Below are 144,179 nucleotides of genomic sequence, written 5' to 3'. Positions count from 1 at the left end.
CCCACGAGTTCTGTTATTTTCACTTCTTTCATTTCAGCCCCTATTCCACTCTGGGAAGACTGAGCCAATGGCTACATGGTGCTTTGCTGCCCGCTGGCTTAAAGTAGTCTTCCAGGTGTCGAACGTGGGGCACAAAGACTTGGCATAAATCTGACCAGAGCCTGATAGAGAGAGGATATTTGTTTATGATTTGTTAGGAGCATTATATTCATTTCATAGTTGCCAGTCACAGTGTTGATTTACTTGCTCTCCAAGTTGTGTTATGTAGCCCTTACTTGCCATTTATACTCCCTGTTTTACTGTGTATTACCTCTGGGGTCTGGCTTAAGGTTGCTTTTAGTTTTATCTCTTTGATGTTCTGTGCAACACTCACTGAGGATATGATAAAAGCACTGGTCATGAACCTTCTCCAGTGTTTGCACAGAGCACTGCTATCATCCTTGTACTTGAGGAACCATCTCTTTTGCTGATTCACAATCAGACTTTTCTCCTCGGAGAGCCAACCTTTGCAGGAGACAAGGAACAGCACCTTCCCCTTCTCCTTCCCCTTTTTCTTTTGTCCCTGCCCAGCTACAAAGTTCTTGAGAATTTTAAATATCCTTGGAATACTCAAACCAACGTATTGCTATGGTGGCTCCAATGAGCTGGAAGGATGGAGAGGAACCAGCAGTGGATGTAGTGGCCCAACAACCCTACCAACGTAAAGAAAATCTCTCTTCCTCCCTGTGGGCCTGCATCTTGGCTGTGGAGGAACTGTCCCAACACGTTATCATAGAAGCATAGAATATCCCGAGTTGGAAGAGACCCATAAGGATCATTGAGTCCAGCTCCTGGCACCACACAGGTCTAGCCAAAAATTCAGACCATATGACTAAGAACACAGTCCAAATGCTTCTTAAACTCCAACAGGCTTGGTGCTGTGACTACGTCCCTGGAGAGCCTGTTCCAGTGCGTAACAACCTTCTCAGTGAAGAACCTCTTCCTGATATCCAGCCTGAACCTCCCCTGTCGCAGCTTGACACCATTCCCTTGGGTCCAGGGTGCATTTTTTTTCTTTTTTTCTTTTTCCTTTTTCTTTTTTTTTCATTTTTAAGCTGCTATTTTTATTAAAACTCTACATAAAGCACCTTTGCCTGCCTTAAGCTTTCAGTACTTCTCCGAACACTGTTTTTGTGTAACATAGCACAAGATGCTTCAAACTACTCCACATTTCTTGATTTGGACACTGCCACCTTAACAGCTTGCACAATGGCATCTTTGTCAATGCCAAACATCCTCAGGAGCCCAGTTGACTTCCCACTTCGTGGTACGTGAGATACAGCCAGGCAGTTGACTGTGATACCAGGCTCACCCACTACTGCAGTGCATACCGCTTCTCCAATGCCACCTTCATGGTAATGGTCCTCAACAGTGACAATTCTGCCTTTGGTTGCTCTTGCATTTTTGAGTATTGTCTTCTTATCCATGGGCTTTCTAGTGAAGGGATCAATCACACAGATGAAGAATTTTTTTCTGTAGAAATACTATTAAGTTATTTGCAAATTGGCCTTGGACAATGGAAGACAACAAGAGCAGCACAGGCAGCCCCTGCAATCTTCTAGAGCTCAGTGAATCTAGAGGTTCAGTGGCTTGAAGAGAATGATGCCTTCCTCCTCACCCATAGGGACCTGTGTCTCAGCTAGTAGGAGCAGCAGTTCCTCTACTCAAGAGAGAGGCACGGTGCATGCACACCACATGCCACCCTGTGGTTTTACTTCAGTGGCTAGGAGAAGGACAGGAGGAAGTGGGATAGAAAATACACCTTGACCCTAGCAGTCAATCTTGAGTATGCTATTCACTGGAGAAGGATGTTTAGGAGGGGAATGATTCGGCAGGCAGCTATGCAAGAATGGGAAAGAACCGACCCCCCCAGACCGGGAGTAATTCTGATAGAGCAGAAATAGCTGCTTATCCAACTGGGATAATAACAACCCACAACACAGAAACCATACGAGAGACTTAGGGTCATAATGAGAAAGTACTCGCAGATGAATCCTGAGGACCCTGTAGCCCAAGGGCTCTTGAAAGTTCATTTTGTGATTAAAGCCTGGCCAGATACAGAGAAAAAGCTCCAGAAGGTGGGAGGATGGAGTGAACAGTCACTGGAGACACTCCTGTGGGAGGACCAGAAGGTGTATGTCAGGAGGGAAGATGAGAGGGAAAAGCAGAGAGCAAAACTAATAGTGTTCACAGTGCACCAGGTAGTGAAGCCAAGGTTTGGAGATAAAGGAAGAAAACTTTAAGGGGAAGTTGGGCCCAGGATGGAAGGGAGAGGAAGAAAAGACAAAGGGATGGCAGGCAAAGAAAGCTACCTATGTTGCAACCTAAATCCTAGCAGGGACAAGCTTCGAAAATATTGAAAATCATTGAAAATATTGACTCTGATCAAGAAAGTCACTTTACATCACAAATATTGCAAGGACTAATGCAGACTCTAGGAATTAGATGGGAATTTCACACTCCTTGGCATCCTTCCTCTTCTGGAAGGGTGGAGCAGATCAGACAGTAAAGAAGGAATTGACTAAGTTAGTTCCGCAAACTTGGTTCCTGTGAACAAAGTGCTTACTTTGGCACTTCTCTGAGTGCAAACAGCACCAAGAAAAGAAGTTTTTCTTCTGATGAAAAGGAGTTTCATCATATTTCATATTATTTGGATTGCTGTACCTGGGCAAAGGGAGTGAATTACCTTAATTCAGGACAACAGATTCTTTCCTTAAAAACTATATACTTGGGCTGTCGTCCTCTTTGTCATCTCTCAGGACAAGTGGATTGTTAGCCCATACCCCACCCTTGGAAGTCCTGATCCATCCATTCCGAGCAGCAGATTGGGTTCTGATATGAATATGGAGGGAATCAAAGCTATAGCCTGAGTGAGACTGACCATTCCAAGTACTCCTGACTCCTGAGGTGACCATAAGAACAGCTGAGAAAAGGTGGAGTCATTACACTCATTACATTTGGGAGAAAAGGTGGACTCATTACACTCATTACACCTGCGTGAAGGCATCAGTTGACCCTGAGACCCGAGAGACTGTCCCTATAGGAGAACCTTGAGAGTTAAAAATTAGGAGAATTTGTGAATCAAAGCTGTAAATTAACTCTTAACTTCTCCTTAGGGAAGAATAACGAATACCATGTGTAATTGGGGAAAAGAGTTGGATTATGTAGTATTTCCAGGGAATTCTGTTTTTTATGTTAGTATGTATATCATTATTCATACTAATGGAAATTCAGGGGGCAATAATACTGACCCTGGGTGTGGGACTGTTACCTGGGAGGTAAGGAATTATCCATACTGTACTGAATATGGTAATTATAGGAATGCTGTTGTATATAATGCACACCAGACACAACATGGGAATCATCCTGTAATCTGATGGCTGGTCCTGAATGGCAAGGGGTGGTATTGGCTATGTGGTAATAAAGCCAGGAAAGTGTTGCCCCTAACATGTAAGAGAGCTTGTACCCTGGGGGCAATAATTCCAAATGTATCTATTAATGCAGACATACAAAGCCAAAGGCCCCTTGGGATCCATATACGCAGAATTAAGTGGACTTCAGCTAATCCTCTAGTGAAAAGGAAAGGGGCATTTCACAGTTTGGCGAGGTGGTTTATCCATTGGTTAGGGATGGGTGAATTAGAAAAGGCTATTGTGAATAACTCAGTCATAGTTGAAGAATTAAAAAATAACGCTCTAGATATGATCTGGGGACTGCAAGAGATGACAAGTCTGTTAAAGATAGTATTCCAGAATCTAATGGTATTGGATTTATTACTGTGAGCCTGCATGGTCTGAGCCTGGGTTACTGGCTGCATATTGTTTCTCACACCATTGGGCCCCATAGACTGATATGCATCCAGCTGGAGCAGCAAATCCCACAAAAGGTCAGAGCACACAGCCACTCATTCACTCTCCCAGGTTGGATGAGGGAGAGAATCAGAAAGGTGGAAGAACTCACGGCTTGAGATACAGACAGTTTACTAGGTAAAGCAAAAGCCACCTGCACAAGCAAAGCAAAACAAGGAATTCATTTGCTACTTCCCATTGACAGGCAGGTGTTAGGCCACTTCCAGCAAAGCAGGGCTCATCACGCATAACGGTTTTCTTGGAAGACAAACACTGCCACTTCCAATGTCCCTCCCTTCCTCCTTCTTTACCACAGCTTTTACTACTAAGCATGGCACCATGCGGTATGGGATATCCCTTTTTACAGTTTGGGTCAGCTGTCCTGGTTGTGTCACCTCCCAGCTCCTTGTGCACCCCCAGCCTCCTTGCTGTCAGGGCAGCATGAGAAGCTGAAAAGTCCTTGGCTCTGTGTAAGCACTGCTCTGCAACAACTAAAAACGTCAGTGTGTTAGTAGCACTATTTTAATCCACAACATCCACAATCCATAACACAGCACCATCTGAGCCTCTACAAAGAAAATTAACTCTATCCCAGCCAAAACCATGGCATCATCAATGTCCTACAGGATTTTCCTAAACCTGTTTGTATCGGCTGTGTGCATATCCAGTGAACGACTGGGACATTTAAGTCACCCTTAAGGACAAGGACTGCTTTTTCTCTCACTTTTACTCTACTTTACTTACCACCCCACTGTGAGGCAATGAGCAAACAGCTGTGAGGTGCTTAGCTGTCTTCCACACTAAAACTTTGCACAAGGCCTCTAAGCCCTGCTCTGAGCAGCATGGGTCCTTTCCTTCCACTCTTGCAGAGCCACCTTCCACTGCAGGCTCAGTGACCATTGGACCTATCACGCTGATCTTGCAAGGCATCTTTGTCCTCAGCAGAGCGCTGTGGGGCTTCTCTGCCTGCTCTTGCACAGCCTCTTTGCCCTCATTTGCGCCTCCTGAGCTCTCTGGTTGCATTTTGCTCCACAGGAGAAGGAGCCAGGTCCTCTGCTCTTTCAAAGGAACTTTTCCCCTTCTCGAGCACCGTGAAGCCCGGTGGTATTAAGAGCTTACTGGCACTGAGTTAAGCAATTCTGAGTTGGGTCATTTGCTCTTGCTGGACTTCTTTCTACTTCCTCATGTCTCACCACTCCTGGCACTATGGCATTGTATGGTGCCTTTGCCATGGCACTTCACCCTCTGCTCTTGCAGGGCTCCTGAGCCCCGATTCAAGCCACATGGGACTGTCCCTGGTCTTTGAGGACTTCTTTCCCCTCACTGGAGCAACATGGGGCCTTCGGACTTCTGTCCCCTGCTTTGACAGCTATGGGCCCTGTGCCCTGCTCTGAACTCTGCAGAGACGTGCGCTCTCCTAGCGGCTCTGGGCCCTGAGGAGAGAGAGCCCAACGGGGCTGGGCCTTCTGCATCTGTAGGGCCTCTGCGTCTTGCTTTGGCTGCAATGAGCTCATTTGGAAACCCTGTCTCCATTTCACACTGGCGACGCTTTCCCTCCCTGGACTTCCGCATGTGTCCCTTTGCAGGCTTGTGACCCTTGTGCTCTGGGCTGGCTCCACTCGGGTCAGGAAAACCTCCATGCTCAGGGGTGACACCACCTTGCTAGAAAACCCACTCCTAAGCCTGACAGGACTTCTTGAGTGTCCTTTGGAACCCTGAGAGGACTTCTCTGTTTTTCCCTATCACCAGCCTGGACTTCTCCAGGCCCAGATCTGCCTCCGCTCCTCCTGCCAGCTACTGCTGGGAAGATCTCGTCCCCGTTGCAGTCATCCCATTCCCACAGGCTCCACGTTGTGCCCCTAAGCGTACTCTGCTCCATGCTGAACCAGTCCCGGTCCCACACCCTCCTCACGGGGCGAGTGCTCCAGCCCCACCGCATCAGTGCTCTCCCCTGAATTCCTCCAGCTTGTCGATGTCTCTCCCGCCCAGGACCCCAAAGAGGACACGATGCCCAGATGAGGCCTGATGGGTGCTAAGCAGAGGGGAACGCCCTGCTCCCTCCAGAGAGGGTCAAAATCAAGGAGATTCCTGAGGGCAAGGCAAGGGCTGCCATTAGCCTGCTGTGGGGAGAACCAGGGCAACGCGAGGGCTGGCCAGCTGTGCTGGAGTGTAGCAAGAGCAGTGTGAGGACTGTGTCGTGCAGCTTCAAAGGCAGGCACGAGGTTTTATGGAATGGACGCTCTTGCTTTATGGGCCCGGAGGTGTCTGCCATGGCCAGGGTGATCTGATGGTGCACTGGGAAGACACGGCCAAGGCTGCAGTGACTGGTGGATAACACCGACGCCAAGATGAAGGCAAACATTTTGTTGGGCAGAGTGGTAAGTGACATTGTGCTAGACACAGACGCATGTGCTGGGGCCAGAGCGCTGCCAGAGCGAGCGCTGCGGGGCAGGACGGCCCATTGTGATGGCTCCGAGCGACGCACTGTGAGAGCCTGGAGCGACGGATTGTGACTGCGTGGCCCTCGCTGCTCATATGCGGGCGCAGAGTCCCACCCCGCCGGCTAGTGCCCGCACTCCAGCTGAGCGTTTACGCGAGGTCTGGAGTGAGGAGCAAGGTTGGCCTTGGTGCTGGTGTCGTGCTCTGGGAGTTGCTGCAGCAGCTCTCAGTGCCCTTCCCAGAGCCATCGGAGCTTCTTCCGCGGCCCTGCCTCGTTCGGGCCGTCGGGAGACCCAGGAGGAGTGCTCGCGGCAGCAGAGGTGAGCGCGGTGGGGACACCTTCCCCTGGGCCCTGGGCAGCTGGAAGGGTTTCCTCCTTGGGGGACCTGCACAACTCTTCCAGCCGCCCCCGGCTCAGCCGATGACCATGGCCTCTTCTCTGCCTTTTGCAGCGTGACACCTGCTGCTGCAGCGCCGGTGAGAGGGAGCGGCTCGTCATCGCCAGTTCTCCCCAGCTCACCTCAGCAGGTGGAGAGCATGGCCACGGCGCTGGACACCCGCTGTCCCATCTGTCTGGACAGCTGGGTGAACCCCAGCTTTGTGGTGCCATGCCTCCACCGCTTCTGCTTTGAATGCATCCAGCGGTGGGCTGAGAGCAAGCCCGAGTGCCCCCTCTGCAAGAGGAGGGTGAGCTCCATCGTGCACTCGGTGCGGGCGGACAACAGGTTCAAGGAGCTCGTCATCCCACCACCTGCGGAGGCACCGGTCACCGCCCAGCAGGCAGACGGAGCTCCTGCCCACCCAGCCTCCCGACCAGAGGCTGCAGGACCACTGCCCACAGCCGCTGTGGGCGGCCTCCACCCCTTCGCCTGGGCGTCCCTGTTCCGGCTGTACCCTGCTGTGCTCCAGCCCCTGCTGCCCTGGCTGCGCCACGAGCTGGGGCAGCTCCTCGGGGATGACGGCAGGGCAGCCTCAGAAGCGCAGCGCAACGTCATCTCAGGCCTGCGCTTCTTTGGCCTGGACGAGGGGGCCCTCACCCTGCTCCTGAGGACCTCCCTGGGAAGGCAGACGGCCGGCTTCGTGCAGCGGCTCATTGCCACCGCCGTGCAGCGGTGCAGCGGGGAGGCCCAAAACATCCTGGGCCTGGGGGCCTCCCGCGCTGCCGGAGGACAGGGGGGCAGCCCTGCAGCAGTCCCCAGCCACACTGCCACATCGGTGGGGACACCATCAGCTGGCCCAGAGAGCTCGGAGGGAACCAACGCAGAGGAGCTCCCTGGGACCTCAAATGCTGCCTTCCCCGGGAGACCGAGCCGCCTTCCATCCGTCCCGGTTCCTGAGCCTAGAAATCAACAAGTGCCAGCGGAGGAACCAGAGGAGGCTGTGGCCGGTCCCTCCACTGCCGGCCAGGGCAGGGACCAAAGACGCAGGGGGCCCCGGCGAGCTGCAAAGAGGAGGGCCCCCACTTGCCAGGACTCTGCCCCACCCGCAAAGAGGCCACCCCGCCGGCGACACTAGGACAGTGCCCCAGGAGCTGGCCAAGCTGGGGCTGGGCCAGCAGATGGGGCACACGCCGGCAACCGGGGGGGGGTGGGAACAGGGAGGCTCACAGCAGTCTAAGGCTTTTAGACAAAGCAAATAAAGCCATGAAAACTGCAGAAAATGTCTGAGTATTTGTAACAACACACTTGGTGTCCATGTCCCTACCCTTGTGGCAGACAGTACTCCAGGTGTGTCCGCACTAATGCAGAAAAGAGCGGTACATACTCTTCCCTCAACCAGCTGGTAATGCTGTGTTTGTCATAAAAGGAAACTGAGTTCATCAAACACAACTTTCCTGTGGCCCACCCATGTTAGTGGTGACCAGTGGCTGCATTTTCTCTCAGGCTTTTTCAGGAACTCCCAGAAAAACCTACTCTATAATTTTAAGAGGCACTGATGACAGACTGACAGACTTGCAATTACCAGGGTCTTCTTTCTTCCCCTTTTTGAAAACTGGGACAACATTTGTCAGCCTTCTTACGCCTGGGAGCTCCCCAGATTCCCAAGACCTTGGAAAAATAATTCAGAGGTCTCTTGATGGTATAAGCCAGCTCTTTGAGTACCCTGGGATGAATCCCATTTGGCCCCATAGACATATATGTATCCAGCTGGAGTGGCAAATCACGCTCTTTATCATTCTTGCTGTTATGGTCTTTTCACTCAGTGCTCTTGTGGTCCCAGGGCTCATCATGGATTTTAAAGTCAGAGGCGAAGAAGGCATTAAATGCCTCTGCTTTATCTGTGCCACGGATTGACAAGCTGCATCTGCATGTTTCTTTCAATGTCAGTCCCTGTTACTGAAGGATAGAGGAAAACAGTATTTATTCTCCTGATCCTTTATGTAATTATCCCAAGGCCCCAGAGTCTCTTCTGATTGCCTTTGGACTTGTCTTTGCAACTTCATCACTGCCTACATTAAAAATCAAGAATAGCTAATAATGTGAGGGCTGTATCAGGCTAGGAAGCCTTCTAGTAAAATCTTTCACCAAGCCCACAGGGAGGTTGTGTCTCTCAGAAGGGAGTCACCAATGACAACATCTTGTTTTTTCTTAATGGAGGTGGTCATGATGTGGGGGTGGCTTGGCCATGGTGACCGTTCCAACCTGGATGGGTCATCGTCCACATTATTGTCTCTGCGTCCTTCAAGTTCCAGAGCCACACACCTCTTGTGTAAGAGTAGCTGGGAAGGCAAGGTAGGCGAGAGGGGATTCACCTGCCACCCCCAAGCAGAAACCAGCTTCCATTCCCCCTTATCTCTTAAGCCACCACTGTCTACCTGGTGGAGAGAGAATAAGGGGTCCTTTGTATCATGTGTGACAATGGTTGACATGTCTGCCCCTGGAATGGCAGAGTATTACTCCATCAGCTGATCTCCTCACAGGCTCCCTGATGCTCCTCAGCCTGCCCACCTCCTCCAGTAGCTCTGCCGTCATGCTGAGCAGTTCTACCTGGGTGCACCTCCTACAGGTGTGCTCACTGCTGTTGTTAGCTACTGAGAGACTGAATTGGGCAGACCCGTAATAATACATCTGTTACAACTTCAAAATAACATGTTGTAGAATGAAACTGTAGGATTTTAAGGATCCCGAGAACAATTATTTTTGGATTAACATAGAAGCATTTAGAAGAATTTGACTTCTACACTTAGCTGATTGTTGATGTAGTTTCTGAAAAAAAAAAGTTTCTGACCTCAAGGCACTGTTATTTTGCTGTTTTATGTATTTGTGCAAGTGAATGATCAGTATTTTTCCATCATATCCATTTTGACTGACTCTCTTGATTGTTTCAAGAGCTAGTTTCACAAGACACATTTTCAAATGTTCCTACTTTCATAAAGATTTTTTTTTTAACCTAATCTACTTTTCAAGATACCTGCTTTTAGCATGTCAGTTACTGTGGTTTAACATCAAGAACATCTCAGTAGTTGTGCCTTCCTGAACCAAAAGCATACCAATTTTTGAATAGCTTACTACCTTGAAAATTAAAGAGTCACAATTTAGACACTTCAGAGGCTAATTCCATCACTGTGAGGATTGTATCTTCACTCTTTGCATTTGAATTGATTTGATTCTGCTGTTTTCTTGCATCTTCGCCCTGACTCAATTCTATAGGACTAAGGAAGTGTTTTGCATGCTCATTTAGCCATGACTTCTATAGGAAGGACATAAAGGACATATCAAATAAAAGACAACCTATTATTTGATTTCCCATGAACGAACTTCACACCATTGTGTCAATCTCCCTTGTGACATTTTTGCAACTCCAGCAAGGGTATTTGATATTTCAATATATCTCGTTGCCTTAAACTGTTCTATATAATTTCATGTTATGATCTTAAAAAAACCACTTTTTAATAATTTATTTTTTCTTTTAATTGACTCATCAAAATAAAAACACAAAAGCCAAGGAAACTGAAGATTCCTACAATAAAGCAGTGGAAAGATACCATAAATGAAATATCTGTTTTATTTTGTCTGAGTTCTGTAACAGCTTAAACAGATTTAGATCCAAACTGAGGTGGCTCTGCCTTCCGTCTTCCTGCCTCTGCCAGCTCTAGCATTCATGTAACTCAGCAGTAAACTGGTTCAGGGATTTCATTTTCATATAGCTGAAAAGCAACTCTTTTTCTGTAAAATTCTCAACTGCATCTAGCACATGATGCAGTCACACAGCTGCTAGCTCACGTAAACAGGCTTATTGACTGCAGACAGATTTAGGTCACACTGCTGTGTTCTCAGTTATTGGCTGTTTTTTGCTTGTTGCATATTCTACGCACACACTACAGAAATAAATGGTATACAGGGACTGAAAAACGCAGTTTTCTTTTTCATTAGCATAAACATATAGAGAAATAGTTAGCATGATCGCTTTTAAAGTGACATCTCTGTCATTTGAATTTACACCCATGGAAGTGAGAGGAGCAGCAAACACTTCACAGACAGTACTTCAGGTGCTCTGCAAATTTAGGAAGAGATCATTCTGCATTTGCTTTACATTTCAGAAGTATTTTTGCAAGTCAAATGACCAGAGGCTAACCCTGCATAAAACCTCAGTTTTATTCCAGATTAAACTTTTATATATATATATATATATATATAAAATGAAATACATTTATGATTATGTAATAGAAGCACATGGACTTGCCAAAATGCAAAACAAATTACCATTAACATAAACGGTCTAAGAACAATATATTATGTGTCCTAAATGAAGTTCTCAATCTGACCAACCTTTCCTGGTTAATCCTTCATGGCTGAACCTCCTCCCCAAGAACGTTAACTGAACCTTGGGGAACCATGCACTAATTCAGAGGGACAATTTTCAAAGTTTCTGCTAGAAATGAAAATACAGGCTGAGGCTGCTAATGAAACATTGTAGTAACATGTTCCCCTGACCAGCATCTGAAGAACCATTCATGTAAACCGTGGCAGAAAAAGAAGGAAAAAAACGGGAGTTCCCTCTACCCAGCAGGAAGGTAAACAAACTTATTATAAAAGAAAGGCCATGTTTATCAAGCTTTCACTGAGCTTAAAAATAAGCTAAGTAATGGATTTTAAAATATCCTCTGAATACTTAACTGATTATGTTTCAAGCTTCCCATAAGCTGAGGAGCAAGGAGAACCAAACAACATGACCCTGAGGAGTATGGTTATCCCAATTAAAACGGGAGGCACTCAACTGCTGCAGTGAAGGAATTAACATCAATCCCCTTACGGCTCTAGTCCTCAATTACAGTCTATCACATAAAAGACAGATGACACAATCACCAGATAAGTACTCTTCAAGATCGCTTCCTCTGCTTGCTTCCGAAATGCAGGAGAGTAACTCCGCCTGCGCCATCTATTCTGGCTCTACATTGCAAGACATGTCACAGCCTGTGTCCCTGTGATTGCCCTGCTCACAGCCCCTCTGCTCACCGGGAGGCGAGGGAAGCTCTGACACTGAGGTCTGGCAGGCCACACTGTACAGGGGATGCCGCTGGCTAGACCATCCCTTTACCTGTACACCTCGAGTCATGGTCAACACCAAGAGGTGTTGTTTCTTGAAGCACTTTACATACAGCTGCAGCTATTGATTTTTTTATTTCCACAAGATATCTGCATAACTACAAAACTCCACTGTCATCAGAACACTGAAGACTATGCTTACACAGGAGCAAATTAAAGAAAAAAATGTTATTAAAAAGAGGAGAAAAAAAAAGTTTCCCAAACTTTTTTCTATTTTATTCATTTATTTGATAGTTACCCCAGGGCTGGTTTTTTTTTTTTGTTTGTTTTTTTGTTACGTACTTTATAGAGGTAATCATAACCATTTGTGTTCACTGTATCATTTAATAATGGGAATGACAAGACTTATGAAGATACATTTTAAGTTTGCAAAGCAGTTTTGAAAAAAAATGGATTAAGGAAAATCAAGAGTTATGTCTGTATTACAGAACTTGTTTCAAGAACATGCTATTAATTAAGCTGGTTGCCACAGAGTTGGTAGAGGCCAGACTGAGATCAATATAACAAAACAATTCTGAATGGTTTCTTAAGAATGGGGAATGCAAAATCTTCATTTACACAAATCAATGCACTTGGTGATCTCAGCAATGTCACGATGAATGCTGAGCAGTTTTTGATGGGTTTATACTTAACTTTCAAATAATCACATACCATGCTGAAAAATGATCGGCATGTCTTCCATTTAGCTAAATGAGGGAGTGACTAAATGGCCTTTTATTTAGCAACAGCTAAAATACTGGAATGTTCCAGCCAAAGACAAGGGCGAATTCAACTCAAGTGGATATGGAGTATTTGGCTTTCTGAGGCACGGAAGACAGAACACAAAACGCATCTTGCACCCACGATACAGTAATAAAACCACCAAAAAAAAAAAAGTGAGAAGGCAAGTTCTCAGAGCCTAGTGCAAAGTGAAAAAGCATCCTCTGAACCAATAGGAAGGGAACTGACTCTTCAATCTTATGAGGATTTTGCATATAGTACTTGTAAGAAAAACTACGTTTTTCCATCCACTTTTCCACTTGACAATCTGCTTCAGACAAAAGGGGGAATGATACAGCCAAGGAATAGATAAAATTAGTCCCCGACACACGTGGCTGGTTATCTTTCCATTACTGAAATAACATGGAGCAAATAATGATGGTTCTTGAAAAGTTAGTAAGTTTCTCCTAAGCTTCATTTGGTTCAATTGCTCCGAATTCCTCAGTCAATTCTCTATTGCACTGGCACTTTATAGTTTTCCTTTATCATTAAAGCCACTTCTTTTTTACAAACCCTTACTATACTAGGTTGTTTTACACAAAAGATTACGTTTTCGTATTAGTCTGTTGTTTAGCAGTCTGTCAGTTGATTATTCATTCTGGCATTTCTGAACTGAGCCGGGTCAGATCGACGTTAGTTTATGTCAGTTCTGTGGCTGAACACGGAAGTCCATGCTGCGGTATTGATAAAAGCGAGCAACGAAGCATTTCAAATATGTATCTTAACATCACATCGTCCACGTACTTGAATCATACAGCTGTTCACGGTTGTGTACGGCCATCTCCCAGCAAAAAGAGAGAAGCCTGTTAATCTGAACTCCAGGGTGCCCAACGGCGTGCTCAGACCGTAAGTAAGTCCACCACGCCGGTTTTTACCTGGTAGTGAGAAGGCAGGGAGGGTTATTTGCACGCATAAAGCCGGCAAAAAGCGTCATTACGAGCGTTAAGGCGAAGCAGTAAAACCAACGTCTCCCATCTGCCGCTCGGAGCCGCCATTGAACGTGGCACAAGGGGCGGTCCCTCCCGCCGTCCCTTTAAACCCCCCCTTTAACCTCCCCCCGGCCGCCATCTTGTAGGGCATGCAGGGGCGGGCCTCCGTCCGGGCGGCGGCCGCGGGAGACGTGGCAGCTCGTGGCGCTGGGCGGGGCCAGGGCGAGCGGGCGGGTGGCAGCGCGCGTGCGCCGCGCCGCGGGGGCCGCCGGGAGTTGTAGGCGGCGGCGTCTGCGGCCCGGGTCCGTGCCTCGTTCGTACCGTCGGGGCGCGGGGCGCGGGCTCCCCCCGAGGCCGCGCGGCGGCGGCTGGGGCTGGGCGGCGGGGGCCGGGACCGCGGGGGGTGCCCGCAGCGCGGGGCTGGGGGGGCCGCGTTGGCAGCCGGCAGCCGGGAGGGAGTGGCCGGAGGGCTGGGCAGGGCTGGGCCGGGCTGGGCCGGGCCGGGCGGCGGGGTCGCGCCGCTGCCGTCGCTGCCCCGCGCTCACCGGTGCCGGTTGCGGCGGTAGGGCTGGGGGCGGGCGGGACGGGGCTGGGGGCTGGGAGCTGCTGAGGGCACCCCCGGGGTGGGTTCGTGCCTGGCCGGGGGCTGGGATCGCTGGTGCAGGTAGGGCTGCGTGGTTTCGGCCTGTGGTGGTGGGACCGGGCGCGGGGATCTCCCCGCTGTCTGTGCGGGGCTGGCCGCAGGAGGTGCCGCGGGGTCGCTGTAGGCAGCGGGAGCACTGATAAATGGATTTACCCGCGATTTATACGATGTATGTTTACTGTCTCATGAAAAAGGTATTTCTTTTTGGGGAAAAAAAAACAAAAAAAACCACTCTGTAAGTGCAGGAGCTGTTACATCACATCATGCGGTGTAGCTGTTGCTGCAAGTTGGTGGGACATACACGCTTACCGCTTTTTGTCTCTTTTAGATGGTGTAATGTAGTCAGGTGAAACATCCTGTCCTAAACTAGTAGGATTGGTCAGCAATGATCAGAGGTCCTCGGTGTTGTACAGGCATTGTGATATTTAAAAATAAAGCCTCAGTGGTCAGAGTGCATGTGGTCTGGAACAAATCCAGAGGGGTGGCAGTGGTAGTGAGAATCTGGGAGACGGAATAATTTACAGAAGATTAGAAAGCTTTTGGAAGAGTAAAAACGAACTCAGAGTTGCTCAGAGTGGAACTTCCTTTTTTTTTTTTTTTAAGTGTTATGTATGAACTATGATATCCCTGTCTGTAAGTAGTCTCAAATTAGAGACAACCACTGCTGGCATGCCTGGCGTTTTGTTCCGCCTTGGTGATGTGATAGGTCTGAGGCACACTGGATTCTGACTGGTGATCGGTAAAGGCTTTTTTTTTCTTTTAAGTGAAACATTGATGTGGGTGTTTTGATTGCCGTTATCTATGCTATGGACATAAAATGGCTATAGGAGGGTTCAGGTCATTCTTTTTTTTCCCCTTTGCTTGCCTCTCTTCAGAGCTTTGGCCTTCAGGACAAGTCATTTAACACCAGGTGATTAAAATGGTGATCCCTGTATGCCCTTCCTTTGGCTTCAGTGAGGCTTTGTATATCCTCAAGGACCTGTCTGCAGATTCTGAAGGAAGTCTTATCCCTGGCTCTCTCTGCCTCTCTAAAGTAGAATAAACCAGTGTGAGGAATATTTCAGATGAAACTTTAACTTCTTGTGTTGAAAGTACGTTGCCTTCAACCAGCATCAACTTCCTCTTTAATAGGCTGTCATTCATCTTTTGTCATTTTCTTTATTGCTTTCTCCTTGGTCAGTCAGTCTGTTCTGTTTCTAATATTTTATTTGAATCTTTGAGTTCTTGGGCTTTTTTCCCCCTTGGGTTTATGTCCTGTTCAATGGAAGTATGTGCCTGTGACTCAGTCAATACAACCTAGGATGTACCATTTTATTTGAAGTGGTGTTTGCTTTGGGTGTATGACTCCAAACAGTTGATTTGTTCAGATAAATAAATAAATGGCTACTGCTTATTCTGGAAAGCTGTCAACTCGTGTTTAGCCATTACTAGTGTGAGTAACCACACATAGTATGTTTCAGACTTTAAGTAAAATAGTTATACCTATTGTGATGTACAGGTGAGAAGTTTAATAGTGTTTGAATTCAGTATTCCAGCTGTACTTTTTTTCATTTTAGTCTCTGCTTGGAGAACAGTTTTGCCCCTTCGAGCTCTTGAGTATGTTGTGTGTTTTTTTTAGCAGGAGTATCTACTGAAATACAAGAAGGGGTTAATTAAGAATGACTAAAAATAAGACCTTAGTATAAACATTAAAGTATGACTGATTTCTGGATAACGTGTTTTTATCCATGTGAAATTTGCTAATCTCCATTTGTAGGTAATTTTATCATTAACTGTCAATTTCTGTATATTAGAGTAATAACCTGAAGAATGCTTTTGAAGTATGGTTATGTCATTAAGATTATTGCTGAAATATTAAAGCAAATGTAATCACTTCATATTAAACTTAAGTCAAAAGATGATTAATTTCCCAGCTCAGCCTTTTAGTCTCTAAATCGAATGGTTTAGTTCCTGCTTTTAACATCAGCTCCGTTAAAATTTTCAGTTAGAGCTTTAGCCTGATTTTCCGTCAGCATACACAGGCCTTGCATTTGGGAATTGGGTTAATGGCTGAGATTCATCTGGTGAGAATCAGTAAAATACAGTTACCAGTCAGCTAAGGACAGGCCTTGCAGATGTGGCACACTTTCTCTCTGTAATGCAAGGATTAAGCGTCTTCCCTAATGCATCCTATTAATACTGAAAAAGATTTCTTTTAAACCAAACAAACAAACAAAAAAAAGATGGAAGCCTAGCAGAAGTAATGCTTCTCCTTATACGAGTTATTTTAAGGATGGCTGGTCACTGGGAATGTGTGTGTGGGGGGGGGTGTATTTTTTTTCTCTTTTCTGTATCACTTATTTTGCTTTTGTATAAGCATAAGTAAAGGTTTTCTTCCAATGAAATGTGGTGAGATTATCAAATTTGTGATAGCAGCTTCTGGTCAAAAATCAGTAGATGGCAGTACTGCTGTAATTTTCAACTAATTGTACGTACTCCAATTTGCTTGTCTCAGAGTTTCTCCTTTGTCTCTTCAGCTTAGTAATGCACAGTGTTCCAGTTTGCAGGAAGGAATATAAAAGTCTGTGTATTTAAATTAATTTTTGAAGTCATTTTTCTGTCTATTCATGTTGCATTACATGACTATATTTGCTTGAAAAATATTTGCTGACCATAAAGGAGCGATCAAGGAGAGGGGAGAAGTAAAGAACGTAGTAAGATGCACTTTAGCATTTATTTTTTGGCAAAACAGACTGGCTTGCAGATTTGCAACATGGCTGGCTTTGATGAACAGTATTTCGTAGAAAGTTAGGTGCAATAAAAACTGTCTATGTAAAAAGCAGAAAACCTCACTGTAGCTTCTATAAAGACTTATATCGTTAAGAAATGAAGCATAGTTTTCAGGGGCTACTGATTGTAAATTGGTTTTGGCTTGTAGTACAAATAATGATTTAAACATTTATTTTTATTTTTTTTAGAAATCACTAAAAGACAGGCCATTTCGAGCAGTAATTAAGGATTTGTAGGATTTACTGGGAAACAGCTGCACTGCAGCTTCTCTGAGGGAAGCTGGAAATCCTCATTGGAAACTTTGTTGAGGACATTATTTTTGAAGTTTGTGGATTCCTTGTATTTTGTTTTCTGTTCTTACACATTTCTCATATACTGCTTGCTTCCCAATTTCTCACATATAACTGTGTTCAGACAGGCCATTTAGATTCAAGTGCTAACCCATACATGCTGCAGAATTAGTTTTAATTATATGTAATGCTGGACTCTTTTGACATGATGAGCTGTTATCTTCCAATTACATCTATTGTATTTTTCCTTTCCTTTTGCGCATTCCCTTCTCTCTTGTCTTCTCTCTTATTTTTCTCTTTAACTTTTTTTTTTTTAATTATGTTAATGCGTGCAGCACATGCAAACTATGACTGGCTTATGTTGAGAATTCAGTGTTTAGAAAGCTGTTATTTGTGCAGGCTGCCAGGTCAGGACTTCACAGTGAATTTGACTGTTGTGTGACATTTCTCAATCTTGTGTTCTTCATAGTCAGAGCACGGTCTGTTTCCCTCTCAGAGCTGCTTGGGTGCAAAAGAGTGTCTTGGGGCAGTGGGGTATCGGGGAGAAGGAGCTCACAGAAAACGTGAAGACACATGTAAGCTAAAAGGCAGGGGATTGGGTAGACGGAAAAAGACAAGAGTGAAAGTAATGAATTGAGAGGGGGAGGAAAATATTACAGGCTGCCCTGGCTGTGTGTTATGTGAAGGAATAAAGAAATGTCTGCCTTTCCACCCAGAGGTGGGGTGAAGTTGTCTTTTCCTCAGTTATTGGCAAAAATCCCAGTGGATTATAGTGGGCAATATATGAAGGAGTATATGATGTGTTAGGGTCAGAGGATAAAATCTGAGGCAGACAGAAGGGAGGCAGAGCAGTATACTTGTGACGGGGTACCATCAGGAAGGCATCCGGCCTACTGGGGACGTTGTCTGGTGGTGCACACCCAGAGCTGTGGAGCCCAGGGGAATGGGAACAAACCCCACGGCTGGTAGGGTTCCCCTCTTGAGCTTCTATCTTTGGCCAGGCTGGGTTGGCAGATGGTTGGCTGTCCTGCAGAGTCTCCCCAGTGAGGGAAGAAAACGTGAAACCACTGATTTTTATTTTTTTTTTAAATTTCAAATTTTGAGCCCCCTCCTTTTTTTTTTTTTTTAAATCATTCTACTTCAGGAACTGACTTGCAATTTTTGCTGCAAGTTTGCAGGTGCTGTAGCAGTTCCTTTATTTTAAAGGCAGTAGAGAAAAGCAACTACGGAGTCTATTTACATTACTGCTTATCCCTAGTTTTCCAGATGTCAGTTCAGGTTTCTTTTTTTCGTCAGCATCTTTTTTTGGCCCCACCTCCCCTCCCCCTTCCTGAATCTCCGATGTCTGTCTGGCTTTGAAAAATGTTCTGTGTGGAGTTTTTGAGAAGTGGCCCCGTGGAAACTTTTCAGTCACTCCGCATGGCCACGGTATTTAATTTTGGTATTAGCTGCATTCAAGCAGCAGATCAGCGGAGCCTCGATGAAATAAGATGTTTCTAGGAGGTTTGGGTCAGTGATTACTTCAGTTGCACAATGGAAAATTCTTTCTGGCTTTGCAGTGTATAATTGGAAGAAGGATGACTTCGAAGTGCTTTCACGGATGGAATGTAAACTCACGTAACCTGATTAAAAGACAGAAATCTTATCATTGCAAATTCCTCTGCGTAAGAAGTTTAACGGGAGACTGTGTGCAGTTCCTTTCAAAGGGACGATGAGATGGATGTGCTAACTCTGTAAGGACGGTCTGTTCCCCACCAAGCAGTTACTGACCCATCCATCCTGCCTAAAGTGAAGCTTTTGAATGGATTAAAGAGGTCCCCAGAAACTGAAGTCTTCCCATCATAAGAGTTTTCATGAAGAGTGCTGTCTGTATATTATATACATGCTTATTGGCTTTCTGAGGCTAGGCTCATTTAATACCGAATCATTGATGCAAAGTTTGCATAGCGGTTTGGCAGAGGGTCTGGAATTTCTCCTCCCATGATTTTGATGCTTTTGTTGCTTTTGGAGATATGTTATAAGCCTGACAGGACTAAAACTTACATCCTACATTTGGGATTTTTCAGTTTGCTTATAAGAGTTAATATGGAGGAAAAAAATAAACTTAGTGTTGTCTGTGCATTTAAAACAACAGTGGGGCAGTGAGGATATAGTTTTTTTTCTTTTTTTTTGTTTGAGAGAGAGGAAGAAATGTATTTTTGCATGTGGAATTACTTTTATATAAATGTGGGTATTCTTACTCAACACACTATCTACGCCTTTTCCTCTATAAATTGTAAAGGGAATAATCTGGCACTCCTCAGTAGCTGCTGACGTAATGGTTAAAGTGGAAAATATTTGAGTGTCTCAGCTTTTCATATGTATAATTATGTAGGATTTTTATTTTATTAAAATTTCCTTAAGAAATGTTACTTCAGAGAGTGATACAAATCTTTGCTGTGTAGCTTACCAGGCCTGGGAGGAAGCAGGGCTTTTTGTTCGCTGCCTCTGCACTGAAGAACAAAATTCTCCAGGTGTTCTTGAGTCTTGATTTTTATTTATTTATTTATTTTTTACCTCTCCTTTTCTTGTCCTACAGCTTTATACATTAATTTTAAACTTTTAAGTGAATGCATAGCTTTACTTTTTCAGTAGTGGTATATTTTGAAGGTTTACTTAAAAGCGTTACAAGATAAACTTGGTCTTCAAAATAAAAGCTGAATTTGTCATTTGTCTTTGTTTCTGACATTGTTACCAGAGTAGTACGATACACGGATTTTACAGGAATTGGCTGTACTGGAAATCTTATATTCAGTGTACTATTCATAACTTTTCAAGTTTAATTGATTTCCATGTAATTTTAGCCGCATTTGAAATAAATCCTGGCTGGTTTCGTTTAGCTTTCCTGGGGGTTAATTCTGCTGACCCAAAGTACTTCTTAAGGTAGGTGAGCTGCTGGTTAGAGCGCAGGTCACAGAGTCAGGAGCTTCTGGGCTGGTTCCCTGCCATGCTGATGTTGTTGTTCGTAGCGTTCAGCCAGGTGCTTTGGCCCAGGTGTGATGCTCAGCAGCATCTGCTGGTGTTCCTAGGCCTGAGGTGGTTACAGCTTCTTGTTTAGTCCTGGTTCTCTTGCTGCCAGCAGGGGGAGGCTTTGGTCCTCTGTCTTGTCCCGGTCATGTTTTGCATCCTATCCAGCCGTGGCTCAGAAAATAACAGGTCTTTGAATTGCTACCACTCAATAACGCAGCAAAATACCTGTATATATCTGTAGTATTACGCATCTAAATGCCATTAGTATGCATTAGACACAGTAAGTGGGCATGCACAGTAAGATTTTTAGAAAGATGCTCGGTGTCTGACATATTATTACAGTGCTAAAAATAAGGGTAAGGTGTAGGAGAAATAAGACATACTAGGTAATTATGTACTTGAGAGCAGAGAATTTTTTCCTTTTTTCCTAGAGTTGAGATTTCTCCACTCTGTTGGGTAACATAAATCACTGTGTTGTGACCCTCTCATTTTAATTTAAATTTTTTTGTTTTGTTGCTGAAAGCATGCTTTTTATTTTTTTTCTTGCAGGTTTTTGTAGCTGAAGGAAAATGATGGAAGAGAGTGGAATAGAGACAACTCCACCTGGCACACCCCCACCAAGCACAGTGGGGGCTACTGCTGCCTGTGCTACACCTGTCTCATTAGGTACCAAAACTTGTTTTGCAACTTGGTCACATTTATTCATGTGTTTTGAAGTACAGCCATTCATCCAAAAATATTGCAATCAGCATAATTACAGTGCTCTTCTCCAGACTAATTTGAAGGATTTAAATTGTTTCTTAATCATGGAAGTGTGCTTATCTGATGCACATTTGACGCAATATTTTAAACTTTTTTTTTATTGAAACTTTTTTTTATAAAGTTAAGTGCGTACACTTGTGTTTTTTAAGGATGTGGTCAACTATTAAGAAATAGTACCTTATGCTACAATGCACGGTTAGAAGATCAGCATAGAAGTGAGTTATAGTAGTAAACCTGAAAAGTAATCACTTTTTTAGTACTGTGGGTGGAAGTCAAAGCTATATGTGCACTTTATCTAATTTTTTTAAAGGATCTGAACACCATATGCTGAATACCAAATATTTTGTTTTTCTGACACGTCTGGTATTTTGTGCAGTGGTCTCCAAAGTGCTATGTGCTTACTTCACAAGGTGCGCAAGACAATTCACTGGGGTGTGAGAAGAAAACATTCAAACTTTTATGGACGTTTATTTTTATCTTAAAAATAAAGCAATTAAGCTCTTTGAGCATTTAATATATGCCTTGACACCCACCAACCCGAGTGAATAATCCAGTATGTCAGACAATCAAGTTGTGTATGGTATATGAGGTGTCCTTACAGAAGAGTGGGTGTTCATAACACAGAGGGGTTGACAGTAGCAGCCTCTCTTGTTATCTTGCTTTCAGTGTATTGCAACATTGTGTGTCTGGTTTAGTGGAATTGTGGATTGTATTACCTAGTTTAACTACACTAACCCTCACAAAATGGGCAAGTGTTTTAGAAAGATTCCAGCAAAGATACCACAGATTGAAGATAATGCTAACAATGTGAACACAAGCAGGCAGCAAGGAAATGACAGAGATGACGCTTCTGCACATTGTAAGAACTCTTTGTCAGCCACATTGTGAGGTAAAAACAATGACAATCTAATCAGATCAAAGAAGAAGTTGGCCAAAAAAGTTTCAAAATTTTCAGGATTATTTGAAATACGGTTTTGTAGCTGCCACTGTTAGGGATGAACCTTACCCTAAGTTTATATTGTGCCTTTTGGTATTAGCTAGTGATAGCATGAAGCCGTTATAATTAGCAAGACATTTAAAAGCTAAGCATCCAGAACATGAAGACTAAACTTTACAATTTTTTGGGCAACATTTCAGGTCATATGGTACTCAGTCCAGTACTGTACAAAATTTCACTACAGTTAATACTAAATTTTTAGAAGCCTCTTTAGAGGCTTCTTTTTTAACAGTGAAAGACAAAAAGCTACGTACCATTGGGGAAACCCATGTTCTTCCTGTGATGGTAAAAATGGCTGAAATAATACTTGGAAAACAATACGGTGACAGCACATTGTCAGCAAATACTGTTGGAAGATGTATAGAAAACATTGCTGAAGATTTGAAGAAACAAACTACGCAGTGTGGGAGGTTTGCCATACACTTGGCTGAAAGTACGGTTGTTCCTAGCATGTCTCAGCATGTGGTGTTTGCTAGATTCTGTTTTAATAATGACATACAAGAGCTATTTCATTGTGAACCACTAAAGGAGAGATGTGCTGTAGAAGATACAAACTCAACAGTAAATTACTTCTTTAGTAAAAACACAGTTTTATGGGACAACTGCATAAGAGTAACCACTGATAGAATGGCTGGCTGCTTTGGCAGCTTTTGGCATCTGTTAAAAAACAGATGCCAGCGTAAGGTTACAGAAGTATCACCAAACGTGAAATTTATTCACTGCATTGTTCATGTCTATTGCAGCAAAGAAATTGGAGCCAGAAGTGCAAAGTGCTACAGGATGTTATTGATGTGGTTCACTTTATAAAAACAGCCTTTAAATAGCAGAATCTTTACAATAATTTGCAGTGAGATGAGGGTTGACCAGCGACATTTTTTGTATGATAGAAGGGTTGGATGGTTATCTTGTGGCAAAGTGCTTAAAAGAGTTATTGAGCTTAAAGATGAATTGCATGTTTTTCTGGTATGATAAGACAACTTTTCCAAATTTTCTAACCTTTTCTGTAATGACAATATCGGCATTGTGCTACCTAGCAGATACTTTCAAAATCTAATAGAAAAAAGTAATGTATCCCATAGAGGTGAAGGAGGAGTTTTAGCAAGCAATGAGAAAGTATGCTTTTTGTTAGAAACTCATGATACGGAGAGAGCATTTTGAAAATAGCTGTTTGGGAATGTTTCCATTATTATGTGATGCTTTTGCTGAAAAGTAATACAAGTATGTACCTGTGAAAACTCTCATATCTGTACACATAAATTTGGATAGAGAAGTTCCTAACTTGTTTAAAAATCTTCAACAGAAAGAGTTTCTGTGGATTTTGAACTGATCTGTTAAAAATATGAAAGTGCAATGTTAGTTTGCATTCTGATTAGCTTATATGAATTTACTAGCTGAATTTCAAGAAGAAAACAAATAATTAATGGATGGAATGGAAAAGAAGAATCATGATTTAGAAAGCACAGTGAATGATGCACTTCCTCCACTTGGATCTACATCTACCATCTACTTGGATCTTTGTGAGGTGTTTTTTCAGCTATGACAGATAGTAAATCCAAGCTTCAGATTAAACTGAGCATAGAACCAAACCTTTTAATCACTATATCACAGTGTTAGACCAAGACTTCAGAAAATAATGAGGCTTACTCAATCACACTGCTCACACTAAAGAAAAAAAAAACCACAAATTTAAGTATTAAAAGTAGAATTATATACTATATTAATACTTGGACTTGAGAGGAGGATCAAAGATGGGCAGAGAGCTGGAGCATCTCACTTAAAAAGATGGTATTAGAAAGGTGGGGTTGCTTAACCTAGTGAAGAGAAGGCTCTGGAGACATCTTGTAGCTGCCTTCCAGTGCCTAAAGGGGGCCCACTGAAAGCTGGGGAAGGTCTCTTTACCAGGAAGTGTAGTAAAAAGTAAAGTGTTAAAGGCTTTAAACGAAAATAGGGAAGATTTAGATTAGACATGAGGAAGAAATTCTTTACTGAGGGTGGTGAGACAATGGCACAGGTTGCCCAGAGAAGCGGATGCCCCATCCCAGGAAGTGTTCAAGGCCAGGTTGGATGGGGCTTTGAGCAGCCTTACTTAACGGAAGGTTTCCCTGCTTACGGCAGGTGGATTGAAACAAGATAGTCTTTAAGGTTCCTTCCAAACCATTCTGTGATTCTAATAGTTATTAATAATATATTAATAATAAAAAGTTTTAGAGCAGAAAGATGTTTGTACTACTACTAAAAAAAAAGTTTTAAAAATGTCATTCATCTTTATCTCATCCTTTTAAAATTTATAATTTTGTGTTTGTTTTATAATGTACATGATATGCTAGTACAGTACTACAAGAAAGTAACTTATAAATAAAGAAATGTGCATGTATTGGATGGTGCTTGCTCAATTTTTTATTTTATTATTTTTTCACTGAGAGGGGGGTATGAGATCAGTGCATTAATGTAATTCAACATATCATTTAACTATTGATCATGTTTAGGCTGAGGTGCATGAATTGCTTGAGCTGATCCAACAGTTGCTATCAAAATAAATTGTTTTTGTTTTTCTAACTTAATTTTCTGGCTATCCTTGACTTAATGAGCAAAAGTGGCTTATCCAAGGATCAGGTGGGGCCAGACTGAAACAGAGAAAGCATAGGGTTTATGAGGCTAGATACCAAGGATTACAGGTCTGTCTGGTGTTCAGCATGCCTTACAGATTGACACCTGTGAAGTAACTACCCTAGGCCCATATCTAAGTTGAGTATACATTTGATTTTTCTTGAAGATGGACACTTCCTGCATCACCTTAAGTCCTGTTGATTAAGCATTGACTTAGGAAGAACGGTGCTAGCTAGAAATTTCTGCAGCAGCCTTCAGCAGCTGTCCATTCAGTAGACAAATGTTGACTCATCTTTTTCTTTTTTAGCTTAAGGCAAATAGGGTAATGCAAGAAAAAGGGACATGGATTACATGATACTGTCACAAAAAATGAGTGGAATCAATGTTGTGTGCAAACTTAAGCAAAACTAACATTCCCTTTCAAGGGAAAAAAGCAAACTTGCTCAAAACTTGCTTTTAAAGTTATCTGACCAACTCTGTAACTGAATTTCTGAGGTTAAGGCTTGATATTACTAAAATACATTTTTTTTTCTCTCTCCTAGCTTTGTCCAGTCCCCTTGCTACACCAAGTATGTCATCATCTCCAGCATACTCACCACCCATGCCAGCTGCAGTGTCTCCACTTCCTCCTCCTATGATGACTTCGGCTTCTCTTCCATTTGTACCTTCCGCAGCAGTTTCTACTATTGCACCACCTTTAACTCCTGCCCCACCTCCTATTGCCCCTTCAGCTTTTAGTACCTCCCTGCCCCAGTTCTCTACACCTCCTCCATTAAGCTCTACAGCTGGCTCTAGTCTTTCTGCACCTCCCACTGGTCCACCTATTTCAGGATTTTCTATGTCTTCAACCTATGACATTACCAGAGGTCATGCTGGTCGAGCACCACAGAGCCCACTGATGCCATCATTTTCTGCACCTCTGGTCACAGGTATCTTTTTTTTACCCTTTTTTTTTGTATGCTTTCATGTTTGTGAGACGTGGAGGGCGTTGACCTCCTGGGTGGTGTTTTTTTTTATTCCCTGCTCTGCTAGAGTCCTGCAAGTTTAAGTTCTTACTATTCTAGGTACACTTAATTAATGTAGCCGCACTCAGAAGAACGGAGAGTAGCCTTTAAAATACAGTCATGGTCTAGAACAGAGTTCTCTTTCATGGAGGTCTACTAGCATCCAGGCTTGCAAAAAAATCCTTGAGAAATGTGGGTTTTGTTAACTTGTGCAGAAGAATCAGACTGAATGTGGAGACGTATCTTTTGTTTAGGACAGAGGGTCAAGTACAGGCATGATATTTCCGCAGTATGGTATGACATTGCAGGCTGTAATCTCATATTATATTTTAGTTTTATTTTTTAATCTGTAGTGAACTGCTCATCCCGTGACACCAGCTTCTATTTTCTTGTTTCAAGTCACTAAATTTCATTAGGACAGCTAAAAATACATACCTTCCATGCAAGCAGTTTCTGTAGTTGCTTGCTCTACTGATGTCATTTTCTGCTAGTGGAATGGAAACTTGGCTGTTTACTTGCAATTGGGCCAGGCTTTTACTGTTACTGGTGATATCTCTTTTAAGTGTTCTGTATTAGGAAAATGTTTAAAAAGACCTATCTGTTGGGCAATGTAAGATAAAAATAACTCTTGATTAAGGCCTGTGTTGGAAAATCTGTTAAAATAGACCTGAGTAACGGGGTAAAGGCTCAAGCTAAAATTTTCTATTGTTTGAGTTTTTTTCTTTTTTTCCTTAAAAATATGTAAAGCTTTTCATTTGTTCGCTCTTTTTTCTATTGCTACTAATTTCCAGCACTCAGGGTTAGAAATTTTCCTACCTCTCTTTTTATTATGTATGAGAACATTCCTGTCTTTTTATTCAGAGAGCAACACCCATTCCTCTTTTTCCTCAACTGAGGGCTTATGAAAATTTGAATACAATAAAAAGCACCACTATTGAACTAAGCTCTAATGAAAATAAAACATTGTTTAATTTTATACATAACGTACAGGCAGTCTCAGTTCTATTAGTGGACATTGTTGAACTCATTTACAGTAGTTATATCTGCTAACCTTTAACAAGCAGAATTGTTCTGGGGCCGTAAAGAAATGAAGCAAAACAGCCCAGTATTCTTAAATTCTTCCTGCTCATTTTCCTGTTAAACAATGCATGTTGCTACAGTATAACATTTAAATGCAGTAGAATAAATGAACACTTGTGTTTTATTTCTCCATTTTACAAGGTGTTTTGGCAGATCCTATTACTCAACAAGCATCTTTCTCGTCCCCTTTGGCTTCTGGAACTGGAAGTGGTTCTGCAATCACTTTTCCTGAGGAGCATGAAGACCCCAGGGTGTCTGCTACTCAGGGTGGAGCACCTGCTGGAGGACTGTGGGGGTTTATAAAGGTAAGGTTTTTTTCTCTTGTTACTTTTCACAAGAAGTTACGACTTCTTACTGACTGCAGTAGAACACACCTTATTCTTTAAATGCATGTTAATATGAATCCTGTCTTTCCTCAGGTGTCATGTGAAAGGTGGTCATTTTTAGTAGTGATGTTTGTTGAAGTTAATGCTTTTTCTCTTCCTCTGCATAGAAGAGGAAGGACTGCATAAATGCAGGTGTTCTAGGTTAATTTTAGTTTTTGTGACAGGAAGACTTGCATGCCTAACAGGTTCTGTCACCCATTCTTAAATCAGGTGACGTTCTAGAACATCTGAAAGCTGCTTTGTACTTCACAGCAATTGGATGCAGAAAAACGATAATCTGTTTTACCTCAACAGAACTGTTTATTTCCTTTTTTTATAATTCCCTAATGAAGTGGATTTGATTTCTTTGGGATGCAAGTCCTGCCTGTTCTGTAACAGACAAGTCTCTTCAAGGGGAGACCAATAAAATCTCTTCCACCAAAGAAAAGTTTACCAGAGAAATGCCTAAGATATCTTGTACGATTTTTCTGTTCTACTAGAAAATGTGGAGTATATACTGAAGAGTAGCTGCTCTTGGAGCAGTCTCATAATTCTGAGGAAATAGGCAGCAACATCCACAAGTGGAATTTATTAGTCTGTAACCTTTTTGAAGCTTTGGAAAATGCTATGTATAAGTAGCTTTGTGTAGATTGTGGCAAAATCCAAGGACTTTTAATAAATGCTGAACCCCATCCTCAAGAGCAGCACCATCTTCTTTGCTGGTTTATGCCAAACCTGAAGGAAAGATCAAGAGGACTAATGTCCTGATGGGAATGTAGAGTCTTGGAGGGACTTTCAAGCTCTTTTGAATGTAAAAAGCTGGGAGAAAAAGTTGTGAGATGGCAAACTCTGCCAGCAAGGAATATACAACTTCACAGTGATACAGCTTTGAAGCGCCAGATTAAACCTCCATCGCTACAGTGAGAGCAGAGAGTGTGTTGTGCTGCCCTTTTCAGGGAGAGATGTCTTATCATGATTATGAAAATACGTGTTTTCTCTTCCCTTAAATAATAATGTCCTTCTCTCAGTCATCATCTTTATTTTTGTATTTGCAATAGAGGTAATGTTCCAGGGGAGAACGTTGTTCTTGTGGCATGGTTTTGTAGCCCTTTTGAAAGTACTAGAGCTTGCAGTTGCAAATTATCAGAAAAGCCAATCTCATCCCTATTACTGTTGCCTTTTTACCAGGAAGGTTCAAAAGGTGTCCTGTTTCCATTTTTGGAGGAAATCACTATCTGACATCAATAATAAAAACTAAATATTTATTGACATATTAAATGTTCTGCGTGATCCATGTGCTCAGTGGCCTCTTTTTGAGGACTTTTTAGGTCAGAGAATAAGGAATCATTAATTACAATGAAGCCATCAAATTCTTGATGTTTGTCAGCATACATCAGACTTTGTTTTCTGAAGATGAGCTGGAATCTAGGAGACAAACTGGTAATTACTATAGAAATGCGTCCTGGATTCCCTGTTGGAGAACTAAAATAGTAGTTGCAGCAGTTACCCTTATTTCTATTCTGGATATAGTCTGAACTACTTTTTTCTCAGGTGTTCTTAAGATATACGTTTATACCTTTCTTCCAGATTCCCTTCAAGTTAGGTAATACTCAAGATTGTGACAATCTAAGATTAACAAGTTGATGGTCTGGAACTGAGTGAGACTGCTTCAGTTCCCTGGATCTGTCAAAGTTGGTTGAGGAGTCTTATAGATATATTCCAAGATTGGTTGTATGTGTCAGAAGCAAAGTTAGACGCTAATGCAGTCATTGCATCTTGTGGCTAGAGTATTTGACTGGTTAAGCAAAGAGGACATCAATACCTAAATTTTCAAGAGATTTGTATTTGCAGTCTTCCAGTGTTGAAGATTCCACATCTGTTTGGATTTATGTTGACTTAGCAATGACTTGGTAGAAACTCCAAATTTAACTACGTTATGGTTCGCAGTGTTGTGGTAACTTCATGTTTTGCACTGATAGAAAAATGCAGATTATTTCTCCCTGCTCTGTGATAGGCCAATGACCATAAGGCAGTCTGCAAAGGCAGAAGCAGCAGTTTCTTGCTCTTCAGGAACTTGATTACCTGCAGGAGATGTGTATTAGTTATTAGTTAGGCAGCCAACCTGGAAGCAATTGGAGAAGTAGTTCTGGGCAGACCTTTGCGGTGCCAGGAGTTGGACTTGATGATCCTTATGGGTCCCGTCCAACTCGGGGTATTCTATGAAGTACTGCTTGACTCCAGAACTGGAACTTCCTACTGGCAGCGTTTCTGAGGATCTTATAGCATTCCCTCAGTTCTTTTCTTACTTCTCCTTCACTTGAAGCAGACAAACCTCAAATTATGAGAGAATTGAAGACGGAATATTACTGGCCTGCTCATGACAGCATCCTGTGGATACATGAGAAATCACAATAATTTGCATATTACTGAGTGATGCTACCATTCAGAACAGTGTCTGGGGTTGTACACATGGGAAAGAAGTGGCTACCATGGGCTCTGCCTTGAAAAAGTTCCATTGTGCTAGCATTAGAAATTGTTTTGTTTTCTTTACCAAATTCTGTAGTCAGGCTTAATGTTCTCCACAGTGATGAGAAGAGTACCTGAACTCAGCAGTGAGTTATTTCAGTGTGAGATGTGGGTAAAACAATCCTTATTAGTATCTGTGCTATCTCAGTAGATGCAGGATCGTGCCTTTTTTTTCCTTTAAGTTTGCAACAAAGAAATAGAAAGCATTTGTATTTGTGGAAAAGAAGCTCTGCTGAGCAGAAGTTATTCTAAGATAATTAAAGCTTGTCTGATTCTGCAGTTCACTGAAATACATGTTACTTATTAAGCAAGCACTTGCCAAAAAAAGTGCATGCACTGTGCTTTCCTGCATAATGCTTATGCGGAAGAGAAGAAAATGTAAGCATCTGCATTTTTAATGTTAGACTTAAAGCAGCCTGTCTACCAAAGAAATGTTACAGGTGTTATAAAGTTATAAATGTTACAGTTTCCAGTGCTTTATCCCTCACAGATTAAGCATTGTTGTCTCTCTTCTTTCATCCTATAATCTTTCTTGGATTTAAGTAAACTTCTAAAGAGATACAGACATTCATTAAGACTATTTGCAAGACACAGGACAGTGTTTGTGTTTATATTTAATCAACTTTGAAGACTGTCAGCAGCTCCACCTATGATTTGGCTGGAGAGTACAGTACATTTTTCCAGTATTGTTTAGAATCTATTTATAAATTGAGGACTTTCAGCTCAGTTGCCCTAGAAATATTTCTTAGTAATGGACAATACAAAAATAGATCCTATTGTCTTTACGAAGGTTAGAAAAGAGAGTTCTTCAGCTTAAGTTAGCATAGTCTAAATCTAGCTGCATACTCTGATGGTGCTTATAGTTAGCATTGGGAATCTACAACCTTATTAAATGCATACGGATTCCAGTCCCAGAACAGGACCAGATCAAGTGTGTTGCACACTATGCACACTATCTCCCTGATGGAGATGTTTCTTTTTAAGTCAATTTGGGTAATTCATTAATGCAGAAGAGGATGGTGAAGACAATACTTGAAGTGTATGCTCTAACTAGAGTCATGCAGTGATAGTCATCTCCTGTAGCATATATGCTGAGGAGTGAGATGCAATGTTAAAAGGAGTAGATGTGATAAGAAAAACACAAAACAGCTTAATATTTGATTTTTGAAGGGAACTTTTTGTTTGTTTGTTTTAAACTGTAACACCTTGGCATCCTGATAGAAGATAAATATGGAAATCTTATTTGCTTGAATTCAGGGTGTAGCTGAGAATCCCATGGTGAAGTCTGTTCTTGATAAAACCAAACATTCAGTGGAGTCCATGATCACAACACTGGATCCTGGGATGGTTCCATATATCAGTAAGTATTTGTGACAAACCATTACATAATATTTGTAAATAATAGGTTAACGTAATAGCATGCTACTTATACACTTGAAGTTTGTATATCATAGAATGGTTTGGGACGGAGGGGACCTTAAAGATCACCTAGTTTCAACCCTCCTGCCATGGGCAGGGACACCTCCCACTAGACCAGGTTGCTCAGAGTCCCATCCAGCCTGGAATACTTCCAGGGATGGGACATTGACAGCTTCTCTGGGCAACCTGTTCCAGTGCTTCACCACCCTCAGAGTAAAGAATTTAAATATGTGGTATGTTAATTCAAAGCCACAGCATTGTAGTGGTTTTTCAAGTGTATTTTCCAATGAATCACTCACTCTGGAACCTGGCTTCTTTTCTTTATGTCTTGAGGTTCATTTGGCATTTGTATTGCACTATAGTTCATGTAGTGGCATAGTAATATAATTTTTATACAAATTGTGGAAGATGAGGAGAAAAAAATAAAACCGATTAAGAGGACTCGCCTATAATCCCTGAGTTCCATACTTTTTTTTCTCCCACTGTATCTGCATTTAAGTGTTACAGAGTTTAAAGTACACTTTAAGTATCAATCCTATTAGATCACATGATTAAATACTAGTATTGTATAAGGTACCATATTCAAATTAAAACAAGCTGAAAGGTGGACAGACTCAGAGAGGCAAAGGACAGAGGTATTCACATGGCTTTTGAGGCTTTCTTCTGAGTTTGACCTGCTCCACTTCTCTACTCTGCTAGTATTTATACTATTTTTAGGAAATTTGGCAAACTTAAAGCAGCAGGAAAGTTAAAATTTTAAAACAGTCTAATGAGGTCTGAAGTATTGCTGGGCATTGAGCCATGAAGGAAAAGCATTGCATTTCAATTAGTTTGAAAATTATTAGGAGGGAGAAACTTTATGGTATTCAACGTTTTTTGTTTTACTGAAGTACATTTTATGCCACATATAGTAACCTGAGATTTCTATTTCATTAAATATGGAACAGAAGACATGATTTATCCAGGGTGGTGGTTTGTTTTTTTATCCTTTTTTTCCCCCCCCCCTCTTCCTTCCAGCAGTTCTGTAAGCAGTCCTCCCTCTTTTGTTGTGCCAATACTGCCCTTTGTCTGAATGTAGGTCAAGCTGATCAGGAAGCTGATGTGGCTGAGAAATAACTATTAATATTTTTTGCATTTTGTTTTTTGGAGCTGTTTTTCAGCTGAACTGACTCTGTGATCAGGCTAACTATATTGCTGCAGTCTTGCACTAATGCAGTGGACAATATGTCAAATAAAAGGGGAAGATGTCCTGATTAGTAAAAGTAGTTAATCATCTTAAATTTAAGTAAATATATCCCAGCAGTTCATTCATTAGTGGTGAGATAGAGGGATATGAAGTCAGTGAGAAGGCCAGCCAGTAATTGAGAAACTGTTGAGTGGAGTAGCAGGAGGCAATGTACAGTAAATGATGATGATGCGCAATTAGGGGAACTGTAGTTAAGGTTTCCATCACAGTCTTGACTGTCCCTTTTTAATATGGAATCTCTCAGAATCCACTGACAGTTTGGACGGTTTGATGCAATATTCATTGGACAGAACAGCATTACCTAGAGGAGGAAGTCATTTTAATAAAATGCTTTGCTTGTAAGATTCTGTTAGAGAATGGAAGCTCAATGGTTGTCGCAAAGTTCTCTGAAGTCATGCTGGAAGGGAAAGCAGCTGTGTACATCTCATTTGTAGTTGCAAGTTGTGGAAATAGGGCAGAAATTTGTAAACTTAGTATTTACCTTTTTCTAGAAATGTTTTCTGGAATCAACAAAAGTCATGCTGTCAACAGAAATTGGCCCCCTTCTCTGTGCTCTCCGTTGCTGCAATTCCAAACAAATTTCAGATTTTTCATGCCAAAGCCTAAAAGTACCAAAGCTTGTAGATGAGGTGGTCGAAAGAATATTTGCATGTGAAAAAACAGTATTTCTGTAATCTCTTCCTTGAAAACAGCTAAACTGTTTTCAGTGGCTCAGGGTAAAGATCTCAGTCTGAGTTAAGCACCTGGAATGGAATATCTCTGCACATTAAACGCTTGGTCACCTTATAAGCATAAAAAATCCGACAGCAATAGTTTTAGAACAAAAGAGGACAGGGAATCTCTAATTGTCTTTGGAACCAGCATTTCAGTAACACGCAGGGTGCAATGCAATTTGATGTACAGGGTCTGGACCTTAACTGGATGTGACAGTTCTGTCTCAAATATACACCAATACATTCAAATTTTTACACGTTAGATTTTACTATTTCCGTATCACCATAATATGTGACAGACTCAGTCACAAATTTTCTTTTAATGCATATATTACCTTTGTTTCCTTTCTGTATTTTCTGTGGTGAAAAAAGATAAATGCTTTTGTTACATGATGATACTTAATACAAAAGCACATAATCTAAATTCATCATGTGCAGAATACAAACGTGAGTCAAAATTACCATTCTTAAGTTAATATGCAGTAACGTATTATTAGATACGTTTTGGGTTAGTTTTCAGTTGCCTAAAAAGCTCATCAGCAGTTTTTCTATCCCTAGGCCATGCAAAACAAGGCTAGCTTCAGCAAAAGCCTGCAGTCAATTTTAAGAACATTTACTTAACTTGATTTTTATCAAGAAGGAACCAATGAAAAAAAGATATTTTCAGTGATTTCCCTATTTTTATTGGCCTGTTTTTTTGCTATGTGGAAAATAATTGCACTGGAGTTCATTGTGTACATCCAATTCCATTCAGTAAACTAATTAATATATAATAAGATTTAAAAAAAAAAAAAGTTTTACTACTATTCTGGCATACCTCTGGCAATTCTTCATAAAAAGAAGATATTTCCTGTAATTGAGGTCTGCTGAGTAATATGAGCCAAAGAATAAACTGTTCTTTCCTTTAAAATTTAAACTTAAAGCTTTGTTTGGAGGATTTTATTTTAGATCAGGATAAATACTGCAGGCTTTATCAGCATGTGTAGTTAAGTGGAATCTTCTGTTTAGTATCACAGAACAGCTCTGGTTGGAAGGGACCTTAAAGATCACCTAGTTCCAACCCCCCTGCCATGGGCAAGGATGCCACCCACTAGATCAGGTTGCCCAGGACCTCGTCCAACCTGGTCTTGAACAACTCCAGGGATGGGGCATCCACAGCCTCTCTGAGCAAGATGTTCCAGTGCCTCACCAACCTCTGCGTGAAGAATTTCCTCCTAACCTCTGTTCTAAATCTACCCTCTTTTAGTTTAAAACCATTCCTCCTTGTCCTAACGTTATCTGCGCAAGCAAAAAGTTGCTCTCCCTCTTTTTTTATAAGCCTCCTTTAAGTTTTGAAAAGCTGCAGAGAAGTCACCCATAGGAGAGGTACTCCAGTCCTCTGATCATTTTTGTGGCCCTCCTCTGGACGTGCTCTAACAGCCCCACATCCTTTTTGTGCTGGGGTCCTCAGACCTGGATGCAGTACTCCGGGTGGGGCCTCACAAGGGCAGAGCAGAGGGGGACAATCATATCCCTCGACCTGCTGGTCACTCCTCTGTTGATGCATCCCAAATGCAGTTGGCCTTCTGGGCTGCAAGCGTGCTCTGCTGGCTCATGGTGAACCTTACATCCACCAGAACCCCAAGGTCCTTCTTTCCAGGGCGGGTCTCAGTGAGTTCTTCTCCCTGTCTGTACTCCTGTTTGGGACTGCCCCAACCCAGGTACAACACCTTGCAATTAAGGCTTGTTGAAGCTCATGGGCGCAAGCAAAATCATTGGACTTTGTTCTTTTTTCCTCACAGGTGCAGCTTGTTTTTTCTACAATCAGTGGGCCTGGGTGATAACAGGTTAAAAGGCTTTATTAGTTTGCTGCTCTTGTCCTAGAAATGTCCTGATGTGTCACAGAATCACGAAGTGGTGAAGGTTGGAAGAGACCTCTGGAGGTCATCTTGTCCAACCCCCCTGCTCAAGCAGTTAAAAGTTACTGAAAACTCGCCCTTCTTTATGAAACTCGTCTTTTTCATATGGAAGTTCTTTGGAAATACTGACAACTTTTTGATCCATAGATGTTTAATCTATAATCAATATAAAATTGTAGGGAGGAAGACGAACAACAAGATGATACTGAAATTTGCAGTCCAAGGACCACTAGAAAGTGATGCAATCCTTTCTTTTAAAACTTCTGTAACTTGACATTTGTTCACTGATTCTGTTAACTGAATCCGTGTTCTTGGTCTCTTTCATAAGGACAAATTTCTGTGTCACACCAACATTCTTTACTGCTTCCCTGAATATCAAAACATCCTTAGAAATGGATGTCTGAGTTACTCTTCTAAATCCATGGACTGTCATATTTAACGAGGAGTCTGCTTTTTTTCAGGTACTGAACATTTCTCAGTTCCCGTTGTCTTTTTTTCATCCATAAATCTCTTAGCTATTCATCTAACTCTTACTTTCTAGTTTCAGTTACTTCTGCTTCATGAAAGAGCTTTTGTGCAGTTCATGGGAAAGAGAAGACCAACTGAAGCGTATTCTTAAGATATAGGACCTATTTGAACTAGCTTATAATGTGAACATGGAGAAATAAATACCCACACTATATGTATTTTACAGAAACTGGTGGAGAACTGGACATTGTGGTTACTTCTAATAAAGAAGTGAAAGTTGCAGCAATTCGAGATGCTTTTCAAGAAGTCTTTGGAATGGCTGTTGTTACTGGAGAGGCTGCACAGTCTAACATCGCACCCCAACCTGTGGGCTATGCTGCAGGTTTAAAAGTAAGTTGATATGTAACTGCACTAATGTTTCTCCAATGCAAAGACAGATTGTGGAAACGTTCACCCAAAGCAACCTTATTTCCCGTAAAGGGAAGGTCGATTTGTAGTACAGGTGAACCTTTGTTTTTTTATGATCTGGATCGTTAAATGTTTTCAAGTGGTTTTTTGAAACAAGTTTTTACTTCTTGTTGCAAACGCCTTCATCGCAGATGAAGAATGTTTTCATCAATTTCCTTATAATGTCTTTTGTTTCCATCACATCTAGCATACTTTGTGATACTGCTCTAGTTTCTAAGTATATCGGGCATTTGTTCTCCAGCTATTACTAGCACAGTATTTTGGGAATGTTAGAAATGAAAGGAGACTCTGAGGCTGAGGTTGTCTCTGCACTAATTTTGTAGTTCAAAGATAGTTTGATCAACACTTGTCACAGGGATCTTCCCAAGCAGATCTATGTTACCCTTAAAAGGTAAGAATTAACTGTGCAGCCTCATTAACAGCTGTGCTGGCCCAAAGAAATGGTTAGCAAAGGGTGTTTCACCAGATTTTAAACTGCATGATTGTTGAGTATTTATACATAGGTTGAACCACCGCCTGGCCAATAACCAAAAATGCTGTAAAAAACTACTTAGTATTCTGGTTCTTAAATGTAAGCAAATCATTCGTTTATTCTCAATTAAGTAATTTCTCCTAACTGTTGGGGCAGCGTTCACAGCTGAGTTAAGACTACCCTCATACCTATGTATTAACTGATACAATTTAATACTGAGGTAAAGGGGGATAACGTATATGTTCTTTACCTGCTGTACCTCTTTTTTCCCTTTGGCTACTGCTGTGTACTTGTACTATTTTTGTTAAAACCTCAGAGTGATAACAGATTTGGGGAGGTGATTTCTAGATCTTACTTGGAGGGGTACCACAACACAGAGATTCTCCTTTGGTCTTACAACATTGATAAAGGATCTAAAAGCTGCAGAAATGGCAGTGTAAGTAAAAGGAATATATTCTTATGCCTTAGCTGACAGTGAAACTTGGTGCAGTTACAGATTAGGAATTCTTTGTATACTAGTGTAGGTCTTTTTCATGGAAAAATAGCAAACTAAAAACATTGAATTAGTCTTACAGTTTTTGGAACTATTGAGGATTCCCCTATGAGCTGTTTTTTTAATGTTGAAATAAGAGTAATTTTTCCAAATCTCTCATATTGTTTAACTTGAAAAGTACATTGAAGAGTTCTTTTTGTATTCATCTGCAAGTATTGTACTATGATGTGAGTCAGAGACTGTTGTGTAACAGCTTATGTTACTTTCTAGGGAGCCCAAGAAAGGATAGACAGCTTGCGTCGGACAGGAGTAATACATGAAAAACAGCCTGCTGTGTCAGTGGAAAACTTCATTGAGGAGTTGCTTCCTGACAAGTGAGAACCTTATACCTATTCTTGGCGGCTGTGGGCGGGGAATATTCTTTATTGACTCAAAGGGGCCTACTATAAGAAGTTGTTAGCATTATCACTCTCTCAGCAGAAGACAGGAGGGAGTCTGTCTTCAGTATTGCTTTGGCAGACTTGATTTTGGTGAGGTTGTTCAGCTTTTTGGCCAGACATCTTTAGAGTTGAATAGACAAGATCCTTGTCAGCTTTATCAAGATTCACATTACAAAAGCACGATGAAGTTACACAAAACTGACAAAATTAAGGAGCTGTAAAAGTTGAAATCTGGCTAATGACTTCCTTACTCTTGTGTGTGTGCATTCATTACAACTTGACTTCATAACATGCTTTTTGACAGACAGTTCTTGAAGTAGTTTTATAATTATCTTCCAAAACAATGAGACAATATCATGTTTCCTTGATGCAATCTTAAATAATTTTCTTTCTCATCTTTGCACTGTTGTTCGTGTAATGGGCTTTGATTCATTTTTTGACACACATTTGCTCCATTTTTGAAGGTACATTTAGTATCCTTAGTGGAAGATGAATGGTGAACTTTCTAAAGTAAAGAGAATTAGGAAGTATTTTAATTTTTGTTTAGCATTTATTTCCACCTAGTTCAATTTAGATGTTTTATTATGTTTACACAAAGGAGTAACTGTGACAACAAGGTCTCTGTTTCAGAATAATTGCTATTCTCTTCATTTGAATTTACTCATTCCTAAATCTGAGAATTTTCTATAAAATATTTGAAATGAAAGAGCTGGCCCAGGAATATCATTGAACAGAATGCTAGCTTTTCTGTCCACACCATACTTGCCCCAAGAACATCGTAATCTTCAATATTATTTACAGTAGAAACAAAGAATAATTTGATGCTTGCTTCATCCAACAGGTGACTTTGAAAGTTTCCCTGCATGTTGTTACAAAAAAAACATCTGAACAATTTTTGGCCCTATTTTTTCTGCAATGAAATAATAGATCATGGTGTTAATAATTGATAAATAATAATTCTGAAGTGAGCATTGTGGTGTTGCACTTCAGTATCAGGGATAGAGTTTGTGTTCTGCTGATATCATGCTTACAAACATCTGAAAGGAGAGCAGTGTTTCCAAGTAACCACCCAGTTCTCAGTGGTCTTTCAGAGAGCTGAAGGACATTACTTCCCTTCCAGTTGCACATTCTGAATACTGTTTGCAGAATAAGTTGCAAAGTATTTTGTTATCTTTCCCTTTAACAACTTTTTTTTTATATAAATTGAGAGCACTTTATCCTTAACAAAGTCTTTCATAGTTGCAAGTGAGAGTAGTGCTCTATCACAGGGCATTCCAGTGCTCTGTTTCCTCCTACAAAAGAGGGTGCAAGTGAAGTACTTCTTCCCGTCTCAGTCTACTGCACTCTTGCTCTGACATTAAGCTATTGTCACCCCCCAGACAGTCATTTGTTAAATTTGAGTCTTGCATTTCTATTCATAACAACATTCTTGTTTCCCACACTTTAAAGTATAAAATTTAACTTATATGTAGACACATGTATAATATGTGGAAAACAACAGCTGCAATATTTAGCTTTCTAAATCTTTTATGATTTTGGCCTTGCTTTTTTGTTTGTGTTTTCCGTGAAGTATGTTTCTCCTGTGGCAGCTCAACTGTAAAACTGTTCTGGTAATTGAATACAGCGAGGCAATGATGATGCATTGCCCTTAGTTTTGTATCAGTGTTGTAAGTTCGATAGGGAGAAATTGCTTAATTTTTTTGCAAGCTAGATAGAGAAACATTTTTGATACTGCTTCAGTGGTTTTACTGTGCCTTCTGCAGCAGGCACCATTTTTTATGAAAGGTGCAGAACTGTTCTTCTGACTAAATCATTTAAGTGATTGTAGTAAGATTAGATATACCCAGAAAAATCTTCTGAATGTAGAACGTGAATGAGAATTAAGGTTTTTGATTGTTAGGGAAAGTTATTTTAATTAGAAGCATTATTGCAAAGATTGCATGAAAATTGTAACATAATAAGTAGAATATATCTGTTCATGCCCCCTCTCCTTCAGCCTTCTGTGTTTCTTTGATCTGTTTCATGTATTTTGTATATACTTTTAGTTATTTTATGTTTATTACATGCATACTCATGCACTATAGTTACACATACACTAAAGATGATGTATACAAATTTTATTTAAAATATGCAACACACTTCAATGAAACTTCATTACATACAGTTACATATGTAGCAGAATTTGTAAAATACCTGAGTTGTAATTCAACTACTAAGAAATTTTCAATCAAGTGATACATAGTACTAAAAAGTGAATTAATTTGCATATTATTGCAGGTGGTTCGACATCGGATGTTTAATTATTGAGGATCCAGTTCATGGAATTCATCTGGAAGCTTTTACCCAAGCAACACCAGTGCCTTTACAATATGTTCAGCAGGTGAGTGTTCAGGTTTCTTACCGGTATTGGATTAACAGTCAAGACATAAGACTTAAGTTTTGATTTCATTTATGATGTCAGTTCTTATTGTTGCTCCACTTAAATCTTTCTTCATAAATGAGGACAAAAAGCGCTTCTAAGTCATAGGTAAGTACTACCTAAAAATCTGTAGGCATTTGTGGCAAAGTAATACTTGCTCAGGAGTCTCATTCTGCAGTATATGGCACATGGAAGCATTAGTTTTACTTTTCTATTAATCAAAAAGAAATATTCCAAGAAGAAATTAACTAAGAGGAAATATTAACCAAAAAGAAATTAACCTGAGAAAAAATATTCCCTCAAAAGGGAATATAATTTTAATCACTGTACTACGTCTGTCAATCTGGTTCAGCAACTAAAAATAAACCTTACCAATCTTTAGATAAAATAAGAATACTCACACTTTCCCTGGTCATACAGGAAAGCCTTGCAGCTCAAGAATGCACTAAGCAAGTGCACCAAGTACATACAGTAAGCACTCTTACCCAAGGAAAGGAGTGCTTTCCTTTTCTTAACTTACTTCATGTATGTATTGGAGTTTCATCTGAGGTAAACAAAACTGTGTAATAGTGGAGTGTCTGCACACGTGCACATGTTACCAAACCAGTGAAGAATCTAACATTTCATTCAGGCACAAGTATATAAACTGAGACCACTCCATTTTTAATAAAGCTCATAAAACCTAGATATTTTATGTTGTTAATTACCAGCATACTGATAGGATAGCATACTGTATTGGTTAGTGTTCCTAAAACTTATTTCTAATAAATTGCAGATACCTTTTCATATTTGTGCACGGACCTAATTCCACAACATACAGACTCTTACCTAAAAGCAAGACAGATTTCCTCTTCTGAATGTGCTATTCTCACAAAGATTTAAAATTTCTGAAATAGAAGGATTTAAGTCTTGGAAATTCCATGGGTCATCCCACTGAAAATAACCCAGTACTGTGCAGTTCTTAAACCAACAGAATTTTTTCATGAGATTGCTTACATTACTTGGGCCACACTGGGAATTACTCCAAACTCCAGTCACTGCATGTTGCCTGACTGCAGATATGAGTCATACATTAGTTAACTCTGGTTTGCAAATTATTTTTAATGTTTCTGTGAAGAATTTCAAAACAAAACTGTTTGGAGTTTGATCTGCAGAGGATTGTTTTGAGAAAACAAATAGTGATTGTTTAATTTTTTGTGTGTAATACCAGTTCCATTAGAGTGGACATTTGTGGGATTGATTTTTAAAAAAAATAATAACATCATGATAGCTTTCCTTCATTTTTGTTTTACAGAACAATGTTTTGTCATTTAAAAGGTACTGTTGATAGTTTAACTTTCTGAGTAATGTCTTCTCATAGGTAAACATACTTTTCAGTTAATATATGGATGATGTGTTGTAGCAAATTGTTGGGCTCTTGACTGTGTGTGTGCACCAGTTGTTACCTTTATTCCCATTATGTCTCTTCCAGTTTCTCTCAGGAATGTGCGAGAAACTTTGTATGAATCCAGTTCAATATCTGTAATTAAAATCTAGATTACAGAGTGGAGGAAAAAAACAACAGTAATTGTACAGTGATATTTCAGACTGAAAACACAGAAGAAATGTGCATTGGTTGATAGATATTATATAGATAGATATTATTTCAGTACAAAAGGTATAACAGAATACATGAAAAGCAATTAAATTGCTAGCTGTGTGTTTTGTTGTTTTTGTAATAGAAGTAGTGATAAAAGCATCTGCATAGAATAAAACTTTTTAGAATTAGAATATAATTCTTAATGTCTTTACCAATGGCATAAACGTTTTCTGAGCACATAATTAGAGACTCGTGGCTGTTTATAACTCTTAAATATTGCTTGATTTGAGATAGTAAAAAGGTGAATTTGAGATCTTGTTATGAGAAGCTTTTTCCGTTAAGAGGTCAGATGTCATCTTTTTTTTTTTGTCAAAGCAGAAACTGCAAGAACATGGGAAAATACTAGGCATTTAATTTTTTATATTTCATTTGATGTTACCTGATATTTAGCAGCAAAAATTCTAAATTTGTCTATGAAGTTATGTGCAATTGTGGATCATAATGGAGGTACCATAACAGATATTCAGTCCCTACTGTCAGGTAAATTATTTTCTTACTGCCGATATGTTTGGATTAATAAGAAATATTGAATTTGCTTTTTCCTTACAAAGGAAGATCTGTACCTCTGGAGAGCAACGAGTTATTTCCATTTTTGGATCAGATTGTATATTCTAACAAATTTATATATGGGATTGGACTAGATGATTTTTCAAGGTCCCTTCCAATCCCTAACATTCTGTGATTCTGTGATATATACTGTTACTTCACAAGACAGCAGTTGTAGGAAGGCTGGAACACACTGCTGAACTTTGGTCTGCTGCACATGCAGTGGAAACAGACTAACTCAGTTACTTGTCAAAACAAAAGCTGTATGAAGAATTTGGCCCATTGTGCAATGTTATGAAGAAATACTAAGAAGAGCCTTTCTTAGGCTGAAATTTTCTTCGTTATATGTGAGAGTGGCCAGAGGTGGTTGTCTGGGGTGAGAATGAGAACAGATAAATGCAGTGATAATTACACCACTATTTCCCATCTGCATCCAGCCTCGGGGAATTACAGTGTATGCACACTCTGTGATCTCATGCAAATAGCTCAATCCTCTTTTCCTTTTTTTTCCTTTCCTGAGCCAAGCTCAGTTTTCTTGTTACTTGTCTACTCCAAAAGGACATTTTAACCATTAAAAAAAATAAATCTTTGGAGAGTAAGAATTTACTGTATGAATATGTATTGATGCTGATTCCATCTGTTGGCTACTTCAAAAGAGAAAACTACTTCATACTAATAGCAGAATGTCTTTATGCCGTCAAATGTGCTTCACATTTAAATTGTTCAGATGTCACTTGGATCATGATAGACACAAATCTAAAAAGTGTAATCGGCTTGCAAAATTACAGGGTAGTATGAGATTTGGATTCTGATATTCTTTTATTTGCCATGTAGTCCTATTGTAAGAAAGTTTACTGCTAATATTGGTGAAGACAGAAACAAAACTATTCATTTCATGCTCATTCAATAATCACTTCTCAAAATGTTGCACAGGCTAAGAGTCTCACTCCTCAGGACTACAATCTGAGATGGTCAGGCCTGTTGGTGACAGTGGGCGAAGTGCTTGAGAAGAATATACTGAATGTCAACAGGACTGATTGGCACATGGTATTCACTGGCATGTCCCGTCGACAGATGATCTACAGTGCGGCCAAGGCTCTAGCAGGAATGTACAAACAACATCTACCACCCAGGACCGTTTGAAAGAAGGCTGATCCATGACACTAAGGAATACTGGCTTTGTTTCTGGTGAAAACTACATATTCTAATTCTCAGTGGGGATACCGCACAGATTTCTAATCTACCTGTAAACTGTATTTTACTTTTTAAGATGTGGAGGTAGTTTCCAATAGTGGAAATGAGCAATTCCAATTTTTAATAACCATGTGATTTCCAATATGATTCATAAAAGAGGAAATCAGAACAAACAGATATATTTATAAATAAGACAAATAACATCACAGTTTATAAATTGGAATGTGCTATTACTTGACACCTTCATAGGCATTTCTGAAATGTTTAATATTTCAGTTACTCAATGTACTTTTTTAAAGATGGGGATCATTGTTTAGCTACTTCTATTACATTAGTAATATAAACATGTTGACAGCATAATATGTATGTTATATGTGCATTTCAATCTAGAGAGACAACTTCTGTATTAGATGTTTTCTTGGGGCCTGTGCTTAAGTGGTATTTCACAATCAGAGGTTTGGTGTAAGTTCGTTCGTTCTCAGGACTGATGCTGAGTAGTTTTTTTAACATGTAACAGTGAACTGCTGAAAAACAGCACAAATCCATGCCCAGTTAGTTCGAGTCTGGGCTAAATAATTCTTGAAATCTCATTTTCCAAGCTGCATCTTTTTCTTTTTTATGTATAGCTTCTCTGTAGCAGAGATGAAATCATCTCCAGTTAAAACACACAGCAGATTTCAAGTTGCTTCAGTGGCTTTTAGATCAGGTAGCACATACACATGAAATTATCTTAGCATTGCATTTCAACATCATTTACTACAGTATTTCCAAACCACACATTTTATATGGAATTAGTATAATTTCTTCTATCAAGTTATGGTTGTCAGCAATTGGATGTGGAAAATAGTGAGATGTATATCACTTGCTTTGCTATTCTGCATTTTCTAAACATTTATAAGTCTTAAATGCCTTCTTGATGTCATGGGCTCACTGTTTATCATATAAGTTTTTAGTCTTCTCTGATTTTTTTCATGGCTTCATTCCTTCTATCTATGCTCACACAATCGTAAATCTTTATGCAGAAATACGGAAGTAATTGTGAAGAGAATATTTTGGTAATAATACTTTTTTTAAGAACAAAGAATAAACAATTACTTTTTGTTTGCCTTAAACAGTTTTTCAGCTTGTATTCTTTTGCTTTTACCTTTCTTGATGCTTTCAAAGGACATTTTTATATGCAATACTGTTAAGCCAGTTCATATTTGTACCCAGTGAAAGCCTGTCTATTTCCAAGTAATATATTTTGCCTTAATTGGCTTACTCTGTAATTTAGTTGAATAAATGTTTTTCCTAGAGGAAAATATTATAAAGATGTTATAAAGATTTACTTGTTTTTAATATAGCTGATGAACACCTTGATGGGAAGAAAAAAAAAAACACACGTATCTGACTCTTGAGGTCATGAGGTTTTTCACTGGGGGGACTTCTTAACTTCTTAGTATCAAAAGCTAAAAGGATGATACTGGGACTTCTGTTTGTCATCATGAGTGAAGTGAAGCTCTTATAACCTAATGGGAAGCTGTAAGTGACCCACTACATTATTTGAACATTCACAAGTCTATGGGGCTGGATGGGAGTCATCCAAGGGTACTGAAAGGAGCTGGTGGAAGAGCTCACCAAACCACCTTCAATACATTACCAGCAGTCCTGACTAACTGGAGAGGTCCCATTTGCCTGGAGTTTATTGAATGAGACTCCAGTCAACAAGGGCAGGAAGGAGGATCCAGGGAGTTGCTAGGCCTGTGAGTCTGACCTCAATGCCAAGGAAGGTTACGGAGCAGATATCTTGAATGACCATCACACAGCACATACAGGACGATCAAATGATCAGATGCAGCCAGTATGGGCTTATGAAAGGCACGTCCTGCCTGACTAACCTGATCTCCTTCTATGACAAGATGATGCATTCAGTGGGCAAGGGAAAAGGCTATGGATGTCTGCCTGGGTTTTAGTAAAATGTTGGGCACTGTTTCCCATAGTGTTCCCCTGGGAAAGTGGCTGCTCATGGCTTGGACAGGTGTACGGTTCTCTGGATGAGGAACTGGACAGATTGCATGGCTCTAAGAGCTGTAGTGAATGGAGATCAATTCAGTTGGCAGCTGGTCACCCATAGCATTCCCTGGGGCTCAGTATTGAGGCCAGTTTTGTTTAACGTTTTTATCAATGATCTGGATGAGGGGATTGAGCCATCCTAAGTAAGTTCATGGACAATGCCAAGTTAGGCAAGACTGTTGATCTGCTTGAGGGTAGGAGGGCTTTGCAGGGGGATCTGGATGGGCTAGATCGATGGGCTGAGGCCAATCGCATGACCTTCAGCGTGGCTAACTGCTGGGTCCTGCACTTGGGTCATAGCAACCCTACACAGCACTATAGGTTTGGGGAAGGGTAGCTGGAAAGTAACCCAGCAGAAAAGGATCTGGGGGTGCTTGTTGACAGCCAGATGAACGTCAACCAACAGGGTGTTCAGCTGGCCAAGAAGGCCAATGGCATCCTGGCCTGCATCAGAAATAGTGTGGCCAGCAGGACTAGGAAAAAAATTGCCCCCTTGTACTCAGCACCGGTAAGATCGCACCTCAAATATTGTGTTCAGTTTTGGGCCCTCAGCACAAGAAGTGTATTGAGTTACTCAAGCATGTGCAGAGAAGGGCAATGAAGCTGATGAAGGGACTGGAACACAAGACAGAAGTGACTGAGGGAGCTGTGGCTGTTTAGTTTGGAGAAAAGGAGGCCGAGGGAAGAACTCGTTGCTCTCTACCTGAAAGACGTCTGTAGCAAGGTGAGTGTCAGTCTCTTTTCCCAGGTGACAAATGGTAAGACACAAGGAAAAGGTCTCAAGTTGCTCCAGGGGAGGTTTAGATCGTACATCAGGAAGAATTTCTTCACAGAGAGGGTGGTCAAGCATTGGAATGGCCTGCCAGGGAAGTGGTGGAGTCCCCATCCCTGGAGGTATTTAAGAGTCATGTGGTTATAGCACTAAGGGACATGACTTAGTGATGGGACTAGGTCAGGTTGATGGTTGGACTTCGCGATCTTGAAGGTCTGTTCCAAACTAGATGATTCTGTGAACACATTGTTCAGTGCAGGTATCTTTGCTCTTAATGTCTTTTCAGCTTGCAGTGTATAATATATTAAATGCTGCCCTTTTATTCCCTGCTGCAATATCATAGAATCATTTAGATAGGAAAAGACCTCTAAGATCATCAGATCCAACTTTTAACCTGTGACTGCCAAGTCCACCATTAAAACATGTCCCTAAACACTATATCTACATGTTTTTTTGAAGACCTCAGGGACAGTGACGCAACTACTAGGCAGCCTGTTCCAATACTTCACAATCCTTTCAGTGAAGAATTTTTTCCTAATATCCAACCTAAACCTCCTCTGGTGCAACTTAAAGCCTTTTCCTCTTGTTTTATAAACTAGTATTTGGGAGAAGAGATCAATCCCCACCTTGCTATAGCCTCCTTTAAGGTAATTGTAGAGTGATTGTATCCTACATGATAAAAAGTAGAAGAGGACATGAAATTATCAGTAGGTTTGTGTGTGCTGAATTAATTAATTTAATGAATTAAAACTGAAGATGAAATTCTGTTTTTCTTCTCCCTTGCATGTTTACATTTAAAAAAAAATAACATCCTCACATAAAGAGCAGGAGTTCAGCTTCTTCCCTAAGAGGCCAGGGAAAGCAAAAATGTCTACAGTGTGCTCTGCAAAGCTAAAAATAATAAATAAATTACTTCCTATTTGAGTGAAAACCCTTTTCAGAGTCTGAGCTGCATGAATGAATTCTGGAGCAAGTTAAAGATAGATTTCAGCTTTTCACAGTCTGCTCCAATAGGGTCATGATAGGAGAGAAAGCTCAACAGGTAGGACACTGACATCCTGTGTTAAATTTATGCTGAAATCAACTTAGTGAAGCAAATGAACACATTTGGACATGTAAGGGCAATTCTCAGCTGCTTGTCACCACTGTAAATACAGAGCAGAAATAATTGCTGCTGCTTTGTGAATGGATGTCATAAGGAAAAAAAAATCAGGAAAGTTCCCTCATTTGAAGATGGAGGCTACACGCAGAAAAAAGGGAAAACAGCTATATAAGGAAAGCAGAGTTGCTGTACTTTATCTCCAGATTTGGAATTACAGTTCATCTTTTTGTTTACTATAGATTTTGTAGCAAGCAGCATTGAAAGCAATTTTTTCCATTACCATGGACTTTTTTCAGTACTATCATGATGTTTTGGAGATACTTGCCTCAAAGAAATTGTAATTGTCTCAGCAGGAAATATATGTTGATAATCACACTGTAGAAAGAACATAACGTGGTATGACCTGCTTCTATTATAGCTCCTGCCTCACTGCCGTCAAAGTTATGGCACTGTACCAAGCAGGTTGCAGAAGGTCAGGCTGTGAGAGATGGTCTGCATCTTGTAGGTATGCTGAAGAGTAACAATGACTGCATGCTCTGCTATGACATTGGTGACACTGGTTTTCGCTGCACACCTTTATAATGATACTGTAATCTCCTTCACTATCAGCATGTGGTCAGTTCAGTTACTTGAGGCTAATTGCACCACTGCTTCTCAGCACTGCATAGTAGCTTTTTCATGACCCTGACAAAGACGTCCCGATTAAAAACCTTTAGTGCCTGTATGCATGTCAAAATACATACTTATCTGTTATACCACATAAAAAAAAAAAAAAAAAAAAAAAAAAAAAAAACAGATAAAGCCAAATCTTTACGGCTTGAATTAAACTGAAGGTGATCTACCTGGGACAGAATTAAGGCTGAATCTTAAAAAAATGTTAGGGACTATTTATTAGCTCTGCTATTTGCCTGATACCCTACCAAGCAGCAACACTTGCTTCTTTTGTGTAGCCCCTTCAATGCTAAGTGTTTAAATATACTGCTTAGTACAAGTTAAGGCAGTGATTCATTTAAGGCACTTGTAGGTTGCACAGTGATAGCATTTTAATTGATGTTATGGAGAATACTAATTAGCAGACCTGTGATAAATTCAGGCTGAACTTGAAAGGATCTGTACATGCTAGTAAGAGGTGGATCAGTCTTCAGGAAAAAATCAGCACAAGGATCTTCTCTACAGGAAGAATATGGGATTTTTAAATTTTTATTAATTTATTTTTTCCTGAGGCTGAAAAATAATTTCAGGGCTTAGCGAAATTGTTTAAAAAATGAGATCTAGCTCCTGCTGGCAAGTAGAGGGCTCAAATTCTTTATTATGTATGTGATGTCAGTACTAAGAGTTAGTGAAAGATTTTTTTCTGTTTTTTCCTGCAAGTGAGATTTTAGTACATAAGAGTAAAGTTTAATATATATATATATATATATATATTCATTTTTTAAATTCGGATTAGTATTCTTTAGGGAAAAACAACAACAAACAAAAACCAAAACTGCTATGTCAACAGCCATCCTGTTAAAACACCACTGTGTGGTCACTTAGACACCTTCTGTATCACGTTACTCCTACTGGCCATTCTTGAGCTTTTCCATTTGTAGCAGCTGTTTGGGGTGTTTGTTATTATCAACAGGCTTAGGAAATTTATTTATTTATTTATTTAATAAATGTACTCTTCCTGTTTGGTCCAATTCCACAACAAGTAACCCTCACAAAAAAAAAAAAAAAGAAAAAAAAAAGAAAAAAAAAGTTTAAATTAAACTAAAATAAAACTAAAAGAAAAAAAAATGATGACCTCAGCTGAGGAATAGCCCCATAAATAATCACATGCATGCTGATAACTTCAGTGGGCTGAGAGGTTGCCTGGAGCAGAATGAATTAATTATGAAAGTCTGACAAGACTGTGTGACTGAAAATATGGGAAGCCAAAGCTTAGAAATGAAGTTTCTCAGAGTTTTGGTGCAAGCATTTAATTTGCCTTCCAGTCTGGGTCAGATCATCTAAACAGACTGAGACAAGCTGAGTGTTTAGGAGAGAGTGAAATATTTTTACGTTTCTTATTTACCTCTTTTTCCTGATATACCTAGAGATTATGTTCCCATAATTAGAATATACACTCTGTGCAGAAGCAGGACACCCCATCTATTTCAAAATGCCTGCAGCCTGCATACCAGTTATCCAGCAGAAGTCCAAGTGGAATGCTTTGTGAAAGGAAGCTGTGCACTTTTCTCAGTAGTAGAAAGTATAACCTCAGAAAGAGGAACCAGTGGTTACAGAGGAACCTGGTTACAAAAGCGTGAAACAAAGAGCACATGGGAAGGCAGCAGAGATAGGTTTACCTGTGCTAAATTTATTCTAGTTAATACAGATGACCACAGAAGGAAAAACACGGAAACATACTTAGTCTCTGGATACTTTCAAGCTGGTTGTTATTCTGTGGTGAAGCCTTTGGCACTGCTTTTTTAAAACACTTGTTAATTGTGTCAATGTACAGGTTGCAAAAATGTGGCTGCTTGTGCTCCCTTTCCACTCATACCTCATTAAGTTGACCTGCTAAGTAGGTCATGAATATACATGACTCAGGAGACTGCAAAAGTCAAAATGAGGTGTATGTTCCAAATAGGTGCTGGGGTCAAATTCGGTCCTGTTGCAAATGATTTGATTTCACTGAAGTTAAAGGAGTGATGAGTAAGAGCAAATAATTATTACTTATTAATTTTAAGCAGAAAATGATCTATATTACACAATATTCCTAGCAGAATAAGCTCTCTTTACTCACAGCCAGCTGAAGTTACCTGGGACTGCTCTCACACACTGTTTCGGTTGCAGCTAGACTGAGTTGAACAGTTACTGCTCTGGGCTCAACATCAGCCTTTTCATCACGTTCATCATTCAGAACTGCACCATTCTGTTAGAAATACCTCAGCTGTAGAACTCTCTACCCATCCGTTGAAACTACTCTGGATAAATTTCATCCAGCTACCTTCTTCAGATTTACTCTAATTATCTCTGGAGAAGAGTAAGGTATGTAGGGCCTGCAGAAACAGCAGATACAAGTTATTTAGGTGGACTGTCAGTTTATCTGAAATTAGAAACAAATCACTTTTGAGCCTATACACTTTCTAGGATGTTCTTCTTTAACAACAGGTTTTCAGAAATGCCTTCCAAATTCAATCTTCATTTTTAGACACCTGCTCAGTTTGGGCAAGTTACTGAGACATGGCAAAAGAGGGCAAAGAAAGGAATGAAGTCAAAGGATGTGTTGGAAATCAGGATGTATCAGAGAAGTAGGGATGTTCAGTGAGGAACGGAGAACAGCTAAAACAAAGAAGGTAGAACAGCTTCATCGTCTTTTAGAGTTATTCAATGCACTGAATGCAGGAAGTAGTAGAGTATAACTGAGATAGCAGATGGGAATACAGTGTAAGTCCTGAATCCCTCTAAAAATTCCTTGGGTGTGTCTGCTATTGCTGAATTTGGCCAGCTTTAGAAGAGCATCCATGCAAGTCTTGTAGTAGAGAGCTCTAGCATAATTGTGATTGAGTATGTACGTTTAATGAAGTTTACAAGTTGCCTTTTATGTTAATCCTTGCATATGGTTTTTCAGTGAGTGATTTTCAAGTAGTAGGTTTCTGAAGAAATTGTATAAATAGAAACCTGTGAAAACTGTAATTTTAGTAAAAATCATTCAGCAAATTTGTAAAAATAGTCTTTTTTTTTTTTTCTTTTTCAAAATAACATAATGTAAACTTTGCATATGGAAAGTATCAGTTTATCTCTGAACATTATTAACTGTCAAAGCTGGAAATTTATGGGTCTAGTTTACAATTACATTTAATATTTGACCAAGTGGTTAAAAAACAAACTAACAATAAAAAACTTTATTTTCTTCTTCCCCTTAACAGACATTGGAACAAATAGAAAGATGAAACCATTCTGTAACCTATCAAAAGTTGTTAAAAGATTTGAAAACCAGAATAGCATAGCTTCAGACGTGGTTAATTTTCTGATGTGGATCTTCACAGCCACAATTAAGTCTGTCTGTAATCTATCAGAGCCTCACATTTTGACATCATGAATCTTGGAGCCATTTGGCTTTGACTTTATGGCTCTGTTCCATCCATAGTTATACAATTAAGGAAAAACTATTCATGTAAAAGTAATGGTGTATAGAGCTGCAGTTCCTAAAAGGAAAAAATGCCAGTTGTTTTGATTTATCATCTCATTGTGTAGAATTCTGTCAAAGCTTTAGATATGCTAGCCAGTTGACTTTGTAAAGTAGCCAGACTATGACCTGGTAATTAAATTGTGAATACACAGTGCTGAAGACAAATGACAGATGCAAAAACACTCAGCTGCTGCTTCTGAACTAATGCAATCATTTTTCATAAACTGGAATCAAAGTAAATGTAGATTTAAAAAGGTTACAGACAAATTTAAACATTTCTCATTGAAAAAGTGATTTCCAAGTGTCTTAGCATTCTAGAAGTATGAGTGAATGTATCCATGGACTTTTCTGTAAAATAGGGAAGTACCTCATATCATCGAGGGGAGAGTAAGTGAGTTAGTTTTCTAAGGTTAAGTTGGCTTTCTTCAATGCAAAAAGAGATAGAATTCTGTTTTACGTCAGAGTTTTTAATCACAAAAACATGCTTCCCATACACTGTGACAGGAGTGCAAGTGATTTTTTTATTTTTATTTTAAACATAGTGCTAGTAATGATGAATTTAGACTCTCAAATTTATTTTAATCTATTTTTCGTAGATCAAAGAAAATAGCATATATTTGATAAAAATCAAGCTTAAAATTAACTAGTGTAGAAATTTTGTTGTGAACAATGCATTGAGACACTGAGTCAAATTTCTCCTTCAACTTTCTGTTGTATTCTATCACAAATTCTCTTAGGTTTAAGTTTTCACTGGAAAAAGCTCATTTTGAGTATCTACAGGTGCATGCTCTACATCTTATGCAGTTGAGTCAATTGTACTCTGAATTTTTAGGACTATTTCCTAATGGAAGAAAACACTTTTCTCATCTAAGAGGATACTGGAAGGAAATTCCTTCTTTTCAGCTCTGTAACAAAAACAAATAGATGTTGCCTTGTTCGTATGTTAAAATTGGATTAATTACTTTTGCTTGTGAGAAAATGAGTACATGTAAGATATAAGTTTAATTAAACTCTCATCATTTGCTGTATCTACAAATGTGAGACAGGCTGTGTAAAGCATATCATTCAACTGCAATGAGATGTACTCTAATTTATTATTTTCTTTAAGTATCAAGCATAGTATTTAAAGATAAGTTTCATGATTTAACTCTTACAATTGCAGAAACAACTGTTGCAAACAATAGGTGATTTTTACCACATGTCCTTGGGAAAGTGCAGGAAGTTGTATTTTGTGTAAGGAAATGCATTATGATTAGTCATGGGATTTTGAATGGTAGCTATGCCATCCAAGAAGCAGTAAAAATAGATATACTGCAGAGTAACAGGTTTAGAAAGTCTGCCTATATAGGTCAAACAGTTACGCCATAAATTCTACAGAAGGGATTCATCCCTGGGTACTCTAGGAGCTGGCTGACATCATCACAAGACCTTTCTCACATATTTTTCCATGGTCTTGGAAATGTGGAGAGGTCCTAGTTGATGGGAAGGTGGTAAATGTTTTTCCAGTTTTCAAGAAGGGTAAGAAAGAAGACTCTGGTAATTAGAGGCCTGTCAGTCTCACTTCAGTATCTCTTTTTATGGAGAAGGTTTTTCTGGGAGTTACTGAAAGACAATGGAATCACTGGTCACTGCCAACATGGGTTCACAAGGGGAAAGTCCTGTTTAAGGGGAATGTTATTATTATTATTTTTTAATTTCCTTTTATGACAAGGTTACCTGCCTGGTTGACCAAGGGAAGCCAGTAGGCATACTCTTGTCTACCAACAAAGTTTTTGGTACTGTCTCTCACAGTATCCTTCTGGACAAAATGCCCATCACACAGCTAGCCAAGGACATAATACGATGGGTGAACAATTGGCTGAATCTGAATTAGGAGAAGTTCAGATTGGATACTAGGAAAGTTTTCTTCACTGGGAGGGTGGTTGCACTGAAAGAGTGTCCCCAGGGCAGTGGTCACAGCATTGAGCCTGTCAAATTTTGGTAAGCATCTGGACAACACTCTCAGACACTCAGTCTGATTTTTGGCTGGTGTGGAGCCGGGAGTTGGACTCAACGATCCTTGTGGGCCCCTTCCAACTCGGGAGATTCTATGATTCTAAGATCAAAATGGCTCTCTCTCTGCCTTGTACATGCAGTCCTTTGTATCTCCTGTAAACTCCTTTGCAGAGTTTATTCCCTTGGACATTCCAGCTCCCTTCAACACACTAGTACCAGACATACAAAATCTGGTGATAAATTGCTAAATCTAAGAAATTAAAATTGTTACTGAAGCTAGGGTGTTGTGGTAGTGTTCTACTCTGAAAAGGTTAGGTGCCACAAATCCCATGGATCTGTGACGACAGGTTCTTTTACTATGAGTGACAGAGAAATAAGTAGGCAAATAACTTTGAAAAACTTCATGTTTTCTGGATTCTTAAGTACAAACAAGAAACAAAAGAAACATGACCTGTAGATGCCATGTCTTACTCTGGGCAGATTTAGAAGTTTCTCATTAGTTGTATAGGAATCCACCCATGGTGAAAACTGTACTTTAGCCTTAGGAAGGTGAGGAAGACCTAAGTGGTGACAAAGTATGTAGAACAATGCTGAGAAGGGAATGAAGTGTATAAACCTCATTTATGATGGTATAATGATAAGGATGAGGGAAAGCATGAAGTTGGAGCTGTGTTTTGGGGACTCTGTATGTGAAGGAGAGGTGGGAGAGAGCTGGTGCAAAGTCTAGCTACTCTTGATGACACTACCTGTATCTTGTATCAGAGTATCTTCCTTGCCACTGAGACTATCCAAACTAACACTCGAAGACCTTGCATGAGGGATTTTGCTTTTGTTCATTATTTTTGGAGAATTGTCTAATGCTGGGTGAAGAATGTTTGAAGATATATATTCAAAGTTTAGACCAATGCATGGAAACAGAATAAGGAATAGCTATGCATGTGAAGCAGTACTAGCAAAGTCCATAGAATAGTTGCATAGAATCATGTGTGTGAATGCATGATTTTAATTTGCTTTGCTAATTTCAGTTACCTCTCACTGCTGCCTGTTTATATTACCTGCAATTTGCTCTCTATTTTCTTGGTGCAGAAGCCTCTCCCATTTCTGTTGGATGAAAGCATGAGTTTGTAAACAATTTCCCTTGCTAGTGTTTCAGGCTGTGATCAAAGTCACCCTTCTAGTTAGTGCTAACAGAACTCATCTGGTATTAAAGAGAAGGGCTGAGTAAACACTGTTTTGTGAGAGCAGATCTCTCCGGTCAGGGTTGACACATATTCAGGCTGAAGTTGAGCAGAACTTCTTGCCTCTGACAACATAGCATCCTTCTAACTGCAGAGTTGCCTGATTGCCTATAAATTTACTTTTCAAAAGAAAGGCCTATTTTTGTTGATTTTTTTGAAGTAGTTCAGAGCACATAATAAGAAATTTGCTACTGTATTGTAAATTCTAGCAAATTCCTAATAACTTGGTATGAATAAAACAGTTATAATAATATAGTTTCAGTGCATAGTTTTTAATTTACTTAGGCTCATACAGTGAGAGGGAAGTTGCTAGCAAATAATGTAATTATATATCCAACACATCCTCAGAGCAGTAGTCACTGCAGGAAAGCAGCTTAGAGGCAGAAAACACAACAGTCCTCTGGAAACTTTAGTAAGCAACCACAGACACCATGTGGTTTTGCACACTCTGCCTAGGCAGCTACATAAAAGTGATTGTTGCTTGCAAAAGTATCACAACAGAGAGAAGGTGTATCTGTGCATCTATTTATTCACAGTCATCCCATTGAGTCTTAGTACCCTAAAGCACTGAAGATTTTCCTTCTTTATCTTACTTCATTCAGTGAAGACATACTATTTGTGAGAGGTTACAGTTAAAATAACCCAAAGGTTTGACATTCCTCTAATGGGCTGGGGAGCTGTTTGCTGAGCAAGCTAGATCGCTTGTACATGCGACATCAATCCCTTTCAGTTTGACTATACCAGTGTGTTGGTGATGGCAAGTTCCCAAGGAGCAAATGCTTATGTTCACTTCCTTCATTCTTTGCATGTATTTAGCACTATTCATATGACAGCCCTAGTGCTGTACTTCTGTGTGAATTTGTTGAATAAGAACATTGAGGTTGACAAGGTTTCACACTTTTCACACACATTCAAAAAATCTATTTGGCTTTGCTTTTGGATCAAGGCAAAGCATCTCTCAGTCTTCAGAGGTCTGTTTTTCCTCAAGTATTGAGTCACACATGAGAGGTGCTGGACTGAAGGCAGTTGGCATTTTAAATTTTGGATGTGCAGTCTGTCGCTGTGTATTCTCTTCTGTGTATTTCTCCAAGAGAGATGAGCTACTGTGAAAGCAATCCTGTAATTATCCACTCCAGGGATATCAGTGCCAAGACAGCAGAGGAAAACACACGAGGTGCCAGTGACTGTAGCCAACGCAGCCATGTATACCTGGGGGCTTCTTCCCACCTACTGGAAGGGAATGCTGACATACACCTGCCATGCTCTGCTCCAGCTGATGCCAAGTGGAGAAGGTTTTATAACAGCTTATCGTGGGTGGGTGTAGGTGCTACTTTGCAGGCACAGCTGATGAAAACTTTAAAATGAAGACAAGGTAAGATGTGATATATGTGAACATAATGTGGACATACTGTCTTTGTGACTCCCAGCTGCCTTGCACTAGTTATGCTGTCTCCAAAAAAAAAGAACTGCTGGTTTTGTTGTTTATCTGGGTTTTATTTGTTGCTGTTATTATTCTTAACAAGGACGCTTCTATAATTCTTCTCTGTTTTGATTACCATGTCAAACACTTATCTGCAGGCAACTTTAACAAGCACCAGAGCACAAGAAAAAAATAATTTCTAGGCATCTAACAGATTTGTTCAGCTGTAATTTTAACTCTCATTTCCTGATTTGTATCATTTCAACCATCCTAATCTGTCTTTCTATTAATTTCCCCTCAGCCTACTCTGGTTAACTGATGCTCCCTTACCTCACCTCCACTTCTTCTTTTAATTCTATTCACCTGGTTTTATAGGCTTACATTCATTTTAAGGAAGTCTCACTGCTGTGGTAGGCCTGTCACCCTCTCACTGGATCCCATTAGGGACATGTTAGCTCCTCTACCCTTTGACAAAACTTCATTCCGCCCTTACTCCAAAGAACAACTTGGTCAATTCTGCTCGCTGTTTTGGCCCTCTGCCTTTGTCTTTGGCATTTAACGTCACTGAGGAGGGTTGATCTGGCACTCAGAGATACATGCTTAACACCTCAGACTGTTTTTCTCCATTATTATTATTAATTTATTTATTTTTGTAATACGTTTGAAGAGTTCTTCAAATATTGTAAGGAACTGTTGCTCAGAAGGCCTTAAGAGCCAGGTTAGCAGCTATGGAGATGTTGATTTCCTACAGAGGAGGGCAGTGTTCTTCATGCAGTAGCCACCACAGTACAGTATTCACAGGAGACATACAAGACCCTAGTCTAGTAAATGTTTGATTTAAAAACTTTATTTTTGGGTAGTTTTTATAATATACACCCATTTCCTGCTGGTGTTTGGCTCCCACACTTCAAATCTACCAAGTGAACAAGATACAACCTGAGGCTTTCCAGAGCAGATGCACTTAGACCTTTGTCTAGTTGGTTTTTGAACCAAACTCTATCTATTTTAACTTTTTTTTTTTTTTTTTAAATAAGCATTGACAGAAAACCTGAATTTTGGTGTTTTCTGAAGTACTCTTGTATAATTCTTTATAAATAAGGGTGGGAGTAAGTGTGAAGTCTTTTATTTTTATTATATTATATTATATTATATTATATTATATTATATTATATTATTTTATTTTATTTTATTTTATTTTATTTTATTTTATTTTATTTTATTTTATTTTATTTTATTTTATTTTGTGGAATAGTAATGTGTCTCAAGTTATATCTTGGCTAAGCAGCCATCAGAACTATGTTCTTATGTACAGGGCAGACTCTTTATAAAACCACATTTTTATATAAAAACTTCTCCCCAAAAAGGGTCAAGAGAAAAATATCTTTCTAAATTCTATTTAGATTATGATATTTAAAAACTATGTGTATTCTTCATATAATAAGTATGAGAGAGAATAACCCTTGAAGTGATTCATAGGGCACTGCATTACATGATTTATTGAGAATATTTTGCAGGCTGCTGGTGATTGTAAAGAAGTGCTTTTTAACAGTGTTGAGAGAGAACCTCACTCAGCTCAGGTGTGTGTAGAGAAAGTATGAATGCAGAACATCACTCATGAGGAACTAAACAGAATTTTAGGCTAGAGATGGACTGCAACTTTCTGTTTAGTTGATATTTCACTTTGTTTTTTTCCTTGTTAATAGAAGTAGGAAAAATGTTATTCTTTTCATTCATTATTAAAAAAAAAAAAGGCAGGGAAAGAATGTGAAGCAGATGGAGGGAGGTACAATGGAGAAGGTTTCAGTCTATTTAATAGCTGAACTTTACTTTTCATATTTACTGACTCTACTGAATCTTTAGGTAACAAATTGCAAAGAGGTGATCCTTCCTCTCTACTCAGCATTGGTGAAGCCATACCTGGAGTGCTGAGCCCAGTTCTGGGATCCTCAGTACAAGAAAGACATGGACATTATGGAGAAAGTCCAACAAAGGGCCACGCAGATGGTTGAGGGAACTGGAGCATGTGTCCTTTGTGAAAAGGCTGAGAGAGCTGGGACTTGTCAGCCTGGAGAAGAGGAGGCTCAGAGGAGATATTATCAGCGCAAATAAATACCTGCAGTGAGGGTGCAAAGAGGATAGAGCCAAGCTCTTTTCAGTGGCGCCCAGTGCCAGGACAAGAGGCAATGGGCACAAACTGGAACACAGGAGATTCCCTCTAAGCACCAGGAAGCAATTCTATGCTGTGTGAGTGACTGAGCACAGACACAGGTTGCCCAGAGAGGTGGTGGAGTCTCTCTCCTTAGAGATCTTCAAAAGAAACCTGGGCATGGTCCAGGACAACCTGCTATAGGTGTCCCTGCTTAAGCGGGGTGGCTACACCAGATGTTCTCCAATGGCCCCTTTTAACCTCAGCTGTTCTGTATTCTGTGATAATGTTACTAATACATCTACTTTAATTGAAATATTGTTCTTTCTGGAAATACTCTCTCCCAGCGAAAATGTTGGCAGACATTTCCTTTTCTGTTTGCTACAAGCTGTGCTGTCTACAAGTGAATGTTGATGTAGGATGTGAATTGGAAACACAACAGTTATTTCTGAGTAATTGAATGTGTGAATGCTTCTGTTTCAGAAGCCTGTTTTTTCCCATTGACCTTAATGCCACACATGGAGATGAGCAGGAATGAATCTGTGCAGACAAGTTCTGTATCTGATTCAGTTCATTTTCTGAAGGGAAAAATGCTCTGTTCTTGAAGAGATTCTTATGTTGGCACCATTACCAAAAGTGTATGAACATACTTTCCAGACCAGATTGAGAGTCAATGGGATGGCCATATTCCAGGTTTGCCAGTCCAGTCCCTTCCCCTCTTAAAGGAAGATGTCTATTTGTGCTCAAGAGGTAAGAGATGCAGACCGTTGAAGGTCTTAGATATGTTAAAATCACAGGGATTACTGTGGAAAACTTCACTACTTTAGGAAAAACTGTTGCTATAGATTTTTTTAAGGTTGAAATAAAAATGTGTCATAAAGTTTTGTGCTCACACAAATATGTTGTGGGAAAAAAAAAAAAAAAGGACATTAACCAAGGTCATTGCTCTGCGTATCAGCTGTAGATTCAGAACAAGTATTCTTTGAGGAACTAAATCCTGGTAAATCAGAAGTGTAAATAAGTTCAAAAAGAGTTTAATAGAGAAGTACAAAATGTCATTAATCACAAGGATATAGACACAACTGTATCTCTAAACTATGTCTGTTAGAAAATGGGAGGCCTCAGCATGAGAAGTTTCGTTGTGTGCTGAGCTGCTCCTATGTTATTTCATATGGAATCAGCTTCTGACCAGGGTCAGAAATATGATGCATAGCTATAGGGATCTTTAGCCAGACCCACCATAGCTGTTTTGATCTTATATCACAAGAGAGCTGCTGACAAAATCCTCTAAAACTCTCTGGAGATTGAATAAGACAATGGGCTTTCAAGTAGTTCTTCCGTTATTTTCTTGAAAAAAAAAAACAAACCAACAGACAACAACAAATAAAAATATTCACCAGTCTATGTTCTAGTTCTTATTCCTTAGTGACTAAGAAGCTATTAGGTATTTATTTCCTGCAACTCTAACACAGTCTACAGGGAGATATCTGTACCCACATGACCACATATTCTTGTGTAGTATCATTTATTTCTCTTGTCTCTTCTGAAAACAAATACCTCCTTGGCTTCCTGCTGTTTCTTTTCTCACGTTCACCCCTTTGGCCTCCTACTATCAAGTTTCCCACACCTGAAATACTTGTTTTTTCACCCCTGTATACCAAATAGCCGGGTGCTTTCCATTCATTCTTTCTCTCTGTAATCTGACAAGATAGCCAGAAAGCATCTAAGTGAAAGAACAATTCCAACCCCCAGACCTGTGCTCTAGGTTGTGTCTGATTTCCCTTCGGTCTCAGATTCCTGCAGGGTTGAACTCTGTGTGGAGATTCACTGGTGGGCTGGGAGGCAGCCTTGTTACTGGAGGATCAGGTAAAGAAATAGTTGCTGTTTTCAATGAGATTTGCAGGATGAACTCCAGGAGGCAACCCTGCTCTACTCATTTTGTTGTGGGGGGAATTGCTGGAGCCTGTCTGTTGTACTGAAATCTATCTCTTGATTTTCAGCTGTGCCAGTTCCCTAAACTGGCCTACATGGCAATCATTATAGACTTGTCCGGAATTGTCAGTTACTTGCTCAGTAAGCAGATGAAAATATTGTCCATGCCTAGTAAATTATCACTACATAAATGTTTGTGGAAACACATCCATCAGACAGGACTGCTGAAGGAAAAGGTACCAGCAGGCATTCAGAAGGTATCAGAATGAATAAAATGGGTCATGGGATAAAGAAAATAAGGCTAAATTCAGGACTGGTACTAAAGCACAAGTAAGCAGTCTGAACTTGGTGACTTGACAGAGAATTTATGGTGCAAGAAAAAGATAAGAAATTGCTGGGGAAGGGCATGAAAAACGGTCAGATGGCTTTGAATGGGAGAAACCACCTCGGGGACAGTCTAGGAGAAACAGAGGAAAAGTATATATTGCCTGCTCTTACTGCCACAGAAGTTTAGTAACACATCTCCTTTGCATGTGCAGACTCCAGACAGAACAACTGTCAGAAAGGAGGAGGCAGGAGGAAGGGCTTTCAGGGACAGTCGGACAAGGACAGACACTTGGAGAACTATTCAGAGATCCCTGTTTGGGAGCCTGGTGTGAAGAGCACAGCAACCACTTTGCTGCAACATAGGATGTATAACCTGAAATTTCACTGGAGCTGTTGTATCCCATCCTCTGTGGTCATACTACACAAGCCTATTCATTTCTCAGTCCTCAAATAACTTCTCAAGCCTTTCCCTGGCCCTGACCACAGTGGTCACATTCAAATCACTTCTTGATTTTGGTCCTCACTTGTGTCGCTGCCAGGCATCATAATGCAGAGCACAGTATGGCATATGACAGAGTGATGCCCATGGGTGTGCTAGGGGTTAAACACACTGCAGGGCTCTTTCTTTGATTCTACTCTTTGATTCACTCTTCTTTGATTCTGCTTATTTACTAATACAAACATAGCCTAAAGACCAATTTGCTGATGCTTCCTTCACAGTGAATTCCCCTAATCTATTCACCACTGACGTAACCTGTGGTAGCTGATAGATAACTGTACTGTCTTATCACACCCCTCTAAATGAAGCTGGCCGAGCTACAGAAACTTGGGCAAAACACAGCAGCAAATGTCCTTTCATCAACCAAAGTCTGGTTGCTTCCGGTTTTACTGCTTTGATTTCATATTTTACAAACTATTCATAATACTATTTTTGTGATTTAACCCAGCTGACAGCTAAGCACACACAGTCATCCACTCACTCCCTCTCAGTGGGATGGGGGAGAAAATCAAAAAAAAAAAAAAAAGGTAAAACCTGTGGGTTGAAATTAATTAAAGACAGATTAATAGGACAGAAAAGGAATGAATAAATGAACAATTAATTAAATAAATAAATGAATAATAGAATATGGAAAACAAGTGATGCACAATAGAATTGTTCACCACAGGCTGATCAATGCCCGTTCCATCCCCAAGAAGTGGCAGCCTGCAGCACCCCGCCAATCCTCCCAGATTTATTGTTCAACATGACACCATACAGTATACAGTATTGGAAATCCCTTTGGCCAGTTTTCTGTCCCTTCCCAGCTCCTTGTACACTCCCAGCCTCCTCGCAGGTACAGCAGCTTCAGAAACTGAAAAGTCCTTGGCTCAGTGTAAGCACTGCTCTGCAACAACTAAAACATTGGTGTGTTATCAATATTATTTTCTTCCTGAATCCAAAACACAGCACTATACCAGCTACTAGGAAGAAAATTAACTCTAACCCAGCAGGAACCAGGACAACTATGCAAAAATATATACATATAAAGAGGATAAAATTAACTTTCGTATTTGAAAGCTTTGCCTTTTTTTTTTTTTTTTTTTTTTTTTTTTGCCTCCTAGAGCCATGTAGAACAGTTCTACACTATGACACAACCTTTCCTGGCTCCACTGGCTCCCAGGGAAAGGCAGTTTCTGCAGATTGGCAGGAGACTTGGGTTTTGTTGTATTCATCTTCTGTTAAACCAAACTAGTGCTGGCACACAGTGTTTTGGCACAGCAAGAATGACTTGTCCTTAAAGTGTCACATTGGGTTGCTTGAGACTGCATTAGGTGGGGCGATAACTGTTCTCCCTTATTACTTCTGACCTGAGAGGTACTGTTAATGCTTTCATATCAGCAAAGATATATAAAGACAAATGTAGAATCACTGCTCTTCCACTTGTTCCAGTACAGGTTCTGCTTAGAGGCTTGATGACTTTGAACATGCTGGAGTGTACAAGGAAAGCAGAAGGCATCATATGGACTTTAGATTTCATTTTTGCTAATGTACAGACATTATCCTAACTCATTTTAGTTTACTAGAACAACTCTTGCCAACATAAAGTGGCAAACTGCAGCTGGTTTTGGGGCCTTTGACACCTGGTGAAACATAACCATTCATTTTCTTTGGTTTACAACTTCAAACAATGTTTGAGTCATAGTAATGAGGCAGACCGCAGGCTATCAGCTTGAATAGAGTTAATGTGCTGTTGCTATTATTCTGACAAGAAAACCCATCATGGATCTACTTTAAAGAAATACTTGTATCCTGCTTGTTTGAAGGTCACTTTGACCTCTCTTAAAGATTTGCTATGCAAAAGCCAGCTCTGTATGTTCTCTGCCAGGAAACCTACAGCCAAAACAAGTCAGTTCATAGCACTACCTGACTTTTGCTAATAGGAGATTCAACTGTCATCTGTATTTTCTAGCCCTTCACCTCATCATCCCACTTTGTTCTTTTGCAAATGTATGGGACTTAACATGTCTGAAGGTTAAAACAAAAATTGTATGTATACATAAGTCTCTCTCTCTCCCTCTCTTTCTCCATGAATAAAAGACAAACATTTTTTTTTTTCTTTTCCTGAGGAGGTAATCTGCAGCCTGTTCTTTGAGGAAAGCCACTGAAAAATGTGATACCCAGTAAATTCCAGTGGATGATGCTTGCACACCATTTTAGACAATTAGGGCAAAAGTGACTCCATCTTAGTTTAAGAAAGGATTGTTGTAGTTTAACCTAGGGGGAAGATGTGGCAGCTAGCAGAGCAGATCTCTAGTTAATTGCCAAGCAACTTAATAATCTTTTTTTTTTTTTTTCATTTTTCAAAGTTGGTTTCATTATTGCAAATACAGTTGTTGTTTTTTTTTTAAAAAAAAAAAAAAGTTAATGTACTACTTTATCCCTAGGCCTTGGCTAGTGATAAATATAAAATGGGGAGATCTGGAATGCAAAAATGTGATTCCCAAGGATCTCCATGGCTACAGAACCAAAGCCTTTGGAGAAATGTTCCTCAATGTGCTTCAGGCATCCTTCAGTCAGTAACAGGTCACATCTCCACATGATGGACTCCTGTCAGGGGCAACGTGGGGTCTGGTCCTGTAAGAAATAAATGACCTCCACCAGCCAGCGTTAGGGAGGCAAGTTCTCTGCCATCTGACAAATGAATGCTAACCATGCCCTAAAATCTGGGATCACCTTGTCAGCCATGAATTTGAAAAGGAAAGCTCAGCAATGGTAATGAAAAAAGTATATGTAGCTTCTTTTAATGTCAACAATGCCATTATTTATGCCTAAGATTCTGTTATGTCTTGGAGATTGTTTTCCTCAGGAAATGTTACCTCTGAAGCAACACCTTGGAAATTACTTGGATCTATTCCCTTGTCTGGAGCTTGGAGCCACCACCAACTAATTGTAAAAAGTTCTACTGTAGTTTGCAAGGGAATATAGTTAAATCCTGTTGAATGTTTCTCTTAAATTATTTGGAAATGCTCAGAGAGTAAGTTTTGGTCAAAAGAAACATAAAAATACTGGAAGTATTTGGGCAGAAAGTTTTACTCTGGCCATGGAGGTCTTGTAAGTAAAATTGTTTTTAGTTGGCTAAACAAAATGAAAAATTCTAATTAAAAAATTGAAGAGATGATTCCACAGGATGATAGATCTCACCTGCAGGGAGTATTTCAACTCTTTATCATTCCTTCCCTGAGGGAAACATTTCTGTAGGTTTTTCTTTGATTTAAGCATTCAGATCTTTTGAAGGCCACAGACATGTTTATAGTTCTTTTCTTCTTCTTGGATTTTATTTATTTATTTACTTATTTTTAAGGGGAATTTTTTAGCGTGTGTTTCCAAGGAGATCGAAACATACTGGATCAACAATGGTACACAGGTATTTTTAAATAAATGTATTAATTAAACCCAGCTATTTTAAATAATCCTCTGTATTTCAAATTTGACCCAGTCCAGAATGCCATCCTGTAGATTCTTAGGTAGCTTAAGTCCATATGAAATCCAGAAAGCATAACTAATTTATACCAATGGAGTATTCAGCTCATTGTTTCAAGCTCCTGCAGAAAATGATGGAAATATATTTTTTTATTTATCTATCTATCTATCTATCTATTTATTTATTTATTTCCTATAAGGTCTTAAATAGAGGCTGTAGCAGAGAAAGATTCATGCCCATTACTTCCTCTAGCCATATTTATCAATATCATTTTTCTCTTTTCCAACATTGACCCTGAACTGCTATGACAATGTTAGCCTTGCTACATTGACAGAGTTTCTCCCATGTCAGATAATGTAAAAATTTTTCAAAATTCTTCTCTGTCATATACAACAGAGAATTTATTTTCTTTGATTTTGAACTAGACAGAAAAGAAAATATCACCATTTTCAGTATTTTTAAGAAATAGACACGGGAAAAGGCAGGTCTATTTAATGTCTCAGTGCTGTGACTGTTTGCAAAGATATTAGACATTAGTATGCATTTAGTTTACTGATAGCTCATTCATTTCACTTGACTAGATATATCTGGTAATTTTGCTTAGAGATTAGTCATTGACCTAGCGAATTATTTCTCTGTTAAGCAAAAAATAAATGTTGGATTATTTTCTCTTCCTATTAACTCCATGCCTATTCCTGTCCAGGAATGTAAACTTTGATACAAAACTTCCACTTCCTTCAGTGTTGACTCTTGGGAAACAACACAAAACCGAGTGTTTTGAGCGCTATCTATGGCATTTACTCCCATCTGTCACTACTGTGGAAATATAAGTCATGGTTAACAAACAGTCACAATACAGTCATTGAACAAGAGGAAACACCTGGATGCAAGCACAGTTGGCAAGGAAACATGCGCCACTTGCCTATTCCAGAGAAATGCTCAGAAGCTGTGTGATCCCAGAGCAGTTGCAAGGAAACCCTATTTCTAATACCATCCTTATGGGAAAAGTGCCAGCCATCATTTGAGAATTGATGTCCCCAGAGGGAACACCCTGCCCATCACACAGAATTTAAAATTTAATTGCATGCCAAAGAAGTACTTTTCTGTCTCTCTCTTTTTTTTTTTTTTTAAATCTATCCATGTGCCCTTGCTGACATGCCAAAGAGGAGAGCTATGGGGAAGATGGGAATCACATTCTATCGCAGTGTGTTTTCAGATGTCAGAGCTTCAGGTGGTCTTGAACAGGAACGAAGGCCAAAAAGTCTGAAATTCTCCATCCACAGAAGGGAATTCTGGGAAAAAAGTACGCTTTGCAGGAATCTTACAAAATATATATGGAGGCAAATAAATTTTTGTATTAATTTTGCTATTTTGACAAAATTTTGTGTCATCATGGGTTGACAGATTCAGTTGGTTGTATATCTATACTAATAAACCTGTGTATGCCCTCTCATGCACGCTTTCTTTCATCCCAGAAACAATTTCACAAAGAAGTCATCCTACTCTCTTTTAGAAATATCTTCACTGTTTGTCATTAGAAAATCAATGTTGGTGGCTTCATATAAATTTCAGTAAGAAATTCTAAATTTGGGAGTAATATTATCCAGATACTTTGAATTGGGAAGGTATGAAAAAGAAACAAAACCAATCAATATGCAACCAAAAAATGTTTACTTTTAGCATGTTCGTGTTCCAGAATTTTTGATCTGTCCTTCACTGACTGCAATAATGAATGTAAAATTAGAATGCACTAATATGCATCTCATCTTCAACTTTATGTTAGGTTATTTTTAACATTTAAACTACTACAATCTGAATTTCAACTGATTTGAATAGTTTATTATTAAGCAGAGGCAGCTTGGATGTGGTAACTAGAGAGGCTGGCTTTCAGAAGATGTTTATAATAGACTTAGGGTTGGTTTTGGATAGATACTGCTGTACTTTTAATGAATAAGGTGAATCGGTGCAGGAAATGGACAAAGACAAATGTAGATTGATCTACTTGTGAAAAATCTCAGCTTTTTGGCATCTACATTATTTTAGTATTTAAATTTTGCATTTTGAAAAAAAGAAAAGTATAGCACATGAAAGTTGTGAAGCCAAGATATATCATATTTACATTATATATGTATATATGCATATATATTCATATTTATTTATATTGTAAGTTTCTGCTTCAATGACAGAGAAAGAGAATAATCTCAAGGGATCACATGTAATGTTTGTGGAATTCAGTAATTCACATGGGTTACATCAAATAATATTCTCCAAGAAATCTATCAATCTATCTATCAATGGATCTATCAATACATTACCACTGTCCCCTAATGCTAATGTTCTTCTCACCTATCTATAATAAATAAAAAACATGTTTTCCTCCAGTCATCTTGTGCTTTTCCATAGCTACATGGACTTTCTGAAGAAGTAGCAAATAATGAAAAATTGGTGTGGCAACTGACTGACTAGACTTACTGCACAGCTTTTTCTGATTCATTGTTTAACTTCTTTTCCCCACAGATGTCAGTAAGATTAGTTTTATTATTCAAATAAGCAGCTGAACTGTCTTTTGATGCTAGGCTCACCCATAAGCAACAAGAGCTCATGGGAATAAGTACCTCATCTGTGGTCTATAGAGATGGATAGCCCAAAAATGGGACACCGAGAACCTAATTTAAGTGCTATATGTCTTAACTGGAGAAGAATCTGCATTAAATATACATGGTAAAAGTACTGTATTCAAGTACTGTAGTTAATTGTTAAAATAAAATATTATAAATACTCCAGAATATTGCAGATTAATTTTTATTGGAAACCTACGTCACAGCTTCACAATTTTTATTGCAAACACTAGGATCCTAAATATACCAGAGTCAGAATAACATTTTTCTCAGTTGCAGCACATGCTTGCACTCATCTTGTGATCAGGTGTATACACCCATGTCTTTCTTTTCCCTTGTTAGTGAATTCTCAGCTTCAAACAGAAGTTTATTCATCCCCATGTGCATGATAGAGGTTTCTTACTTGCAAAATTTAATCCTGTTTCAGTTACTTATATCCTCATATTTTCTTTCTAATTATGTTAGAAATTATATTAGAGATCTTTTCTCTTCACAAGCATCTTTGTGCTCTGTCTCTCCTTTATTTGTATGCTATATTTCAGATTTTTTTGTTCTTTCTATCTCCAATATGTAGACCGGAGAAGAAATGCGACTAATACTAGGATGCTCAGTTACCCTAGGACTTATGCCCAGCTTCATTCTTCACCAAACATTATGCCAGTGAAAGGCCATTGTCATTCTATTTCTGTAAGGGTATTTGCTGATGGCGTGTGCACTAAGATGAAAAAACGAGTTAACTTTAGATTGTTTCTTAGCTGTTCTTCTAGATGTATCAGTATGAGTTTAAGGGACCTAGGTACAGTCCATTTGTTGAGAAGATAAAACTTATCACCTTCTATAACCATCTTTCAAGAAACCAAATGTAGAACAACCAGTTGACCTTGGTCTCAGTTTTTTATTATTTTATTTTTGTTGTTGTTGTTGTTGTTTTTTCCTCCAAGGAGTGTTTGGTTTCTCTGGAAGATAACCTGAATCTTCTCTCCTTTCCTCATCTTTGTCAACACAGTTACTATTGACATCTCCTTCTTTATTAGCAGGATTTCAACAATATCATTTTTCAGAATACCATTTTGTGTTTCAGTCTCTCTTGAGACTTTGCCTGCCCAGTTCTTCTTTTCTTGAGCACCAGTCTCTGCTTTACCAGGGTTTGCTTCCTTTCCTATCTTCCTTGCTACATAGATTTCTGTAACTGCTCCTTTCTCAGCAGAGCAGCAAACTTCTTTTCTTGCTTTGCTTGGTCTTTTATTTTTCTTTGACTCTGTGATCAGTTTTCTCTCTCAAGCCCTTTTCTCTCTTTACTACCGGGTATGGAAAGCCCTCTGGTTCAGCAGCTGTCTGCAGATGAGATGATGCCCATGTAGTTAAGTTCCATAATCTTCTTCATCACATTTTCAAGACCATGTGTATTTTATTTTACTGTTGTCTCCCAATGCATTTATGAGCACAGATGAACGTCTTGGTTTTATATTTAGTAGGTTTTTTTTTTTTTTCCCTGCCCCTAGCTCACAGGAACCTATGATATGTTCCTTAAAGATAGGCTCCACTTTTCTTGCTTTGGCAGGTAGATTTCTAGGAAAAAGTGCTACAACAATACAACACTTGAGAAAATGTCAACCTTTCCTTTCTGAAACATGAAGTATCTGAATGTGGAACACATAGTTACTAGCAAAAGTAGATTTGAATGAAAACTCTAACACATGTTCTCTTCATTTTTTCTCACTTGTGGCCATTTCCTTTCTTATTTTATTTCTTTCTTCTTCCAAGGAATCCTCACATCTCTTTGTTTTATTTTTTATTTCCATATCACTTTCCATCTGCATCTACTTTCCTTCAACCTTTCAGGTCCATGAACATGCATTATGTTTTCCTTGTATTTATTTATTCCACTCTTACCTTTGAATTAACCTTTTGTAGTCCTGTTTCAAATTATTTACCCCTCCAGAAGTACATTTTCAAAATTGCATCGGACAAGCCAAAAAGTTATTTTATTTTACCTTGTTACTTTTGGACATGAGGAATCTAGCAAAACAGACAACCTATCCCCAGGTATCCAGTGGATACCTTATCTTAGCAGAAAAATATGATGTTATTCACGAAAACATTGCAATTGCACCTTAAACTAAGCCTGTCACAGATTCAATGATTAATAGTAAGAAGTGCACAGATTTTCCTTATAAAAATGTGTGGAGCTAGCATGTGTCACTATGAAGGACATCTAGGAGCTCAGAACACTTCCAAACAAACTTACATCTGAAGAAGCATTGTAACACAGTTTCACAATATGGGGTCTGTGCTTCTTGGTGGGTAAAGACAGTAATGACAGTGATTTATGATACTGCTCTTCAGAAAACCAGTTGAGCCCCAGGACTGCCAAATTAGATTAAGGTGCAAAGAGAAGTTCTCAAAATATGGTCATGTGGTTTTTGTCTGTGTGAGTCAGAACATCACTTGAGAGGTTCCAGCTACACAAAAAGTTGCCTGCTTTTCTTTCTCAGCAAGCTAAGACAATGCTGCCAACTCCTGCAATTTAATTTTGGCTATTTGATGTTTTAATTAAGGCCCAATTCCTACTGGCATCTGACCATGCGAGAATTTCAGCTTCCACTTAAAGAATAATGAAGATTCTAGCCATCAAAATGCAGAAATAAGCACTCAGTAGGGATCCTGATGCACACTAGTGGCTCACAAAATGAAGGAGAAGGAGGAGGAGAAGAAGCATTCTTTGTTAAATATTAGACAAACATCTGCCAGAATAATTTTGGTGTAGTTGGGCTTGCCTTAGGAAAATCTCATGTTGGTTTCAAATAATGGGACTGAAAAGACCACAATTTCAAGTTTTGTTTGTAATTCTGGGAATAGGCTGTGAATTGGACAATGAGATTTTCATCTCTATTTTTATATTTTAAAGAATAATTAGTTTTGGTATTTTTAATGTAAAAATATTAAAGCACTTTTTTGTTGCTTTTGAGAATTTTCAAAGAAATGCATTTCACTGGGAAATGCAGTATCTGCAGAATCAACATAATTTTCAGGACATCAAATTCTGACAAAGTAAAATTAAATTCAATCTATGATATGAAGACACTTGATACATACATTACAAAACATTAGAGTTTTTCATTATATCATCAGATCTTTATAAATGATCTGTCAGAATAGAGTCTCCTTCCTTTCTCACAGAAAAAGCCTTCTCTTTGTGACATATTGCTCAGATTATGTGCAGAAAAAAATGAAGTCTACCAAGAAACTTGTAGACTTTCTAAACCAGAACTGAAAAACAGTCAATGAGAATGTCTTTATATGCCCTTTCAATAGTAATAAAGGATTGGATGAAACTTAGAGACATTAAATTTAAAGCTAAGAGAAAAAATATAGGTCAGTAGTTAGCTCACTGTAGAACTCATTGAAATGAAAGACACTTAGGTAAGAAGCAAAGCAGAACAACCCAGAGAAATAGATGATTTTGCAGCTGTTTCTAATATGAACAGTGTTTGCAGCCACAGCAAAACAAGGCTGTATTTTTTTTTGTGTACGGGCATTGCCTTAATAAGAAGCAAGGAGTATGGGTTCAGGTGAAGTACAACCAGTGCAGCTGTACTCTCAGCTTACTCTGAGAAAGCTCAAGTACCTAAGGTGAACTGCAGTGTCAGTGCTGTGAAGGCACCCTCGTTGCCTCTCAAATGTGAATGCAGAGGATCAGCTGTTTCACAGAGTGGCTACTCTCAATCTGGTTAGGGTGACTTGAAAAAAATTACTTGACTGCAGCGGTTTTACACTGGTCCTCTGCTAGAGGCATAAACTAAGTGGATGTTGCCTGTGTGTACCAGAAGTAGATGTGACTGCAAAGCAGTAAAATCCTGCAGAGGACAGCAGCTTCATTAACGCTTTCTGATGAGACCTGTGTCAAGCAGCACTCCTTAGGTGGTAGGGGAGATAAAATAGCAGGGTGAGACAGGGAGGTCTATGCATACAGATTTTCACAATGACTGGGTATAAGTAGAAAATGAGAAGCAAGATTAATAGGTTTGTTGTTTTGAATGAGTAATTGCAAAGCCCTCAAAGGAGTGATCTTAGTGCATGTAGGCTGCTCAGAGATGGGAAGAATCTTTACTCTTGATGTGCTTTGAGTAAGGGAGAAGAGGCTAGTAAATGTGACCTGGCACAGCTAAATTGTGATTTGTTCTTCCTCATTCCTTCAAAGGAAATATTTCAAGTAATTTCTGTTGGCACAAAAAAGACTAAATTTATCAAATAAACTAACTGACTGGCATTAATAGCAATATTGGCTTCTGAGAGATTCATGCTATCAGTTATGCTGTGTGCAGTCTAATGAATATTCTATTTTGAATAAAAAAACAGAGTTATCTATTTGAAGCCATGTAAGGATTTGGTGAATATCTCATTTTTCTTGCTGTTTGTTGGCAATAAAAGACTGAGTTAGAGGTTAAGGAGTTAATGAATCAATATTAACTGTTTTTATCCCCATCAGATTTACCACCAAGCTAGAGGAAAGATACGTGGATAGACCGGATGAGAGAGATACTGTTGTACTGTTGGAAATTATGAGAGATAAAAACTTTCAGTCTCCAGTTCTGTTAAGTCAGTTTCTTTAATAAGCTTCGCAATTGTTTCAATACTATTTAATATCTGAACTTTAAATTAATTTTAAATGTGGTTTTATCATCTGGAAAGCCTTAAGGGCCACAAAGTTCTAATGTCATCAGAAAGCTTTATTGATAAACATATGTGCTGATGAAAGCCGTGTGACAGAAAGCAAAGAAATGCTCTTTTGGTAGCATTTTCAGTGTTCATGGCTGTCAGCCACAGCTGGGAGCTCCCCCAGTACCTTATCTGAGCCTGCCTTTCACTAGACTGCAGTCTGCCTGTTACAATGCTGAAGGTCAAGACGCTGGAAGCTGACTTTCAAAACACTGTATCATCCAGTGGCTGGGACTAATCAGAACTGTTTAAGTGAATTGAAATATATTTTTTAAAGTATTGTGGACATCTTTTGCAGCTTTATGATACAAAAAAAAAGATCTCCCAGAACAAGGCTTGTTGTCCCTTTCTTTTTTGCTTTGTTTTTAATCTTTGACTTGTCAGATGTATCACATAGATTTTTTTTTTTCACTAAAACAATTTGAGAAGGGTAGAAAACACAAGGAGAGCCTTCAGATATTCCTTTTATTTTTCTTTAAGTGGAGAAATTAACCTTCTAGGGCTTTAATTTTTAGTATATCATACTAAATTTAAAAACACGAGAAAGCTATTTTTCACGATAGAGAAGCCATCTCCCAAATGGAGTTTTCCCCTCAGTTTCATATGTGTGGCCTTATCATGACAACCTAAGAAAAATGGGGCCTCAAGGAAAAAGTGAGCTTCCATCTTCTTATCCTTTGGGTGACAGCAGATGTACAGACAGCTCCCACAGGACCAGGGTACCTCATGGCTGGCAGTGTTACTGCTGGTGCCGGCATGGGGTGTACAGACAGTGTAGAGCAGTGGGAGTATGGATGGCTGGGAGTCTTGTCGTGTACCATAATAAACCTGTTGCAGTACCAGAAATGTCTTCAGTTTGCAGCATGATTACAACCTTAGTATCATACTGCGTATTATTTGTGTTTGCACCTATAGACACAGCACATTAACTGCTATTTTCCTGTGACTTCTTCCCAAGCATTCTAATGCACAGAAGACTCCTATTCCTTCCTCTCAGCCATTAGACTCCCCTCTTGCTCTCAGGCACACTTAACCGAAACTGTGGTTTTGCAATTAACTCCTTCAAGTACTCCCATTTAACTCCTTCAAATGCTCTCCTTCTTCAGCCTTCTTCCCTACAGCCTCTCCTCCCTATCTCTTCCTACAGCTTCTCACAGCATGCATGCAGCTCCTCTGCAAACCTGCTGAAATCACCCCAGTCCATCTGCAACTCCCTCCCTTTCCAACCTGGGTCTGTTACAATCCTACTGCATATCTCTACTAGAGGTAGCCACAGCTGTGGCACACCCGTGGACCCTCCCATCTGTTTGAATCTCCTTCTTTGTCTGTCTCTAAGGAGAGGTCACTGAGGAGTCATTATCATCCCCAGCTTTGCAGGAAGGCTTAGGATGCAGTTTCAAGTTCCAGCTAAACAAATCTAATAATGAGCTGCTGCTGAAAAGAGACAGTCCTGCTCCTCTGTTCCTCCCTCTGCGCCCATCTCTTGAGATGCTAAATGATCCGATGAGATTTTTTTTTTTGCTTTGTTTCATTTTTTTTTTCCAGTTGAATTTTCCATACCTGATTTATGATGTAGTTGCACAATAGCTGTGTCTGATGCAAAGTGTGTGGTGGGAACCTTCAGAGTTGGAAGTTGTGGGGGGAGCGAGTTTGCCCTTTTTTGTCAATAGCTTGCACACTGACTATGCTGCAGTGTGAAATGGCTGTCTTGAAGCAAGAATTAGGGAGATACAAGGCTGGCTACAAAGGTCATCAATTCTTCTTGTCTAGTGGCTACAAGGGAGTAAAGTACCAAGGGATGTGGGCAACCTTGATGAAATTGTAAGAGGGAGTGAAAAGGGGGAGCTGTAATTTCTTTTGTGCTGCCTAGCAAAACCTGTCTAAAATAACTTTAATTTTGTTTGTGATTTTGGTAATTTCTGTTCCAAAGCAAAGGAAGAAGGCTGAAAATTTTGTGTCATTTGAGATCTTTGCAGGTTATTGAAATACCAACCTAAACAAAGCGAAGGATGTGCAATCAACTGCATTACAAAATAGGAATGTATATGGATTTTGTTGATATGTTAGCAGTTATAATATAGTTTAAGTTGAAGGTTATAAATTTTCAGGTGTATTTCTACACCTTCTATTTGTAGATGGCAAACTTATTGATATGTAAAAATGCAGTAATGCAAAAGGAAGCTTTATTGCTTTAGAAATACATTTTGCAATGTACATTTGAGGACCTGGCATACTCTTCCTTTGTTTGTCACAGTTCAAGAGCATACCACCTTTTGTAGAGAGTTTTTCAGATTAATTGTGATTAATGTATGAAAGGACCTTTCAAAGGAAAATGATTACATTTGCTACCAACTCTTAAAATAGAACTAAAACAATTGCCCCAGTCATGAAAAACGTGAACTTATCTCAATTGTAAATTAACTGCAGTATTAAATAACTCTGTTGTCTGTCTGTGTGTGTGTCTCTGTGAGTGCTCACATGCTTTGAGTTCTAATTAAAGAGACTAATTTTAGTTTCAGAGAATTATAAATTCCATGAGACAGGACAGTGAGAGGTAGAATTACAATATGCTAGTTATTATGCTATTTGGAAAAGAGAATTGCACAATTAATCTTTTGTCACATCAAATTCATTATGCTTACATTTGAAATGTATTTTTTGTAGCCTTTGCGTATATAGTATTCCCTTACATTGGATAAGTGTTTTATGAACATTTACATAAATTAATAAATATTATATTGTGTTATTTTCTGATATAAATGTGTATAACTTATGTATCATATTATATCAATTGTGGTATTATACCTTTAGCTGTGGGGAAAAAAAGATCCATCTCATCTGTGTCCGTTTGACTTGTTGTTCTGCTGGAAGTGTGAAGCATTCATTATGGAAGTTCTGTGGTTTTTACTGAAAAAGCACTGTCACCTTTGGCATTTCTGGGTTAGCCAGCAGGATGACTTTCATTCCTTTAAGGCCCTAACTTAACTAAATCAGTGGATAAGAATCACTTGGGCGTTACCAGCTTCCTCAGCTGGAATTCTGTAGCACATTGTATAGAAATTTATCTGTAAGGGTTTGTTTAAGGGATCTACCTTTTCCTTTCATGACACACTTTCAAAGGATGACATCAGTGTGAAAAGGGGCAGCTTTTGTAATGGAAGCAGGATTCTTGAATGGGAAAAAGATACTCATCATTCCAAATTTCTCTAAAGGTCAGCAATTATATCACAGTTACACTCAGCCTCTGCTGAGACAATACTCTCTTGCTTCTCATCAGTAGCTCCCAGTTCTGCAAAGTTATTGAAAATAAGGACAAAATCAAATAGCAAAAAAGCCAGTGTTATGCTCATTAAAGTCTCACACGTATTTTCAAACTTGTTATACCAAAATCTCTCTGTGTTATTCTGAGATGACTTTTAAGGCAAGCTAGTTAATATGGGGATGGGAATATAAGGTAGGGTTTATAATTTCTTAAGCAATAAAATCTGTTCAGTGATGTTATTCTGGGTTTATTTTAATGTGTATCAGCTAAAAAAATATTCCTTTACTGACATTACTGAGCTGCATTATACCAAATTGTAATTGCAGTATTCCAGTGATGTTTTTGGAAATCCTCATTCAGTCTCTTAGTTTTCAGCATCAGAGTAGTAAAATTGCACATTGCATGTTTAATGGCTAGCAAACTTATGGAGTAAAGTTAGAACTAATTGTACACTTCTATTCTGCTGTGTCTGTGCAAGGTAGAAGTTTAAATCATTGCTTTTCTAAAGCTGCCATTCTTAAGATATCCAGTACTCTCTTACATGCAGACCCAATCAGAATTTTACATGGCTCCCTATGTAAATCAAATATAGAAGAGAAGTTCTTATAAAACTTTGGCTTTTTGGCAGCAGAAATGCTGTCATGTTGTGTCAGGTGTCACATCTAGGCTGCATTAAGACAAAATGGGGAAATAGAGAAAAATGCAAAGAAAGTCAATTCCCTTTGAAATCTTGTTTTTATGATGAATTATGTAAATGATGTTGGGGATTGTTATTTAATTATTTTTTATCCCTACAGTGCAAACTAAAGAATACAAATGAAGGAAATATAAATCAATACTAGTGAAATATCATTTGCAAACACGGACTCTGAGGTACTAGGTTGTTAGTGTATTGAATGCCACCTCCTTAAGATGACGGCTTATGGCTCTTCATAGGTATTACGCTGAAATCCATGGTGGCCGATCCCTGTTCCTGCCAGCCTCTGATGTCAATCAGAGGTGAGTGACTCAATTGCACTTCAGAGGGTTTTGAAGCAGGACAGGTTTTGTCAGCTTTTGTGGCAAAACCGTAAGGGAGATGCTAAGCAGGATCCTGAAAGGGGACCCATGGGGCACAGTCATATAAAACTAAAACACACAAACAGGAATGTGAGAGCTTGATTTTCCACTGCATATATCATGCTGATGCTTTAGGCATCTCCTGACAAGGTGTTGTAACCCCACAACTTATCTTTGTTCCTTTTTCCCCCTTAATTCTCCAGGTGCAGCAGCCTCTCCCTGCACAAAGGAGTGCTGTTTTCACCTTGTCCTTAAAAAAACATTCAGAAGTAATTGCAGATTAGGATCATATAAACAGCTGTCGACATTGGTGGTCAGAATACGAATGATATTTACACTGAATGCAAAACAAAATTTCTTCTTGCTTTCTCTGGCCAAGCTGAGACTCCTGGCTCACATATTTATTTGATCTTTTTGCACTGGTTGGTGTTAAATATTACAGAAGTAGATACAAACATAAGATAACCACTTTTACAGTGGGACTGGTGAGCAGAGATGCTACATAGTCTCCAGAGTAAATCTCAGTTGTAATACGACTTTTCCTTCAGATATCTGAGTGCTTTACCCTTCCCGCTTTGCCTTGGCACCAGTAAATATCGCTTTGCAGATCGCAGGCACCCTTTACAAATTTTTCATTAGAAAAATATATTTTAATTTCACTGGGTCCTGCAACAATAGCTCTAACGTGCCAGACCAAACACGTATGGGAGGGCTGAAGTAACCACCACAGAAAACGCCACTGACAGAGGCGGGAGGGGGCAGAACGGGCAGGCCGGGGAGGCAGGCCGGCTGGGCTTGGCCTAGCCCCAGGAGTCATGCTGCTCACCTACCGCATCTATTCAGAAAATATCTGAACTACCCCGTTATTTGGCATTACCTATGCAAAGCACTTTTGGACGCCCTCTGAAGAACACTTCTCCCTGCATAGACAAAACAAGGAACTGCACTGATAAGACAGTGCAACGAATCCAGAGTGGACTTATGGATGTAGTGGGCAGATTTATTTTCAAAACATCCTTTGCAGTGGATGTAGGGGAGCCCCAGCTGCAGCGCTGCAGGGCATGGGAGGAAAAGCAGGGCTGGGCATCTCAATGTCCTGCCAGGGACCACTGGCCAGATGCTGTGCCTGCTCTCGGGATGTTTACAGCCCCTGACAGCCCCTGCTTGCTCATCCAGCCAAACACGTGTCATGGGGAGGGATGCCTCCAGATGTCAGCAGCAATTAATGCCAGCTGCAGGAAGAAGGGAGATTCAGTGAGGTCAGCAACTTAACACGTGTCCCGTGGGCTGAACCCACCAGGCATACTCCCCATTCTTGGGGAGAAGAGGCCAAAGGGGCTCATGATTTTTCTCCTCTGCTTGACCTCTCCCAGCCTGGTGCAGGAAGCCCCATGGTGGCATCGGCCAGAAGGGCCACAGGTGGCTCAGCAAAATCACCTGGGACTGCACATCCTGCAGGAAAAAGCAGGCTGCACCTACCCAACCTGATGGTAGAGGGCCTGCAAGGGGGACATCTCCCTCTGAGCCCATAGCATGCCTCTGCCAACACAGCACGGTGCAGGCTGCACTCAGCAGTACCCAACCCAGAGAGCCAGCGACAGGTCTGTAGGTGGATGCAGAGGCACATTAAAAAGCCTGCTGGAGTGTCTCCCAGAGAGTTGCGATGAATGCCTCATGATTGCATTTATGACTTTTAATCAAAATCCATTTGTTTCCTGAAAGCTTGCCTTTGTTTACACCTTTTGGGACCAATACAGATTTTGGAACTGAAGCCCATGTGAATACCAAATATAATTATTTTCAAGTCTCTCCTATTTCAAGAAGTTATTAAGGGTGAAGCACAGCTTTATAGCAAAGCAAGTCAGGGCTATGGAAAATATTTTAATGGTACTGGCTGAGAAAAACTTTCTTTGAAGAGCAGGAAAGGAACTTTCCTCTTAAATAACTGGAGATGCAAATGCATCTTGTTACCAGTGCAGTAGGAAATTACCTGAAATACCAATGTTTCTGATATTTATTTCAGGAGTCAAAGCTATTTCCTTTCAAAGGCATATGCTCAGCATTCTATTTTCAAATGAAATAAGGACGTAGGAACTTGTAGTCCCTGGGGTTGCATATTATACACTCATTGCAGCCCCTGGAAGACTGACTTACAGTGTCTGATAAAAGCAAAAGTCTCACTCAAAACCTATAGCAGCCTAAAGCAGCATCAAGTGGACTATAGGAAACTGACTAATATCTGCTTGAACTCTCTATGCTGTCCTCTTATCTTCCCTCTTTGACCAAGCAGTGGGCCTGTGTGACACACCCCAGGACTTTTGCACTCAATTCCTGGCTCCTGTGTGTACCTTTTGGGGAGCAGACCCTAGCAAGAGCACTGCAGAAACTTCCTCAGTGGTCCAGCTTACACTATCTGGCAGCAGCACCCAACTTTTATATGTTAACCACCTGGATCCCACAATTACTTGTTTTTTTTTTTTTTTTTTCCTTCTATCCAATAAAACGCATACAGAACAATAGGAGAAAACCTCCTCTTCTATGGGAGTTCCCTTGTTGCTGGATAACATATCTGTGTTCTTATAATTTGTCTTCCTGTAAGAAATGAATCATTCCTTATTTTCTTACAGAATTGCTAAGCTTCTTGAAGCTGGGTGGATGAAAACATGCATCATGGTGAGGACAGTTTAAAAGGACGCAGGTGATTAGGAGTTTCTCTGCAACAAAAAGGTGTACCCTTTAATGCCCACCAGCTTGCCTGGATCACAGAGCAGTGGTGCTACAGTAGTGTACTGTTGAGACTGTGAGACTTTTTATTATGTGAATGAAGTTAAATGCAAAATACAAAACTTCTGCCTAATGTTATGAAATCACTGTCATGAAATTTTCTGGGAATGTAATCCAGCCTCTTTTATCAAGTCTTGTCATGAACCTTTCAGACCATGAGGGAGGAGGGGCTACTAAACCTTGGCAAATACCCTTCTAGCAGTTGCTTGCTATAGCAATGGGGTGGATAAAATATAGATTATCTACTGGATTTTAGGTTGAGAGAGTGGAAAATCCCCAAAGAAATAAAAGAGAAAATAAAGTTTGACTTTTTAAAGTCACAAAATGAGAAGTTCTGGTGGGACTAAAGGAAGTGTAGAAGAGGGCTTAAGATACCTTTTTGAAATCCAGTTTAGAGGCACAAGATCCTGAGGGACTCAGAGGATGCAGAACACAGCATCAAAGCTGACATGCATGTGTGCAAGGAAGAACAAGGAACTGGAAAGTCCTCTCTAGACAGCAAGAGGAGGTGCTTTCCTCTTTGTTTATTGCTTGCAAAGCATGAGAAGCCATGCTGTGAATGGGCTTAAGACAGACCCCCTCATGGGTGTATAGGGGTCTCTGATTGTCCATGTGGGTGTCCATAAAATGTCCGTCTCTGTTTTGTGTTACTCTGGGTGGCAGCTTTGCATCCTCTCTGAAACTATATTTTGCCCTATTATATGCACAAAACCATGGTCCCACACTACACACCATTAAGCCTGCCACCCACAATGCAGCTGGAAACTTTAATGATCTAAAATAAAGGATGCTTCAACAGGAAAAAACTGCAAGGGACAGAGAAAGGGAGATAGGTGGGATTTGAGTTTCAAATCTATTTTCCATATTAGAAGCCTCATGGAAAAATAAGAAGAGGATAATATACCATACTCTTTTCTTGCTCTGTGACAGTATGGAATATATAAAAACTTAAATTCCCAGTAAAAGATCAAAACAAATGGCATTCTGTCACCCTAAAATGGTTCAGGTTTCTGTGTGCATGTGTGTTTGCTTGCTTTTAAGTAGAAACTTGGGGGAAACAAACATACAAACAAACAAAAACTTACATGTTTTAATCTGTCTATTTGACAGACGTTCTAAAGCTGACTTTATTTTTTCCCATGGGAAAGGAAAACAGGAACCTTCTTATTTTAGTTATTTTCCTTCAAAATAAAACACAGCTATATCAAGGACAGTAGGGTGGAAACAAGAACAACTCTCAGGGCCAAAATGTCTAGATAAAAGTTGAGCGGTAAATGCTATGGAGTGTATCCTCTCCCATTGCAAGGTCAGTTTATTTTCTAAAGAAATATGCCACAGGAATACATATGACATGATTACATTTTAATGAGTGTTAATTCATGTATGTATAATCTTATTTTCAAATTGCAATTTATAATCATTATGTAAAGGTTAATGCATTTGAAGATCACAAATTGTAATAAATATTCAGATTGTCTGATAAATGCAGAGTTTACTGCCATTAAAAAGAAAGATTGCTGACAACAATCAGTGAAGAAGAAGAGAGAAATGCTAGCAGATTATAGCTCTGATTTTGCAAAGGTATGGGAATACCCTGTGATTTTTTATTTATTTATTTATTTATGGTACGCCTTTTGAATGTTAATGTTCTGCTGAAGATGGTTTCAGACAGCCTGTGAGGCTACTGCTGTACTTGGTGAAGCAGAATCCAGTGAAGAGTTGCTGAAGCAGAACTGAAATTATAGCCTCACTTTCAAGAACAACAGTATTGTCAACTAATTATTTCTAACACACAAGTAGGATTCTCATTCCATTTTTTGGGGAGATGTTTCGTTGATTTTTTGTTTGTTTGTTTGTTTTGTTTTTGTGATAAACTATAAACCTTTAAAAGGCAGCTTTTTATCTTGGGTTTTCACTGGTTCCTTGGTAGTCCTGATCCTTTATGCTTAGAAATACAAGAAATGTACAGAAGAATGGAAACTAAAGATACAACTTGTAACTACCTGTAATTGCTGCAGTGGGAAATGAGTCAAGTTCTCTCTGGACTAGATGAAGGTATTTGTTTCACAGAAATTGCTTGCCTAAATTTCCTTATTTATTTTAAAAAGTTATAACCTCTATATTGCATATGCATGGTTAACACTGTTACATCCTACATAGCAGGTTGGGAATACTGACAGCAGATTAAAAATTACAATAATTAAATGAATATGTACACCAATTATGTTGTTGCACATTCTTTGTTTTCTTTCTAGAAAGTATATTACAGTATATCATTTACAGATGTTACAGATGTAAGAAAGGGTAATATAAAATCCATTTCATGTCCTTTCGAGCTGCAAATGGCTTTATTTTATTTTATTTATTTAAGGATTTATGACTGTTAAGACTATAAAATTTTTCTACCTGCTGATTCACATAGGAACCAGACTACAAGGATTTTAACCATGTTACTCGTTTTTAAGGCTTTAGCATTTTTTGGTTATTTTATTATTACCATACATTTAAATATTCATTGTGGAGAAGACTTGCAATACTGATGCCTTTGTATCTGTATATCCTCTTTTAAAAAGAAGAGGGCATAGAGAGGAAGGAAAACAGTCTGTTGGGTGCATATTTCAAACCACTGCACAGGTGCCTGGATGGTATAAACACATTGGTGTTTCACAGATTCATGCATTCAGATCTTCACAGGTAGTATCTCATAAAGCTAGCAATTACTTTAGCAAATGCAGTGAATAATTCAAGCTTTTAGAGTAACTTTGACTTTTTCATGTATAAATCATCCTCACATCTTATACTATGTGTGTGCATTAATATTTTAAAGGTGAGGATTCATTTTAAGCATTCCATGGTGCATTAAATAAAAGTGAGGTGCATGGTATTGGAGAGAATCTACAGAAATAAAGAACCAATCAATTTCTATCTTTGTTTTATTGCTAAAGTTAACCCCACCAAGTTGCTTTAATAATGCCAATAGCTGAAAGGCACACCAAGAATGTCTTCTCCCACACAAAGTCTTTAAAAGCTGTTGAAAAGACAATGAAGATATGTGTCTGCAGGGAAGGGCAATGTCAGTTTGATAACAAATTTGTAAAAAAGAGGATGAAGTATAGCCAAAATAGGGTATTGTTAATACGTCTTCGTAAAGTATGCAGTTGCTGTTGCAAATTACTACACAGGATGAAGTACAAATGCATATAAGGCACATTTGAATACAAGGGTAGGGCATACGTCATTTAATTTTTTAGCTTTGTTCTTTTCTGTAATCGAGTTCAGTTTATTTACAACAGGTTCAAAATGCCAGGCACAGCAACTGAGCTGTGGGCACATGGAAATATCTTCACTCAAATAGTTTGTGTACAGATGTTTGAGCCTGAAGAAACTTGCCATGCGTTTTTGTAGCTAAGGAAGTGAGTAATCAGTGAAACTAGTATGGGTGGTATAGGAAAATCATGCACACAGGCTTGGCACAGTTGTGTGCTTGCTACATTCCATGGGATATTTCATAATGGAAACCCAATTGCTCCACTAACATAGGATACCTACATATCAGGCATACATTGTAAAGCACCCAGTGCAGTCACAGGACCACATTTTGCCCTTACACGTTAGTCCAGTAAATCTCGAGTGAACAAGAAAAGGACAAGATGGTAATTAAGTCAGCAGAACTCTAGCAGTATACTTGGCCTTGGGTCTAGTTAACAGGTCAAATATATTAAACCATATATCCCCATGAGTTGTTTTTGATGGTCAGATTCTTCCTTTCAATCTGCTTGTTTCAAAGGCCTCTCTTTTTGTTTTATGTGATATAGACAGAACAGTGCAATGAAGGATCTGGCAAGAAATAGAAATAAACAGATGCCACCACTAAATGATGTTTCATTCTTAATGTTTGTTGTTGTTCTAAAAATTGAAATACCCACTTTAAATCCATGTACACATAGAGTGTGTATGTCACATTTTAGTCTGGATGTCTTCAATAGATTTTTGAGTTAGCATTTCTGCATCTCTTTTGAAAGATGAAGGGCCAGTAATGCTAATCCGAGTGTACCTCAAGCTACGCTGGGACAACTTTTGGCAACTGAAGATCACTTCCAGAGCCTCTCTTGTGTCTCAGAGTGTTTGTGCCATACTCCAGCCACACAAACAGGATCACTGGAGAGTTTATGAACAGGTAGGATATAGAAATTGTGAAAAGGGTAGAAGTGAGATTCTACTCAGCACAATGAGAATGTGATTACCTACAGTCTCTTTGGTTGTGACTTTTCACAAACATAAAAGGCTTTCATGAGAAGAATGTACATATACGAGTGTTGACACAAAACGTCATTTATGTTGTATATGGTAGTAAAGAAAGGGCACTTTAAACAACAGAACAACACCAAATTTAATTGTAAGTTTCTAGAGCTGCAGATCTTGTAGCCTATCTTTCCATTAGTCCTACTGTTTTCAAAGTAAGAAGCTTTAAAATACGAGCCCTGAGGAAATCCTTTAACTATAGAGCAATTTTCAAGTAAAGTCATCTTTGAAACAAGTGAAATGCAGAAAGCCCTAAAAGACCAGTCAAAGGTACTGTGAAAAAGTTTTAACTCTCAAGAGTCCTGTGAATTTGTGTCTTTCATACCAATGTGTAGATAGCTCTACTAACTAATTCAATGTCATTTTAATTTCAAAAATCTTAGTGGCTTGACAATAAAAGCTGTCTTTTGGTGACATTTGACCAGATCTTGTGCTAATAGGTCAGCTTCTGGGTTGAAACTATATGAAAGATATTAAGTCTTGGGATGTGCCAAGGACTAACATGTCGATTCAATGTTGCTAATAATATGCAATTTCAGTTCTGTTTCTTTATTACTTTACAAATTTAGTACCTTAGAATGTAAGCACCACCTCAGGGAGATCTATAATTGAAGTACCTAATGGATGTGTGCACACTGGCAAGGAGAAATTATAATAACAACCTGATGTGGATAGAGTGATTTGCAATTGTGTACTTATTAAACAAAGGATTAGTCACATCTGCAAGGAACCCATTATAGAAAGTAATTGAATAGGGCATCCCTGCATTAAAACAAAACCGTAAAAGCAGGCCTATTTTTTTCTTAAGTGAAGGATAATCTGTTTGTTCTATCAACTTTATCTGAGATGTAAAAAAAGAAAAAAAAAAAAAGTGGGTCTGCACCTAGAGGAATCTTGGTTACATCAACTACTTTTAAACAACCTTGAGGATTTTCCACCCATACGATAACCTGGATCATTTCTGAGTGATTGGAACAAGCTGAAAAGAAATCTCCTGTCTCCCCCTGTCAGCCTTCAATCTGTACCACAGAGGTGTGATGGAGTTCAGGCCAGCTGGCGGAATTCTTACAAGGACTGCAGAGATCCTTATACAAGAAAATACACTTTAAAGTTATGTTACCATTTCTGTGTGGTCTCCTACATAGGTAACATTTTCTGTTGGAAGAAGTTTCTGGTGCCCAGCTCCAGTGGAGCTCTCCTGACACAACCGAAAATGACTGGCAGGGAAGAAGATGGAGGGCTCAGGGTCTCCCTTGCACCATCCACCAGCTGCTGCCTGTTCCAAGTCTAACTAATTACTTGTGCCTAGAAATAACACCCAACTAATGTCATTAGCTGGTTAACTTCTGTTTTCAAGTACCTATGTACTTGTATCTGTAGAGACAGTTAAACATCATTTTGATGCATAGGAAACAGTCGATGATATCACTAAAGTTCTGGCTTGCAGAAGTGCTCCAAACAGGGCAATGGTTTTGATTATGCTGAGTATAGTGCCTTTCTATGTAGACAGACTGCCTGTCCCCAAAACCTTATAATTGTATGCAGTGATGAGCATACTCAGAACGCTGTCTGGAGACCAAAGCCTGGGAAATACATTCCTTTCAGCTTTGCAATGTAGTCTTGTTATTTTCCCACTTATAATCTATAGCATAAAGATTAGCATTTGGAGTGTGAAAAGCTGCTAAGCGTAAAACTATCAGACATCCTCCCATTCCTAAAATAAATGAGTAGCACTTAATGGTATGAAAATGAAAATGAGCATGAAATGAGTATGAAAATGAGCGTCTGTATTATCCAGAATAGGTGCCCATACAGAGCCTAAAGGAAAATAATTAACTGTATTTGATTATCACTGAGTACCTAATTGCACATATCTCTCTGAAGTCAAGTTTCTTCAAAAACTGGAAAGATACTGTGTGCTGAGTCTATGTGTATTCAAAGTTTGACATTTAAAAGCAGCATGTCAAAAGCTGATCTTTCCTGACAGTTGTTTTCTCCCACAGTCACCTGCAGCATTGAAACAATGCCTAGAAAAATGTCAGGAAAGCATTTCCTAAAACACTCAGATCTGTGAGAGCAAGTATGGAATAGTGCATCTTGTGATTGCAGGTTTAGGGAAGAGTGTTAAGTGTGTATAATATGCATATAGCTGACAGTGTGTGCTTAAATGACATGGAAATCCATGACATAATGTGTGAGTGTTACAGTTTTCTGTAGTCAAACTACCAGAGGGCTTTAAGAAGGGGTCACCACTGCTTTTGACTTTCACTGTAGTATCTCTGCCACCATGTTACATGCCTGTCTCAATTTATATATTTCTTCTTCTTTTATAACAAGATTGTTTATCATCAGAATTATTTCCTCCACAAGGTATCATAAAAAAAAAATAAAAAAAATCAGTCAGCTTTATTAAACTGGGTGTTCTTTAAGTTTTAGCTCACTGTTATATAGTCTGCATTTTTTTCGGTTGGTAGATGAAACATGCTTTCAAAAGATGAGAAGTTAAAATTTCAAATTTGCTACCCTTTCATTCATAAATTGAATCAGGCAATAACAGTTGTGCAATTCCCATATTTTTGTTGCTTTAATACTTTATTTTGTTTGAGGTATGTTTTTTAGAATAATACCATCAAAATGATAGTGTGACTATGCTTTCTGAATCCACTTATACCTGTTAACTGGTTTTGCTGAGGCATGCTTGTAACTAATTACTGACCCAAGTCCAGTGACAGAATAGCCACAATCACTTGCAAGTTCCACTTGTGCATACTTGTGCACTGCGTTGTGCTCTTTTCCTATTTCTTCGGAACATGTTCAACTGAGACAGTGCTGTCCTTCGACCTTCAACACTTCTGTTCCCGAGGTCATTTCTCAGGTAGTGTCGATGACCAGGCCTAAGCTATGGCATCCAGCCGTGCTTCCTTCTTACTGGAAGGAAAACCCAGTGTGTGAGGGAGGAGGAGGCAGCAGCTGGCAGACACCCAGACAGACAGACACAGCAGCAGAAGTGCCAGGCCAGCGGTAGCACAGCCTGTGCTCTTCTGTCCAGAAACAGCCAAGCTCAGTCACAAATCTTGGTGATTCTCTTGATGCCATGGAGCAGGTGATATAAAAGACATTTTCTTGCTAACTATATTTGTAAACCTCATCGTGATTTTAAGTAAGAAGAGGAAACATTTGCCCTTGAGCTGCATTAGTATTTGACTTGTTTTAGACTGCCTTCCTAAATGTTTTCCTCTCATTTCAAACACTATTTATGCCCTTTCCTTATAAATGCTGCAGCGTTACAAACACTGGGTTGCTGCCTTCCACCTTGGAGACACATGCATTTTACTGTCCTGCATCAGATCCTGGTCCATCCCACCTCAGAACATTTCTGGTCACTGTGTATAAAGCCATAAATACACTTGTCTTTCTAGTCCCCCACGTAGAGTGGTATCAATTGCAGTTCGTCCATCCTGCAGCAAGGAATGCAATTTGTTTCCCAGTTGCCGTTTCTGTAGGTTACCCACTGGAACACTGTGATTAAAACCCTCATTTACCCTTCAAGGAAAGAAATGTTCTACCCCAGTCCAAATAATATGGTAGGAGGGAGAGGTTCCTGCCAGCTCAGGGTCTAGTGACATGTAATATCAGTGACTGAATTCTGCTATGCCAACAGAGCGGTACGGGATTTCTAACATGTCTCTCCTATGTGACACAGAGGCAGGCAGAACTGCTGTCAAGTCCTTTTCCATCTCATTTTTCTCCACTAGGAGAAAGTTGCATTGAACTAAACAAAAGGGCTATTCACAATTAACATTGCTTCCCCCTTGCCCTACAGATAACAAAGTGCATCTAAATGGCTTCTACTCTGACCTCAGCAAACTAATGATGAAAAGAAGGAGACTGTGGGATTATTCGTTTCAGCTTCCCTGGACGATGGATGGAGAGATATTCAGTGCCACTTTGGTGCCATCTGGGAACATAACATCAGATTCCAGCATGACCCTGGAACAGAAAACAACCTTTGCCTTTGTGATTTTATTATTTATTTTCTTGGGAATCCTCGTTGTTCGCTGCTTCCGAATTCTGCTTGACCCCTACCGGAGTATGCCAACCTCAACCTGGGCTGATGGACTTGGTGGAATGGAGAAAGGCCAGTTTGATTATGCTCTTGCTTAGAGATTGAGAATTGTTAAGGCTTATTTAGCACACTGATAAAGAAAGAAAATTCAGGAATGTATTTTATTTTGGTTTTGCTTTGCATTTTATCAAATATTGTAGGAGTTACAATATACACATATGGACACAATTTTTAAAAAATTAAATATAAAAACAAGTAAAATTTTTGACAGTAGTTGAGTGAATCTTCCCATAGGAAAAAGAGACAGGTTGCATTAGCAGAATGGTGCTTCCAAATGCATTGGAACAATATATAGTACATGTGATCTCTTATAACTGGATAAGAATCACTAGAGCAAATGTTTGGTTTTGTTTGTTTGTTTGTTTCTGGGATATTCTTTTTATCATTAACCAGACTGTGTGGAGGACAGCGTCTTATAAATGTGGTAAGAATGTCTTTTTATGATCTGTACATAGCAAATAAATTTCTCAAGCCCCACAAGTCTCATTTTTTAGTCCCATGCTCTGAAGACAAGTGAGGAAGTTTCTTGTTCTGTAAGATAAGTATGAAAGCTCTAGAAAATTTCAGGAGAAAAAATGCCTAAACTTTTTTCCGAGGTTTAATGTTCTTTCTTAGCATTAAACAGTGATTAAGCTACCTAATACTAACAAATCACTGACTGTAATCTTTGTTGTGAATAAAATGTGTAATGACTTTGGCCTATCTTTGTCTTTTTTGACAAAACTGATTTCTACTAAGATAAGTTTTTACATTGTTCTTACAACAGCTTATGCAAACAAATTTCAGTCTTGCATGAATTTCAGACTGTGTATTTCAAGCATTCAGTCAGTCTGTATATTTGGTGTGCAGGTCACATTGCATTGTTCCTTTTTCCTAATTGGATGACTGAAATATCAGCAGTGAGAATCAATGAAAAACCACCACCCCCTTCACAGAGAAGTATCTCTGAAAGTGCTTGTACAATGAAAAAATATTCCTAGAAGTTAATGTAAATAAAAACGTATCTGCATGATCGATTGAAGGAAAGAAACATTTAAAAGATGGCATAAAATGGCATAGAATGACTTACAGTCTAAGTGGATGTTTGCAAGCATGGTTTAGCAGTACTGAAATACCACAGTGGAAATAACATCTGATGTACTGCCAGGAAGTAAAGGCCACACTCCTGAACACACAAGAACCGTGAAAACAGTCCTGGTGCTGCCTGGCTTGTGAAACATTTCATGGAGTGGGGAAGGGAAGCAGCATGCTGCCTGTTTTAAGAAAAAGCCTTAAATATAGCTATTTTGCACTCAGTATAACAATGAAGGCCGTTGGGAAGTATTCCCTTTGTGCTTTGGCTTGCAGCCTGTAAATGGAGGAGCAAAGCCAGCGCCATAGCTGGTACAGCTGGGGCTGTGCTGACTCACCCGCACTGAGGCCCTGACTCTCGCTGTGGCACGTGGTGCTATTTATTTCCTTTTGCTGCTTGTCCTGTCCATCGGTTAAAGGTTGCAGCTATTTGTGGCAGAGGCAGTGGGGCAGGGGGTGGCTCATCACTGCGGTTATCACAGTTCACAGGAAGGCAGTGAGAGCTCCAAACTCAGCTCCATGATGAGAAAGAAAGGAGCAGGGCTACAACCTGTCACTGCTGGCATACAAGCACAGCTCTGCTTCTCTGTGTCATGGGGGCAGTAACCTTTGAGACAGAGTGGGCAGAAGGGACGGTATTTTCCAGAAGTCATGAGGTACTACTGGCTTTTGCTACTTCTTAACCTGTACAAGGGCACCTCGATCAAAGCTAACACAAATTTACAGACTATTAACCAAAGGTAATGACAGGGTGCATACAAAAAATGTTGCTGTTGTTGCATCAATACTGCCTAAAGCAACGTGTTGTCAATATTTATGAAGCCGCATTAACAGTGTTTCTCTCTCTGGCCTAGGATTTCTCTCCTGTACCGGGGTCTGTCTTCAGACACTATGGATTTGATTTTATTTTAAAAGAAGACAACTTTTCTTCGTAATTACACTGAAAGAGGGAGGTAATGTCTTCAACCAAAAAAAGAATGTAGACCGGTGTTCAAGTGAGGCAATTTGATTCTTGTGTGGAGCTTGGAAGTCGCTAGCTGAGGACTATTCTGGGGACTGAGCTTGCCAGCATCTCTGGTATGTTTGGAGGCATTCCAAAGAGATATTTTTGTAAACCACTGGGATAAGTCAGTCTGTTAAGGGGAATTTAATACTGCTGGGCAGTCACTTTAAGTCAATCTATCTGTGGATGTTGCTAACTTCATTACAGCAAAAAGAGGAAATTCACACCAGTTGCCATACCGCAGCACAGGATTTTTCCTTAGCACTCTCAAAGTCCAGCAGAAGTTTTCTGAAGACATGCTGGCAGTTCGGTTTTGTGATAGCTCACTTTTACTTTCCATGGAGAAACTGGACCAGACTTTGAATGGAAACAGTACTATTCCAGTCCACAAAGCAGTCTCTGGCACATTGCTGTGCCTCATAAGAATAAGTGTTCACTGTGGAATGACCTGAAATATTAATGAGATGGGAAAGAGAGGATCTGTGCGCTAATGCAGCTGTGCTCAGGCCAGTCTGCAGCTCTGCATCACTCTGGTACAGACTCTCGCTTATTACATTGGTTTCTGTAGAAAATCTTATGCAATCTTTAAAAACTCTTCTTGAAATGAGTATTTCTTGATGTTAGTGAAGCAAATATACTTATGCACTGTGGACAAAGAAGTAGAATGTGTAAATTTTTGCAAATAGCACATTTATGTTAGTTTGTTTGGCAAACAATCTAACTGTGAGGAGTTTAAGTCAAAGGCTACTGCAGAGAAAGAAAGCCAAATAAGGACAGAGAGAAGACGCTTGATAGGCATGAGGGAGTAAAGCTGTCGTACTCCAGATGAGATTTTAAGACTTTTATATCTCAGTTATGACCCTTAAAGCAAAATGCTGGCCCAAACAGTGAGCTGAGATGGGAGCCTGTTCTCAGCAATGTGTGGGGTGTATGTTTGTGAGAACTGCTCTGATGCTATTTCTCCACTGCAGTCAGAGGTTTGGATGCAACTGGTGTTGAGCTAGCTACAACGTGAGCTAGCTTTAAAGTACCCACAGAAATCCATAGCTCTGTGCGCTCTGCAAGAGCCATGCAGTGGTTACTGCTGTATATGTTCTCATGTGCTGGACCTGCACAGAAATGTCTGCTATTGCCATGCAGCTAGCAGGATCTGAGCTCGCCTTCAAAGGCAGGTGAAGTGGTGTGACCAGCGGGTTGAGAGGAGTGATTCTCCCCCTCTCCTCCACTCTTGTGAGACCACACCTGGAGCACTGCGTTCAGCTCTGGGGCCTGGACATGGACCTGTTGCAGTGAGTCCAGAGGAGGGCCACAAGGATGTTCAGAGGGCTGGAGCACCTCTCCCGCGAAGACAGGCTGAGAGAGTTGGGCTATTTCAGGTGGAGAAGAGAAGGAGCCAGGTAGATTTTATAGCAGCCTTCCAGTGCCTAAAGGGGGCCTACAAGAAAGCTCTTTGCAAGGAAATGTAGTGATAGAACAAGGAATAACGGTTTTAAACTAAAAGAGGGTTTTTAGACTAAGACAAAATTATTTGCTGTGAGGGTGGTGAGGCACTGGCACAGGTTGCCCAGAGAAGCTGTGGATGCCCCATCCCTGGAGGTGTTCAAGGCCAGACTGGATGGGGCTTTGAGCATCCTGATTCAGTGGAAGGTGTCTCTGGCTTGGAAGGGGAGTTGGAACTAGATGATCTTTAAGGTCCCTTTCAAACCAAATCATTCTACAGCTTTATGATTCTGGGTTGGGATCCAGAAGTACAGCTGTGCTAGCAGAGAGAGAAAAAGAACCATCAAACAACTGATGTAGTTGGCAGCAAAGCAGACTTCTCCCTCACCGGAGATGGACTTTATAGAAAAGAATTTGGTGTTAATAAGAAAAAATGTATAAAAACAACTTGTCTTATTTTCTCTTTGCTCTGCTTGCTTTGTATTCTGAAGAGATACATAAAGCTTGATTTCAAAAAAATAAAATAAAATAAAATAAATAATTCTGAGAATCATAGCTTAGTCAGCTTTTACTACCCATGTTTCCAGAAGAAAGGCTTGTGGGTACTAAATGGGTCTGGACCTGTGGGCCTGATGGGATTGTTACACAGGGATTTTGCAGGTTGGAGATCTATACAGATGTACTAGAACTACACATGTCAGCAGTGATTTCACTGGACATTTTCAAGAGGTCTAGCTTGGGAGATGTAAGCTTTGTTATGATCTGTAGACCATTTGCTAGGAATTTACACTCAGTTAGTTTGGTGCAAAGATCAACAAATTTGTCAGCCCTTGTCAGTGACCACCAAGAAGCAGCCCATAGATCCCAAGGACTGCAGGAAAGAATCCCAAAACCTTTGATCTACAACATGACTGGGTGTGTGGCCATGACCAAAAATTTCTTTGATACAAAATCTCATTTTTTTTCATCCTGGCTTACTGAAATATGCTTAGTCTGTAAATAACATGTTAATGTTATTTAATGTTACATCTTTCATGAAAACAAAGCTATTTCTTTCCTACAATTTACATCCTATTTTCAGTGCTTCTGGATTTCTACAGAATTTCAGATCTACTTTCTGCAGCAAAGTTTTGGATTTTATTTTATTATTTTTAAAATATAGATTTGATGTCATTTCTGCAGCATCGATAACTGTGGCTGCCATGGCTCCTGCTCTTGTGTCAGTGTTACGATGCAAGCAGCTGACACTTCATTGCAATTTCTCTTTTTCCCCTTTTGGCACACAGACTAATCAACCCCCATCATGACTTCAGAGGTCTGCATTGTTATCTCCATGGTCTAGCAGGAACAGAAGGGAGTGAAAGGTTAAGGGCTTTTCAAGGCAGATACAAAGAACACTTATCATCAGTGCTAAGACAGGATCTGTGAAGCATAGGTTTCTGGCCCATGCTGAAGTCGCTGTGCCTTAGACAACAAGGCAGTAGAAAATGCATCTGTTTTATATAGAGGGAAAGCTACTGGTGCTGTAACTTCTCCCAGCATGTTACTTAGGCTAGTGCAAAAACTCCAGGGGAGTTGTGGGATTTGGTGCAGCATTGTTCTGGCACCTTGATAACCAGTGCCTGAATTAGCCTATACTTTCATGTTATGGATTTGATTTTCATTGAGATTCTCCATTTTTGGTAGATTGTTTTAAAAATCTTGCCTTGTCTCTTTAAATCGGTATTATAGGTTTAAATTTGGAGAACTGATATTGAGAATTAAATATTAACATCCAAGCAAAGAACTGCTTTGCACACTATGAGGCCATGGGGGAAAAAAGATTTTTTACTGTCTATTCCACGTGGAGAAAAAATGACAAAGGCTGGAGTGGGAACATTGCATCATAAAGTATGTTTAATTGTCCCCAGTTTGAGACAGCAGAAAGACTTATGTGAGTTCCTAATCTTTGTAATCCTGTGTCTGATTCTGGTGATCACTTCAGACTCCAATGTAAATCAAAGCAGACCTATGGTACTTTAATCTTGTGACATTAGTCACAGTATCCTTGTCACAGAAAAAGAAATGAATTTACAAAGTTTATGTAGTTGGAGGTTCCCATTCTTATGAGCTGATTCCATGTGACCTTGGTTTCTTGTGATCAACTTTAGCAGCATTACTTCGGTATAACTGAGAATCAGCCTCCAAACTTCTGAACATATCAAGAACGAATTGGTAGTGTGCCACACTGATGTTTAATACATGTGCAGTCATTTTTTTAATAAAATAGGTTTTGAGAAGCAACATCGTTGGTTGTTGTCCTTTAATAGGTTCTATAAGAACTGTAATATTATTATGGGTGATAACATGCTTTTTTAGAGGCTTTATGACATGGCAGAATGTAGCTTTCTTCCTGGTATTTGCCTGATAGTCACGGGGTGAGTCTCATAAAGGAGGAATTAGAATTACCATTAATAGCACCATTTCTATTCTGTCACTCTGTTTTTGGCTAGGCGTTACCATTGGTTGAGATTTGGGTCTTTTATTTTAACTATTTTATTTTGCTTTTTATATTTGTTTAAACTTTAGACAGTTTTTGTCAGAGTCTTGAACGTTGCCTCATAACCTATATAGACTGGCCATAAAACATTACTGTGTAGTTGCCAGTTATATAAAATGAGATGTTTCCTCTCTTTACCATTTGGATTTCTCAGTGTCAGGAGACTGTATTATAACATTTCTGCTTTCCTTTCCTAAAAACGGTTGGCATAAGATCACTTTTTTCTCTTCCTTCTTTGTCATTTCAGATATTTCTGCCTTAGTTTCTTTACTGCAGTTCTTTCTTCTGTTTGTGACTCAAAACTCAGATGTTCCTGTCTGCTTGTTCCAAAGCTTTACTTCCCTGAGAAAGGGCCATTTCCAGGTGTCATGAAGCAAAAAGACATGTTGCAGTGGCCAAGGTAGCAAAATATACAGTGAAAGAATTTTAACAATCAGATATTTAAAACAGTTGAGAACTGTGATTTTTTTGTGTGTCTCTTTATCCCTATGACCTAAGCTTATGGGTTACCCTATCAAAAGTATTATTTGTAGTCATTGTAGCTCCTACTATAGATGTGGACAAACAACTTCCATTATTGTTAACTTCAAAAGACAACCAAAAGACTTGGTTGTGTACAAAAATGCAGCTTCTTCCCTTGAAGCATCATAAGATGTTGGTGACACAATTACACCAGCAGTTATAACAGTGTAAATTTGCCATATGGTGTAATGTTTTCAACTTTTCCTGAGTTTCTCTCTAGCCATCGAGAAAATAGCAGTTATTAAATTAGAGGAATGCTTATTTATACAACAATTAAAATTGGAGTTCAGAGGTGATAATGGAATGGTTTTGTGGAATTTGATTGATAGTAAGCACTGGTTGGCTGATGTGTTCTTAGTTGCATAGCAGCAGACAGAAATAATAAAATCACAATTCAATAAATTTGTCTTGAAGTTTAAGCCATAGACTGAGAAAGATCTTGCCTAAAACACACGGATAATGTAGAAATAACTTACAGAATGGTATATCAAGATTAGAAAGCTTACAGTGTTTAGAAAATAATTATTCACAATTGCTAGTTAATGCATTTTATTAATCTTATACAGCATTACAAGTATGCATACCTGTATGTTAACGGGTATTAGTTTACATGCTTTGAAATGTTTCTTGATCTATTCAACCTCATATTTACCAAAAGATTTTTTTTTTCTCAAAAAGAAACCAGTGCATTTACATAAAGAAAGATGTAGTTAGCTGCATACAACTAAACTCATGATGCTATTACCTGAAGCAGAGCTGCATACAACTAAACTCATGATGCTATTACCTGAAGCAGTCACTGCTGTGACACGTGTATACAGGCATGTTTCTCTAACTGGACATGTAACAGCATAAAATCCTAATGTAAGCAAGCACAAAGTGGCTATTTCAGTATGTCCACTGGAAATTGCTACTGTACACCTTCATTGTGGAGGCTGAATCTACGTCTGCATAATAGAGACATATACAGTATGTCTACTATCCTTGTAGTTTGTGGAGGAAAATACTCTTCAGCTCTTGAGTAACAACTTCAATATTACTAGTAGCATGGCCACAGCACTGAAAAACATTGTGGCTCAGCACTGAACAGATCCTGAATAGGATCAGCAGCTCTTGCTAAGCCCTTTGTAGCTGCTTAGTGCTGATAACCAAGATACAGGGTTTATAGTGAAATGGAATAAACCTTACAGGCATCCCCATCCCTCTGGACTGTAGCATGAGCCATGGTCTCTGTAAATCTCAGAATAAAAAGTCTTTGTGCCAGCTCACTATTATAATTTTATATTTAGATGGCTGTCACGATGTAAAAATAAAAATAAAACCCTGGATAAGACCCATTAGTTCCTATTATAGGATAAAATAGTGTTTGTGAAGTATGAAGTTACGCTAACATACAAATGATGTATCATCAGGAAAGATCAAGAGAGGATTTATTTATTTGTTTATTTTATATGTGCTCAGAAACATTAGCAGAACATGTTGGTTAATACACAGAATCACAAAAATTAGAGGGCATGCAGGGAGATATGGTTAGATGATGTTGCTCAGGGCTGTGTCCAGTTGTGTTCTGAATATCTGCAAGGTTGGAGATCCCACAGCTTCTTGGGCAGCTGTTCAAGTATTCAAATGTTCTCCAATGGAAAAAAAAAATAATCTTGTTGGAATCTCCTATGTTGAAACTTTTGCCTACTGCTGCCTGTCCTTGCACCTCTGAGAAAAGTCTGTCTCCATCTTCTCTTTGCCCTCCAACGGGATCAGCTGTAGGCAGCAGTAAGGTCTCCTGTGAATTTTCTCTCCTCCAGGTCAAACAATCTCATCTTCTTCAGCCTGTCCTCACTTGTGAAGGGCTTCAGCCTCCTGACCATCCTGGAGACAGCTGGACTTGTTCCTGTATAGCCATGTTGGTCTTATGCTAGTGAGACACAACCTGGACACAGTTCACCATACATGATGCTGACCCTAGTGCCTAATAGAGAAATATCACTGTCCTGGTTCTGCTGGCTACACCCTTGCTACTACAGCCTGGGATATGGCTGGCTGCCTTCACCACAAGAGCAGAAAGCTGGTTTATGCTGCTTTCTTCCCAGCAACACTGTTCAGTAACTCTGGGTGCATTTTCTTGCAATGAAATAGTCATGCTGGAAGCTCAGCTGCCAAAAGTCTACTGTGATGGAGGTTATTTTACAGGGCATTTTGTTTCATGTGGGGAAAACTAAATAGAGGGTATATTTGTTCCTTGACAATTTCAACTATAAGTTTTCAAATTTAGAGAAACAATTGTGGATTATGCCAAACACAACTTTAACAATCTCATTTTCTTCACCTCTTTGTGAAGAAGTACAGCAGGGGCATATCTGATGATTCTGTACTGGCAGCATGCAAAGAAATCAATTTCCTTTTGATTTACAGTCTTTTTCAAATCTCCCTTGAAGACCGTATCCATTCAGTCCTCCTCTTCCTCCCAAAACAGAGTGAAAGAAAACAAAAAACATAGAAATCCACCAAGACCAAGAGAAAAACACCCTTTCTGCAATCAATTTCAATGGCTGTTTGGGCATGCATGGATTGTTCCTGTCTTAGCATGCCAATCAGTAGCTGGAAAAGGGAGGAGGACTGGTCGGTAGTTTAATTCCTCTTCATAAAGCTATTTGGTAAATCCTTTTCAGTAAGTTGAGTACCTAAGTATATCAGTTACTCTAGTAAAACTCATTACCTCTTCCTAGAGTCTTCCTAACGTGCTTAGACCACTTTGTCATAAATGATAATAGAGCTATTAAAAACCAAGGTATTACGCAGTGACTGATGGTTGAACTGATTTTCCCACAGCAGAATAGGAGAGCCTCCCATGTAATAGTTTTATGAGTGTTGCCAACATACATTTTCATTTTAGCAGCTAGATTTTAAGAGCAGGGATTAATGACGAATCATTATCACTGCTGAAATGCAATCTACCTATAAGTAACCATAAAGCTATTTTCCCTGTCCTGTCAAGCATGTATATCAATTGCTGGATATGCCAGAGATTGTGTGGACAGCTTTTAATTTTCAGTGTACGGGACTTTGGTTTTCCACAGTTCCACTCAGCTAACACAGTTTAGATAACGTGCACCCAGGGAAAGTGTCTTTCCATTGCACATGAAGATGTACAGCTACCATCTATATTTTGATAGCAAATTTATTAGAAAGAAAGACCTGCCTGTGCTGAGTGAGGCTAGGTCAACAAGCACTATTCATTTTTCAGATGTAACAAGAGGAAATATAAATATTTTCTTGAAACCTAAATGATTGTGTCATTTCCTGACATTTTCCTTTCAAAAATTGAAAGTGAAAGAAGTGCATATTTCTAAAATCCTTCTGGAGTACCAGAGCAGGGTTCCTGGGAAATGGCTCAGTTAGGTCCATTTTCTCCTTATTAGTTATGAAAATCCTGCCCATTATTTCTCTAGGAAAGGGATTTCTAAATCTACAAGCCCTCTGCTGAAAAGAAAATTTCATCTCTGTAGAATCATGACAGGAAGTTCAATAATCTAAGCAAATAAAATGAAGTAATTTTATTAGGGTTATATTATTAATTGTGATTATTGTTCTAGACCACTGGACAACTTCTATTGATTTCAGTTTCCAAAATCAAGACAAGTGTGTAAGATCTGTATTTTGTCTTTGCTTATTGCCAGGACTACATCTGATCCCCATTTGATAGAGTTATATTATGAGGAAAGAAAGTTCACATAAGATCAGTTCTGTGTGGATAAGACAGTGTGCTCAGCTTCAGGCTGTAACACACTGCGTGCAAATTATATTTTCAGGGGTTGAACTCACAGCCAGAAGAGCACATGTAGATGTGGGAGCACATGAAGGACATAACACAAGGCTGTTAGTGAACAAAACCTACCTCCTGCCACCTGAACACTGTTTACTGTTGATTCAAGAGCAGAGCTGGACATGCTGGGAATTACAGACCTGACAATCATAGCACGTACAAAGCTTAAGTGGGAGTCTAAAAAAGTATTACATTTCTTTCAGATAGGATTGCCTGTCTTCAAAAAGTGGTCAAGTATTGCTCTTTGTAGTGACAAAATGTTTACAGTGCTGAAGAGCTTTTGTATGGTAGGCCTGAAAGTGTGTTTTTGTCAGGGTTATTGTAGTGGTAGGAGCTTTGATATCCTGTTTTATTTGTTCACACATTTTTTCCTTTGAATTGCGTATGAAAAAATATAAAAACTGGAATATATAACCACTCTTCTGTGCCTGATGATAGGAGGTAGGGCAATGCAAAACACTGACCTAGAAAAATTGGAAAATTTAAACAATTTAAACTCAGGTTTGGATAAGTTTGAAACAGTTAAGCATAACTGTTAGTGAAAACAGACAAAGAAAAACCACCACCAAAAAAACTTCTTCAACTTGTAATACAAGATCAATTAAATCTCTTTTGCACCTTGATAACAGTAAGGAGCCAATAACTTGATTGCTTGTTTTTACCAGCTCTGTATAAATAAACAAAGTCAATCACAGGAACTCATACATAGCTCTGTAAGGGGTTAGTATCTATGTAGTACAAACTCCCAACTCAAAGCAGAACATACCAGAAGCAACATGGATCAGAAAGAAGAATATTCTGAGATACTAATGAAAACCTCTTCTGACTTGTGTATGTGTGAGTCAGAAAAGCAGAAAGAGGTACCCACTCTTGATCCCTACACACAGCAGGTATTACAGAGGTCTGAAGGGGCAGGGAGCAATATGATCTGACAGATCACAGAGAACTATGTTGGCTGCAACAACCTAACTTGGAAAAAGAGAACCGTTTTGCTCTTAGCTGACCCAAGCAACCAGGAGCATTGTGTTGCCTTTGACATTTCATTGCACTGCTGAATTTGATCAAATGTGAAGATAAAAAAATAATTTAAAAGTGCGGGTATTTCTATTTTAAGTTAATGGGATTACTCAGTATGCAACGGTATCTATTTCAGGCTCTTCTTTTATATCTATCAGTTTGCCAGTAAAAGTCATCAGAAAAGAAAGCTTCTTATTTGTGGAAATTGTTCTTGACCATGTCTAGTGTATCATAAACAATTCAGTTCAGACTACATAACAGCTTGCTTTCCTTAACATTACTCAGAATACTCTATTCTGAAACGTAGCCATTGTTTACACTATCTGGTTAGCTGTGCTGATGTGCAGTAAACAATCCACTTCAAGTTAAACAATTCTAATGTAGTAATTATGTCTGGAAAGTGTATGGGACAGTCAAAGGCATCACTGTAGAATCAGCCATACTGAGGACCACTGCAGGTGTGTCTCATATGCTACGGTCATAACTTGAACATAAAGGCTTTGTACTCAGCTTGCTGTGGGGTTTGTGCTGATGGACTACCTGGCTGCAGGAAAGTAGCTGACCCTTTGCCATAAACTGGGCACTGCATTAGATGAGTCTGATAACACTGTTTGTAGGCTGTCTAGAAAGCTTGTCATAAAGCTAAAGTTAACTTGGTCACAGAAAATTTGCGGAGAGGAGGATCCACAGATGGATAATGGAAAAAATTGGACCTTTTTCGTACTATATCAATAACCTTTAATAATATTCCAAAAGTGGATACCTGCACAACCTTAGCAAGGGAATACGCACCATATGTTGTGAGTACTTGTATGTACATTGGTTTATTTTCTACATTTGAGGTCTTAAAAACTAAAGTAAAAATAGTAGTTGCCGAAGTACATTTTTTCCCAGTAAAAATGTGATTATATTGGGATATTGCAGGTAATTTGCAGACATACTTTAGTCCCTTATGTCCTTAATGTAATTTTCCTATAAGTATTACCTTTTGCTAACCTTGTTTTTAACAGCATTCAGGCAACTACTCTGAACTATTTTGTATATTCAGTAATCTGCTTTTTCATATTTTTTTAAAAAAAGCTATGAAAATGATACTAGTGATAACTTGGAAAACAAGATGTAAAAATAACAAACCTCCAGTGTATCTGATGAATTTAACTACTTCACATTATGTTGTCAATTAGTTTAACCATTTCCCCTCCACATTATAATAACAAAATTTCACATCTGCAAAATACATAGTCTGTGTGTGGGATATACCCATTATAATTACGTAAAGTAAAACTGAAGCTAAAATGTAAAAGTCATAATTAAAGTATATCTCTGGAATGTTATGTAAGAATTGGAAAATATACACACTGAATAATATAAATTTTTGTAAGTTGCTGGATTTCCAGTCTTCACAGTGCTGGATTTCAGAACTGAGAGACGCTTACAGATTATTCTGATTGTGGGACTGTATTTGGGGCTGGTATAGCTGTCAATGTGAAAACCTAACCACATGCTTGTGGAGGACCAGGGGCTGCTGCAGCTGTGTGCTCAGTTCTGGCAGCAGGTTCCTGAGGAGTTGCTTCATCCCTTGTACGAGCACCAGGGCTGGTCAGCGACCCTGTGGTTTCACAGCAGGCTCCCTGTCTCCTTTCACTGAGAGCTGCCTCAGTTTGTCTGCAGCTCTCCGTAGCCCCAGGGAACAACTTTGTCCGTCAGAGGCGGCTGGGGCAGCGTGCCTGCTGGTGTGTCACCTGCACCACACTGCCAAGCACACGCCTTCCTCTCGAGGCTGTGAGGGAAGTGGCTAGAGCCCATAAGCCCACTTCATCCTCCCCTGCCAAGGGAAAGCTCAATGGAGCGGTGAATCAAACACATCCAACCTGGATCCAGCCCAAGAGGCTCACAGTTGCTCTTAGGGTGGTGCTCCTCGGTGTACACATTGCTAGTGAAAGGACGAGCTTGAAAACATGGCCTGAAGAGTGGGAGGAAAGACCTGCAGAAACAGGTTATAATTACGGATATGGAGGAGGAGAGGAGCAGCCAGCAGGGCCCAGCAGGCGCAGCTCCTGCTGCTGACCACCGAAGGAAGGAGCGCGGCGCTGTGCCACGGAGGAGGTGCTCTGTGCATGGACCGCAGAGAGATCACAACGAGCTCGTGAGCCCGCAAGGCAAACATGGTTCTCTGAACATCTATTTCCTGTAATCTCAGTTCACGCTGGGCTTTTTATTGTCTTTTTAAGCTTAATTGAGGATAAGATAAAACAAAATCCTTGTAGGGGAACCTTGGCCTAAGTCCCCTCAGGCATCTACTGCCACAGCTGGGTACTTGGTCCATGCTGGACACACTCCCTGTGTGCTATTACTGGGAGCTTTTTCTGTCTTCTCCTTGTTTTCCAGCCTCTCCTTAAAAAATGTAAAAGTTACGGCGGTACATCTGAGCTGTACACAGCCCAGAGACATTTAATGCTCACATTTAGGCAAAATTTGTTTGCCAGCCATTGACATTTATGAGAGTAACTAAAGTTCAATCTTTCCTGAGCAGAAGATTCCATATCCGAACCCAAAATGGTTACATCAGCAGTACAGAGATTTAAATAAAAACATGTTTGGCTTAAATTGTCATTCATCTAGAGGTTGCAGTAATGAATTACACAAAGAAAATTATTAAGCATACCAGTGTAAACTGGTGCAATTGCTTGCTACTGTAAGTATGACCTAAATCACTCTTGGCAGTAGGCTAGGTGTGGAAGTCACATAGGAAAAAGTCTTTGGCTCTTGCAGATTGTCTTGGCCACCCTTCCTGGCAGTACTATTCATGCACTGATGGTAAAGGTGTCTGAACTTAATGAGTGAATTAAAGTATTACCTTCGAAACAATGACAATAATCAGTTTTGAAACAGTTCAGAAATAAGCATTTATATTAAACAATGAGATGCTGACAAGTTAGGGAGTGATACAGGTACGTGATGTGTGAAACGGATTCCCGCATATTGACAGCAGGTTGATTAACCTCACAAAATCTGAAACCACACATTTTCTGGGTGCCTAAGTTAAGGAGCAACACAACTTTGCCACAGGTCACTCCATGACTGGCTGGAGTGTGCTGGATCTCCCTGCAGAGGAATGGTACTTTACTTAGGGCTGCTTTTAGTAAAAGGATTTATGCTGCAGCATGGCCCCTTCCAAGGGCAAGTAAATCTTTCAGTGCAAGGTAAGATGAACATGAGCAAAGGAAAAAGAGTTTATTTTCTCATTCATGCTCCACAGAGCTAGCATGCTAGCATTTTTTGCAGTTATACTAGGAGCATGAATGTGAACAGGATGACAGACTGGGGTGAGTGGGCTGCCTCTAACAAGTAATGACTAAACTTCGTGGAAAGTGGTACATGGACTCCAGAAAGACCACATCATTATGGTCAGAAAAAAATGCAACAAAAAGACAGGGAAACACAGCCAGACTGAGAGAAAAGGGAAGCAATCAATCTCGCATACACTTACAGAAGTGTGCAACAAGACCAAAACTAACAGACACACACAAACAGAGACATTGAGGGGGAAAAAAAAAAAAAAAAGCCAATGAAAGAAATGGGATTAACATAGAAACCACAGGAAATCATGTGGTTACACTAAGATATCACTCCCATCATTGCACACCATCTAGTTTTCAGTAACAGAGATCTGCCAAGGCCTGACCACCACTGTAAGCTCCACCCGCTCTTGTAAAATGGAAGCTCAGCAATTTTTGATTTATTTTCCAAAAACTGCATGGGGCTGAAGTGACAGAGATGATGTACTATTTTATGTAAAACTGGACATTTTAGATGGGACAAAGGCTGTTTCCTCTTTCGTTCAAGGTATCCTTTCAAAGGAGGAGCTATTGTCTCTTTTTTTTTTTTTTTTTTTATTTTGTTTTAACAGAAGCAAACCAAGCACTCTTTAGAGAATATACTGACTTTTAAAATGCAAATCAGTGTAGCTGCTGAATGTTTCTCAAACTATATAAAGACATCTAAAATGGTTGTTGTGAGGGTTGTGTCTCTGGGAGTACCTTCTGGCATGTCCCTGCATTTTGCGGTAACTGATGGCAGAAGATGCCATCGGGGGGACATGCACAAAGTGCCTGTCTGTATTCTGATATGTGTTATTTACCTCTTTATTAAGCACACTTCTAAAGGAAAAGGTCCAACTTGGATTTCTACATAAATGCCACCCAGAAAATTTGCAATGACTTTAGTAAGGGCATTTTCATCCCTGTTTAATCTTTTATCTTAAATAACACACCTTGGCAGCAGCTAGTCAGAAAAGTGTTAAAGGACAAGCTCCACTGGCGTGATGGATTTCTAGCCAGAAACCCTGCTGAGCTTTGGGGTGAGATATACTGTTATGTTAGCTGGGAGGGAGGGGAAGAAGAGAGGAGATGTATGGGTGAGAGAGACTGACTGACTGGTTGACCCTGAGTGAGGTTCCCCAGAACTCTTGTTCACTGTGCAAGGGCAAATATTTGTAAGGAAACCTGAGACAAAGGCATACGAATGAGGTAGGGCACGAGAGTAACGGGGATCACCTCTACTGGAGCAAGAGACCCTGGTTGACTGATGTCTGTGACTCGTGGCTGAGTTGGTTTTCAGCTGCAGCAAGTGAATATGTTTCTGATTCTTAGCAAGGCAGTTTTAGTCCTTGTAGGATAGAGGGAAGAATGAGTGGCACAGACTGATATGTGAACATAACCCGAAATCTCTAGTGTTCTGAGCTACTGTGGTGGGAACAAAATATCCCTCTTTTCTGTAAGTCTGTTCAGGGCTATGAGCTTTGCAACAAGGCTGATGATGAGCTGTAACTCTGTGGAGTAAGAAGGACTATTGCTTGTGGACCAGGTAAGTTGTCAGGACCTGCATGTCCTACACAGGGCACAGGCTGTGAGCTCTCTGCCCCTGGGGTTTACACTGATAAAGCAGGATGAGTATCTTACTCTTTCAGAAAGCGAAAATGGGGCTGAGGGGCCCACAGACAGGATCAATGTGTCACCTCCAGAGATGGTACTGGTTGCTGTTCTTTTTTCTCTTTCACTTTTTTTCCTCTCTCCTCCTACAACCCATCTGGGAGGCAAAAAAAAAAAAAAAGAGGGAAAGGTGCTTACAGACATGGGCTTGCCCACTCTCAGAGTGGGCAGATCTTCCTGAGAAAGGCAGAACTGTCCTAAATTTGTCTGGATTTTTATTTATTTTTTTTTTCTTCATAGCATCAGCAAAAGGTGTCTAGACTCCAGGAGAAATGAGAGTCTCAAGTTTCCTGCAGCTTAAGAGCGGTGAGGGTCCCAGCAGGTGGAGCCTTGTGTTGGAAACTTCCAAGATTCAGCTCTTGGAAGAAAAGGGCTGTGAGGCCTTGAAGTATAGGAGGCCTTGCATGAGGCTAGGGAGCTGTGAACACAATGTATGAAGATACATAGGGGCTTGAATACATAGATGTCGTGGAACATGTTCCTCCAGACTGGACTTTCTGTGGTTACCCCCAAATGGAGACTATGAATAGTGCCCTATACTCATGTACCAGATGCTGAAGTATGCCTGATTTTAAATATACGTGTGCACAGGCCTGCGTGCACGTATGCACATATATACACACACACAGAGGTCATGCAGTGAAACAAGATTGTAGTCTGCTGTTACAAACTCATAGAAAATGTCTGTGCTATGATTCACCTAGAGCTAGGGCTAATATCCTGACTGCCTGAATGGAACTAGTATTTGGCTGTTCCTTTTCCTGATAATTTCAGGTTTGTTTGCTCTTATTTCTGTGCTCTTCACACTTAATTTACAAGTGGCTAAAAGCCAGATTCTCTGAGAACTTAGTCCCTTTGCAGACATTCTCAATTATTTATGCCTTTCTTTAATAGTGAGTCTATTGTTCTTCTGCCTTGTCTGCAATGAATCCATCTCCTCTATGTGAGGAGTATTTTCTGTCATACAAGGATGTTCCATTTTTTTTGCAACAGCTAGTCTCAAATTACCAAAAAGCTAAACAGTTTTTGTAGGTGATGATTTAAAGTGATCTTCATTGGAGCACATAACTATAATGCAGTGGGCAGAACAGTAATCCTCAAAGGAAAGAACTTACTTGGGGAAAAAGAGTGACTGATTCCCCATTTCTATGAACATATGTTAACCAGATTACACTCCAAAAAATATCCTTACAGTAGACAGCTGTGCAATTCTCGTTTTTGTTAGGAGTAGAAATGTGATGTACATGGGTAGTGCCCCATCATCTTTGTTTTTTGCCTGTTTATAGTCTCCTTGTTTTCTTTATCGTCATCACTTTCCTCATAAGTGACTAGGTTTCTAGTTTTTATTGTTGTTTTTGACTAATTCTTTTCCCTACCTTGTCTTCTGCTTTCAAGCATTGTTCAGCACAGGGCTATTCTGTCCATGCTTACTAGCAAGCACTCTTGCTATAGATCATTTACAGTGCTTCTGCTATGACTGTTTCTCAGAAGGGTCTGCTGAGGTTTTTACCTGATCCCGTTCAACATTGATTTCTGTACTCCTCTCTGCACCATTTTAAACATAGTATTTTCTGTTAGCCAATGTAGTCCAATTGTCCTCCTGTACTCTGCTCTGGTGACTCTGCACCTTGAGTACTGTGTTCAGCTTTGGGCCCCTCACTACAAGAAGGACATTGGGGTGCTCGAGGAAGTCCAGAGAAGGTCTACGAAGCTGGTAAAGGGCCTGGAACACAAGTCCTATGGGGAGCAGCTGAGGGAACTGGGATTGTTTAGTCTGGGGAAGGGGAGGCTCAGGGGAGACCTCATTGCTCTCTACAACTACCTGAAAGGAAGGTGTGGGGAGCTGGGGGTCAGCCTCTTCTCCTAGGTAACTAGTGATGGGACTAGAAGGAATGGCCTCAAGTTGTGCCAGGGAAGGTTTAGGTTTGAAATTAGGAGACATTTCTTCTCAGAAAGAGCAGTCAGGCACTGGAACAGGTTGCCCAGGGAGGTGGTGGAGTCACTGTCCCTGGGGGTGTTCAAGGAAGGGTTGGACGTGGTGCATAGGGACATGGTTTAGTGTGTGACATTGGTGGTAGGGGGATGGTGGGACCCAATGATCTTGGAGATCTTTTCCGACCTTAATGATTCTGTGATTCTATGATTCTTCCATTCTGACTCCCTTCCTCCAAACACTCGCTTGTTACTTGCCTTCAGGTAACTTTCTTCAGCTTTTTCTTGGCTTTTTTTATGGTTACTATGAAAATTTATGTGTGCTTAAAACATTTCTGGGAATTTCCTACTCTTTAAACATTGAGTAGTTTTCTACCAAAACAATAATTTCCTTTTCCTATCTTCCTCAGTTTAAAAGCTGAAAGAGAAAGAATTTAACAGGGCATGCTTTTACATAAATACGGTCAAAAAAAAAAAAATCACATATATATTCTAGTGAACAATGTTGCAAGCCACCTAAAGAGAGCTTTACACAAGGAATATTGATAAAGATAGCAAATGATACAACAGGATCGATAAATTTCCTCCACATATTTATTTTGTTTAATGAACTAATAGTAGTAGTTGTTTAAACATTTTTAGCTGTGAACTTATTTGGTAAATCCTGCATATTGGTCAAAAGAATGTTTGTTCTGTATGGGCCTTATGCAGGTTATCATTTCTATCTGTACATATTCTGTATGTAAAACTTATGAGATCATAATTTTCCCGCATTTCTTAATCAATAAGCTAAGTCAATGTTAACTAGGTAAAGCTGAAGGAGAAAATGGTCCTTCATGTCCACAGCCATAAGAAACAGGCAGAATTCTTGGCACGTATATATAACTGCATATACTTAACAATAGATTTATTTTTTTTAAGCTTGAAAGCAGCACGTCTAACAAACAAAATTAATTTCAATTTTACTGTGACTAATTCTCCATCTCAGAGCTCTCAGTTTACTTATTTTGCCATACAGATGGCCCAAACCGGTGTATGTGAGTGAGAATACATGTGTGTTAAGTAAATACTGGTCTTTCTCTATTTCTAAAACATGAAACTAAAATGAAGAACCAAAGCAACTTGCCAGTAAGAATCGTAAATCATATTAGGATGTTTATCTAAGTATTTTGAATAATTATATCCAAGGATGAGGTATAAATGGACAAACACTTTAAAATCCCTGCTCTGTTTCCAAACAATAAGTTCCTTGTTAAAATTTGAGATTTACTGTATGTATGAGCTAGTCTAACTGGACAAAACACTTTTCTAAATAGTTCAATTTTCTGCTTTTTAAATCAGCTTGTCTGTAGAAACTGTTTCTCCTAGGCCCATTACATATTAAAATTAGCAAAAAGTTGAGGTGATTTTTTTTTTTTTTTAATTTCACAGAGGGTGGTTTACTGAATGCCCATCCGTAGGTCTATAATATAGTGGTGCTTCACAAATGTGTGTTTATGGTTCGTATAGATACACTTAATGAAACGGAAAAGTAATGAATTTCTAGAACTATGCCTGAACAATTATTATATTAGTGTTATTTAACAGTGGAGACTGCTGTACTAAAGTTTTGTAGCTTCTACCAGACCATTGGCCCCTTTGTTATTTTTACTTAAATTGATTCTCTGTTCATATTTTAAAACCTCACCCACTTTCCTGGTAAAATTACACTGTCAGAACTTTTTTTTAAGGCACTTTGAAAAGGCACTAATATTAATGCTGTGAAAACCTACCACAAATGCCAACCAATTGCAAAGAAAAACTGAATTTTCCATTGTAGGCTCAGCCTCAGTTTTACTGCTGTAAGCAGTTGTGTTTTAGCTACTGAAAATCTGATAATCTGATGTCTAAAAAACATGTAACAGAATGACATAGCTAGGAAAAGAGGACGGAGATAAGTGTTGCTTTTGTCTTTAGTGAAATAACAAGTTTCTTCTTTTGTACCAGCACACTTCAGTAATTTTATTGCTATAGTTTCTTTTTAGTCACTTAGCAGACTGGCCATCAAAACAGATAGTTAAATAGCTGTCCTTCTTTCCCTACAACTTGGATAAAAATGCTGATCCATTTTATCTAAGATTTTAGATTTGCTTCAACTGTATTAAGAAGAAACCTACATTAAAGGAATCCTGTGATCCCGGTGTTTCAGGAATTGCTGACTGAAACAGCAACTGTTCAGATAAATATGGTATCAATTGTCCAAGTCGTGTGAATCTTCTGCTATATAAACCTCTGCTTTAAAAATGAACTTCAGTTTGGTTGCCTTGAAGCTGTAGGAAGAAAACACTAATTAGGAAGAACAATGTAATAGAGCTTAACAATGTGTAAATCAATGAAATATGAATTCCTTAAAATGCAAACAAAACCCCTGAAAAGTCAACCAAAAGGGGGTGGGAAAGGGTGGGAAACAAGACAGTGTTGTATTCCTAGAATTTGTTATGAGGATGTGGAAAAAATCCATGCCCAGCACACATACTCGCCAGAAATCTCTCTTTAGACAAAGACACAGGAAAAAAAATCTGCCTGTTGAACTGACATATTGCTTAATCAAGGTTTCACAACCAGAATTACTCCCTACTATTTAGAGAGTGATTGAGTTGGCTGAATACATCTCGCTATTGTAGAAACTTTAGTTTTTATGGTTAGCTAAGAAACTAAGCTTGTGCACTTACGATGCCCATTTCCCTTACTTTTTTTATCCAGCTTTAATTTTTCAGTGAAATTCAAAATGGGAGCAACAATCTTGTAGATAAATTTCCAGAGAAACAAAAGCTACAAGGGAGACAAGGCACTAGTTAGTGCACCTAGTTTTTTTGCATCTGCAGAAGGGAACTAGGAGGAGAAGGAAGAAATAGAGGACATGGGCAAAAGGAGAATTACGAGTTGGAACTGCTGTGGTGTACATAAAAAGAAGAATCTGCAAAAACAAAAAAAACACGGCCCATTTAGTTTTGCTGTCTGGGGGAACATGTCTTTTGTAGTCAGTCTTCTGCATATAATGACAAACTTACAGATAGCTTTACAGGTTTCATCTCAAACTTGGCTGTTGGCTACTAGAAGTACTTTGAACCAGAGTTTGGAGTCACTTTTGCCTCTTTGATGTCACTAAAGTATGAACTACAGCCCTTGTGCTGTCGGCTGAAGCCTCTGAACTCCTCAGTGAGAACACAGGGAACAGTGCTGGAAAAGTCTATCATAGAGTGGGTTCTGCTCACAACAGAAATCCTAGCAATTGTCATTTATTTTCTAGGTTCTTCTGGAAAATATGCTTTATATTAGTAGATTTAAAGTGGAAGTGTTTGGTGTGCTAGATATGGCCCTGGACTCCCCCTCTGGATCACAGGAGATGAGAAGCAAGAACATTGAGGCTCTGGATCAATCTTGCAGCTGTTGTGGGTAATGCTCAGCAGTTTCTAAAACCCTTCTCCACTTAAGAGTGTATTGAAATGCTGTCTGCATTCTGGCAGCCAGAAAGAACTCAAGCTGATGTCTTCCCTCCCTCTCTCATTTCAGGTATTTACAGAAGGAAAAAGAACTTGGAGATGTCCCATGGCTGGCTCATTTAAATGACTATACAGTTCTGCTTCTTGTGAAAAAAAAAAAAAAGAAAGAAAAAAGAAAAAAAAAAAAGAGAGAGAGAAATCTTCAGAACTCCCATTCTGCTCTGGCCCAGAGTTCTTACCTCAATGAATCAGTGTGATCACACTTCCGAGTTTATAAATTGCAGCTTGAACACAGATTTCTACATAACCCATTGATATCTATATAAGCCAATAAAGCTGCTGAAGGTGGGAATTTCAGCTGGAGAGATGTCTGACTACAGAAGCATATTGTGCTATGATTATAGATGGGCTAGGGACTTGTGACTATTGTACTGAAATCCTGGACTGTTTTCTATAGATGGTTCTCTCAAAGGAAGAAAGAAAGAGTAGTCTACAATTAGGCCACAATTAGTCCATGATGACTCTCATTATCAATGCTCGTGATAAATAAAAATATAGCTGCTTCAGAATATGTGTCAAGGAGAATTTTCTAATCCAAGGCAATTACTAATTGTTTTTCTTCCTTTGAAAGCAGATTTCTGCACTCAATTTCACTTCGCTATTGTCATTAGTAGCAACTGAAGTGAGCTGGAGGGCAGATGCTTGAAGAAAGAATGGTGTGAGCAGTGTGAATTTTTAAATTAAAAAAAAAAAAAAGGCCGACTGGGTTGCCTAAGTTTTCTAAAATCAGTGTACGTTGGGATACTACCAAATATCACCAAAAAGGAATTTCATATTCATGAGCAGTCTGAGTTCCAAGGAAAAAAACGCTCTTCCATTCTTCTGGTTAATTTGGTTTTGGAAATTTTTTTTCCTTCATAGTCACTTAAAACATCTGAGATGTAATAACATTTTAAATGTTCTGGACTGCAAAGGTTCAGGAACAGATTCACTGGCAGGTGAACCATTCTTGCCTCACAGTATGGCAACTCAGGTGAGAGGAACTGTGAAGATCACAGTTACTCATGGTGCTGGCTACTAGCATCTAGTCCCAATCCTTTTGACTTCTTTTCCTACTTTTGGAATACTTGAAAATAACAACTTCTAGAGAAGACAGTGAGATCATTTACTTACTTCCACCACATTAACACTATTGAAATCCTTTTTGGATTTTCCTGTATCATTTTAGATTTGTCTTGCTGAGATAAATTTTGCATGTGTTTTGACTTTTGTTGTAGTGTGACTTAGGCATCTAAGTACAATTTGAAAGTTTTCACCCCTTCTCAGCTGACTATGAAATGTTCTTTGCTTAGTCAGAGCAAGAAAATAATCCAAACCTTACTATATTGCTATAGCTTTGAAGCAGTGATTCAAATACTGCAAGGCTTGAAATAAATGTTTATAAGCTGTTATAAAATAAAGTTTATGAAGACCTCAGAGATACTAAAGATGCTTGGAAGATGTTTCTTTAGGCTAAACATGCCATTTATAGTTACAATCTTTGGCATAGGGTTTACCTCCTTGTCTTGTGTGACCCACAGATGGTGTCATATGTAACAGATATCATCTTGTGGAATCATTATTAGTTGTCATCAGCTGGCTATCACCCCGTCTCTCTGATAGGTGGAAGAACATATCAGTGTGCTGTTGTTGTGTTTTAACCCGGCTGGCAGCTAAACACCACACAGCCGTTCGCTCACCCTCCCCCCTCCCTCTCTGGGATGGGGGAGAGAAACGGGAAAGTGAAGCCTGTGAGTTGAGATAAAGACAGTTTATTAAGACAGGAAAATAATAATAACAATAATAATAATAGTGATAATGATAATAGTATTAATAATAATAATGTGTAAGAAACAAGTGATGCACAATGCAATTGTTCACCACCCGCTGACCGATGCCCAGCCTATCCCCGAGCAGCCGGCCCCCCACCCCGGCCAGCCACCCCTATATATTGTTTAGCATGACGTCAGATGGTATGGAATACCCCTTTGGCCAGTTTGGGTCAGCTGTCCTGGGTCTGTCCCCTCCCAGCTCCTGCTGCACCCCCAGCCTGCTCGCTGGCAGGACAGAGCGAGAAGCTGAAAAGTCCTTGGCCTGGTGTAAACACTGCTCTGCAACAATTAAAACATCAGCATGTTATCAGCGCTCTTCTCATCCTAATCCAAAACATAGCACCCTACCAGCTACTAGGAGGAAAATTAACTCTGTCCTAACTGGAACCAGGACAGCTGTTCAGATATATAGCATTCTCTTAATGGAGATCAATAGGAGGCTTGTGATAATCAGATGTTGCTTTGGGCATTTGGTACCTATACTGGAAAACACATAGCCAGAAAAACATTGCAAGAGCAAAGCAAAATTCCCTTCCCTTCCATATTGTGAAAGTAAAGCTATACTATATTCAAAGATCATTTGGTATGCCAGTAAACGTATACCATTGTACCATTGTGGTTGAAACCCACAAACAAGTTTGGAACAAGAATGTGCAGCATAAAAGGTGCCAAAGGAAAGCAGGCATAATGAATACTGAAAGCTCTGGCATCTGTAGCTGCTGGTATGCTGTGAAAATAAGACTAATTTTCTCACCAATTAAGCCACAGGAACTGGATTCCAGCATGTTGAATTGATGGAAGATTTCATCACTACATTCAACAGGAGGAAAGAATAATTTTGCTGTGGGCTTGCAGTCTATTTGAACTTCTCTATTTCTTTCAAAGGATGTTCAGTGGTATTCAGATGCTATAAGTAAAGGTAAGAAGCATTTAGAGGGGAATCTGAGGTTGCAGTCTGAGGTAGAGAAGTTATGACTTGATGGTTTGTAAAATGACTTTGCAAGTTACTGCCCCATGGCAGAGCATGTGGACATGCTAAGGTTCTCTGTTGCAGGCAAGACAACTAATTTTATAGTTGCATTTTGCTGAATGTCAAAAAGACTTGACTTTTTGTCATTTTGACTTCTTAGTGGATTTTGAGATACTGACCTATCCATGTTACTGGATTCATGACTCATCCTCCCTCTTCTCCCCTTCAGAAAGCATAAGTTCTATACACTCTTATTACTATACACTGTTTAATTTCAAAGCTAAAACTTTGTTAGTCTGTTTGGTTATTAAATGTAGAAGAGTACTTCATAGAATAGTCTTTTAACATTCTTTCACTTCACATTCTTGACTGAAAATATGAAAGTGTTTGGAGGCAGTTTGTTATCTTGCACTTCACTTTTGTTGGCAATGTTAGTGTTGATCTACCATGGAATATTTGATTTGGAACCTGACGTTTTTGCAAAATATAATTCATTTCAAAATGTTAGGTATTCAGCACTTCTCTAGAGTGTGAAAACTTGAATTTTCAATAAGCGGTACTTTTACCTATGACTTATGAAATACAGAAATCTTGGTTCAATTTTTTGGAATTTTGGAAGACTGTGATACCACACACAGAATTTTAAATCAAACAGATCAGGAGTGTTAGACATCTATGTGTCTTTGTAAATTCAAGCTCTGAATTTACAGATTGTGATTAAATCTAACTGTACAGAAATATGTTCCTTTCCAAATTTGATTTCCATACAGTCATTGCTTTGTTGAAAGTGAACTGTGAATCTCCAGTCACTTAGAGCAATCCATGGCACTGTGCCCTAGTCCTTTCATTGCAACACCAAAGCAAACTTACTCCTTTTGCCAACTACTTGTGTCACTTTTACCATAGGCATGGTAGCTAGCCTACTGAAACTGCTTTCCTAAAGCAGCTGTGGTACCCAGGAGTACGCTTTTTCCTCAAAGGCAATGAAAAAGTTTCCTTTTGTTTGCTTATAATTCACCCTGGAATAGAAAGAATAAGCATTCTAGAGGATAGGTGAAACTTTGGACTGAAGTTTTCTTAGCCACATGATTTTAAAAATATGTGTAAGAAACACAGGTTTAATATATGAATGTTAGGAAAAGGTTTTCCAAAGCACAAAACATATAAAAAAAATACACCCCAGTGTTATACAAAATTCACACATAGCTACTTTATTAGTTTGAAGGAGGTGATACATCAGGCTTGTTATGAAAAAAATATATATATTTCTTGGAAACAGATATATCACTTTCTAATCCTAAGGTATTTGGAGAAATCATATGCTGCAGACCAGTGACTGAACCAAATGGAAAGACCTTAATGGAAAGACACATGGATCTGATCAGTTAAATAAGGCTGTGCTCATTAAATATTCTATCTGAAGTATGCTGTCCCCAAAAGCAAAATAATATAATACTGAAGCTGAATGTCTTCACCAGCTTTGTTGTAGATGATTGAGTGTGGGTTGAGTCATGACAGTTCTTTTCATTGTTATGAAAGCTCAAAACCTTTCTAAAGAAATATTTTCCTTTATGAAAATCGATGTTCCCTCAGCATCTTCTGTGGGGAAAAGATCACTTCTGGCATACTTCTTCCATGGGTTAAGTCCTAAATAAGCCATATTTGGAAGTCAATTTAGAAACCAGCATCTGCCTGAGCTTTTGGAGTGCCTCTTTAGAGCTATATATCTGACTCGAAATATCTTTTCTCCTAATCCTATTCTGCAGGACTTGCTCCCCAGTGATATTATGCCTCTTGTAATGCACAGTAGTTTCTGCTTGTCTTTCTGTTTCAGTTCCACCAGGTAGAACAGCAGATTTTTATTCCCCAGCTAGAATAAAAATACCTTTTCAATTGGCCCAGCTGTTGTTCTCTTGTCCTTTGCAATGCATGAGAGATGGAGAGCAGCTGAGACATCTGCTAGGTTGAAAGCCAAAGCCTGAACTGGTTCCTTCCTACTTGTGAACAGATGGGAAGTAGTCTCTGCCCTGACTCATGGGACAAAGGTTCATGCAAATTGCCTAGTATCAGCATGCTTCCTTGAAAATGATAATCTTAGCACTTTTGTGGACCATTTGCAGCGAGTCTAAAAATTGCACCATCCTGACAAAAAATAAAGCAGATTGATCACCTCCAAAAGACAGTTTGATTAAGAGAACAAGCAGAAGACATGAAAACAACATTTTATTCTCTAGGAAATAATGAGGCTATCAGAGAAATGGAAGACAGATTTGTTGCTAAATGTTAAAATTTAAGAGCTTAAGCCCTGACCTGGCTGTGTAACAGGGAAGAACTGCCCCTGCAGTTGATAGCCCACTGCCTCTCCTCAGGCGGCTGCTAGGAGATAAGAAACTACCATAAGACTCTAAAATAGCAACAAAACTCAAAAGAAAGGTGTCACGTCAGCCAGACATCTGTCTGTCTGTTGTTGCATGTGATACAGCCTACAGGGGCTGCAGTTCCAGTGGGAACAGGCTGTAGCTGCAAGATCACCGTGACAGCAACAGCACATACATCAAAAGCAATGCACTGGTAGGAGAACAAGAGGCGGCAATTATAAAATGGTTGGAGTGAAGTGATGGTGCATCACCTCCTTTTATTTGGAGAGTTTTTCTCTTAACATGGCATTATAACATGGCACTGTGCATTGTAATATGCTGCTGTCTGCGATGTCAGATAGGAAAAAGGTGGTTGTGATATAAAGAGGGTTCCTTTCAGCTTCTTGTTACAGAATACCTGAGATAGAAAGGATACTCATAGACACCTGTAAAGTACACATCATTGCAGTGTACAAAATAAATTTCTGTTAAATAAACAGAATGACATGCTTTGATTCCACTGGAAATTGACATGCTGTCAGGATGTGAGCACTTATGAGATAATTTTTCAAAGAATATGTATGTTCTATGTATTCTAAATTATCATTCAAATAAAATAGACATGTTAAATACGTTTTTTTGTCATGCAGTTGTGACAGTGCAAAAGATCATTGGTTTCGTTCCATGAAATACCTTGTTTTTCCAGAAACAAGCTGTGAGGTTGTTCAGCTTTAACCAAAACCCATCAAACATGGTATAATTTTCTCATTTACTTCACTGGGAGAAGACTTCTGTTGCTATAACTATACTATTCATAGACTTAAAAGCTTCATTATTAAAATGTGTATTAATAAAGTAAAATACTCTTTATAATTACCCCTTCAAAACTTGAAATTACATATTTCTCATCTTTTATTTTTCTTTTAGAGAAGACAAGAAAAAAACTATTTTATGAAAACAATTTCTGTGAGAAGTGTCCAATTCATGAATTTGGTAAATGAATTCCAGCTAGGGAAGGAAACATTTTTGATGGTAATAGTAAAATATAGAAACAGGAATAAAAATATCTATTCCAAACAGTACAGAAAAGAATTTTAAGGTAACAAATTTTAAAAAAATATAAAAAATGCAGCTTTCAACCAAAAAAATGTAAGAAGAATTTTATCTGTTTGCTAGTATGTTTTTGCTTTGCTATTTTATAACACTTCAATTAGACCAAAGGCTCAGAAGAATAGGATTCCTATTTCTCTGGGGATGGTTGTTGTGGTGACTAGGGTCCCTCATCCTGTAGGAACCCTGGGATGGGGACAGTGGGGGTCCTGGAATCCCCAAGGTGGTGACAGTATGCCTCCCCAGACAGGGAACAATATGTCTGCCCCAAGATGGGGAGCCCCTTGTTTGCCAGAGACTGAAGTCTTGGGGCTGTGGGGGTCCCAATGTCCCCAGGGACAAGGGTGTGGGGACACCAAAGGTCCTGGCATCCCCAGGGACTGGCCTGTAGAGGCACCAGTGGTCCCAGTGTCCCCACAAGCAGTCAGCATCCCCAAGGACAAGTATACCAAGACACATTTGGCCAACGCCCTCAGACATATGGTTTAATTTTTTGGTAGTCCTGTGCAGAGTCAGGAGTTGAAGATCCTTGTGGGTCCTCTCCAACTCAGGATATTTTATGATTCTATGAATCTAACTGTCCAACTTGCATCTTGTCATGCTTTTCTTGTGCATCTGGAATGCTGTGCCCTGGTAGAGATGTTTCTCAGAGGCATTGTCTCAGAACAACAGAGATGTTCTGCACTCGCTGTCAACAGATGCTGCTTTCAGGTTTATACCTATATACATGGATTCTAACTCCAAGTCCCTGAAACTTGGGTCAGCAGAGGCAGAGTTATAATGGACTGCTGATCTGCTATTTAATAGATGGAAGCATTTTATTTTTAAGATTTTCTGGAGCTGTTTGTACCAGGTGAAGCTGAGGAATGGTTACTCTCTAGGAAAATAACTTTTGGATCAAAGGTCTTAATTTATACCATATTATTATTAATATATTATCATTCCCATATATTATATGGGAATATATCTATTCCATACACAATTTTAACTCTATCACTTTTCTGGTGATTGCCTCCCCTTCTACCCCAAAGGCTCCAGAATGGACAATGAGCAGAAGTTTCTTTTCTTATTTTTGGAAGTAGCTATAGATCACACAGTAATTACATGCTGTATTTTGTTTATGAGCATATTTGAGAAGCTAAATTTTTAGTCTTTTTAAGACTTAATTGCAATTTGTGTGAACTTGTTAAGTAAGGAGAAGAAACATTGTGAGGAAGTTTAGAATATCTTTAAGTGTTTCGGATTCTTGTGAGAAATTAAATACTTTCTCATCACCTTAGTGATGTTTACAATGGGCACCACAAAATGCAATGTTCCTGAAATATTAATCTGAGTTCCTGAAGTATTATTAGCTTAGGGGACTTTTTAAAAAATGTGTTAGGGTTGGAAAGCAAACAAACAAACAACAACAACAACAAAAACAATAGAATGTGGGTGGGTGTTTGTCCATAAATACTTGTTCATTCATATAAAGTCCATTGTCAAAAAAAAAAAACTAGCTCAGATTTAGGGGTAAATCCTGCTCTCACTGAATGCAATGAAAGCTTTCCTATTGATTTCAAAGAAAGTAAACAATCCATCTAAATTAAGATCTCAGCTTTGTAACAAGCAGTTGTTACAATAAAATACATGGGAGTCCGTAGGGGTAAGAAACACAAAAAGGTTAACCAATTTAGAATGGTAAACAAGTATGATTTTAATTATCTGTCTGTTGAGACTGTGGGTGGATTTTTTGGTCTTGCATTCCTCTTTTTCTCTTCAGGCATTAGCCAAATTTCAAAGAGGCTATTGTTTAAGTTTATTTGTGATTCAGTTGCTGACGAAAGGAACACTGTATTTCTCTATTTCTGTGCTTATTTACACTCCGTAAAAGCATATTTTTGTCTTGGCTGTGGCATGCCAGGTCAGTTAAGCAGGAATTTCAGGGGCTGCCTGGAGGTGGAAAGAGTAATGACCAATCATCATCCCTTGTCCCTTCCACTTGATCTGGCAGCTAAATAGCACATAGAGTACTGTGCTGTCATTGGCAGCCACAAGGGAAAAAATTTGCTGCTCCCCAGTCCTACCTCCCCCCCAGCAACCCTCTACCCACCCACCCCTCACCCCTTATGCCCAGCACCATGTTACTTATTGCAATCAAAATCCCTGCCTGAATTTCCAGCTGTGAATTCATGTACTGACCAAAAAGCAAGATACCTCTCCCTCTTCAAAAATTTTACAATTTATCCCAGAACCTATACAGAAAGGTAAAGTTTTAGAAAATCTCATTTTATGGTAGGGGACTGGTTCTTTTACAAGCTTTAAATGATGGGCATTACAGATATCTAGATTTCAGGGAAAATACTCTGGTTTTCTTCAAGCTCAGTTTAAGTTCTGTAGTTCAGTCCCAGATTTAATTTAAGTACAACTCAGGTAAGTATTAATCTGTCAATTCTTACAACTTTTCAATACACTCTATTCAGTATGAGAAAACGTTGTATAATTTCACCTATTTAGTCTAAGGGCTTATGAAGGGAGTAAAACTATTTTCATGGCACAGGCTTTTACAACATCTACCAAATTTACTTGAGGAGAAGAGAGATATATTATAACTCCAAATAGACCTTGATGTGTACAAGCAAACTTGCTCCTGCTCCTTTCCACCCAGCTGTCTGTGTGGCATGATACTTAGCCAAAAGGAAGCCCCTCATACACAGCATACCTCCTAGTTTCACACCAGTCTTTTACAGTAGCTGAACTTGTTTTAGGCAATAGACCTAGCTGGCAAACCATTTTCTTAGTGCCTCTTCCCTCATAGAAGGCTTTCTATAATATCTGGTGCATGCTTTTGAGAGAGAAAAATGTTTACGCTGCTCAGGCAAAGTAATTCAATGTCTGCAAGGTGTTGCCCAGACCTCACTACTATCCTGTTTTTGAAAGAGAAAACTGTGGCTAAACCTGATCTGCTGTCTTCCTGCAGGATGGAGGATACGGATGGATCTAGTATTGCGAATTTATGTTCAGATGAGTGCTAAAGACATTTTGGTTACAGCAGAAGACAGTTTGAGGATTAAGGCATGAGTCAGGCTTTTAATTGGATGCATTTAACTTCTGCTTTGTATTCCGGCTATAGCCTTTCTTTTTTTCTGAAAACATTATTTCATTGAACTGTTGCAGATAGTACATGCATAAAGCAAATGGATTAACAACGTGAAAATTGCCTATACTAGACAAGTGCATGTACACAATATCATAAGAATGTGTTTTTTACAAAGAAACTTCTTGCATTGGGAAGAGGAGTAGTGTAGTCTATACAGATCATATCCAAAAAGTAAAAATATGCTAGCTTAAAATGACTTGGTAAAGATGTGATGTTGAGTTCCTGAAAGGAAACTGCAATTCAATTTGTAAGTGAAATATAAAGGGAAAACCAGTTGCTATTGTTTCTAGTGTGGAATCTTTGCAAGTTACCTACTCATGAATTAATTGTACCAAGTTTACCTGAAAAATTCTCATCTCCCTGTAGCATTACTGTCTACGGGGCTATAAAATTATGCAATGTCTTGCAAATGAGCAAAACCCCTTGTCCTAGAACAAATTCCCAGTTTTCTTGATGTAGACCAGTGCAAGACATACTTCTGCAGTAAGGACCTGATTCAGAAAGCTCTTAGAAATATGATAATCTGAAAAGTACTTTGTAAAACGTATGCCTCCAGCAAGATTTTCCCACTAATTTCAATTTCTATACAAGCTAACAAGAGTTGTATGATTATGTTCTGGTGCAAGGGTAAAGTAAAAAACAAATGTCTTGAATCTATGTTTTCCCCTGTGATTATGTTAACATTTTCAGTTTTCCAATGAAAGCTTCACATTCATTATAATTCAATCTGTGTATTAAGATGCAAATGTCCCAAACTTAAATAACCATTTGCAGTTGCTGAAACTCTGGAGTATTATTCACACAATGCACTAAAGCAGTTCAAGTATCTATTATGTGGATTCAGAGTTAAAAAGAGAAATACATTTATTTATTTTAACAAAATCTGAAAGAAAACATGTTTTGGCTTTCCTGTTGGAGTGTAAGAAAAATTCAGAAAAGCTGTTTTTCCAGAAAAAGCAACATTCTTTCACTCTGTTGGATGAAACGAAAAGAAGAAGGAACAAAGCAGAGGAAAAATTCTGAACAGTCCTAGGTTTGAGAGGTCTTCAACAAATTTGGCAATATCTTGTTTAAATTAACAACATCATAGAGTCACTAAAAAAAAAAAAAAAAAAGGCAATATCCTAGGACCCTGCTGACATTCTCTGAACTGTAGAACAGTGTAGTGAGTGTTTTTCTTCTCTTCTTCTGAACTGATGCTGCATTTAATTTTTTGCCACCAAACAAAAAAACACTACCAAATTAAAAAAAAAAGAAACAAACAAAAACATAAACACACACAAAAACAGCTCAAGCAAGCCACAGGCAATCTGCAGCAAAGCTTTTGTAAGATTAAAGTATTTAAAAATGCTCAGCCTGGGAGTGCTTTGTAAGGATAGAATAAATTAACGTAACCACTACTTATGTTGTGATTAGACTACTGATTGATAAGTTTTATGCCTGAAAGTGGATGCAAGTTAAAACATATGAGTCACTGCTGGAACTGTAAACTGCTAAAAAACATCCATGTGACGCAGTAATGTGTATGTTTACAGGGTACTCTGCTCAAGCCGCATGGTCCTTGTACACCCAGAAGACCATGGGAAAACATTTTCATGCACTTATGCCAGTGCAATTCTGTTGTCTTCAGATCTTCCCACAGTCCACGAACAGAGGAAAAAATCCTTAAACATTTCAGGTTATTTTTCCCCACTGGCCCACAAAATATCCAGGAGGACTTCTAAATCTTAAGGGAGGGAAAATCTTGGGAATAATTCTAAAATAATTTTTCAAATGCCTGACCTTTCTAAAAGTTCTGCTTTTCTGATTTACTGAACTGGACTGTGAACAGCTGTACTCTGCAGGATAATGAAGCCATGAAGACAAATTGCAGAGGCCTCTCTGCTCTCTGACCCTTTAATTCATTTGGGATATCTGAAATCTTTATCTGAGCTTGAAATCTTAGATCTAAGTATTCCCTGACTGAGTCCTTTCACACTGGTTGCTGGTTTATGCACAGGCAAGACAAGTTTAGCTCATGTATATGTGAATATGAAATATTACCTCAGTGTGCTATCACTCACCACCTTTTAATTTGGCATATGACCTTTCTAATAATTTATAATTAGGAAATAGTATCCTAGATACCTGAAGTGATCACTCTACTTAACAATAGAAATAAAAACTGCTGGAGATTCTTTGGACTGCATATACTGCTTGTCACATAAGGACAATAAGTGGCTATGTCACTCATTTGATCTAAATTTGGTCAGTTTGGTATTTGCTTGGACAAAGCTCCAGCTCCAGCTTGGAGAAGCAGTGGAGTTATGCTGTGGAAATACTCATCCTAATCTGCTGCTCTAATAAATGAGATTTTCAGGGCTGGACAGGACTGCTTCAAATTTTGAAAGTGTATATGGTATAATGTGAAGTCTGTTCAAAAATTTCAAGAAAGTCCAACCTGAATTTTCTTCTTAAATAGTCTATTGGCTATTACAGGCAAGTATAAAGGGTAGTCTTAATTTTTTTACTTTTTATTTTATTTTTTTTTAAGCTGGGAGGCTACATGCTGAATTAAACTTTGTAATTGTTTGTACATTGGCTCTGGAAATATTTGAAATTTTAAAAAGTTATTGAAATTTTAGGGAACAATAGGAATAAATTTTGATAGTCAGTACAATTGTGTCCAATTTTGCTTATGTCAGCCAAAAATTTGTTCAAACAGAATTCATTTGCCTGGCATACTGAAATGATTTCTCCCTAAACAAGGGGAACTAGTGAGAAGGAGAAACTGAGATTTTCTGCTTTTTTTGGCCTCATGCTCTTTTAACTAACTAGCAATGTGAGTGCAGACACTTAAGATAAGCTATGGAGCTGGTATTCAACTTCTGAAGACAAGTCCCCTCACTTAAATCTATGTCGTACTGGGGTAAGATCTTTGCCCTTAAATGTCACTCTGCCATTCTCCGATATGGATAACAAGCCAAGGCCACTGATCATGCTACAGTAGTTAGTATGGGGACAAAAATAATAGGAATATATGTTCTTCATGTGACATTTGATATTCCTGAAAAGTCAATTGTCTTACTTCACTCTTCACAACACCGCCTGCAGCTGTTGTTAAAGAAACACCTTCTCTCATGTCTTCCCTGCTTTCTTGCATTTTGAAAGTGAACGCTCTCTTCTGAGGAAAGACACTGCTTGCACTCTCCATGTTCCTGTCTGAAATAAAGTAACGTCCTGTCTTGTAAACAATCTGTACAAATGAATTGTTGTCATGGGAAAAGGTCAAATTGGACAGCTTCGTGACAACTAGACCACTGGAGGTTATGGGAAATCAAGCTTTTAACGACCTTGAAATATGTTACTAAAGTTTTAGAGCTAGCCCCTTGCTGCTGCAGAGCTAACATAGCTCTGTTGACCTCCAGAGAACAGAAGCGATTGACATCATTCTTACCATTGATTTTCCTTAGGGTGCAGTGTCCTGTTGTAATCAGCTGTTTGTCTATGCTGCATCCTTGAGACCAATGGAAGAGTCTGTATTTTGCTATTTGCTGTATGTTTTGAAGACCATCATTTTCCTTTTTCTACTCATTATAACCCCTATGTTCTCCTTCACATACGGTCAAAAACAGCTGCTTGGCGGTTGAAGCTACTTATGTGATATTAGCTCCTTATGGAGAGAGGAAAGAAATGAGGAAGCATAAAAAAAACAAGCAAGCAAACGAACAAACAAAAAACTTGGCTTTCATCAAGACATCTCTTTGCCTTCTGCCTTTAAACGACAACTACAGTCAGGTTTCTTGTTTCCCAGCATGCCTCATACAGATGTTTCACATCACCCTGGACTAGGTTGGTCAAGACATCTTAACTATTTTTTGTTTTCTTGCAGAGTGGCTGGTGTTCAAGGATTTTGTTTGTTCCACCAAGGAGAGATTTTAGTAATCAGTTGGGGCACAGTATTTCAGAATGGCTTTCAGATTTTTTTTCCCCACACACCCTGACAATTATCTCACGTGGTTCACCATCATCTAAAGGTGAGGTGATGACTCTATTTAACAGTAATCATCACTGCATTTTCCGTAGTTTTGCTCTACTCTGTACTGCTTAGCAGAGGAACTGAGGTACCATAATGTCCATTCAGAGTACACTTATCAGATTACAAAGGCAGCATGTGTCTCTGTTAAGGGCAAAATATCTCTGGTTCCCATTACCTACTTATGAAGGAATGTAGTACACCATTAAACTGGCATTTAGTTTTATCTAGGCTTTACACAATATGTGGCACATCTCACTCTTCGATCAAGGGCATCAGAATGATATGTGTCACTCCAAAGAGGAAAAAAGAGATCTTTGGGAGAGAAAAAAAAAAAAAAGAAAAAAAAAAAAGGAAAACAGCTTTTAGGTTTTCTGGGATTTATTCAATTTTCTGCCAAACTTTATATTTGTCTTCCATTTCTTTTCACTCTGTTTCATTGCAAAACTTGAATTTGCAGTTAGAACAGTAAAGTTTACTTTGATGCAAGAAATTCAAGAAAATGAGAAAATTCTACTTCTGGAAAAAGTTATCTTCAAAAAAATGGCCCAGAAAGTTCGGAGATTAGTGCATATACAGTGAATGGTGCATTTGTATAGTTCAGGGTGGCTGTTTGAGAGAGAGTGAAAATGAGCACAGAAGAAAAAGAATGTTTTAACATTCTTAACAGTTTAAGGTGGATATTCTGTATTTCTTACTATTCAGTTACCTAAGGAAGATATTGATAGATATGGAGCTCAATACTTTGTCATTGCTACCTGTTATCTACCATACAAACGGAAGAAGCCAAGGAATAATTCAACAGTGCAAGTTATGCTTTTATAGTGAAACTCTAGATATGTCTGGATATAGAGGGAATGAGAGGGAGAGAGAGAGAGGGAGGGAGAGAGAGAAAACAACCCTCCTTAAATGCGGATGCTAGCTACAACAAAGCAACATTAAAAAAAAAAAAAAAAAAAACTTTTTTTCTAGTGGACTAATGGAATTCCATCAAAATCTGTTGAACGTAAATAAAGCATTTCACTGAAATTTATTGGCCCTGGATCAAGCCCATTATAAACTAGTTCTCTTTCTGATTTGGTCTCAATACTGACTTTTCTACAGCAATGGAGAATGCAAAACTTTCTGTGGTGGTACAAAATTTTGTGACAACAAAAACAGAAACTTGCTATTGCAGGCAAAACGCAATGCATGCTGTAAATGCCTAGTGCTGTGCTTGACGTTACGCAAGGTAACATGCTAAATACATGCACGCTGCTCTGGACACATGGGTTTTCGGAAGGGTATCACTGTTCCATCATGCTCAAATACATCACGTGATGACAGATCCTCCAGGCTGCAGCGTCAGCGGGGGTAGGGAGGGGAGGAGTGCAGCCTCTGTTTTGTTCTAGGTAAAGTAATGCTGTTTCTTGTGTAGACCTGCCATACAGCAGCCTATACCCAGACACTTGCTCAGTTTAAATGTCAACAAGTTAAACCGATGGGTTTATGAGACTGCCAAACAAGGCAAACACAGGAAATGAGTCCATCCCTAAATCACTAACTTTTAGCTGCTTTAGTATTTGTTCTACATGCAAGTGTGTGCAGACAGATTTTGTCCTTTAAAAGATCTTTCTCTTGTTGCCCCTATTGACATATGCAGGAGGAGTTGGGTGACTTCCCTTTTAAAGGAATATCCATCAGTTGTATTCAACTTTGCAGTAGACAGAGTTGTGTACTACAGATGAAGCTGGAAATCCACTTAGAATATTCTTCCATTATTTCCAGATCAGGTCAAAATTCCACCTTCATAGTTCATATTACTTATCAAAAGATAATCTTGTCATATGATTTTTAGAAGTTACAAAGAGTCATTGGTTTCTCTGAAGCAATGCTAACTTTCAACCCACTGGACACTGTAAAGAGTGTTGTATACAACTGATATGAAGCTATGAAAAACTGCATACGTGCAGTAGTTAGTAAGTATAACCATTCATTATCTCAAATTACATTAGCAATTAATTTACAGTTTAGTTTGCAGGAACATGTGTTTAAAAAGTAACGACCTGATTTTTTATATCCAGCCAAACTTGTACCTAAGAGATGTGACAGAGAGAAAGAGATTTAATGAAAAAGATATTTGGAATTTCATCAGCTGAACAAACATTGAAATTTTTGTCTTCCTCTTATTTGGGATACTTTTCTGTGAGATGTTTAAAAGAAATAGCTTTGTTTCAAAAATGAGGTCCTTGTGCCCACTGCTAGAGAAAAACACAAGCATTCGCAAACACTCAGCAAAATCGTGTACTTGTCATATGATCCTGTGGGCCAGGTTCCTGATGTACTTGTGTGTGCTGATTGTGTGACCAGGTGCTTACATTTTGGTTATATGACAAAAGGGATGTGAGAATGACATGACCGTGAAAGACAGCAGCAGGGATTAATACCTCAGAAATGTTTGTGTGTCCTGGTTCTGGCTGGCTGTGAACATCTGAGTGACCTTCAGAAAATGAAAGTGACGCTAAGGAGCCAGAAAACAGGTTCTGCCAGTCTAGATGTGGGACAACAGTTGGCCTCTGTCCATCTGTAGCATTTTTTTATATTTCAGCTTTTAAGCAGTGGAGACTGCCATAATATTTATGCTAATGTATTTGGTCAATTATTACATGTAATCTAATACATCATTCTTATTTGTCAGAATATAATTCATCTAATAAAATCATAAAAAATGATGATGTGTTAAAAAATGTATATTAGAAAAAAGGCTTGATGTTTGTATCATTTTAAATGGAGACAGAAAAAAAACAGTCAAGATAAAAACAAACAAACAACAACAACAACAAAAACAAACAAACAGAAACAAACAAAAAAAAAAAAGAAACAGAAAAAGATTACACAGGTAAGATACATCCCAGAAAATTTAATGGACTAGATGAGACATTCCAGACTGTCGCAGACAACTACGAAAAGTTGGAGAGGGGTTCCAGTGGACTGAAAAAGGACAAAGTATGTTTTGAGAAAAGAGGAATTATCTTAGGATTTACAAGCCAATCAGCTTAATTATCCAGAAATACACTGGAAAGTTGATCCATATCTTTTTGGGAGATTTAGAGAATAATAAAGTCATAAAAGAAAGTCAGCATATATTTCTCAAAGAAAACTTCATATCCAGTGCTTTTCTTAGGCGGCATATCTAAAAAGAGCACAGGAGAAACTCTGCCTTGATTTCACTAAGATTTTTAACAGTTCTGTGTGACATTTCCCTAATAAACTAAGAAGATAAGACCTCAAGAATTTACAGTAAGGCATAACTATACCTGATTGTAAAACAGGAGGTAAGCAAAATATTAATAATTTTCTATCAGACTGGAGGACTTCTCAAGTGTACGGAGGTATATGGAATATCTGGAGACTGGTCAACTGTAAAACAATCTGGTCTTTTCCAGGTCTACCTCACATTTTTGCTAACTGCTATAATGGAAGAGGAGTGCATTTATAAGCAACCATGAGCTAAGAGGAGTCACAAGCACAGTGTGGGGCAGAGTTCAAATGCAAATTGCTCTAAAATCAGGTAGGTGAAATTCAAAACAGATAAGCTGCATAACATATATTATACTTTATATATTTTATACTACATAACAAATATACTTTGGAAGCACCCTTGTAAAATTAAAAATAAATGGCTAGGTAGAAGTGCTGTAAGAAAGAATCTGTAAGGTGTAGTGGAGTACAAAACATATGAATAAAGATGTAAAGTGTTCCTTTTAAAAAAAAAAAAGACATTGCCTAAGTATTAATGGTATCGCTACATGGAATGTGTAAAGGATAATGCTGCTTTGTTCTGACAATACCTTGGGTAGGTAGAATGACTAGCTTAAGACATTGTATAAAGAGTTTGACATTGAAGAGAAGTAAGAATGATAGTATCAGAAAAGATTTGGAAGATGCCTTTTTGAAGGAACTGAATTTTCCCAGCCCAGACTAAAGAAAGGAGATACAAGACATAAGTTTCTCCATGACCCCATCGTCTTGTCTTCTTTGCCCAAATTTCTGACATCAGTAGCATTCTTGTTTCTACTGGACTTAGTAGCTTTGAAGACCAATACTGAAATAAATAAATAAGATTATAGTGCTTAGGAGTGATTTGGCAATTACCCAAAATAAGATGAGTGTTGTTCACAGGTTGCCTTTTCTTATCTGTATTTCAGCCTCTGCTCCACTAACTATGCTATGAGACAGTGTTAAGAAATGCAAACAACATAATGCAGAACTTGTAAAAACTTAAATAAGGATGGATTTAAAGTTTAATCAAAATCTCTCAGTAATCACCCACTGCTGACAATCAGTGAAAGATCTATTTTATCTTTCAGCTAATGCAGATTAGTCCATTCTAAGCTATTTCTAGCATTTCGATCAGTACTGTGCTCTGGGGCTTTCAGCTTTTACCATATTTTGCCACTACAGATTAAAACATCGCTGACTTTCAATTTGTTGTAGATTTGCCTATCCAGGAGGCTCCAGATTTCACTTCATTCATGTTTTGTTCCAACAGTACAAACCATAGCCATAAAATTGTTCATATTATACTACTGAACTAACTTTAGCCTGATGGCCCTAGAGAGAATAACAGAGGATCCTTTTTTGTTCTTGTTGTCCTTTCTAAAAAGGGCTAAACAGACTATTTCCTCCTCATGAACATTTAGCTGCACACTCCACACAGCACACTCACAGCCTTGATACCTCTTGTTGATATAAGGTCTATTAAAGAACATTTTCAGTCAGTCTTAAAGCTTTGCATGATTTTGATTTGGCTTATGTACATCTTTTCAAATACAATTTTGTTGACTTGCCAGCTTTGGAGTATTACTTCTGTCCATCACTTATAGAGATCTATGTCCTGTATTTGCTGAGTTTACTTTATGAATGAGAGATCTGAATAACTCAGGGCCTGGCTTGAACTCTGGATGTTTGGAACTGAGTGTCAGTGTGTATGTATTGCTATTAAGTTCACAAATTTAATCTCTGAAAAGTTTATTCTCCAATTTTATCAGTACATATGCTTCAAAATCTGAGACAATTTAATGATATAAACTCAAAAATTAGCTGTGAAATCATCAGTCTTTTTTCTTAATTTTAAGGAGAAAACCAATTATTGGATATTACTTATTCCTATCACAGAGCAAGCTATGAAAATTGCATTCCATACATCTACTGTATATTACTGAGTTATTTAGTGTGTATAATCCTTGCATTCCTCTTGGAGGTTTAAGAAAATCAACTTTTATACAAAAAAGTTAATTTAATAGCAAAACTCGAAAACAACTGCCTGTCTTTTCATATCACATATCATATCATAATGTAATATTTAATGCTGTAACTATGTCAAAAACTTTTGTATTGTTTATATACTAACCTTCTTCAGAATGTATTGTATGAGTATATTCTTTTTTTTTTTCTTTTTTTTTTTTTCTGGGAAAATGCCATGAAGTCATAGATAGTATTTAGATATATATATGGATTATGTATCCCTATATATATATATATATACATATATATACACATATATATATAGGGATTTTGAAGGTTTACAAAAAACAGTGGCTGAATCTTTAGTCTCATTATAGAAAAAAACTTCCAACACTGGCATTTGGCAAGCTGATACCTAGGGTTCTTTAGATATGTTTTTGGCCAGATTAATCTTTCTGTACATGGGTCTTATGTAGGTCTTGGCTTGGAAACTGATTCTGCCTAGGACTGATGCCCTTCACTGTGAGTCCTTGCTAGTAGTGCTGGTTTGCTTGCACTTAGCAGATGGGGGGGAGTTGCCTAAAGCTAGGTGTGGCAAATATTCCCATGGGGAATGAAGAAAAGCAGCTCCTAGCCTTCCTGGAGGATGGAGTTCTGTCTGAGCATAGCAAGACTCACAAATTACAATTGGTCGTGAGATTGTCCAAGAGAACTAGGGGAATATTCTTATTTTTATATTCTCTTCAGTGTTAGAGAGTAAGTTCTCATGAACCTTGTTTTGAAGGTTCTCTTTTTAAAAGGAGGAAAGAGGAGCACATCATACATTCCTCAGGCTTGCTGGGTTTTGCCTTTTTGTTGTAATAGTAGTTTGTCATCCTCTTGCTATTTTTGAGAGATAAGAAACCCCAATCTGATGAACTACAGTCAGGATGACAATTTTGATATTAACTTCCAAGAAGAGATTTGCTGGGTTGGACACGAATGCTTCACAGCAGCCCTAGTCAGAACTGCTGGCAACAATTAATTTACACTGACAGGAGATTACAAATTTTAGACTGTGAGTGAATTTCATTTTGTTTGCTTCTTAATCAGATTTTAGTAATTGGGGTCAACAGCACTGCTTTCTTACAAGCTGTCAGCACAATTTAACTAGCATTTGGTATTCTGTACAGCAAAGTAACAGATATTGTGTGTATTTATAGTAGTGTAAGAAAAAAGTCATATAAGGCTGATTGCAAATGCACATGTGGGATAACATTTCTTACTCAAAATCTGGTATTTTTCCTAATGTGCTTCTGTTTAGAAAACAAGTTTAACATTTCAAATAAACAATGTATTGCTGAGTTAATATGCACTCTGTATGTGGTCTGCAGAAAACTGGAGCATATGGCACATAAGGTGGAAAACAGTTTGAAACGTTTGCTCCACTTACTACCATGTATTCTGAATAACAAAAGCCATATTTGATGCCAATTTCATATTGTTTTGGTAAAGAAATCAGATATAACTGAAATCTACTAATTTGCTAAGAACTGGTCTACTCTCTATGCACGCTTCTTTGACAGCGCCTGACAAGTCTCTGTGTAGGGCCTCTAACAAAGAGGATCTCAGCCTCCCCTTCTGAAAATGCTGCTAACTTGAAGGACTGTTGACAGTGGTCAATGAACTGCAAGTCCTCATTCAAAAATAATTAACCACATGTTTTACAACACTAACTTTATAAAAGAAAAGAAAGGATAACATGCAGTAGCCTGTGACACTTTTTCCTAACCTAAATCCTCCCTCTCCACTCTTGATTCTGTGTGATTCTGTGTGATTGATCATGCAACTACTTGGACAGCTGTCTGCTCCCCTCCTCCTCTTCAGTAACACTCCACTTACAAAATGTGGGTGTCAAATCACAGGACTCTATTAACTGCCATGCTGGATGGCAAAGCACCAAACAAGCTGCAGCTGAACCAGTGCTACACTTTGTTTTGATTCCAGTCCAGGTAGCTGCTTCTCTTCTTCAGTGAATGTTTTTACAGAATGAATCCAAAGGCTGCAATGTACTGCTGAAGTTGAATGCTCTTCCCCTGATATACCTCAGAGTAGTTAGTTTGCCCAAACTTGTACATACAAATATAATCCTCTCCATTTTATCTTTTTTTTTTTTTTAAACAAAGGGCTGCAACGATGACAAAACAAAACATTAAAATTTAACATTTTTACACATGCTCCTTGATCCTTTTAGTTTCAGCTTGCTTGCTCTCTCAACCGAGGGTCAAACACATTTCCCTGACTTTTCATCCCTCCATCAATCTACAGTTTTCTGCTCCAGGAATTCTCCTTCCTTTCAGACCTTATGCCTCACTCTTATTCAGCAGCCCTGAAAAGCATGTTCAAGCATGACAGGACTGCCTTAGACTTCAGAAGCCTTCAGGTCTATATAGAAGTTTTACAGGATATGCACGCTAGAAAATAGAACTAAGCCTGAGAGTGTTCTGAGGCATTAGCTCTGAACTGTCCATCCAGATAAATTGCTATGATCGCCTCTGGTATATTTTTGGCCCAAGCCACTTAACCCTTTTTAATAATTTCTGTTTGAGCTTCAGGAACAAGCAAGGGCTATAGATCACTCCAAACAAGTGCTTTGCTTGCGGCATCTATGTTCTGGAGACAAAGAATTTCACAGCATTTAGAAACGTTTGTCAATTTATTTTAGCATCAGATAACAAGACTGATTACATTTAAGATTATAGTATAGATGCTGCATTAATGTGATTGCCACATAGCCACAGATGTAGACAGGGCAGGATCTCCCACAGTATACCATGTAAGAGCCATAAGAAATTAGGAAACATTCAAGAGAAGGTTGGCTTGGATACAGTAGCTGAGACAGAGAACAATCTGCATCATTTTCTAAGTGATTATCAAATAAATATAGTTCCTGTTGGATAGTGAATATGAATCTTTCCCAAATAGGATTTTTATAAACAAATGCACTATTTATGTGCATACTTTTTATGCACTATTACAAGAAACTACTTTTTATTTTTTTTTAAACTAGTGTTTGCAAATTTGTGAAGTTTACAAAGATGAAATGTGTAAATCCAGGCTGGCATTCTTCCAGCATAAATGAGAACATTTTCACCACTTATTTACTGAAATAACGTAAAAGATAAGAGATAGCTACCTGCACCTAAATATTCAACCTGTATTATTTGTGAACAGTTCATTATCACAGAATCACAGAATCACAGAATCGTCTAGGTTGGAAGAGACCTCCAAGATCATCTAGTCCAACCTCAGCCCTAACACTAACAAGTCCTACACTAAACCATATCACTAAGGGCTACATCTAAACGTCTTTTAAAGACCTCCAAGGATGGTGACTCAACCACCTCCCTGGGCAGCCCATTCCAATGCCTAACAACCCTTTCAGTAAAGAAGTTCTTCCTAACATCCAACCTAAACCTCCCCTGGCGCAACTTTAGCCCATTCCCCCTCCTCCTGTCACCAGGCACGTGGGAGAATAGACCAACCCCCACCTCGCTACAGCCTCCTTTAAGGTACCTATAGAGAGCGATGAGGTCTCCCCTAAGCCTCCTCTTCTCGAGGCTAAACAACCCCAGCTCCCTCAGCAGCTCCTCATAAGACTCGTTCTCCAGACCCCTCACCAGCCTCATCACCCTTCTCTGGACTCTCTCCAGCACCTCCATGTCCTTCTTGTAGCGAGGGGCCCAAAACTGAACACAGTACTCGAGGTGCGGCCTCACCAGAGCCGAGTACAGGGGGACAATCACCTCCTTAGACCTGCTGGCCACACTGCTTCTTATGCAAGCCAGGATACTCTTGGCCTTCTTGGCCACCTGAGCACACTGCTGGCTCATATTCAGCCGACTATCAGCCAATACTCCCAGGTCCCTCTCGGCCAGGCAGCTTTCCAACCACTCTTCTCCCAGCCTGTAGCGCTGCTTGGGGTTGTTGCACCCCAGGTGCAGGACCCGGCACTTGGCCTTGTTGAACTTCATGCAGTTGACCTCAGCCCATCGGTCCAGCCTATCCAGATCCTCCTGCAGAGCCTTCCTACCCTCGAGCAGATCGACACACGCACCTAACTTGGTGTCATCTGCAAACTTATTGAGGGTGCACTCGATCCCCTCATCCAGGTCATCGATAAAGATATTAAAGAGGACCAGCCCCAGCGCTGAGCCCTGGGGGACTCCACTAGTAACCGGCCTCCAACTGGATTTGGCTCCATTCACCACAACTCTTTGGGTCCAGCCATCCAGCCAGTTTTTAACCCAACAAAGCGTACGCCAGTCCAAGCCACGAGCAGCCAGTTTCTTAAGGAGAATGTTGTGGGAAACGGTGTCAAAAGCCTTACTGAAGTCAAGGTAGATCACATCCACAGCCTTCCCCTCATCCACCAAGTGCGTCACTTTGTCATAGAAGGAGATCAAGTTCGTCAAGCAGGACCTACCTTTCATAAACCCATGCTGTCCCATTAGGACAGTTGTTTTCCTTAACTGCTGCAGAAATGCCATTATCCATTTATCAAGTAAAGTCACCTTAAGCACCTTAGATGAAGTGATTTTTTTTTCTAAAGTGCAATTCATTTGATTACTTTCCTTTAAATTAACATTATAATTATATTGTATTTATAAAAGCTACCTTTCTCTTTATGAATACTAGCATGTGTATGTGTACACACATATTTTCCATAATGGATACACAGATGTCTGTATATTTGTGTAAACTAATTTATGTATTTTATGAGGAAATCTGCTCAAAAAGCTAAGGAAGAAGTCTTTGAAGAGAATATAATCTGAAAAGAAAAAGAAAATCACCACTGGGTGCCACTGTTCTTCCTTGCCAACTATCTTGTCTATCACTGCAGAACAATTTTAGCAGTAAGGACTTGATCCAGAGCCCATTCAGTCAGTGGCAAAATTCACAAAGACTTCAACAGCACAAAGAGAATCTAAAAGAAAATGGCCCTTGAACAGATGCATCTGTTGCATAACTATTGTAAAACATGGTAGTTTCCAGTGCAACAAAAGTCTCTGGAATTTTATTCCGTTGCTGTACGTGGTTGGTGAGAGCAGCAGCTTCTAAGGGGTAAGTTGGCAAGCATTTGGGATATGAAAAAATTCATGGACTGATGAGAATTCCTGAGAAGGGCAATAACAAGTCTGACCACTTCAGCAAAATCACAGGCAGATTTAGAAACCAGTTCTGCATATGCTGGGTGAAGCTGTAGAGTCTCCTTTTGTCTGGAGAGGCGTACATTTCAGAGCATCTACAGGAAGCTGTAATTCTTATTTCTATTTCTCCTAAGCTGCACTACTTGCCATGCAATAACATCCTCCCCCTGCAAGGAGGATGTACGGTGGGTGCAATTTAGTGATGCTGGCATTATTCTTCTGTTGGCTTCACTCTCCAGTGGTAATACTGTTGATTTATGAAAGACTCAGAGTACTTAGATAAGCTATTTCCTGGCTCTGTGCCTTCCCTTTCTCTGTTTCCACAGAGCCCCAGGTCATAAAGGAGAAAGGGAGAGCATTGTCCTAAGTTTCTAAAGTCAAGTTAATGCTAAATGCCTTTGGCATTTGAGGGATCTTTTCTGGATTCATATGTTATACAATATTATTAAAATCATACAGCAAAGGCTAGAAATACAATATTCAGAAGTACCTTAAGTAACTAAAGAATATAAGGACAGACTCGTAAAGATTTTTATATATCTAAGAATCCAATTACTAGAAATTGTACATGCTTTAAAGTCAGTGGGAAGTAGATGAATCCAGAACTTCCTCAGCATTGGTATGTTCAACATTTCCTGTGCCTGAAGGAATTACCTGTCCTGAGCTATGTCTGTGATAGACAAAGACAGGAGTCTGCACCTTAGAATGGGGTTCATAGAAGTCAGTAAACTGAGGAGAAGGTTGCTTAAACTCACCGTTGGGAAATACTGATAAGAGCTCTCACCTCTCAAAAGCAGGTGGGTTCCTCAGCACCATTCAAGAATATCTGTTTGTATGAAACCAGGTCATAGAAACAAGGTCTCATAGAACTTCTCATAGATTCTTATTGCTGGACTTCATTTCAGAACATTGCTGAATTTATTCTAGTTTGTATAAGAGAAGTACTACCTGAAAAAGAGATCTTCCATTTTCTCTTCTGTCCTGTCTCCCTTGCTTATTGAGCTTTAGAGACAAACAGGCTGGTGATATCGGGTGTTTAGGAAGCACAACACAGTCTTGCCAGAAACACAGGGACGCCTCAGTTAAGTGGCAATTAAGAGAGTTCAAAAATTTCAGTAGCATCATAGTGTTGGTCATAGCTATCCCATTACATTTTTTAAATCCAGTATACTTTTTGAATCTAGCCTTTAGTATAACAAAATATAGTTTAGGCTTTCAAGAATTAGATCAAAAAAAAAAATTTTGTTGTATAACACCTATTAAAATCTGGGTCTGGGGGGTGTTTGGTGATTGAAGGCTATGTGCTTAATAAATTTTTGAAAAAGGGAATGCACTTTGACATTTCTGAAAATACCTTCTATGTACTTGCTCCTACCTTTCCCAGGACAGAACATCTCCTCGTTGTCTACAATGCCAATGTCACTGTCTACACACCAGTGGTTTAGATATAGCTTCAAATACAATTCAGATATAAGTGCTCTGGACTTCACTGTCTCTTTTTTGTTATTCTTCATTTATTATACCAAGAAATGCATAGGAGCCAAGTTGCTTCTTGCACTATAATAGCAGCTAAAGGCTTAGCTGTATTAATTTCAATTTAGCCTGATACCATTTACAAGAGTCCTCATCTTTTCTCTTGAATGGAATAATAGATGCAGTTATGCAAAACTGATTCATTTAAAATATGGGGAGAAAGCAGCAATTGTAAGGCAATAAAGAAAGGATTGTTCTAGATTTATAGAGTGAAAAAGCTCTGAGGAAACTATACATAATAGGGTTCACGTAAATAAGGTTAAGTATTTTATAGGCTGTTTATTTTGCAAGACTAAATTCTACTACCAACAAGGGGACAAATAAGATGAGTCTTTGCAAACAGCAAAACAAAAGCCCATATAAAAATTACAGCTCTGCACTTAGGATTTCCAAGTGGCACAAGAACAAAGTGAATACTTTCTGAAATTTATCATAGTAAATAACCTGCAACCTGATTTCAGCTACTCATCATTTGTTTTTGTTTTGTTTTGCTTTTTAAAATAGGTATTGTGCCTGGATTTTCATAATAAAGCATTCCTTTGTTTAGGTGGGGAAACTCTTTGTTAAGCATAGATGTTTGGGTGGTTTTTAATTAAAAAAAAAAAAATCTGTGGGTGATTTAATCTGAAGGAACGTTTGTTGAGTATTTATATATTAAAATATACAGCATTTCTAGTTGGAGCCAGAGAGAGCCACTTGTCTTCGCCTTGCAATCCTTGGTGTCACTTGAACTGCTCATGTGACAACATTCTAATATGAAAAGAGACAATAGCCATTGTTGGCTTCACATATTAATAAATAAGAGCTGCAGTGTGTGCAAACAAAGGCTGCTTCCTGGAACATTGTGTCACAAGATTCCCAGGGTCAATCCTGATGGCTTTACTCTGATGAGAAGCTCTATTGAAATCAATGAGCTCAATTCTCTTCAAATGAGTTTTACACCACTGTAGAGACATTACTATTACATAGTCCCAAATTCTGATATCAGTTTTATTAGTGTGACTCAGATCAGCAATGACCTACTGTTATCAGGGTTATATCCAGTGTTATCACTGGGCTTTCTAAATAGGCTCCTGTGAGCAGGAAAAATGGTCCTGCTGGCTGCCATTGGGAATCTCTGAGGAGCTGTAATTAGATATTAAAATCTGTGGGAATCATAACAGAAGTGGTGAGAGAAAAACTCTTGAGGATTTTAAGCAAGTGTCCCATTTTTCCACTGACCATGGAATGAGTGGAAAAAATATGTAGCATTTGACTGTGTCTGCAAGGCATATAACCCCCTGCTTTTTCTCTCAACTCAGAATTCAGTTTTACTCTTTCTTTTTAGTTATATCTCTTTCTTGTGTGCTTTTGAGTGCCCTTCTTGCCAGGAGGGCTCGCTTATTTTTTGCATTGCTAAATTATAAAACATTAAAGGTTGTCATATAAAAGACAGACAACCAGCAGTAAGACTGTTCTCTTAGAAACAACAGACAATCTCAGGTTCATACCCCTAATTAGTACTTATTCCTTTCTAATTGTTTCTAACACTTTTCTAATTATTTTCTAGACTACTGATATACACACACTTAAGTATTACTCTAAACAGTTGTTAAAATAAATATCCTGATAGCGTGTCTATTGACTGGTAAAACCCACAGTAATGTGGCTCAACACTTTCTGTTCATGTAAATTTAGAGAGTGAGGGTTTTGTGTATCATACTGTACTGAAAACATCTTTTTCAACCTCTCTCTGCTGTCCTATTCTCCATTAATCATCCATACAGCTTAGCTCCCCTGTATAGCAGTACCCCCTATAAGCACTTTTCCTATATCATTTTCCTGCATAGTTTGGGTATGAATGTAGTAGAGAATGCAACATTGGCTCGTGAGATAGTTCCCTCTTAAAACCAATCTGGTGAGAAAAGTAGTGGGATCCCTAACCTTGATAGACAGCCTGAGGAGAAAAACAAAGGGAGTATCCATCCAGGAGTACAGTGTACTAGGAAGCAGGAAGCCTGGAATAAATCAAGTCCTAGTCCTGAAATCCTTCAGGTGTTTTACAGTCATAAAGCTCTGCCAAACGTGTAGTAGACAGAGTAACTGAAATATATCATGCTATTGTAGACAGCAGGTACTCCCTGACCAGAACCTGCTAATTGATTTATCTGCAGTCTGGTCACTCACAGTTAACTTTAAATGTTGTGAGACTGCCCAGACAATCAAGTTTTTTTTAACATATATCACTAATGGCTCACCGCTGTTTGGGGTAAGAGAATAAAAAGCATAAGAGGACCGAATTCTTACCAAGATTCTCATCTTCTTTTAGAATGAGTAAATACCATGGTTTGCATCGTCTATTTTGTCCCCAGCACTGTCTCTAAATGGATCTGAGCGGACAGTTCAAGTTCCAAGACACCCTGTTGCCTTGCCCAGAGAGCCTCAGAACATACATACAACAGGGTTTGTTTCCACTTGGTCTTTGAGCATTGTCAAGCAGACACGATTAACGCTAAGAAAAGTAACAATGGAATCTCCCTTACCTCTGATTTTATCATGAATTTGGGACTGCCTGTGTCAGCACCAGAGATTCCTGAAGTCTTAACCAAGGACCCAGAACACGCTAATAGGTACAATGCAGTAATATCTACTCATACAAATTTATGTAATTCATCAAATATTACCAATATGCCCACATAAACATATATTACCAGTATGGTAACTATAGCCCATGTTAATCTACTTCTGCTTGTCTACTGTGTCAACATAAGGCTATATCCTTGGGAAAGTTGCAAGTCATTCACTCCTACTACAGGTGAATACAAGCACAAAGAAAAGCAGAAAACTGTGCATTCACTTGCAACTCGAGAGGTGCCTGATATAAGATTTGTTCAACTGATTTTCCTCTGAATCATGTTGACTCCCGTGTTAGTACAAACAATAATGAAGTAAGTTCAAGGTCAAGTACACATCAACATTTAAGTAGAATCACTCTTCTCTCCTCTTCTGCCAATCTGAATTCATTGCATAATTTTTAGTTTTTAAGAAAAATAAGATAATTCCACTAATGACAAATTTATCTCCACATTTCAACCAGACTCTTTCTCTCCCAGGCACCAGAAACCAGAGGTAGCTTTTTAATGCAGTTCTTTCTACATGATTATGGAATCTACACAAATATAGATGAGCTGGAGAAATAAAACAAGATTTTTGTGCTATATGTATATCCTGCTAAACTAGCCCTAACTAGGGAGATTACTGAGAATACTTTGGACACTTCATCAAATTATATAATGGCTCTGGAACACTTGATATAAATAAAGATTTGTGCTTGGCTGTGATGGTACCCTATTTAGGTCAGTGCCCATTTAGACTGCTTTCCCTCTATTTCTTTGTGAGTTCAGGTTTATAAAAGCAATACGGTATTTCAGCTGGTGCATTTCTAGGGGATTATTGTACTTGACGGGTGGTTAAACATCATTTGATGCATGCAATGATTGCCCAAATATGCACTGCCTATTGTGTTTTAACGTTTAAATGGAACACTGGATCTAATGAGGATGTTTGTTTGAAGTAAGGTAGTCTTAGTAGCAGTGTTTATACGTGAAAGTGCATAAATACTATGATTTCTTTATAGCCAAAAGTGAAAATTCCTTCTCTGCAGCTAGTTCTGCCTGAACACATGCTTAAGTTCTGTGTCAGACCCAGCTGATCACAGAATCACAAAATCATAATTATTAGTGACAGATAAACTTATTAGGTAAGTCCCGTGGGGACCAGCACAGCATCACTGGCACAGTAATCTCTCATAATAAATGTAGTTATACAGCCAATGTAAGTAATTGGAATTTTCTATCTCTCTATCCAGTTACTTCTGCCTGAATGCAGGCTTAAGTTTTGTGTTATACCCAGATGATCAGAGAATCACAAAATCAGAATTATTAGTGTTAGAAAAACCTATTATGTAAGTCTCCTGAGGTGCAGCATGGCATCGACACAGTAATCTCTCATAATAAATGCAGTTTTGCAGCTAATTTTAGTAACTGGGACTTTCTTCAAACAAATGTGTTACTTCAGAGGCCATTTGGATTTGATGTCACTGCAAGAGAATTGTTCTGCAGCAGGACCTCAGCTTTGTTAGTGAGGAAGGAACACAAACACTGGTACAGCAGTGCTGTATTTAGAGCAGCATATTGGCTTAAAGAGAATGGTAAAGATATAACAAATCAGCTTTTGTTCTTGTTTTTTTTCCAGGCAGGATGTTTGCCTCTGCTAACTAATTACATAACCAATGGCTTTGCTTAGTCTTAAATGTCATGCTGTAGGTGATGTGAACAGCGCACGTAGATAACACTTGTGCTTTCAATAGACAATATCGCCTGTGTTTCTTTCTCTTTTCTAGTGGATATTGGGGGTTGCACAAAAAATTGATAGTATCTTCCATCTGAAACTTTTCCAAGAGATGCACAAACTTAACTGGAAATTAATGATAGGTAAAATGACTGCCATTTAGTCAGTATATAGCAATTCAACATGCAGCAATAAAACGACACATAAATATCAGTATGTTGGTGTCACGCCCCATGTACACTTTGGCCTGTCTTTGGCTATGATCAGTACAACAAGCAACTTATCTCAGGATTTCTAAAACTGTAAATCATGGTATTATTCTACATATTTCTGAAGGAGATGATGGACTAGCCTGCCTGCCAAATCAAAAGATCAAAGAAAGAAATGCTCTAGAGCAGAATGGCTCTGCTCCACAGCCCAAAGGGTCTGAATTGCTGTTGTGGAATGCCAATTCCCCATGGCCAGGCCAGGTTAGCAGGGGAATAACACGAGCAATAGAGTCTTGCTTCTCAATACAGACAGTAAAAAAAGGTATTCTTATCAGCCACAGATACAGGAAGGCATGCTCCCATCGTAAACAGCTGTTTTCCTTCTCTAATTGATAAATGCATCTGGCTGGAGAAAATCAAACAAAAGGCTAAAGCTGACCCTCAGGCTACATTTTGACTGTCTGAGTCTAGACCCTGAAAATCTGGTGTGACCATAGGGATCTGTTCTTCCCTAAACAACTGACAATTGCTAAACTTTTAAACAGCAATTATCTGATCGTGCCTCTGCCAAATGGCTGTTATTACGGAGCTGTGTCTGCTTGGCCTTTCTGGTACTGACTGTGGAAGAGATCCCTGGGTTACAAGCAAAGGCCAGGGAATTCCTCTTGACTGGAGATGTGTGACAAACCTTTGAGGGTGTCCACACTAACTAGACTGTCAGAAAAAGGCAGGTCTGTATGCTGGCACCGGATCTCTTATTGTTATCCACAGCCTTTTTATCACCTCTGTGCACTGCCAGCTGGTTTGCTTGATCCTGTTACCAGTTCCTGCTACTCTGACATAATAACATTGCACAGATTTATAGTGTCTCTGTGGGAGATTAAAGCCCTTGTATCAGGCTACTGATGAAGCTAGATTCTGACACAATCCTCATTTTGATGTGGGAAAAAAAGAAAAGAAAAAAAAAGTTTCATTACCATTTAACAGGCTGAAGCATGTTCTCTGTTTTACCTAATACCAGAGAGGAGCACAGGCAGAGAAACTGACTTCCAGAGATGAGAATGAAAATGTTGAACCTACCTATGAAGCTAGATCTCTACTAGCAAATTGGGGTGGAGGCTTGGGGGTGGCCACACAGTGGAAGCACAAGGAATATATGCTTGGGAGGGTGTATTTGGAGAAGCTCATGGAAGAGTTCAGAGGAAAATCAGGTATCAGTTTCTGTGATAGCAGGGTCGACACATTTTCACAGCAATTATCTTTGTTATCAGTTTTCAGGAAGGGTAATTTCAGATCTGCCCTAGACCTCAGAGCACAGTTGCTATGTTGACATACATCCTTCTAAGGACAAAGGCTGCAGTAAAGACAGGATCATAAAAATACCGATCTGTCCTCATAACACCTGCAAGAATTAAACAACAGTTCACTGTATACAGTCAACCTAAGTTGACTATAAAGTAAGTGCCATGAATGTTCCACAATGGCAACTGAAAACATTAATAGAGCTGCTAGGAGAATTTAAGCGGGCAGAATGAGACAGAATGAAGCCAGGAGCCAGGGTTTACATATACATATATTACATTGGTGAAAAACAACAACAAAGAAATCTGAAATGTCCACAATCAATAGGAACCTTAGTTGTTTTGTTGGTCTGAAAGATGACCTAAACCATAACATCTTATAATACTTAGTAACTGATGTATAAACATTAATTTCAGAATAATACCACTTTTTTTTTTTTTCCTTGCAGTGAACGCCTTCCATCATGGAAAAGTTTTTTAAAAGTATTACAGCTGTATTAACATATAAATGCATGGCATAGGCTAAAATGCAAGCCACAGAAGATGTGAGTCACAGAAGTGAATGACAAAGAATATCTGCTGGATACCTACTTCTACCATCTATATGAGTTTTAGCCAGTAAGTTTGACTTCATTTAGTAGTCTATGAAAAAAAAAAAAAGGGCATACAAAACAAGTTTTATGAAATCTAAGAAAACAGTAAATCTGAATAAAATTCTTCTAGATCAAGAAACTGATTAACCCACTGAGAAATTAATACAATCTCACCCAAGTTTTGCTGCCATAAAGGTATATGTTAGAGTTCACGTTTTCTCAGTAGGCTCCATCTCCAGCCAATGGAAAGTCACAGATGGAGCCTTATGTCTGCTCAGTTTATTCTACTTTAGGTGTCCAGTAACTGTTGTCACTGATTTCAAACAGAGGCAGAATTAAAGACTGATTTTAAACCAGGCAGCTCATATGGCTCAAGTTAAGAGAAAAGAATCTCATGCTCAGATTACAAAACTGGAGTGATAGCAGAAGATGTATAAGAACTGTTAGGTTTTAATACTCGGAATAAGAAAATACAGGATGAGGAAATCAAGTATTTTATGACCTGAAAAAAAAAAGGCAGACAACATTTCATGCTGAGCATGCCATTTCATATAGTATGCAGCTGTACACTGGAAGAGTTTCTCCAGGTTGGCTGATGCAAAGTGCAACATAATATAATGTGTGATAGGGATTTGTACTACTGAATCTTCTTTTACTAGAAATACTAATGTTCTCAAGCACTGGCACCTTTTGGCTCAGTACAAAATTAGGAAAGGATAAGTTTAGTGCCCAAGGCAAGAAATGGCCTTGTTTCCATGTGGGCAAATTAGTACACTTCAAGTAGAACTAATATAGGAGATACAGTATACTTGAGGATATTGTGCAAATTTGCCATGGTCACCGTGAAAAATAGTTATGAAAATATTGCAATTATACACAATTATTACAATTATACACAATTACAATTATATTAAAAATGTTTTCCATAATGAGAACACTATAGAGATTTTGACTCATAAGAGATAACATTTAAAATAAAGACAAGACCACCATGGGAGAAGAATGTTTAGCAGAGAGGGCTGTGGAGGTGTTAAAATGGAAAGTTAACAGGCAGTAACAGCCTTTTTATTTAACGATATAAATAACATGTGCTGCAATTAAAAAAAAAAAAAAGCCATTTATTTGAAAATAATCCCAGTGGAAGGATTATTCATGTACAGAGGATCTTGTCTTGACTGTTTTTGTTTCTAGATCCTGACATCATATAGAGTGTGATATTTGGGATTTGTGATGGGGACATCCAGTTGGAGTGATTAAAAGTTTTATTATGACTCTCAAAAGGCATAACTAAGAGGCTAGAAGACTTTTCTACAACTACTAAAATTATTTTTGAAATCATTTGCTGGCTTGTTCATTCCCCAGCCAAAATGCAGCCAATATTGAGCCATCAATACAATTTATGGAAACAGTGCCTAGCACGACAGACTTTGATTAGACTGTACTTCAGCTTTCCTTATGTCAAAGCATTTTATTCTGAAACCTCTAGGAAATTAAAAGCAGTTCACTGAGGTAAGAAACTGGGGAAGAAGACAAGAAGGGGGAAGAAGGGCAAGAAATACTTTTTGCTCTTTTCTTAAATTAGACACAGCACGTAACCTAGTCTGACCAACTGTGCATACTTCTGTATCTGGAAATACCTGTTCTATAGAGGGGCTCAGCCTGTATTTTTAAAATTCTTTTATTAGTTACACTCCCAGCAGCATAGGTAGTTACTAGCATAACTGAACCCTGGAAGAGATTTATGAACTCTGTATGGTTTAGCTGGAACTTCGTTTTGTCTCAAAAGTCATCCACTCCCTACACGTGGTATAACATCTCCCAGACTTGCCTGAAGTTTTCTCTTTATCTGATTTTGAAGACAGTACAGATCCCATTTTTTGTCTGCTAACAAGTGAAGAAAATCATCCAAATAGGTGTATGAAATAAAAAGGAACTTGATACACAAATGTTCTTCTTTGTTCTTTACTGGTGGGGTCCTTCTTCAGTGTCTGAGGACATCTACTCATAACAGCATGCAGACTACAGGGGCTATATTAAACAGTTAATCGCATTAAGCTATAGTGACGTATGAAAAATTAAAGGAAGAAGGCAACTGTGGCAAAATACACTCTTTCTCCCACTTCTGAGCAACTTTATGTTCATAAACCAAGAAATGCAAACGTCTCCTTTTTTTTTTTTAACATAGAGGTCAATTATTCATTCTAATATTTTCCCTGGATTGTATTATCAATTTAAAACCTTTTAAACAGAGATAATATTGATATGTTTGTCTTACTGTAGCACAAAAATTTATTTTAAACTTAAGGAAACATGGAAATTGAATCCAAAATGGTGTCTGTGCTTTTGTGAATTAAAGCTCAATTCTAGGAGGCAAATACATCTCTTAAGTCATAAACTTTATTAAATGCTGTTAGAAACCTCTTACAGCAAGGGCAGCTTTATTTTGTTAGCTAGTAATAGCCGTAAAAGCAATTTGTCCCACTAACAGATAAATGAAAAATCCTGTACAAGTCCCCCACACAGGTTGTTTTGCCCAGGCATGTTTCGAAAAAGAAGAATAAAAAGGACAACTTAAAAATGAAATGGATTGCTGCAATTTATCATTAGGTGACACCAAACTGGGGGCACTGATCAATACGCTCAGGGGCAGGGCTGCCACCTAGAAAGATGTAAACAAGCTGGAGGAATGGGCCAACAGGAACCTCATGAAATTCAACCAGAACAGGATGGAAAGTGATACTCTGGGATTGAATAACACCTTGCAGTGGCACAGGCTGTAGACTGCCAGACTGAGGAGCAGCTCTGATGAAAAGGTCCTGGGGGTCAGGGTGGGCAGAAAGCCAAGCATGACCCAGCGCTGTGCTCTGGACAGTGCAAAGGCCAGCAGTGTCCTGGGCTGTATGAACAGGAATGCCACCAGTCAATCAATGAATGGGACTCCCGCTCTCTTCAGCCCTCATAAGACCACATCAAGATACTACATCCTGTTCTGTGCCCTCCAGTGCAGGAAAGACATAAACTGGAACAAGTTTGGCAGAGGACCACTGAGAGAGACGGCTGGGGCTGCAGGACCTGCCCTGGTTCAGTCTGGAGAAGAGCTGGCTCTGGCAGCACCTAACTGCAGCTGCACTGCCTATGAGGGCACTGCAGGGGAGCTGAGCTAGGCATGGCAGCAGGGCAAGGGCCAAGAAAGGTTAAGACCAGCTGTAAGGAAACTTAAAAACACCAGAAAGAGAGGCAAGCAGCTGCACAGGCTGCCCCACTCCCTGGGCTGCTCCTTTGCAGGCCCCCTCCCTCCTCAGAGGGTAGCACTTCCCAGCCAGACAAAGCCCTGAGTCACCAAGTCTGACCCCACAGCTGAACATGCTGTGAGCAGGACAGTGGATCAGAGACCTCCAAGGCTCACTCCCATCCTGAATTACCCTATCAGCTTCTTATCCCATGGTCCCATGATAATTTTATTTCTTAAACACATAAATATTCCTAAATAAACAAAATGTCTGAATATATTTTATCAT

General features: G+C 39.2%; 2 protein-coding genes and 1 long non-coding RNA gene across 11 annotated transcripts; all 3 read left to right on the top strand.

The window, feature by feature from the left end:
• Positions 1-13,727: 13,727 nt before the first annotated feature.
• On the top strand, positions 13,728-44,139 carry PRRC1 (proline rich coiled-coil 1). Of its 5 annotated transcripts, none has more exons than XM_080573272.1 (9): positions 13,728-13,862; positions 20,821-20,937; positions 25,180-25,566; positions 26,863-27,026; positions 30,870-30,972; positions 35,583-35,746; positions 37,060-37,163; positions 39,507-39,609; positions 42,767-44,139. In XM_080573272.1, the coding sequence occupies exons 2-9, from the start codon at positions 20,841-20,843 to the stop codon at positions 42,974-42,976; spliced, it is 1,332 nt and encodes a 443-aa protein (XP_080429398.1). In that variant the 5' UTR covers positions 13,728-13,862; positions 20,821-20,840; the 3' UTR covers positions 42,977-44,139. The 5 variants fall into 5 exon arrangements, with proteins under 5 accessions (XP_080429398.1, XP_080429397.1, XP_080429401.1 ...); XM_080573271.1 differs by lacking the exon at positions 13,728-13,862 and adding an exon at positions 14,022-14,122; XM_080573275.1 differs by lacking the exon at positions 13,728-13,862 and adding an exon at positions 14,053-14,107.
• A 10,933-nt stretch (positions 44,140-55,072) lies between these two features.
• CTXN3 (cortexin 3) lies at positions 55,073-87,651 on the top strand. Of its 5 annotated transcripts, none has more exons than XM_080572541.1 (3): positions 78,749-79,880; positions 82,597-82,751; positions 86,700-87,651. In XM_080572541.1, the coding sequence occupies exon 3, from the start codon at positions 86,747-86,749 to the stop codon at positions 87,038-87,040; it is 294 nt and encodes a 97-aa protein (XP_080428667.1). In that variant the 5' UTR covers positions 78,749-79,880; positions 82,597-82,751; positions 86,700-86,746; the 3' UTR covers positions 87,041-87,651. The 5 variants fall into 5 exon arrangements, with proteins under 5 accessions (XP_080428669.1, XP_080428667.1, XP_080428668.1 ...); XM_080572540.1 differs by lacking the exon at positions 78,749-79,880 and adding an exon at positions 80,214-80,629; XM_080572543.1 differs by lacking the exons at positions 78,749-79,880; positions 82,597-82,751 and adding an exon at positions 55,073-55,717.
• An 879-nt stretch (positions 87,652-88,530) lies between these two features.
• Positions 88,531-114,649, top strand: LOC308185447. Its single transcript, XR_013943389.1, has 3 exons — positions 88,531-88,729; positions 108,627-108,772; positions 108,890-114,649. It is a non-coding gene; the product is annotated as an uncharacterized lncRNA (long non-coding RNA).
• Positions 114,650-144,179: the final 29,530 nt, after the last annotated feature.

Source organism: Anser brachyrhynchus (assembly GCF_964034855.1).
Source record: "Anser brachyrhynchus genome assembly, chromosome: Z".
NCBI lineage: Eukaryota > Metazoa > Chordata > Aves > Anseriformes > Anatidae > Anser > Anser brachyrhynchus.
This window is presented reverse-complemented; position numbering and strand designations above follow the sequence as displayed.

Coding starts and splice junctions, on each gene's coding strand:
- PRRC1 (XM_080573272.1), top strand. CDS start 20,841: ATGATGGAAGAGAGTGGAATAGAGACAACTCCACCTGGCACACCCCCA. Junction 25,567..26,862: donor TTCTGCACCTCTGGTCACAG/GTATCTTTTTTT, acceptor CCATTTTACAAG/GTGTTTTGGCAGATCCTATT. Junction 39,610..42,766: donor CTTTACAATATGTTCAGCAG/GTGAGTGTTCAG, acceptor AATGTTGCACAG/GCTAAGAGTCTCACTCCTCA.
- CTXN3 (XM_080572539.1), top strand. CDS start 80,599: ATGAGTCAAGTTCTCTCTGGACTAGATGAAG. Junction 80,630..86,699: donor TCTCTCTGGACTAGATGAAG/GTATTTGTTTCA, acceptor CTTGCCCTACAG/ATAACAAAGTGCATCTAAAT.